This window comes from Pinus tabuliformis, chromosome 4_1, assembly GCF_031772625.1.
Source record: "Pinus tabuliformis cultivar Carrire ecotype Pingquan chromosome 4_1, CPIR1, whole genome shotgun sequence".
Lineage (NCBI taxonomy): Eukaryota > Viridiplantae > Streptophyta > Pinopsida > Pinales > Pinaceae > Pinus > Pinus tabuliformis.
Genome location: NC_142303.1, coordinates 876872199 through 877016377, shown reverse-complemented (window position 1 = coordinate 877016377; position 144179 = coordinate 876872199). Strand labels below are relative to the sequence as shown.

General features: G+C 38.5%; 1 protein-coding gene and 1 pseudogene across 1 annotated transcript; both read right to left on the bottom strand.

Annotated features, from left to right (window-relative positions):
* Positions 1–27898: 27898 nt before the first annotated feature.
* On the bottom strand, positions 27899–28696 carry LOC149178985 (uncharacterized). Its single transcript, XM_089422314.1, has one exon. The coding sequence runs from the start codon at positions 28694–28696 to the stop codon at positions 27899–27901; it is 798 nt and encodes a 265-aa protein (XP_089278440.1).
* Positions 28697–81398: 52702 nt separating this feature from the next.
* LOC149178984 (histone-lysine N-methyltransferase, H3 lysine-9 specific SUVH6 pseudogene) lies at positions 81399–124326 on the bottom strand (annotated as a pseudogene).
* Between the last annotated feature and the right edge of the window lie 19853 nt (positions 124327–144179).

Here is a 144179-nt window from a genome sequence, read left to right as displayed (position 1 = left end):
GCATGCATTTCTTAGTTTATTCATGTCGTTTGTAGGAAGAAGGGTAGACATTTTATCTACGTGACTAATGCATGATGCTTTCAGGTTTTTGGCATTAAAAGGGAGAAAAAGACAACGAAAAAGGAGACAAGGAGACAATGAGGTGGCACTGCTGGTTTTTAGGAGAGAATGTCCACGGTCTTGGGGACCTTCCTCGTGATTCCCACCAAGAACTCCGAGCTCCAATCCATCTCCCCATCGAGCTTAGAAGCAGCCAGCTGTTCTACAGGAACAGCGGTTATAACTGTTCTACAGGAACAGTAGTTATGACTGTCCTACAGGATCAACAGTTAAACTTTAGTTGGATAGCCGAGCTCCTAAAATCAAGGACATCTGTTGGCTGATCGTTTTTACATAAATACTGAGGTCGTAGCCTTGCAGAGAAGCTTTTTGAACCTTGGCATTACTCTTGTAATTGGAAAGTACAAGCTAGAGCTCAGTCTTTTGTTCCTTTTTGTAAGCCAATTTGGCATGACATCAGATTATGAATAAAGAAGGCAGATTTTGATCTAGTTTTGAGTTTTCTCAAGGAGCTATAGCTCTCAGGTTAGGGCCCAACCTGAGAGCAATAGATCTCCTCAGTGTTGTAATGTGTTTGCATTTCGTTCCAGCACTTTGAGTTTGTTTATTTTCACATGCAATTCGAATTTACAGTTTGTTAATTTAGTCGTTTTCATGAGCATAGATAGGACTAGTTTATGGTGATTTTCTTTCAATTGCTTAAGTTTGATAGGAGGATAGAAATAATCTCTTGGAGCTCCAGCAAAAAGGTTGTAAAGGCTCACTGCCATCTCTCTGTTAGGGATTGGGGTGCAGTCCATGACCAACCACCAAAATGAAAAGCAGTTCTTCTCATCTCCATGACAGCTGCAACATAAACGTTTTCATTGAAGATCCATCCATGCATTTTTGACATCGAACCATACTTCCACATTTCACTACCACGCATAGGTTTCATTTCTTGTTTTCCATTTCTGTTCATAGGTTTCATGGCACAATTATCATAGGTTAATGAATTTCTCGTTTTGATGCATAAGTCATTTGTTTCATTTACGCTGCTCCTTCTCAATCCACTTCCTTCTTCTTCTTCTTGATCTATCCTCAAGTCCTATTTAACCTCTGTCTTACTAGTTTCCCCTCCAACTCTCTCATTCCCCACATAGCTCCATCTCCTTCAACTCTCATTGATCCCATCCTTCCAATCATCAAACCACTGCATACACTCTTCCTCCATCTGATTCCTCTGCTCCTGAGCCATCGCCAACTCCATCTCCATCTCGGATATCCTCCCACACCACTCCAACACTTCACCATCTCCCAAAACCTCCACGGCCAAACATCCTGTAGAATTGCACAGCCATCCTGTAGAAACCCTTGAGTTTCCTGTAGGATCCCCTGCAGACTTCCTGTAGAAACCTGCAAACTCAGTTGCTGAGCATCCGAATGTGGTGGGCTTCTGTGGACTGATGCTAGAGACCCTCTGGGACCTCCCTTAGCCATCCTGACCTTGCCCATGCTTTCCTTCCATTCCGATCGCTCCTGCACAAATAAAACCCTAATCAAAAGCATCATCACAATAAATCCAACCACTTAATGAAAAAATAAAAAAACATGATTTTTTAGATGCAAGTAGCTTAGATGCATGTATTTCAGTTCACTGCAAGTAATGGCATTATTGGTAGTTGTTTCATTCAAAGTTTTGCATAGTTAGGGTCTAGCTAGTCAAATTACGGTTTCCTAGGGTTTCCATGCTTTATTGGTTTTCAGTTTCCTTCTGCAATTAGACTAGTCTCCTTTGAGTTAGCTTTCGTCCATCATTGATAAAGCTTCTTCTGTGAGCCTATAGAAGTTGGCTTGAGCCCTAGTGGACTTGTGCCAGCTGACCAAGTGACAGCTGCGACAAGAGCTAGTACTTGTGCATACAGCACCGTCGCTTCCAAGTTTGTACGAACTACCGGGTTGATAAAATTAAGAGACAGGAAGCTCCAGGAGTTGTAGCATTATTGCTACAATACTGGAACCCACCACCTCGCGTCTCACCACCTGGAAGACTAATCCTCTCATACCGATGATTAACTCGGCTATGTTTTCTGTCACCTTTACTAATCTCCAATGTTTTATTGCTTTGCTCGCTTTGGTTCCGCCATATATTCTCTTTGCCACAGAAATTACCAGGGCTGATTCACCTTCCACCACCGCTGTACAATTCTGCATGTCTTTTAGAATCCGTAGTCCTTGTTCTAAGGCTGCAAACTCCATTTCATTGTTCGTCCCTTCTCCGAGAGCTTTGCATTAAATATGTAGAATGTCTCCTTCATGGTTTCTTATGATGCCTCCTATACCTGCCATCCCAGGGTTTCCTCTGGACGCGCCATCAAAATTCAACTTCAGCCAACCAACCCGCGGGTATTTCCAACTGTTGGACTCAGAATTTGGGTTTTGTTGGCCGCTCGATGTAGCCATGCTCTGGTTGATGTCCTGCTGGAAGAGTTTTAAAATCCATAAGTCACAAGACGAAGGCTTCTCATTAGTTTCTTCTTTGACTTTCACTTGAATTAATTGTCTGATATTTATCATAATTGTATCTATGGAATGCTCCGTGTTTCTGTATTCATCTTGGAATATTCTCCTGTTACGCTCCTTCCATATGGTCCATGTTAAGAAACCTGGCATAACTTTCCAAATGTTGTTGACTCTGGGATTCTTTGAGTAATTTTTTTTTCAATTCTGTATAGTATCTTGGATGGAATCCCTATTTCTGTTAGAGTTTAGCAAAATACCCTCCGCCCAATTCCATAAATGACATGCCCAGTCACAGGAATTAAATAAATGGTTTATTGTTTCTTCCTCTACCAGGCACATTGGGCATCTGGAAGGCCCATGAAAACCTTTATTGCATAGATTTTCCCACGTCAAGGTTTTTTTCCTCATTAAAATCCAGAGGAACGTTTTGATTTTTGGCCAAAACAGCTTGTCCCACACTTTATGACTCCAAGGAATGACCTCCCTCTGCTCTGCATTTTCTATCAGTTCACTGGCTTCCTTAAGTGAGAAGTTTTCGCTGCCTTTCATTCCCCATCTAAGCTAGTTCTTTTCTTACGTATTCCTTATATTCCTTTTGAGTAGTTGATCAATTAGATGCTTTGTGTTGTCGTTTTCCCCATTGCTGTTGTCGAAGTTAAAGTTTATCCATTCTCTCCAGATAAGATCCCTGCTGTTCCGGTTCTAGTAATGTTGGACTTTGTATCGACCTTCGTGTTGGTATTTCTGCTTGAGAAGATCGAGTTCTGGCTTTTCTAGTTTTGGGAGTTGCTGCCAAGCATCTTCCCAAAAAAGAGCTGAATGCCCATTTCAAATTTCCCAAAAACTGTTTTCCTGCACCAAGTTGCGATTTTTCCTAGCAAGATTCCATATGGGGGAGCCGTCAGGAACCTCCTGAAGTCTAATAAGCTCCTGATTATTGCATTCAGGGGTACATTTCTCTTTCCAATGTCTTGCCCAGGGGAGATGGGGTTCTTTTATCCATCGCCACCAGAGTTTTGCACCACAAGTCATGTTGATGATTGAAGGATCCACCAGATTTAGGCCTCCCAAAATTTTCGGTTTGCAGAGTTTGTGCCATGCCACAAGCGCCCATTTTTTCTTTTCCGCATTTCCGTTACATAAAAAGGATCTTTCGATTGTTCTAATTTGTTGAAGGATGCCCTTGGGGGATGGCAGCATGGAGAGTAAGTATTGCGGGATAGCATGCAGAACTACCTTGGTGAGGACTAATCTCCCAGCAAAATTAAGTGCCCTCTGCGTCCAGTGCTTACACCTTTTCTCCAGGTTAGCCAAGATTTTCTCCCAGTGCACATGTTGCCAGGGTTTGAGTGTTAGAGGTGCTCCCAAATATCTTGATGGTAGACATCCTTTTCTGAAACCAAGTAAATTAGAGAGATGTTGCTGAATAGCTAGATGGGTGTGAAAGAAAAAAATCGTGGATTTGGAAAAGTTAATTTCCATTCCCGATGCCTTTCTGAAAAGATCAAGGATTTTCTTAGAAGCCAGAGCCTCTTTCACTGTGGGGGTTCCATGTAACGTAGTACCATCCACAAATTGTTGGTGTGTGGTGGCTGGAATGGATTGGAGAGTCTGAAGTCCCTCGATCTTCCCTTCTCTTTTCGCTTTGGCTATGAGTCTGCTGAGTCCTTCCATGAGGATTACGAACAGGAAGGGGGAGAGAGGGTCTCCTTGTCTGATTCCATGAGTGGGTGAAAAGGGTTCATATGGGGATCCATTGACAAGGATTGAGAATCTGGAGGATTTAATAAGGGCTAGAATCCAATTGATCCATTACTTGCAAAAACCAAAGGCTTTTAGAATGGATTCTAGATATTGCCAACTAACTTTATTATAGGCTTTCAATAGATCAAGCTACATTAACATCCCTGCTAATTTTCTAGTTTGAAGAGTGTGAATCATTTCTTGAGCTAGAAGAATATTGTCTAAGATCTGTTTCCCTTTGACATACCCCAATTTCTCTTCTGATATGAGGCCAGGAAGAATTGGCTTCAGTCTATTAGCTATAACTTTCGATATGATTTTATAAATGACATTACACAAAACAATTGGTCTAAATTTCTCAGGAGTGTTTGCTTCTTCCATCTTTGGGATAAGCGCTATGAAGGTGGAGTTAAGAGATTTGAGGATGGATCCAGATCGCCTAGAGTCCTCAACAACTTCCCAAATTTCATGTTTCACTAGGTTCCAACAATCTTTGTAAAAATTGATGGTGAAACCATCCGGTCCAGGGGCCTTATCACTTGGCATACTTCTGACTACTTCTTCCACTTCCTCTAGGGTGATTTCTCTGCTCAAAGCTGAGTTGTGTTCATTGGTAATAGTTTTGGGGATGGCCGTAATGAGCTCCTTTATAGCATCCTCTGTGTTTGCTTGCGATTCTTGGGCAATGATGCTGAAATTCCTAGTGAGTAAAACCGTTATGTCTTGGTGATTTTTTAAAGTTTCCCCATTCTGATCCTTGAGTTCTAGTATTTTATTCGCACTCCTGTAATCTAGAGCAGATCTGTGAAAAAAATTGGTATTCTGATCACCCTCTTTTAGCCACTGTATTCTGGATTTCTGCTTCCAAAGATTTTCTTCCTGCTGACAGCGTGTATGCCACTGATTAGTTAGGGCTTTTTCCTGCTCTATAGACTGCTCACTGTTGTGCCCTGAAGCCCAAGCTTTGTGAATCTGTTCCAGTTTATCTTCTATTAAGGTTTTCTCCTTAAAAATATCTCCAAACTCCGTAATATTCCATTCTTTTATTTTGGCTTTAGTGTACTTTAGTTTCTTCTGAAGATTAAACATTTTGGATCCCCTTCCAATCATAGGTTCTATACACCATTTCTCCACCAGATTGAGGAAGTTGGTGTGTTCCAACCAAAATTTTTCGAATCTGAAAGGTTTATTCCTTGGAGTGTCGTGGATAGCTGCTATTAAAGATATTGGCTAGTGGTCAGATCCTCCACTTGGAAGGATGTCTGAATCAACTAGAATACCATCCATAATGATGCTCTTAGAGATGAGGAATCTATCAAGATGAGAGGAAATCACCTTATCGCCACCTCGTCTGTTATTCCACGTAAAAGTGCCACTCTTAGGTGGGATATCCACCAGTTTATCATTGTCAATGAAATTTGTAAATAATTTTGCATCCTTACTGAGTTTTCTTATTCCCCCTTTCTTCTCTAGAAGGGTAGCTATCATCTTAAAGTCACCCCCCAAAATGCATTTGGAATATGGATGCCTAGAAATCAAACTTAACAGAGAGCTCAAAAAGGTCATTTTATCCTCTATCTTCTGTGGTCCATAAACATTTATTCATAAGAAGGATTCAGAGTTACCTATGGGTTGGGCTTCCATGGCTATAGATGCTCTGGTTGCTTCTACTGAGAGGACTTGAATCATTCTCGAGTCCCACATAGTGACTAAACCTCCTTCTCGTCCTCGACTCTCTACTTCCATATAATTTATGTGATTGCCTAGCTTCTTACTGATGTTAGCCATGCTTGTATTGCTGCATTTAGTTTCCTGAATGAATATGATATCCGATTTTTCTTTCTGAAATTTTCTTTTCAGAATTCTCTGCTTTGCTTGGCTGTTTAGCCCTCTTACATTCCATGAAATGATTTTCATGATTAACTAGAAGAATTACTGGTAATATGGGAAAGCATTTAAAACCTTCATCTTCCCTGAGTTTATCATTATTATCCCTAGCTCCTGTAGAACCTCACCACTTATTCTCTGGCCTCTCTTCTTCCTTTGCTTTGAACTTGTTGAGTTGCAGAGAAGACTCTTTGGGTGGTTCCCAGCTCCTCTTGTTATACCTAACTTTCTACTTTTCCTTTCTAGCTTTGCTTTCTGCCTTGCTATAAATAGCTCATTGAACTTCCTGATTTCTTCTTCTGGTACATTTTCTATGCCTCAAGCTTTCCAATTCTCGGCCATGACTGGTAGGTTCAACCCTTCCTGTGTTAGAACCTCCTCCAACTCTAATTCATCGCTTCCTCCATCGTTGGTAAGCATGTCTGCATCCTCCTCTTGCTTTTCTATTTGTTCCTTCATTTGGAATTTTGTGCTAATAATGGTCTCTTCTGTTTCTTTTGTAGTTTGCCCAGCTTTTTCTGTTAGCCCTCCATTTGAGGTTAGAGCTTTATTCAAATCCTCTGAGTCTGTATCTAACTCTAAGATTTCATAGTGTTCCTGTGGTGACCTCGTTCTGTTTCTATTCTGTTTGTTCTTCTTCGGTTGGCTCTTTGTCTTATCTTTGGTTTTACAAAGTTATCTCTACCTCTTTTTGCTTGCTCTGTTTTAGTAACTTCTTCTTGTTTATTCAGAGGGCATTCCCTCATTAGATGTCCATGCTCATGACATCTTCGACAACGAAAAGGAATCTGTTCATACTCTATTACTTGGAAGTAATCCTCATCCCTGTACTCTAGCCATAAACCCTCATGTAGAGCACCTCATACATCCATTTCCACGCAAATTCTTGCACACGAGGTATATTTTCTTTGTATGGGAAGAGAAAACAGGCGGATCCAAACTGGTACCTGAGTGAAGGTTTCTTTTTCTGGAACAAAATTTGGTTTCCATGGTCGCATGTAGTGACCGACTGAAGCTAAGAAATATGGGCCTCCATCAAAAATTTTGTCCTTGTCTTCTAGGTTGGTGAACACTACAGTGAAGAAGCCTTTTGCTCCTAAGTGTAGTTTCACATCGCCCTCGGGTTTCCATTGCTATCGTATCCATTGATATAGTGCTCTTTTAGTTGGCCATAAGCCCATAAACTTGCAAATGACTGCATGCTCTCCCATGTGCTCTCGATAAGCTTGAATCTCTGAATCTATTATGACAACTCTAAGGGTCTCTACTTTTTTAGGTTTGCAAGTTTCGTTTGCTGTTGGGTTGTTGCTGGGGTTCGAGCTGGTTTCACATTCTGTTTCTTCTTTCCCTTGGGAGCCTTCCTTATGTTCCCCCTTCTCCTTTGCCTGTTTCTCATTATTAACTGTAAGTTTTTTCCTGTAGTGTCATTTTTTCCATTCTTCTCCAAACCCTCATTTCCTTTTCCTTTGACTTGTGGGTTGCTGCTGGGCTCTCTAACTTCTTCTTGTTTTTTCTCCTTACTTTTCCCGCTGTTCTACTTGAGCCTTTCATATCCTGAAACTCTGACTCCTTCCTGCGCTGTTTGCTTCTGCTTCTGCATGACTATTTGTTTAAAGGAAGGGGTCCCAATGGACCCCTCGTTGACCATCTGGAGGGTCAGTTCTTGTCCCCTTCTGAGTAAAACTGCTAGCCTCGATCTATTCGCTTCCAGCTCTGTGTCTGTAACAGTGCTCTGGATCAGTGCAAAGCTACCTCAGTGCCTTTACATCAAAATTTCAAACTTCAGAATGACGATGGTTCTAAGGAGGTGGATGAAACACTATATAGACAACTAGTTGGGAGTTTGATTTATCTAACTACAACTAGACCTGATTTAGCTTTTGGAGTCAGTGCTTTGAGCTAGTTTATGTCAAAGCGACTTGAAAGTCATTGGGTGGCAGCGAAAGGCATCTTAAGGTATATTCAAGGAACCTTAGACTTTGGTATTAAATATATTAATTCGTTTGATGTTAGATTGACAGGTTTTTAAAATTCGGATTGGACCAAAAATCTCGATGACAGATGATCCATAACAATTTATGCATTCAATACTAGGTCCGAGGTCATTGCATGGAGCAACAAGAAGAATATTGTATCCTAGTCTTTAGGAGAAGCACAGTATCAAGCAATGTGTGTAGCAAGGTTTTGTGAGGCAGTTTGGTTGAGGAGACATCTCCATGAAGCCGGAGAAGAACAAAAAGTATAAAGAGTTATCAAATGTGACAAATTACTAAGCCCCTTGGAAGGATTAAATATGAACTATTTAGGGAGATGTTAGGAGTACTAGTGAACCCTTTCTCCATTAAGAGGGAGTGTTGAAATCCATGGAGGAATATGTATTATTGGAGAGAATCTATTATGTGTGTGCCCTAATTTAGGAATGAGTTCCTATTCTCTAGGTGTTAGTTCTAACTCTCCTATTCTCATGTAAACCTATATATTCTTGATGAATAATGATCAATGCAGAGTGTTCTCCACGAGGTAGTCTCGAGGTGCAACTTGCTCCCGAGAGCTCCTAAGTTATATTTGGTTTCTTCCAATTTTAACAATAAGTTAAGATCCACTTTACCTTATAAATGAAAATAATGGTTGTGTAACCATATTTAAATTTAATTAATTATCACGTGAAATTTTTTAATACTTACAATAACCTTAGAATATAACAATATTTTTAACAATGTGTATTTGTGCCCACTTTACCATGAATATTATTAACTTGTAAATAGGCTTCACTAAAATAACATGGGCTAATATAGTGGCTCATGAATAAAACATACTCAAAAACCATCTATAATTTCACAATCAAAAAAATTTATTTGAATTTAATTTTCTAACATTTTTTAATTAAATCTAAAATAAAAATATTATAATAGGTATATGTAAAGCCCCTATTTTTATTAAAATATAGGATATAAATAGTAGTTATAGATTAAGATATATTTTATCATATAAATTAATATAATAATATTAGAACCATTTCTAAATTTCATTATTAATTATATAAAAACTAAATACTTATAGCATAACAAGATTTTTAACCATGGACACTGTAGAGGCCACTATGGAAGAGATGTTGTAATGTTATGTTATGTGATTTTTAACCATCGATACTTTAAATAACACTATGGAAGAGTGGTTGTAATGTTACGTTATGCTGACATTAAAAAAGGGAATTAAAATATTTAATTAAAATATTTTGACTCAATTATATTACATAAAAATAGAAATCAAATTTAAAAAATAAAATCAATAATTATAATTATTAATAGTTCATAATCATCTTAACTCGTGAGGTATAAGATGTGAGGGCCATCAAATCTCTTCACATGTAAACTTTTACTTAGATTTCACAAAAAAGAGGTTTGCCCCTCAAGAGATTTGATCCCTCTAAGATTTTCATAGATCCCGAGTTAAGATCAATACTAACCATAATAATGAGAAAATATGTGAGTGTGTATGTTTCCACAATTATTCATCATATATGTTGTGTATAGATTTTAGATTGTCCAACATTTTGGGTGGACTCACCAGGGAGGAGAGAAGATGTTAAATTATTAAATAAAAAAATAATTTAATTTCTTGTAAGTTTTAGTATATTTTATTTAATTAATTATTATTTAATCATGGTTTAGTCTAACTTATAGACAAAATAGTCTTTTTCACCATAATGGGTGATACAATTCTGATTTTTCCTTAAAATACTAATTTAATAAAAAAAATAGATTCATCACACTAGAAGACCCTAGAAAAATCCTAGAGTTGGTAAATTCTACAAATTAAACAACTTAAGATTTCAAAAATCTCTAATATATTTTGGTTAAAATTCACTTAAAATAGTCATTTATTAATTTATAATCATTTTAGCCAATTCTCTTAACTTCATTGTATTCTTCCTAATCTAATTTATTGATAATTTAAATCTTGTTAATTCTAGTGCAATAATTTTATTAACCTCAATCTTATTATAATTAGACCTTCCTTTCTAAAATTTAATAATTATTAATATATTGTTTAAAATGAATAATTATTAATAAAGAACTTTGCTCACATCTCTCTCACGGTGAGATTCTTTACTTATTTATTAGAGATGACCGCAATTATACTACAAAGTGTAGAAAAAGTCAACTTCAACCTATTAATTGATATTTTTTAAGGCTCATCGTAGAAATTATTTAATTATTGAAAAATATACCATTATTTAAATTATATTTTAAAATAATCTCTTTTTATATATATATATATATATATATATCAAAGTTTGTGATTATCGAAATTTTAGATTGCTAAAATCCTGACGTCTTCTGTCCCTGCATCATAGAATTTTTACAAAATTGATTGATTCAACCAAACCAAATCTTGAAATATTAGAATTTGGATTTCGACAGATCTGAATCATTTACCACTCCTATCAAATTAGAATTTTACAAATCTAGAAATTTGGCTATCTGGAAAAAGTTGGTCGATTCAACTCAACAAAATTTATATCGTGGAAAATCTGACATATTTGAAATATCTACATTTCTATCACATTATTAACAAAATCTTTCACTATATGACAAACTTACCCAGTGCACGATTCCTGCACTTTCCCTATCGTGGATCTTGAAAGAAGAGGGATTTATCTCTTCCCTTGAGCGGCAACGCAACACTATACAATAAACTGCTTCTTACACAGTTTTTGAGAGATTTACTCAAATTTAATAGCAAAAGTTTAAAGTCTTTTTAGCTAAATTTTACTATGATTTTATGGTTTTTCAAATGTATAATGGATTTAACACTCTCAACAAAGTAATTTCATCTATTATATATATTTTCTCAAGCCTAGATCCATCTTAACTGGAGCTACCATGTGTAGACTATCAAATCTCTTTTCACTGTAAACGAGTTTTACATTTTAAGAGATTTGATTATAGATTTTTTCTTATGGAGTTTAGATTTGATCATCTTCTTTTACATTTTAAGAGATTTGATGATCCTGATGATCTTCTCATCACCACCACATTACCATCTCTTATATGTTGTGTCCAGTTATATGTATTTATTAATTTTGGTTGGGTTGAATATCCATGGTTAAGAAGTTTACTGTAAGTATTATGTTTTAATTTCAAAATGTTATCAAATTAAATTAAAATGAAGTATTTATAAAATGTTTTGATTTTTAAATAAGTTATGGTTTTTGGGATTGTGGTATTGATAAGCTATGTATCCACTCATCATATTGTTGCAAAGCCTATTTAGAAGTTAATAATATAAAATAGGGTGAATATTTGTAGTTAAAAATCTTCTTATATTATAAGTATTAAATTTTTTATGTGTATTAACTAAATTTAAATATGATAATGAAATTATTGTTTTAACTTATATTGTAAAATGGATCAATAGATTTATAATTATTATTTATACATGACATATTTCAATGAAATCTATGTCTAATTTCTTTTTCATAATTTTATTAATAAAAACACAATTTAAATTTAAATTGTTTAAATTTAACATTTAACATCTACACATATTCCCTATACTAGATTCTAAAGCACCTTTTGAAACAAAAATATAATTATGTCACATAACCACCTTCCAAAAAAAACATATTACACTTAAGAAATAACATTGTAATACTATACATGGTGCATGATTAAAAAAAATCCTTAGTGTAAATACATGTATAACTAGCATCTTATAATCAAGGTTGCCCATATTTCGTTTGAATGGTATTTGAAGTTAATGCTTCTTCTGCCCTGCTCAAACCACACTCTTGGTATATGATCAACCTTGATTGCGATTTATACTTATGTTCCTAAGGCTCGTTATATCAATCTTGGCTCACACATCTCATCCCATTGACTATATTTATTACTACTAGATCAAAGTTATCATAACCCATGGTTGGGTTGTCATCATTGATTAATGTTGTGGGTTAAACCCTGTGTCATCCACCACCTCATACTCTAATATTCTTGTTGCACATTTTTACCCCACGTGAACTTGGTACTATCTCACATGGCCTTCACTGTTGCTCAGGCAATGGGGTTTCAATGGTTCAGATCCACCCTCACTCATCAAGGGCAGAGACTTATCCACACCAATACTTATTGTTTTTCCCTATTTGCATCATCTCCTTTGGTTTTGTTGTTCGGCTACGAGGCCCTGGGCTCTACAATGATGGAAGGTATCCTTGTCTTTGACTACTGCTGCATGCATTCCATGTCATGGCCTTGTAACGCAGGATGTCCATCTTGTTCTAGGTCTCTACGAACTTGTTTGGGCTCAACATGCCACTCCTTCCCTACATTTGCTCAGAGAGGACACTTAAGTGGACAATGACTGAGGCCATACCCTCAGGTGGACAATGAATGAAAATGATGAATCTTCTTTTGGGGCTTTTATCACCAAGCAACCATACCAAGATAAGATTACAACAAGAATCAGAGCATTTGTGGTAGAGTTTTGCGAGAGTCATTCCCCTCTAGATAGAAGCCATGTCGTACGACATCACATAACTAAAGGTGAGTATGTGGAACATGCTAAGCACATTGTGAAAATGAAAGAAGTTGCACTGTTCATGGAATTCTAGGAAAGCAATCACCATTTGAAGATATCCATAAAAATGTTTCAGAAATTGAAGCCATGGTTGATTAGGCCTAAAATAATTTGTGACACATATTGTTGTCAATATCATGTTGAATTTCATCTACATTATGATACTTTCCAAGAATTTTACAAGAAGAACTATAATGACGACCCTCCTATAGTGCATGATTTTGTTTCATCAATATTGTGCAAAAGGGATCGAGAAGGGTTGTATTATAAGAAAATGTGTATAGGTGGGAGAATATGTGTTGAATGTGTTGATTTAACATTGTTCCATATGAACTTTCTTATTGATCCCAACCAATATGGGATGTTAGATGTCATCGTCACATGGAAGGATTATGAGTATGTCATGGGAAATCAACCATCTTCTTCAACTCTATTAGACACATACATGGTAAAAACAACAAATGAATGATAAGCGTGAGAGAATATCTATTATTAACAAATGATATAACAGTACATTCATATGACCTTTGGTTTCATATTCCATGGTCTCTTGGACTTCCTCAGACTATCGATCTTCGACACGAACCCTTAGAGGATTAGGTGTCGAAAATTCCCCCCTTAACCTGAAGGGTTATGTATGAGTCCAAGAAGAGAGTTGTGATACAAAATGTACAAAAATTATTGGCAACACTAATCTGAATGTGCTCTCTGAAATGTTGATATAAGGGAGGTGGTTAAGGATGGCCACCAACACTAGAATACTTAGTGTAGTTCCGAGAACTCCACAAAGTCTGGCATGAAGGTCAAGTCTTCTGCTAGAGGAAGTGCTCCTGATATTTTGAAGAGGGAAACCTTCAACCATGAAAGGGAGGTCTCACCCCACATAAAAGAGAGAACCTCAACCTGAAAAGGGAGGTCTCAACTTGTGATGGTTTAAGGATGACCAACAACTCTGGAATTCTTAATGCAAATCCTAGAACTCTTCCAAAACTGGCAAGAAGCTAAAGCCTTCTGCTAGAGGAAGTGTCCCCAATTCTTTGAAGAGGTATCACCGATTGAATGCATGCTCAGGGGCATATTTTTCTCTGTCTACAACCCTGAATTTGGTATGCCAGGTTATGGCTCAGGCTCGGTTGATGTGGCTTTGAAGCTTGTAGATGACCATTATTTCTCCCCTTGTTATATACAAGGTGAGATGATGGAGAAAACTCAACTGCAAGACTATTCAATACTCTAGAACAAGTTTAGACATATGACTGAAATATCTTCTTGGTTGTTGATGCCCACTGTCAAGAAAAGATCCATCCAAGATGAATATTTGTTCTTGCAGGAAGTTTGTTTTTGAAGCATCTGTTTGAAGAATGATTGGTTTTATGACAATGCTTACAGAGATGAAGCTCAAAAAAATGATCTTTCATATGGCCAACTCGGTCACAGTGTTGGAATTTCACAATTTGTTGTTGTTGTTGCAGAATAGGAGCAGAATATGGAATAGGTGAAGTTGAATTGTCATGAAGGAATCGAGCACTCTGAAACTAAATGGGCTTTGAGTAATCTAGAATATGAAAGGAATCCTCCTTATCATATCCAAGACCTCTTCCCAAGGTCTGATGCTAGGCTTGGGAAGTGAAAAATGAACTTCTACATCTACATGTAACTCTACTTCATTACTGGGCACTGAATCTGAATCAACTTTAACACTACTGTCTTGTTGTTTATGGGAGTCTGTTTCAATCTTTTGAACAAAAATATGTTTAGAATTATGACTCCACTGTTTTAATTCTTCCTGTTGTAGTTGAGATTCAAGCTACAAAAAAGTAATCTGTTCTTGTGCATATTGTTGGGCATGAGACCCTCCGTAGTCGGATTTGGGGCTCAAAGCCCAAGTTTTGGTCAATTGTAATGTAAGACTCTGCGAATTGCGGGCGCGGAGCGCGAGGTATAGGATTAGTCATAGGGTTGTCCAACCTAAAATATTGTAAAGCTGTGTCGACCTACCCATGGTCCATGGACCATGGGATTGTATAAATAGAGCAAGGCTTTAAGTTTAAAGATAGTTTGGAGGAGATGAAGAAAGGGATGCGAAGGCATGGTAAGAGCATAGAGTGGAATCTGAAGTGTACTGGGTTGTAGTAGTAGGAAGAGACTCTGCAGCTGAGTGCATAGAGGCCTAGTAGAGTCCACAGCTGAGTGCGCGGACCCCTGCAACTGAGTGCGCAGGGCGGAGTCTGTACATGGAACTGAAAGTTAATAAAGAGAAGTTTACTCTGTGCATCTGTTCTTGAATATGTCTTTTGATGTTATGCATTACTTTTACTCTGTTTATTTTCTGCGTGCACTTGATAAACACTTGTATGAATGCTTATATGTGAATTTAATCTAAGTAATGAGCTAGCATAGACTAATTAAGGAAGACTTGGGTAAATAACACAGTTCGCGCTGCGGCTAGACCTGCGCGAAGATAGTATCACAGGGCGTGGGGTGCCCATAGGTGTGCGTAGCACAGTAAGAGAGAAGGTTGGACCGCATACCAATCACCTCATATCAGACATCCATAGGGTGCAGAAACCTGGTTCTAGCACCCTCCCATACTACCACGGGTGAGACCTCAGTCCGTGCTCCGTGAACTATTGCTGAAAGGCCCAGTAGTACCAGGATATTGTTGGCTAAATCACTTCCGAACCTGGTTCAGACCCCACTAAGCCAACAAATGGCTCCATTGTCAGGACCAGGATCTGCATAAGAGATGTCTGATGTCGTGCCACTGGAACCCAACAAAGAAGGAAATTGAAGAGTGGCTGGACAAGAAGATTCACGAGTTCATGACACAGGAAAATAGAACTCCGTAAGTATCTGAGAAAAAGTTTTTGAAGCACTACAAGTATACAGAAACCCATGATATTTTCTTTGCATCCTTTCCTTCTGAGCTGTATGAGTGGATCACAAAGCTAGTAGATAGCCAAGGAAGATGTAGGCTCGATAAACCAATAATGTGGACTCTAGAACTAGTGTGCAGACTAGAAGCCTCAGAGGATAAGGTAGCATGAGCTGTGGACCACTGGCTCGATCAAATCATAGGAGGATTTATCATTGAGTTCGCGGTGGACATGACCATCAGTTATAGCGATGCAGGGTGACGTTTTCTCAAGGGACCACGAGGTAATTATATTAAGTCTTTGAATACTTAGATTAAGATGTTGTTGTGTGAAAAAAGGGTCATGTGAATACATTAATGTTTGGGACTACGCGGAGCGGAAAAATCTACAAAAGAAACGAAGAATTAGAAAACAGTCCCTTCATTTCACCTCACACGAGAGCGAGGAAGAGCTCATGAAGGTTTCTTTGAGAAGTGCAGTCAGTTTGATAAGGATGCACATTCTGTGGATGCCACTTCCACCCACACCGCCACCCGGTTCACCTCCCTCACCTCCATCTCCACCTACTCCACCTCCACCACCTCCACAGTTCAATATGGTGAGCGCAATCAAGCTACCAGTATTGAAAGGGGTAGGGAATGAAGATCTGGACCAATTCTGGTTCATGGTAGGAGTAGTATGGGAAGCCCAAGGTGTTATGGATGAAAATATTAAGAAGGCTACACTGGTGAGTGCGCTACAGGTTCGCGCATTAACATGGTATATCAAGCACTCCAATGACCACCAAAACACAGGGACAATAGAGATGCAGAACGTGCTCAACAGGGAATTTAGCACACCAAAGTCAGAAACATAATCAATCATCGGGTTTAAAGAGATCACGATGCTCCCAGGTGAGACTCCCTGGGATATGGATCAACAGCTGAAGAGTACGATCCGTGAAGCCAATATGATGTTGACAGATGGACAACGTCATGTATGGTTTGTAGCATCTCTGGCACCGCATTTGAGGATGGCACTGTCACATCAGAAACTTTCCACCCAAGTAGAAGTATTGGAAATGGCAATGAGATTGCATGAAACCCTGATATAAGACCTTGGGTTGGGAGTTCAACAAATCCACATGCAACTAGAGAATTTGTGTTTGGAAATGCAAAGCTTGAAGCAGGATAGGACACCATAGCCAGAGGTGCGAGAGGAATTATGGTGCATAAAGTGAAAAGGCCAAGGCCATGACAAGGATCAATGTCTAGTGTTCGTGAACTAATTAGCACAATGAGGGCCAATGCCATTGAGATCGAAGGCACAGGTGGGGCCAAGCGTAGAACCCGCTTTATGGTGTGCGATATGTCAGATAGGAGGGAAGCATATGATGAATAATTGTCATTTGTTGCAGAAGTATACATAGACACCCGAGCAATTGTTTTGTAATTTCTGCAGGTTGGTAGGTCGCGATGAGTGCACTTACCGCAATTACGAGCTAATGATGGATTGGAATCCAGCCTATAGGATGAAAACTGAAATGTGAGTCCTCGACCGAGATGCCGGGATGGTACGCATTGGATTTTATGGGTGAGGTCGAGGATGAGGTGGAATGGGACCAGGAAGAGGCCGCAGATAGTTAATTTGTTACAATTGCGGTGACCCAGGACACTATGCTCGTGATTGTACCAACCCGACGAGGATATCCTATTTGTAATGTGCTCAATTTGATCATGAAACAATAGATTGTCCTATATTGATCACAAAGATGCACGAAAAAGGGGTATTCCAGCCTCCCCTGACTTAAAATATACAAGTGATGAGGTCTGAACCGCATGAGGAAGACCCAAATTTAAACATGATGCTCAGAAGTGGTACAACCACGGGAGAAGATATAGGGAAACAACTAGAGGAACGTACATGGGTTCAAAAGGCTCCTGCAAAGAAACCCGAGTTTAACTTAGAACCCGCAAAGGAGACACTCGTGGAAGCTAAGAATAGCTTCGCAGAGGCCTCCACTTTAGGTAGTAAGGATCAAATGGAGCCAGGAATGGATCCTTCAACATTCATTACCTTTCTGCAGACATGCATGAAACTGTTGCGCGACAACAAGGCAGTCAAAGGACTACAGGAGCTGATCACCAGGTGTGCGAGGGTAGGAGAACCACATGTAGTCAAGAAATTGGGAAAGCATGCATTGCACACTGGAAGGGAAATGAGGTTGATTGCGCAGATTGGTGAGTATGAAAATGATCAGGTAATCCTACATCTGGGTTCAGATGCAAATGTATTACCAAAGAAAACATCAGAACACATGGGTAGGCTCACACTACAATGGTCCCCTATTCAATTACGAATGGCGACCCAAAAAAGGATTTTCCCCTAGGAAGGTTACAAGGGGTAACAATTGATATTGAAGGCGCGAGCGCGTAGGCATATTTTGAAGTAATAGAAATTGTTGATGACAAAAATCCATATCCCGCTCTATTAGGAATAGTCTGGGCCATCGATATGAATGGAGTCATCAACCTGTAGAAGCACAAAATGATCTTCGAGAAAAATTCGCTATGCGTAGTAGTCCCGCCAGACCCAGCCGAAGGAGTGCACTACACTGAGCCAGTGCGTGATGATGATCTTCATTGTATTTACAAGCTAACTGTACAAGACTAGGATTCAATGAATCTAACTATAGATGGGAGAATCTTGTGGCAGTGCAAAAGCTCCTGCACTTTGGATTCAGATGAAGAAGTAGAGCGATGGTAGAATCGATTGCACGAAGTAACAACACTAAATTGCAACATGATGGTTAGATCATTTTGTTGTGTGACAACAAAGGCAAGAGAGCTTCCAACATATGATGGATTGACAGTGGTGGACGAATTCTTGAGAAAATTCAAAAGCACGGTACCCAAACAGCAGCAGTTCGATGTGTTGAAGTGGGCACTGTATGCAACACCCACACGATGGTGGGGTACACATCAAGCAAACTTTGAGGACTAGCGCAAATGTGGAAGGATGATGCGCCTATGGTTTGGAACCTCCCAGCTTTGAACAAGAGTTGGTCAGCAAGAACAGAGCAACTTGTGTGCCCACCTGTCTCGATGGGTACAAACATGTGCGGGGTAGCGAGCACACCAGAATAGGACACAATAGTAGGAAGGGTGATGCACACCATAAAATTTCCTCGTGGAAGCATTCAATAAGGTATGAGGAGTCTCGAACAAGGCGCAGCAGGCGAAAAGAACTAATTGAGAGCTGTGCGTACCAGTGATTTGATGGGCCTATAGGGCCATGTGCAAAAACCTAAGCATGGAGATGATTCCGAAGCTGAGGAGTAGAGTCGAGACCATAGTTTTGGAGGAAAGGAATCCTCACGCAATAGCTCCCATAGTTGGGACAATACGCGAGGACCAGGACAAAGGAATTATGCAGCTATGCAAGGATGAACATATACAGATTCAGGAAGTCGTTCAGCGAGGGAACCTTAAACTTCATGAACTCGAAGAAGGTCGGGTATGACTGAGGAAGAAAAGCATGTTAATGGATGCACAGATCAAAAAACTGGAAAGTGAAATCATGTAAGCATGTTGCTTCGATAAACTAAGAATAACAAGACAAGATATGGGTAGCCATACTACTGCATTAGAAGATTGTCACCGAGCATTTGTGACTCTGCTACCATGGCTACGACTACACCTTACTAGACAAAGTAACGAGGGGGAGCACACCGCGTAAGGAAGAGCGCGCGGTAAGGACTGTCGTGAGGGTGATTGAGGGGTGCGCGCGGACCAGGCTGGAAGGTGAATTGAAGTCTTGCACAGCTGGTGCAGCCACCTGACTAACCGTCAGAAGCATAGTCTCAGCACTCCAAGCAGTTGAAAGAGAGCGCAGGACTATAAAAGCGTTTGTGTTGGCGCTGCGTAATAAGGAGGTTGCGCGCAATATCAGTATGTCATAGGGGTCATGCCCGCACATAGTGGGCTACACTACCACGCGGGTAGGCTAGGAAGTGTTTGTTGGTGTCACTATTCATGACAAGCTATCCAATTTAAGACAAAGAGGAGTGGGTGGTAGGTAATTAAGACATGAAGTGAGAACTAGATTTGGGACGACCTGCCACCAAGAATGCATTAATGGGCTGAAGGTGGGGGGAATGGTCAAATTTGAATTCAAAAAGGCCTATAAATCACAGGTGGCTATCCAGTGAACAACACTTGTGTTCTTAGAATTCAGTTGTTGTGTTATCAAGTGGGTATGGACCTTACAAATTTGGAGGCTTTAAGAGCAAGTTCATTGTTTGAGACATTTCCGATGGAGAGGCAGGACCTCTTGAATAGAATGATGTTGACAGCCGAGGAAGACATGTAGAGCCCTACGCTGTAGGTCGGGGGTGCATCAGAAATTCCAAAATCACCCCAGATGCTGAGGCCCAAGACAAATCGACGGGTTGCAGGACTAATCTACAGGTAAACTTTCTATGGAAGACAAGGGAAAGACTATTACTCTTGAGATAGGTGATGAGGAAGAGGACCTCCAGGCTTTCATAGAGGAGATAGAGGTGGATGAATAAATGGAATAAGACATCTGGCCGGTGTGCACTGCAACAAAATTTCCCAAGTATGTCCTTCTCTGGGAAGGGAAATCAAAAGTACCCAAGGATTTGGATGTGACTAAGTATGCAGTCGAAACCCTGCTCCTCCCAAATGGAATTTTGATTGAAGGCTTGGTCCTGGGCCGCATGCCCATGATGAAATTTGAAGATTGGGACCTCGTAGATGACAAAAATTTCCCACATTTATAGACTAAGAACCTCGTGACATAAAGCAAGGAGGGGTCTGTTATAATGCTAGAACCACAGAAATGGCTACGCGGTGTGGAGAAGGATAGGCTACTCCACCTACTATGGATTCTGCATTTTAACCATGCACCGATTACGATCTTTGTCATCAGGTAGCTGCATTTCCTGGTACAGGATGGGTACCTATGGCTAGAGGAGCCCATTCCCATCACAGTGGAGCTTATTCATAGGATTTCTCAGCTTCCCTGTAAAGGAAGGGACCCTGCGGAAATAGCTATCAAAAGCAGAGATTTGGTGCTCGCAAAGGCTATGAAGAATAAATACAAGTTGGAAAATAAGTAGAGAGGCTACGTAATTAGTAGCATTCCAGACAAAGGGGTGCACATAGCCATCGAGCCTCTAGCCGGGAAGGTGATGATAAAATGCCACAGCAACGAGGTACCAACGATGGTCGTTACGTTGAACAAACAATGCATGGGGGGGGTCCAATTCAACTGGGCCACCTTCCTCTGTGAATAATTCCTCACCAACTGCAAGGAAGTCCAGGAGCAAGGCAAGACCTTCCACTACGCATGGTTTCTCTTTTCCATCATACTAGTGTAAGGGGAATTGGCTGAGGATAGTTAGTTCCCTCCTCTTGAACAAGACTTGCTAGAGGCGGCAAAATACATGTCGCTCTTGGCAACGAAGGACGCCACGAGCATCCGTGAGACCAAGATCTTCTGGGTGCTCATGGAGGCGAGTGTCTAGATGTGGATCAACAAGAGGCCATGCCTATCCCCCACAGTGTACGACGGTCTGCGGAGCTTTGCAGACTTCAGAGTGGATATGCACAATGTGTACATTAAGGGGCGCAAAGATTCGGCATAGAACTGGACCAAACTGTCACTCATCACGATTGATGATGCCATTTTCGTTGTGCTCAACTCCTGGCCACCTGAGTGGTGTGCCTGGGATCTCACGGAATATGATAAGATAGCGATACAAAAATATAAGGATGCCACCAGGCTACTGGCTCAGCAGAAGCACAAAGAGCAGTTGGTCGACGAGGTAAGGGCTTTCCACAAGGTAGTGAAGGTTGCCGTAGAGCAGACCAAGGCCACTGAAAAAGCAGCAGCACTAGCAACAGGGGCCACCACAACGCAGGAGGAAGGAGACCCACACCTAACTAGAGGACAGGGGACAGATCACACGGTGAAATGCATGGACCCCAACATGACATCTACACAACTAAAACGGCCACGCAGTACGGAACAAATAGGCCCAGGGAATAAGACCAAGGCTTCCAAACTAGACAATGGACATATTACACTGACAGAGGGTGAGCTCTACGACATCGGTGACACAATGCGAGGTCACTGGGGAAGCGCTATAGGAAGCAATAATGGAGCAGAAAAATGTGTTGGGGGCCCTCAAGGCACAACTACAGCAACTTGAGGTGTGGCCCCCATAGGAGGGATTGATAGCTGCATACGGTGCCACAGGCACATCAGCAACGGAGCAGTTGTTGCGGGCCAAAATGGCTAACACCGTCACACTACCGGAAGGAGCACTGACAACGGATAGCCGAATCAAGGGACTTGGCCTAAACTTGGTTGCCCTACCGTGGGATACATTGTACTAGCTACAGGACGAAGTGACAGTAGAACTCCACACTAGGGAAGGAAGCGTAGTAAAAATTCTCAGCAAACAGCGAATCAACATTGAACAACTTAGTTTACAATGCAATGAAGTGCTAGCGCAGAATCAACAGCTGGAACATATAGTAGAGGAAGGATGTCACTGTGCCCCAGAGTTAGAAATTGCGATAGAGCTACCAGTTGGAGTGCAAATTCACAGATTGGCTAGTGGATTCCATGAGGTAAAGGAGGAAGCAACGAGGATACAGCCGGACCTCAACCTTCAGATTTCCGAACCGTGATTAAAAGTGAAGTCATATAAACCCCCGAAAGTTAGGGAACAACACGCCGATGCTATCCAAAAAGGGCTGGAGGAAATAGGACAGGCAGTGCAAACCTGTATGGGTACGTTGGAAGAATCCTTCGCAGTCCTCACTTCCTTATAGGAGGACCCCACCATACACCACCTAGAAATACAGGTGTGGTAGCTTTAAGTACAGTATGACAGTGTGTACAGAATGGCATAGACAGTCCTAACCTAGCGGTTGGCGAAGCTACTATAGGCGAAGGTGTGGAAGGAACAGGTGGATGTCATGCGAGAGAAAGAGGCAGTAGTTAAAGTGTGCGCCCAACCTTGGATTCATGAGGCTTTCCACATCACTACTAATATAGAATAAAAGCTCACACAAATGAAGATGATGCATGCTTTAAGACAGGGATTTTCCCTTGAAAGTGAGCATTCGGCAGAAAGAGTAGAGCAGATCTAGCAGAAGACAGAATAGTGCACTACAGACTTTTGTGCAGCATTGGCACAGTTCCAGGGGCTCCGTGCCAAGATTGCCACACCAGAAGAGTGACTCGGGATGAGTCACAGTGATTGTGTTGGGGGCGTGTTAGGAATGGGATCCCCCACAGTAGGTTTTGGGGCTCAAAGCCCAAGTGTTGGTCAATTGTATTGTAAGACTCCGCGAATTGCATGTGCGGAGTGCGAGGTCTAGGATGAGTCATAGGGTTGTCTGCCCTAAAATATTGTAAAGTTGTGTCGACCTACCCATGGTTCACGGACCATGGGATTGTATAAATAGAGCAAGGCTATAAGTGTAAAGATAGTTTGGAGGAGATGAAGAAAGTCATGTGAAGGCATGGTTAGAGCATATAGTGGAATCTGAAGTGTAATGGGTTGTAGTAGTAGGAAGAGGCTTTGTAGCTGAGTGTGTAGAGGCCTAGTAGAGTTCGTAGCTGAGTCCGTGGACCCCTGCAGCTGAGTGAACAGGGCAGAGTTGGGTTGTACTTGGAATTAAAATTTAATAAAGAGAAGTTTACTATGTGCATCTGTTCTTGAATCTATCTTTTGATGTTATGCATTACTTTTACTTTGTTTTTTTATTGCACGCACTTGATGAAATCTCATATGAATTCTTATATGTGAATTTAATCTAAGTAATCAGCTAACAAAGACTAATTAAGGAAGACTTGGGTAAATAGCACAGATTGCACTGCAGCCAGACCTGTGCGAAGACAGTATCACAGGGCATCGGGTGCACGTAGCTGCGTGTAGCACAGTAAGAGCAAAGGATGGACTGCGTACCAATCACCTCATATCACACATCCACAAGGTGTAGAAACCTAGTTCTAGCACCCTCCCATACTACTTCGGGTGAGACCTCAGTCCGCGCTCCGTGGACTGTTGTCGAAAGGGCGAATATTACCGGGATTTTCTTGGCTAAATCACTTCTGAACCTGGGTTAGGCCCCACTAAGCCAACACATATTGTAGACAAGTCTAAATTTCTAAGAGAGAGCCTTTGCTGATTTGGAATGTGTCATTAGAATTACATAGTATCAGAGTTTTCAAGAACTACAATATTACATTAATTCTGGTCATTTTCATTGAACAAATCAGATAAGCCTCTCGAATTATATGGCTAAAATGGTTGCAACAATAACCAAAGATACCTTGTTGAACAAAATGTAGAAATATAATTTTGCACAATGGCTAAAATACACTCAAATTTGGCAATATAACCAATGATCACTCTAAAACTTGCCACAATTCTTGGTACAATCAAATGTATTCATTGCATCAAAACCAAGCCAAGCTTGTTGCAGCTTACATTTAATATCTTAGGTTGCAATTTATAAGACCAAATTCAACATTTTAAATAGTTCTAAATTCAAGGACTCTCACCGACTATTCATTAATGGAGAAAGCTTCCCACATGCGCAGAAACCTTAGTGATGGCGGAACCTACCACATCAAAGGACATGGAGATATTCCTGTGATTTTTCCTAATGGAAAGATCAAGAAAATCTAGAATGTGATAAATGTACGAAGAATTAAAAATAATTTAATTTATGTTTCAATGATTGTATATCAAAACTTGAAGGTAGAGTTTTCTAAAACCTATTGTATCATTAAGGATTTGTTGGATAAACATAAACCAGTTGCATCTGGAATTTGATTTGGAGGCCTGTACTAGTTGAATGACACAAGCGTACCACACAAGGATTTGACTTCAACAATAATGGCAACAAATAATCTTTGGCACCAAAGATTCAGACATATCAATCTTCCTGATTTAGTGTTGCTACACAAACAAGGTATGGTCAATGGTCTCCCTGTTTCAAAAAATGTTCATGTTTATTGTGAAGGATTTTCCCACGGGAACATGTATATGGATGATTTTCCCTCACGTTTACTTAGAAACAAGAGAGATATACTATATCTTTTGCACACTGATATATGTGGGCCAATGCAGACATGGTCATTGGGAGGAGCATATTATTTTTTATTATTTGTTGATGATTGCACAAGATTTACTTGGGTATATTTTCTCAGAAAGAAGAGTAACACTTTTGAATATTTTAAAGAGTTCAGAAGCATGGTTGAAAAACAACCAGGGAAGTTCGTAAAAATTCTCCATTAGATAAAGGGGGAGAATACAAGCGAGGTGGCTTCATCAAATATTGCAAGGACCATGGGATAGTTCGACAGTTCATAGTACCCCAAACTCCTCAATAGAACATGGTTCAAGAGAGCAAGAATAGAACCCTTGTGGAGTGTTCACATAAGATGTTAAAAGGTAAGAGAGTTTCTACTGGATTTGGGAAGAAGTAATAAATACTACATTGTATTTAAAGTATAGAAGTAAAAAGAAGAGCCTTGATATTAAAACTCCATTCAAATATTTATTAGGTTTTAAGCGTACAATTAATCATTTAAGAGTTTTTGGCTCAAAATATTTTGCTCATGTTCCAAAAGAGGATAGGAAGATATGGGATCAAAGGACATTAAATGCATTTTCGTAGGGTATTGTACAAAGTTTAAAGCATATGAGCTATTTAATCCCTCTACTCACAAAGTGTTTGCGAGTAGAGATGTAGTATTCCATGAGAAGCTTGATGATGGAAACTATGATAAAGGAAATGAAGAGTGACACATGCCTTTGCTAGAGGAATATGAAATTGATCAAATAAGGAACAACCGTGAGTAGCAACAACAACAAAATGAAGAATCAGGCGATGCAGGTACAGTTAACAAGCCAAGCACACCAAGGAATGAGCAACACATATTTGAGGAATGTCCACCACTAAGGAGATCAAGTAGGAAAACTCAATTGCCAACAAGATATAGGGATCATGCTCTTATAACTAGTATGTTAAATGTTGTTGAACCCTCAAATTATAAAGAAGCAAGTCAATATGATGAATGGAGGGCAGCTATGGAAGAGGAATATGAGTCAATACCTAAAAACAAATATTGGGATTTAGTTGAATTGTCGAAAGGAAAACAACCTATAGGTTGCAAGTAGTTATATAACCTAAATTTAAATCTGATGTTAGTGTAGACAAATACAAAGCTAGGTTGGTAGCTAAAGGTTACCTGCAAAGAGAAGGTATTGATTATGATGAAACCTTTTCTTCGGTAGCTAAGCTAAACACTATTAGAATGATGATAGCTTCAGCTACAAAACATCATTGGAGTCTACACCAACAAGATGTGAAGTCTACTTTTTTAAATGGAGAATTGAAAGAAGAGGTTTATTTAAAACAACTTGAAGGGTTTATCAAAAAGGGGCACAAGCATTTAGGGTGAAAATTAATAAAGGAATTATATGATTTGAAATAGACACCTAGGTCATGGTATGAAAAAATTGATTCATTTTTCTTACACCATAGTTATAAGAGGAGGACAAACAACCCAAATTTGTATATGGTTTTTGATGAAAAGGGGCTATTTGTTTTGATTTCTTTATATGTAGATGATATTATTATTACATGAAGTGTTGATGAGCTCATTAAAGAAATAAAATAGTAGATATCACAGGTTAGACCTCAGAGAGTTACACTATTGTTTAGGTGTTGAAGTCGTGAGGGATTTTGGCCAAACCTTTCTGTCTCAAGGAAAGTATGTGAGGAGCTTATTTAAAAGGTTTAAAATGGATCAGTGCAAAGCTTTTTTTTGTGTAAGTCAGAAGATTATATTAAAAGAGTAAAAATATAGTACAAAAAATCTGCCGTAGCAGATCGAGGCCTGAAGATAACAAGCCAGAAACCATGATTTCCATACAAAATGACCAAAAATTATTAACTGCACACCACGCAGGGTGGCTGATCATTCTATCTAACTTTGCCTGAGAATAAGAGATATTGAGCTGAAGACCGCAGCCCTTCAACACGCAGACACTATAGAAATGACAAAACCCCAGATCTTAGGGAGACCAAGAAAAAACTGGTCAAGACATATGAACAACCGATCAAGACAGAGGAGAATTAACATTAAAATACAATTACTGAGGGGACTTCCCGAACCTGCTCGCTGTGTCCAAGGCCTGTTCCAGAACATGGCTGTCCGCTCTCTGTTGCAGGGATTGATAGCTGCGACATTCCGCCTGATTCTCTTGCTGCGGTCGACCAATTTGCTGTGCTTCTGGACTGAGCGTCTGCCTGAGGAGCTTAATAAGCACCGTCATCTTCTTGGACAGAGAATCTACTACCTCATGCACCGCAGTGACTTTGAAATCTAGAGCTTCATAAATGCCATATAAACTTTTCATCTGGGCCTCAGGGATGAACTGGTCACTCTGAGGTATCCTCTTACTATCTTCCCTTGATTCTATAGGACGCGCCAGCAGGGTTTTTACTCGCTAGCTTTTCGCCTGAGTGCACACAAACTGTGTGGCATGTTTGGTTACTATTCTAGGATCTTGAAGCCGATCAACCTCCTGCGCTATATCATCCTCAGACTGCTTTCACTCTTCTTCCTTCATAGAAGCCTCTAGTTCAGACAATTTACGTTTGTTCTTCGACGCAGTTCTAGTCTCATACATTTCCCTCGCTATCTTGAGCTCCATATTTGCAGTGGTGCTGCGACAGCCGTCACCTTCCATACTGAGCTTAACGCTTGCGACGTGAGAACATGCGCCGAGAGCCGAAGAAATGAACCGGAACGATGCACTGAAAAATTCTGATTGTGCCTTTGCCTCTACTCACTGTTAAATAGTTGTTCTAGAGGATATTACCCATGACCAACCGAACCTCCCGAAACGACGTGGATGTACTAACATAATTGTTACTGCATAGAACTGTGTTTTCTGAGTGATGTATCAAAACCTTGACATAAATGTTTCCTCTTCCCTCTCTAATCAGAAAGTGCCAAGTGTCCTCCAACTTGCTGTGGTGGCGGTGGTGATCGTTGCGGCACATAATTTTAGATTTGTTTCCTTTATTCCCCTTCTGTTGCCATAAACGCACCAGAATTACATGTCCCTTGGCCTTCTACCAAATTTTAATATCCATATCCACTCCAGTGTGCCCCATCATAGAAAAACGTGGAGACCGAACGCCTTCGGGTTAAGCCCGGTTGGCATTATCCATGTCTTGTTTGGCTAGCTGGATGCATTTCTCCTTCATGTCTGGACAGTTCACATGCTGCCAACAGCTGTCCCATTCCCTATTTGGGTTGTCGATGCCATGATTTGCTAAGTGGCCTACTATCTTATTCGCCTTGCGTCTCACCGCCTGGAAGACTAACCCTCTCATACCGCTGATTAACTCGGCTATGTTTTCCGTCACCTTTGCTAATCTCCAATGTTTCGTTGCTTTTCTCACTTTGGTTCCACGATATATTTTCTTTGCCACAGAAATTACCAGGGCTGAGTCACCTTCCACCACCGCTGTACAATTCTGCATGTCTTTTAGAATCCGTAGTCCCTGTTCTAAGGCTGCAAACTCCATTTCATTGTTTGTCCCTTCTCCCAGAGCTTTGCAGTAAATATGAAGAATGTCTCCTTCATGGTTTCTTATGATGCCTCCTATACCCGCCATCCCAGGGTTTCCTCTGGACGCGCCATCAAAATTCAACTTCAGCCAACCAACCGGCGGGTATTTCCAACTGTTGGACTCAGAATTTGGGTTCTGCTGGCCGCTCGACGTAGCCATGCTCTGGTTGATGTCCAACTGGAAGAGTTTTAAAATCCGTAAGTCACAAGAAGAAGGCTTCTCATTAGTTTCTTCTTTGACTTTCACTTGAATTAACTGTCTGATATTTATCATAATAGTATCTATGGAATGCTCTGTGTTTCTGTATTCATCTCGGAATATTCTCCTGTTACGCTCCTTCCATATGGTCCATGTTAAGAAACCTGGCATAACTTTCAAAATGTTGTTGACTTTGGGATTCTTTGAGTAATTTTTTTGCCAATTTTGTATAGTATCTTGGATGAAATCCCTATTTCTGTTAGAGTTTAGCAAAATACCCTCCGCCCAATTCTATAAATGACATGCCCAGTCACAGGAATTAAATAAATGGTTTATTGTTTCTTCCTCTACCAGGCACATTGGGCATCTGGAAGGCCCATGAAAACCTTTATTGCGTAGATTTTCCCACGTCAAGGTTTTTTTCATCATTAAAAGCCATAGGAACGTTTTGATTTTTGGCCAAAACAACTTGTCCCACACTTTATGACTCCAAGGAATGACCTCCCTCTGCTCTGCCTTTTCTATCAGTTCACTGGCTTCCTTAAGTGAGAAGTTTCCGCTGCCTTTCATTCCCCATCCAAGCTGGTCCTTTTCTTACGTATTCCTTGTATTCCTTTTGAGTAGTTGATCAATTAGATGCTTTGTGCTGTCGTTTTCCCCGTTGCTGTTGTCGAAGTTAAATTTTATCCATTCTCTCCAGATAGGATCCCTGCTATTCCGGTACCAGTAATGTTGGACTTTGTATCGGCCTTCGTGTTGGCATTTCTGCTTGAGAAGATCGAGTTCTAGATTTTCTAGTTTTGGGAGTTGCTGCCAAGCATCTTCCCAAAAAAGAGCTGAATTCCCATTTCAAATTTCCCAAAAACTATTTTCCTACACCGAGTTGCGATTTTTCCTAGCAATATTCCATATGGGGGAGCCCTCAGGAACCTCCTGAAGTCTAATAAGATCTTGATTATTGCATGCAGGGGTAAATTTCTCTTTCCAATTTCTTGCCCAAGGGAGATGGGGCTCTTTTATCCATCGCCACCAGAGTTTTGCACCACAAGTCATGTTGATGATTGAAGGATCCACCAGATTTAGGCCTCCCAAAATTTTCAGTTTGCAGAGTTTGTGCCATGCCACAAGCGCCCATTTTTTCATTTCCCCATTTCCGTTCCATAAAAAGGATCTTTGGATTGTTCTAATTTGTTGAAGGATGCCCTTGGGGGATGGCAACATGGAGAGTAAGTATTGCGGGATAGCATGTAGAACTGCCTTGGTGAGGACTAATCTCCCAGCAAAATTAAGTGCCCTGTGCATCGAATGCTTACACCTTTTCTCCAGGTTAGCCAAGATTTTCTCCCAGTGCACTTTTTTCCAGGGTTTGAGTGTTAGAGGTGCTCCCAAATATCTTGATGGTAGACATCCTTTTCTGAAACCAAGTAAATTAGAGAGATGCTTTTGAATAGCTGGATGGGTGTGAAGGAAAAAAATCGTGGATTTGGAAAAGTTAATTTCCATTCCCGACGCTTTTCTGAAAAGATCAAGGATTTTCTTAGAAGCCAGAGCCTCTTTCATTGTGGGGGTTCTGTGTAACGTAGTATCATCCACAAATTGTTGGTGTGTGGTGGCTGGAATGGATTGGAGAGGCTGAAGTCCCTTGATCTTCTCTTCTCTTTTCGCTTTGGCTATGAGTCTGTCGAGTCCTTCCATGAGGATTACGAACAAGAACGGGGAGAGAGGGTCTCCTTGTCTGATTCCATGAGTGGGCGAAAAGGGTTCACATGGGGATCCATTGACAAGGATTGAGAATCTGGAGGATCTAATAAGGGCTAGAATCCAATTGATCCATTGCTTGCAAAAACCAAAGGCTTTTAGAATGGCTTCTAGATATTGCCAACTAACTTTATTATAGGCTTTCGATAGATCAAGCTACATTAACATCCCCGCTAATTTTCTAGTTTGAAGAGTGTGAATCATTTCTTGAGCTGGAAGAATATTTTCTAAGATCTGTCTCCCTTCGACATACCCCGATTGCTCTTCTGATATGAGGCCAGGAAGAATTGGCTTCAGTCTATTAGCTATAACTTTCGATATGATTTTATAAATGACATTACATTAGTCTCAGGAGTGTTTGCTTCTTCCATCTTTGGGATAAGCACTATGAAGGTGGAGTTAAGAGATTTGAGGATGGATCCAGATCGCCTAGAGTCCTCAACAACTTCCCAAATTTCATGTTTCACTAGGTTCCAGCAAGCTTTGTAAAAATTGATGGTGAAACCATCCGGTCTAGGGGCCTTATCACTCGGCATACTTCCGACTACTTCTTCCACTTCCTCTAGGGTGATTTCTCTTCTCAAAGCTGAGTTCTGTTCGTGTGTAATAGTTTTGGGGATGGCCGTAATGAGCTCCTTTGTAGCATCCTCTTTGTTTTCTTGCGATTCCTGGTCAATGATGCTGAAATGCCTAGTGAGTAAAATCGCTATGTCTTGGTGACTTTTTAAAGTTTCCCCATTCTGATCCTTGAGTTCTAGTATTTTATTCGCACTCCTGTAATCTAGAGCAGATCTGTGAAAAAATTTGGTATTCTGATCACCCTCTTTTAGCCACTGTATTCTGGATTTCTGCTTCCAAAGATTTTGTTCCTGCTGACAGCGTGTATGCCACTGATTAGTTAGAGCTTTTTCCTGCTCTACAGACTCATCACTATTGTGCCCTGAAGCCCAAGCTTTGTGAATCTGTTCCATTTTATCTTCTATTAAGGTTTTCTCCTTAAAAATATCTCCAAACTCCGTAATATTCCATTCTTTTATTTTGGCTTTAGTGTACTTTAGTTTCTTCTAAAGATTAAACATTTTGGATCCCCTTCCAATCATAGGTTCAGAACACCATTTCTCCACCAGATTGAGGAAGTTGGTGTGTTCCAACAAAAAATTTTCCAATCTGAAAGGTTTATTCCATGGAGTGACTTGGATAGCTGCTATTAAAGATATTGACCAGTGGTCAGATCCTCCACTTGGAAGGATGTCTGAATCAACTAGAATACCATCCATAATGATGCTCTCAGAGATGAGGAATCTATCAAGACCAGAGGAAATCAACCTATCGCCACCTCGTCTGTTATTCCATGTAAAAGTGCCACTCTTAGGTGGGATATCAACCAGTTTAGCATTGTCAATGAAATTTGTAAATAATTTCGCATCCTTACTGAGTTTTCTTATTCCCCCTTTCTTCTCCAGAAGGGTAGCTATCATCTTAAAGTCACCCCCCATAATGCATTTGGAATATGGATGCCTAGAAATCAAACTTAACAGAGAGCTCAAAAAGGTCATTTTATCCTCTATCTTCTGTGGTCCATAAACATTTATGCATAAGAAGGATTCAGAGTTACCTGTGGGTTGGGCTTCCACGGCTATAAATGCTCTGGTTGCTTCTGCTGAGAGGACTTGAATCATCCTCGAGTCCCACATAGTGACTAAACCTCCTTCTCGTCCCTGACTCTCTACTTCCATATAATTTATGTGATTGTCGAGCTTCTTACTGATGTTAGCCATGCTTGTATTGCTTCATTTAGTTTCCTGAATGAATATGATATCCGATTCTTCTTTCTAAAATTTTCTTTTCAGAATTCTCCGCTTTGCTTGGCTGTTTATCCCTCTTACATTCCATGAAATGATTTTCATGATTAACTAGAAGAATTACTGGTAAGATGGGAAGGCATTTAAAGCCTTCATCTTCCCTGAGTTTATCATTATTATCCCTAGCTCCTGTAGAACCTCACCACTTGTTCTTTGGCCTCTCTTCTTCCTTTGCTTTGAACTTGTTGAGTTGTGAAGAAGACTCTTTGGGTGGTTCCCAGCTCCTCTTGCTATACCTAACTTTCTACTTTGCCTTTCTAGCTTTGCTTTCTGCCTTGCTATAAATAGCTCATTGACCTTCCTGATTTCTTCTTCCGGTACATTTTCTATGCCTCGAGCTTTCGAGTTCTCGACCATGACTGGTAGGTTCAACCCTTCTTGTTCTAGAACCTCCTCCAACTCTAAGTCATCACTTCCTCCATCGCTGGTAAGCATGTCTGCATCCTCCTCTGGCTTTTCTATTTGTTCCTTCATTTGGACTTCTGTGCTAATAATGCTTTCTTTTGTTTCTTTTGTAGTTTGCCCAGCTTTTCCTGTTAGCCTTCCATTTGAGGTTAGAGCTTTATTCAAATCCTCTGACTCTGTATCTAACTCTAAGATTTCAAAAGTGTTCTTGTGGTGACCTCGTTCTGTTTCTATTCTGTTTGTTCTTCTTCGGTTGGCTCTTTGTCTTATCTTTCGTTTTACAAAGTTATCTCTCCCTCTGTTTGCTTGCTCTGTTTTAGTAACTTATTCTTGTTTATTCAGAGGGCATTCCCTCATTAGATGTCCATGCTCATGACATCTTCGACAACGAAAAGGAATCTGTTCATAGTCTATTACTTGGAAGTAATCCTCATCCCTATACTCTAGCCATAAACCCTCATGTATAGCACCTCATACATCCATTTCCATTCAAATTCTTGCACACGAGGTATATTTTCTTTGTATGGTCGCTTCTTAGGCTTTGATAAAAGTGCCCAGCTGATCCCGAATTTGTTTCAGAGCGGATAGACCCCAATAGTCTATGGGAAGAGAAAACAGGCGGATCCAAACTGGTACCTGAGTGAAGGTTTCTTTTTCTGGAACAAAATTTGGTTTCCATGGTCGCATGTAGAGACCGACTGAAGCTAAGAAATATGGGCCTCCATAAAAAATTATGTCCTTGTCTTCTAGGTTGGTGAACACTACAGTGAAGAAGCCTTTTGCTCCTAAGTGTAGTTTCACATCACCCTCGGGTTTCCATTGCTGTCGTATCCATTGATATAGTGCTCTTTCAGTTGGCCATAAGCCCATAAACTTGCAAATGACTGCATGCTCCCCCATGTGCTCTCGATAATCTTGAATCTCCGGATCTATTATGACAACTCCAAGGGTCTCTGCTTTTTTAGGTTTGCAGGTTCCGTTTGCTGTTCGGTTGCTGCTGGGGTTCGAGCTGGTTTCACATTCTGTTTCTTCTTTCCCTTGGGAGCCTTCCTTATGTTCCCCCTTCTCCTTTGCCTGTTTCTCATTATTAACTGTAAGTTTTTGTCCTGTAGTGTCATTTTTTCCATTGTTCTCCAAACCCTAATTTCCTTTTCCTTTGACTTCTGGGTTGCTGCTGGGCTCTCTAACTTCTTCTTGCTTTTTCTCCTTATTTTTCCCGTTGTTCTGCTTGAGCCTTTCATATCCTGAAATTCTGACTCCTTCCTGCGTTGTTCGCTTCTGCTTCTGCATGACTATTTGTTTAAAGGAAGGGGTCCCAATGGACCCCTCGTTGACCATCTGTAGGGTCAGTCCTTGTCCCCTTCTGTGTAAAACCGCTAGCCTCGATCTATTTGCTTCCATCTCTGTGTCTGTAGCAGTGGTCCAGATCAGTGCAAAGCTACCTCAGTGCCTTTACATCAAAATTTCAAACTTCAGAATGACGATGGTTCTAAGAAGGTGGATGAAACACTCTATAGACAACTAGTTGGGAGTTTGATTTATCTAACTACAGCTAGACCTGATTTAGCTTTTGGAGTGAGTGCTTTGAGCTAGTTTATGTCAAAGCAACTTGAAAGTCATTGGGTGGCAGCGAAAGGCATCTTAAGGTATATTCAAGGAACCTTAGACTTTGGTATTAAATATATTAATTCGTTTGATGTTAGATTGACAGGGTTTTCAAATTCGGATTGGACCAAAAATCTCGATGACAGATGATCCATAACATTTTATGCATTCAATACTAGGTCCGAGGTCATTGCATGGAGCAACAAGAAGAATATTGTATCCTAGTCTTTAGGAGAAGCACAGTATCAAGCAATGTGTGTAGCAAGTTTTTGTGAGGCAGTTTGGTTGAGGAGACTTCTCCATGAAGCCGGAGAAGAACAAAAAGTATAAAGAGTTATCAAATGTGACAAATTAGATTTTAGATTGTCCAACATTTTGGGTGGACTCACCACCCATCACTAGGGAGAGAAGTTGTTAAATTATTAAATAAAAAAATAATATAATTTCTTGTAAGTTTTAGTTTTATTTAATTAATTATTATTTAATCATGGTTTAGTCTAACTTATTGACAAAATAGTCTTTTTCACCATAATGGGTGATACAATTCTGATTTTTCCTTAAAATACTAATTTAATAAAAAAAATAGATTCATCACACTAGAAGACCCTAGAAAAACCCTAGAGTTGGTAAATTCTACAAATTAAACAACTTAAGATTTCAAAAATCTCTCGTATATTTTGGTTAGAATTCACTTAAAATAGTCATTTATTAATTTATAATCATTTTAGCCAATTCTCTTAACATCATTGTATTCTTCCTAATCTAATTTATTGATAATTTAAATCTTGTTAATTCTAGTACAATAATTTTATTAACCTCAATCTTATTATAATTAGACCTTCCTTTCTAAAATTTAATAATTATTAATATATTGTTTAAAATGAATAATTATTAATAGAGGGCTTTGTTCACATCTCTCTCATGGTGAGATTCTTTACTTATTTATTAGAGATGACCGCAGTTATACTACAAAGTGTAGAAAAAGTCAACGTCAACATATTAATTGATATGTTTTAAGGCTCATTGTAGAAATTATTTAATTATTGAAAAATATACCATTATTTAAATTATATTTTAAAATAATCTTTTATTTACATATATCTATATCTATATCTATATATATATATATATATATATATATCAAAGTTTGTGATTGAATAGGAGGGACTAATGCTATATTCCTAAGTCTTGAGTTTAAAGCAATGGTGGGCAAACACATTTAATATCTTAACTAAATTTTGATTCACATTACTTGGTTTTTAAGACTTAACCTTTTAAGTCATAAGGTCAAATTTCGAGAAGAGAGGTTGAAGGTGGAAACCACCTTAAGAAAATTAAGATTTGACCAAACTTTAGTGATAAACATCCCACTACACATCATCAACACTTCTTCCATCCCATATAACTCTAACCCAACCTTGAAAAAAAACTAACATAACTGAATTTGCAACCGGAACAAACCCCATCACTTTAAGAAAATTAAGATTTAAAATTAAGATTTGACCAAACTTTAGTGATAAACATCCCACTACACATCATCAACACTTCTTCCATCCCATATAACTCTAACCCAACCTTGAAAAAAAACTAACCTAACCGAATTTCCAACCCGAACAAACCCCATCACTTTAAGAAAATTAAGATTTAAAATTAAGATTTGACCAAACTTTAGTGATAAACATCCCACTACACATCATCAACACTTCTTCCATCCCATATAACTCTAACCCAACCTTGAAAGAAACTAACGTAACCGAATTTGCAACCGGAACAAACCCCATCACTTTAAGAAAATTAAGATTTAAAATTAAGATTTGACCAAACTTTAGTGATAAACATCCCACTAAACATCATCAACACTTCTTCCATCCCATATAACTCTAACCCAACCTTGAAAAAAAACTAACCTAACCGAATTTCCATCCTGAACAAACCCCATCACTTTAAGAAAATTAAGATTTAAAATTAAGATTTGACCAAACTTTAGTGATAAACATCCCACTACACATCATCAACACTTCATCCATCCCATATAACTCTAACCCAACCTTGAAAAAAAACTAGCGTAACCGAATTTGCAACCCGAACAAACCCCATCACTTTAAGAAAATTATGATTTGACCAAACTTTAGTGATAAACATCCCACTACACATCATCAACACTTCTTCCAACCCATATAACTCTAACCAAACCTTGAAAAAAAACTAACCTAACTGAATTTCCAACCCGAACAAACCCCATCACTTTAAGAAAATTAAGATTTGACCAAACTTTAGTGATAAACATCCCACTACACATCATCAACACTTCTTCCATCCCATATAACTCTAACCCAACCTGGAAAAAAAACTAACCTAACTGAATTTCCAACAGGAAAAAACACCATATTAATATATTCGAACCTAAATGAACGCAATATTAATTCGAAACAGAATCCTCATTAAAAAAAAACACTTTCCCCTTGGGACGTCGACCATTCCATGTATCCGACCAAATGGACTAAAAATAATGGACATATTAAATCTATAAAAAGGAGAATGCAAATCACCATTTCGAAGGTATTAATCGAAAGTGCCAATTGCGGTCTGTGTGGTGATAGTTTCAACTCTAAGAGCTATAGCTTCTCCACACGAAGCAGCGTTTTAGCGTCGGTGATGGGATCTGCTACCGGACAAGCCTTTGATTGACCTGTGTACGAAGCCATTTATTGTACATCGTTGCTTTGCACCTCGAGAGAAGAGAACCATACCTCAACTCACGAAGCTAACACGCTGCGTCATGTGGAGATGTTACAGCTCGTACAATTGAAAATATCACCAAAACTTACGATGTTGTGATGTCTTCTGTCCCTGCATCGGATCAACCATAAAAATGTATTGCGCGATTAGATCTTTAACTGCTCAGCGTGAACATGTCTTTTACATATAATCGGCTAATAATTTCTTATTGCAGCTCGAATGCGGTGACATAAAAAGTTAGAATTTTTACCTATATAGAATTTAGGTAATCTAACAAAATTGATTGATTCAACCAAACCAAATCTTGAAATATTAGAATTTGGATTCTGTTATCACTAAACAAATTTCAAAGAAAAGGGGTAAGGTAAGGAAGAATTGGTCTTGGTCACTTTCGTTTTCCTTTCATACATAAGAAGCACTTGGCAAGCTCAGGGTCCGCATAGATCAGAGTTCTTCATTTCAATTCCAGCAAGGGCAAAACAGGCAAAGGAAAAGCATATATGAATCATAAACCATTTGTTATAAAAGTGATCACAGCTAGTATTGTTCATTATCCCTCAGGCAGCATTAAAGAGGTTTTATTTTCACAGGGGTGCATGGACAAGGTCTACAGCACATGAAGAACATGGCACTTCAATACATTTTTGTGTAATCAAAGAAGATCCTTGTGGAGACCAAAAGCAAAAAAGGAGGAACTTTCTCTCCTTGTTTTTACCAGTCAATTTCTAGAAGCGTTTCTGAGCAGTTAAAAACTCATCTCTAAAAAGTGAAAGAGGTTTTCATTATTAAGACACTTAAGTACAAAAACCTCTTCCACTTTCTTCAAATCCATTTTGATTTGAGAGAAATGAATGACCAAAGTTGCGCTACGAAACTGTTGTAGGTGCAAGTTTTCCACAGGCATATTTCTCTGTTTGACACCTGTTTTTAAAAGAAATATTCTGGGCGGTAGGGAAGGTGTTTCAAAAAACCAAGAGAGGTTTTTGTTAAGCATGTATTTTTTCACAAAAACCTCCTTCAGTTTCCTCAAATTCATTACTATCTGAGATAAATTAATGACCAACGTTGCACTACGAAACTGCTGTAGGTGCAGTTTTTCATCTTCTGTTTTACACATCTTCTTCAAGGATCGATTCTGGGCAGCTGGAGTAGTGTTTCAAAAAACCAAAAGATGTTTTTTTTCAGCATGGCTTGGTTCACAAAAGCCTCTTTCCGTTTTTCCAAATACATTTTGTATGAGAAGTTATGAGCTCTGTCCCAAGACCTATTTTTCAGCCATAACAGAGCAAGGGACAGTCTCCTAGTTTCTAGGAACAACAAAGGGATGAGTCATCAAGGGCTAGCTGGAAGGTTATGAGCACCATAAAATTCGACTTCATGGAGTTTTAGGTGTCAAAGAATGTTTTAAATGTTTAGATAAGGTTGTTGTAATCATAATAAGGAGTTACACTCCTAGTTGTATTAGGTCTCTAGGACTCCTAGTTAGCTGTCCTTTGTATTAAATAGTTAGTTTTAAGTGTCAATAGGTGTCAAATTAGGGGGAATTCGAATTCCCCTCATACTGGAGGAAGGAATCTACATGAAATCTATATATGGGAGAAGAAGTAATGTATTAAGTGTTGGAAAATGTTAGAGAAAAAGACTACTTTTGTAAATGATATGCAGGGATTGATATATACAGAAGCAGTTGGACTTTTCTGAAGCTGAGATTCTTAGTGTACTTCAGTGAGCTTCATCTTTTATCTTTGAAATGATTTACTTCCATAGTCTTAATGCTTACTTCTCAGGATTCATGAAGGATTTTTTATGTTCAGAATATGTGATGTTGTCCTTTCCTTAATTCTTACAGTGGTATGGATGTATAATCACTCAGAATTCACTGAATGTGCTCTGACTTCCTATATACATTCATAAACTGTGTGGTCCCATATGAGTTTATGTTCTGAATGTTTAAATGCTGAATGCCTTGACTTCCATGTAGGTATTAAACTCTCATCTATCACTTTAAATTCTTTCCTTTTGAATACCTTGATGTATCATTACTCAGAATTCATGCCCACATGCTCTGACTCCTATGAACTTCAAGTTATTGGGACTTTCTTGAATGTGTCACTCTTTCATTGAAGTATATACAAGCCTCAGTTTTATAAGAAGAGCTATTTGTTATCCTTATCCCTGTCACTAACTCCATAGCCCAATGGTAGCAAGTCTCCATCTTTCAATCTACAAACATATAAAATCACAAACCATAGAGTTAGCCATCTATCCATATCTTTAATCAATATCATTAACCCTTTGAGAGAGCCCTCTCAGGCTAAGGAGGCTAAGCCTTAGCTAAAAGATTGGTTTGAAATAGTTACTTGAAGTCCTCCTGGTCTGCAACCTTCCAGGGCCTGATTTTGGGATAACAGATTCTATAGAAGCTTTCGACAGATCTGAATCATTTACCACTCCTATCAAATTATAATTTTACAAATCTAGAAATTTGGCTATCTGGAAAAAGTTGGTCGATTCAACTCAACAAAATTTATATCGTGGAAAATCTGACATATTTGAAATATCTACATTTCTATCACATTATTAACAAAATCTTTCACTATATGACAAACTTACTCAGTGCACGATTCCTGCACTTTCCCTATCGTGGATCTTGAAAGAAGAGGGATTTATCTCTTCCCTTGAGCGGCAACGCAACACTATACAATAAACTGCTTCTTACACAGTTTTTGAGAGATTTACTCAAATTTAATAGCAAAAGTTTAAAGTCTTTTTAGCTGAATTTTACTATGATTTTATTGTTGTTCAAATGTATAATGGATTTAACACTCTCAAAAAAGTAATTTCATCTATTATATATATTTTCTCAAGCCTAGATCCATCTTAACTCGAGCTACCATGTGTAGACTATCAAATCTCTTTTCACTGTAAAAGAGTTTTACATTTTAAGAGATTTGATTATAAATTTTTTCTTATGGAGTTTAGATTTGATCATCTTCTTTTACATTTTAAGAGATTTGATTATACTGACGATCTTCTCATCACAGTGACTGTGACTTAGTAGTACACCACATTACCATCTCTTATATGTTGTGTCCAATTATATGTATTTATTAATTTTGTATTTTATACTTTATTTCATTTTTATTTTTATGTAATTTCACAAGTGAAAATGTTTTATTTCTTATTATTATTATTATTTTAATTTTATTTTGTTTTTATTTTTATTTTTGTCCCCTTTAATTTGAAAAATGTTATAAAATAAAATTAAAATAAAATATTTTGATTTCGAAGTGAGTTATTATCTTATACCAAGTGGAATTGATAAAACCATGGTAGTCACCCATGGTATTTTAACAAATCCTATTTACAAGGTAACAATATCCATGGTTGGGTTGAATATCCATGGTTAAGAAGTTTACTGTAAGTATTATGTTTTAATTTAAAAATGTTATCAAATTAAATTAAAATGAAGTATTTATAAAATGTTTTGATTTTTAAATAAGTTATGGTTTTTGGGATTGTGGTATTGATAAGCTATCTATCCACTCATCATATTGTTGCAAAGCCTATTTAGAAGTTAATAATATAAAATAGGGTGAATATTTGTAGTTAAAAATCTTCTTATATTATAAGTATTAAATTTTTTATGTGTATTAACTAAATTTAAATATGATAATGAAATTATTGTTTTAACTTATATTGTAAAATGGATCAATAGATTTATAATTATTATCTATACATGACATATTTCAATGAAATCTATGTCTAATTTCTTTTTCATAATTTTATTAATAAAAACACAATTTAAATTTAAAATTGTTTAAATTTAACATTTAACATCTACACATATTCCCTATACTAGATTATAAAGCACCTTTTGAAACAAAAATATAATTATGTCACATAACCACCTTCCAAAAAAAACATATTACACTTAAGAAATAACATTGTAATACTATACATGGTGCATGATTAAAAAAAATCCTTAGTGTAAATACATGTATAACTAGCATCTTATAATCAAGGTTGCCCATATTTCGTTTGAATGGTATTTGAAGTTAATTCTTCTTCTGCCCTGCTCAAACCACACTCTTGGTATATGATCCACCTTGATTACGATTTATACTTATGTTCCTAAGGCTCGTTATATCAATCTTGGCTCACACATCTCATCCCATTGACTATATTTATTACTACTAGATCAAAGTTATCATAACCCATGGTTGGGTTCTCATCATTGATTAATGTTGTGGGTTAAACCCTATGTCATCCACCACCTCATACTCTAATATTATTGTTGCACGTTTTTTACCCCACGTGAACTTGGTACTATCTCACATGGCCTTCACTGTTGCTCAGGCAATGGGGTTTCAATGGTTCAGATCCACCCTCACTCATCAAGGGCAGAGACTTATCCACACCAGTACTTATTGTTTTTCCCTATTTGCATCATCTCCTTTGGTTTTGTTGTTCGGCTACGAGGCCCTGGGCTCTACAATGATGGAAGGTATCCTCGTCTTTGACTACTGCTGCATGCATTCCATGTCATGGCCTTGTAACACAGGATGTCCATCTTGTTCTAGGTCTCTACCAACTTGTTTGGGTTCAACATGCCACTCCTTCCCTACATTTTCTCAGAGAGCACACTTAAGTGGAGAATGACTGAGGCCATACCCTCAGGTGGACAATGAATGAAAATGATGAATCCTCTTTTGGGGCTTTTATCACCAGGCAACCATACCAAGATAAGATTACAACAAGAATCAACGCATTTCTGGTAGAGTTTTGCGAGAGTCATTCCCCTGCTATTCTAGATAGAAGCCATGTCGTACGACATCACATAACTAAAGGTGAGTATGTGGAACATGCTAAGCACATTGTGAAAATGAAAGAAGTTGCACTGTTCATGGAATTCTAGGAAAGCAATCGCCATTTGAAGATATCCATAAAAATGTTTCAGAAATTGAAGCCATGGTTGATTAGGCCTAAAACAATCTGTGACACATGTTGTTGTCAATATCATGTTGAATTTCATCTACATTATGATACTTTGCAGGAATTTTACAAGAAGAACTATAATGACGAACCTCCTATAGTGCATGATTTTGTTTCATCAATATTGTGCAAAAGGGATCGAAAAGGGTTGTATTATAAGAAAATGTGTATAGGTGGGAGAATATGTGTTGAATGTGTTGATTTAACATTGTTCCATATGAACTTTCTTATGGATCCCAACCAATATGGGATGTTATATGTCATCGTCACATGGAAGGATTATGAGTATGTCATGGGAAATCAACCATCTTCCTCAACTCTATTAGACACATATATGGTAAAAACAACAAATGAATGATAAGCGTGAGAGAGTATCTATTATTAACAAATGATATAACAGTACATTCATATGACCTTTGGTTTCATATTCCATGGTCTCTTGGACTTCCTCAGACTATCGAGCTTCGACACGAACCCTTAGAGGATTAGGTGTTGAACATTCCCCCCTTAATCTGAAGGGTTATGTATGAGTCCAAGAAGAGAGTTGTAATACAAAATGTACAAAAATTCTTGGCAACACTAATCTGAATGTGCTCTCTGAAATGTTGATATAAGGGAGGTGGTTAAGGATGGCCACCAACACTAGAATACTTAGTGTAGTTCCGAGAACTCCACAAAGTCTGGCATGAACCTCAAGTCTTCTGCTAGAGGAAGTGCTCATGATATTTTGAAGAGGGAAACCTTCAACCATGAAAGGGAGGTCTCACCCCACATAAAAGGGAGAACCTCAACCTGAAAAGGGAGGTGTCAACTTGTGATGGTTTAAGGATGACCAACAACTCTGGAATTCTTAATGCAAATCCTAGAACTCTTCCAAAACTGGCAAGAAGCTAAAGCCTTCTGCTAGAGGAAGTGTCCCCAATTCTTTGAAGAGGTATCACCGATTGAATGCATGCTCAGTGGCATATTTTTCTCTGTCTACAACCCTGAATTTGGTATGCCAGGTTATCGCTCAGGCTCGCTTGATGTGGCTTTGAAGCTTGTAGATGACCATCATTTCCCCCCTTGTTATATACAAGGTGAGATGATGGAGAAAACTCAACTGCAAGACTATTCAATACTCTAGAACAACTTTAGACATATGACTGAAATATCTTTTTGGTTGTTGATGCCCACTGTCAAGAAAAGATCCATCCAAGATGAATCTTTGTTCTTGTAGGAAGTTTGTTTTTGAAGCATCTGTTTGAAGAATGATTGGTTTTATGACAATGCTTACAGAGATGAAGATCAAAAAAATGATCTTTCATATGGCCAACTCGGTCACAGTGTTGGAATTTCACAATTTGTTGTTGTTTTTGCGGAAGAGGAGCAGAATATGGAATAGGTGAAGCTGAATTGTCATGAAGGAATCGAGCACTCTGAAACGGAATGGGCTTTGAGTAATCTAGAATATGAAAGGAATCCTCCTTATCATATCCAAGACCTCTTCCCAAGGTCTGATGCTAGGCTTGGGAAGTGAAAAATGAACTTCTACATCTACATGTAACTCTACTTCATTACTGGGCACTGGATCTGAATCAACTTTAACACTACTGTCTTGTTGTTTATGGGAGTCTGTTTCAATCTTTTGAACAAAAATATGTTTAGAATTATGACTCCACTGTTGTAATTCTTCCTGTTGTAGTTGAGATTCAAGCTACAAAAAAGTAATCTGTTCTTGTGCATATTGTTGGGCATGAGACCCTCCGTAGTCGGATTTGGGGCTCAAAGCCCAAGTTTTGGTCAATTGTAATGTAAGACTCTGCGAATTGCGGGCGCGGAGCACGAGGTATAGGATTAGTCATAGGGTTGTCCACCCTAAAATATTGTAAAGCTGTGTCGACCTACCCATGGTCCACAGACCATGGGATTGTATAAATAGAGCAAGGCTTTAAGTTTAAAGATAGTTTGGAGGAGATGAAGAAAGGGATGCGAAGGCATGGTTAGAGCATAGAGTGGAATCTGAAGTGTATTAGGTCGTAGTAGTAGGAAGAGACTCTGCAGCTGAGTGCGTAGAGGCCTAGTAGAGTCCACAGCTGAGTGCGCGGACCCCTGCATCTGAGTGCGCAGGGCGGAGTCGAGTCTGTACATGGAATTGAAAGTTAATAAAGAGAAGTTTACTCTGTGCATCTGTTCTTGAATATGTCTTTTGATGTTATGCATTACTTTTACTCTGTTTATTTTCTGTGCGCACTTGATAAACACTTGTATGAATGCTTATATGTGAGTTTAATCTAAGTAATGAGCTAGCATAGACTAATTAAGGAAGACTTGGGTAAATAACACAGTTCGCGCTGCGGCTAGACCTGTACGAAGATAGTATCACAGGGCATGGGGTGCCCATAGGTGTGCGTAGCACAGTAAGAGAGAAGGTTGGACCGCATACCAATCACCTCATATCAGACATCCCTAGGGTGCAGAAACCTGGTTCTAGAACCCTCCCATACTCCCACGGGTGAGACCTCAGTCCGTGCTCCGTGAAATGTTGCTGAAAGGCCCAGTAGTACCAGGATATGTTTGGCTAAATCACTTCCGAACCTGGTTCAGACCCCACTAAGCCAACAAATGGCTCCATTGTCAGGACCGGGATCTACATAAGAGATGTATGATGTCGTGCCACTGGAACCTAACAAAGAAGAAAATTGAAGAGTGGTTGGACAAGAAGATTCACGAGTTCATGGCACAGGAAAATAGAACTCCGCAAGTATCTGAGAAAAAGTGTTTGGAGCGCTACGAGTATACAGAAACCCATGATATTTTCTTTGCATCCTTTCCTTATGAGCTGTATGAGTGGATCACAAAGATAGTAGATAACCAAGGAAGGTGTAGGCTCAATAAACCAATAATGTGGACTCTAGAACTAGTGTGCAGACTAGAAGCCTCAGAGGATAAGGTAGCATGAGCTGTGGACCACTGGCTCAATCGAATCATAGGAGGATTTATCATTGAGTTCGCGGTGGACATGACCATCACTTATAGTGATGCAGGGTGAAGTTTTCTCAAGGGACCACAAGGTAATTATATTAAGTCTTTGAATACTTAGATTAAGATGCTATTGTGTGAAAAAAGGGTCATGTGAATACATTAATGTTTGGGACTACGCGGAGCGGAAAAAACTACAAAAGAAACGAAGAATTAGAAAACAGTCCCTTCATTTCACCTCACAAGAGAGCGAGGAAGAGCTCATGAAGGTTTCTTTGAGAAGTGCAGTCAGTTTGATAAGGATGCACATTCTGTGGATGCCACTTCCACCCACACCGCCACCCGGTTCACCTCCCTCACCTCCATCTCCACCTACTCCACCTCCACCACCTCCACAGTTCAATATGGTGAGCGCAATCAAGCTACCAGTATTCAAAGGGGTAGGGAATGAAGATCTGGACCAATTCCGGTTCATGGTAGGAGTAGTATGGGAAGCCCAAGGTGTTATGGATGACAATATTAAGAAGGCTACACTGGTGAGTGCGCTACAGGTTCGCGCATTAACATGGTATATCAAGCACTCCAATTACCACCAAAACACAGGGACAATAGAGATGCAAAACTTGCTCAACAGGGAATTTAGCACACCAAAGTCAGAAACACAATCAATCATCGGGTTTAAAGAGATCACGATGCTCCCAGGCGAGACTCCCTGGGATATGGATCAATAGCTGAAGAGTACGATCCGCGAAGCCAATATGATGTTGACAGATGGAAAACATCATGTATGGTTTGTAGCATCTCTGGCACCGCATTTGAGGATGGCGCTGTCACAGCAGAAACTTTCCACCCAAGCAGAAGTATTGGAAATGGCAACGAGATTGCATGAAACCCTGATATAAGACCTTGGGTTGGGAGTTCAAAAAATCCACATGCAACTAGAGAATTTGTGTTTGGAAATGCAAAGATTGAAGCAGGATAGGACACCATAGCCAGAGGTGCGAGAGGAATTATGGTCCATAAAGTGAAAAGGCGAAGGCCATGACAAGGATCAATGTCTAGTGTTCGTGAACTACTTGGCACAATGAGGGCCAATGCCATTGAGATCGAAGGCACAGGTGGGGCCAAGCGTAGCACCCGCTTTATGGTGTGCGATATGTCAGATAGGAGGGAAATATATGATGAATAATTGTCATTTGTTGCAGAAGTATACATAGACACCCGAGCAATTGTTTTGTAATTTCTGCAGGTTGGTAGGTCGCAATGAGTGCACTTACCGCAATTACGAGCTAATGATGGATTGGAATCCAGCCTATAGGATGAAAACGGAAATGTGAGTCCTCAACTGAGATGCGGGGATGGTACGCACTGGATTTTATGGGTGAGGTCGAGGATGAGGTGGAATGGGACCAGGAAGAGGCCACAGATAGTTAATTTGTTACAATTGCGGTGAACTAGGACACTGTGCTCGTGATTGTACCAACCCAACGAGGATATCCTATTTGTAGTGTGCTCAATTTGATCATGAAACAATAGATTGTCCTATATTGATCACAAAGATGCACAAAAAAGGGGTATTCCAGCCTCCCCTGACTTAAAATATACAAGTGATGAGGTCTGAACCGCATGGGGAAGACCCAAATTTAAACATGATGCTCAGAAGTGGTACGACCACAAGATAAGATATAGGGAAGCAACTAGAGGAACGTACATGGGTTCAAAAGGCTACTGCAAAGAAACCCGAGTTTAACTTAGAACCCGCAAAGGAGACATTCATGGAAGCTAAGAATAGCTTCGCAGAGGCCTCCACTTTAGGTAGTAAGGATCAAATGGAGCCAGGAATGGATCCTTCAACGTTCATTACCTTTCTGCAGACATGCATGAAACTGTTGCGCGACAACAAGGCAGTGAAAGGACTACAGGAGCTGATCACCAGGTGTGCGAGGGCAGGAGAACCACAAGTAGTCAAGAAATTGGGAAAGCATGCATTGCACACTGGAAGGGAAATGAGGTTGATTGCGCAGATTGGTGAGTATGAAAACGATGAGGTAATCCTACATCTGGGTTCAGATGCAAATGTATTACCAAAGAAAACATCAGAATGCATGGGTAGGCCCACACTACGATGGTCCCCTATTCAATTATGAATGGCGACCCAAAAAAAGATTTTGCCCCTAGGAAGGTTACAAGGGGTAACAATTGATATTGAAGGCGCGAGTGCGTAGGCAGATTTTGAAGTAATAGAAATTGTTGATGACAGAAATCCATATCCCGCTCTATTAGGAATAGTCTGGGCCATCGATATGAATGGAGTCATCAACCTGAAGAAGCGCAAAATGATCTTCGAGAAAAAGTCGCTATGCGCAGTAGTCCCGCTAGACCCAGCCGAAGGAGTGCACTACACTGAGCCAGTGCGTGATGATGATCTTGATTGTATTTACAAGTTAACTGCACAAGACTAGGATTCAATGAATCTAACTATAGATGGGAGAATCTTGTGGGAGTGAAAAAGCTCCTGCACTTTGGATTCAGATGAAGAATTATAGCGATGGTAGAATCGATTGCACGAAGTGACAACACTAAATTGCAACATGATGGTTAGATCATTTTGTTGCGTGACAACAGAGGCAAGAGAGCTTCCAACATATGATGGATTGAAAGTGGTGGACGAATTCCTGAGAAAATTCAAAAGCACGGTACCCAAACAGCAGCAGTTCGATGTGTTGAAGTGGGCACTGTGTGCAACACCCACACGATGGTGGGGTACACATCAAGCAAACTTTGAGGACTAGCGCAAATGTGGAAGGATGATGCGCCTATGGTTTGGAACCTCCCAGCTTTGAACAAGAGTTGGTCAGCAAGAACGGAGCAACTTGTGTGCCCACCTGTCTCGATGGGTACAGACATGTGCAGGGTAGCGAGCACACCAGAATAGGACGCAGTAGTAGGAAGGGTGATGCACACCATAAAATTTCCTCGTGGAAGCATTCAATAATGTATGAGGAGTCTCGAACAAGGCGCAGCAGGCGAAAAGAACTAATTGAGACCTGTGCGTACCAGTGATTCGATGGGCCTATAGGGCCGTGTGCAAAAACCTAAGCATGGAGATGATTCCAAAGCTGAGGAGTAGAGTCGAGACCATAGTTTTGGAGGAAAGGAATCCTCACGCAATAGCTCCCACAATTGGGACAATACGCGAGGACCGGGACAAAGGAATTATGCAGCTATGCAAGGATGAACATATACAGATTCAGGAAGTCATTCCGCGAGGGAACCTTAAACTTCATGAATTCGAAGAAGATCAGGTATGACTGAGGAAGAAAAGCATGTTAATGGATGCACAGATCAAAAAACTGGAAAATGAAATCATGTAAGCATGTCGCTTCGATAAACTAAGAATAACAAGACAAGATATGGGTAGCCATACTACTGCATTAGAAGATTGTCACCGAGCATTTGTGACTCTGCTACCATGGCTACGACTACACCTTACCAGACAAAGTAACGAGGGGGAGCACACCACGTAAGGAAGAGCGCGCGATAAGGACTGTCGTGAGGGTGATTGAGGGGTGCCCGCGGACCAGGTTGGAAGGTGAATTGAAGTCTCGCACAGGTGGTGTGGCCACCTGACTAGCCATCAGAAGCATAGTCTCAACACTCCAAGCAGTTGAAAGAGAGCGCGGGACTATAAAAGAGTTTGTGTTGGCGCTGCGTAATAAGGAGGTTGCGCGCAATATCAGTATGTCACAGGGGTAATGCCCGCACATAGTGGGCTACACTACCACGCGGGTAGGCTAGGAAGTGATTGTTGGTGTCACTATTCATGACAAGATATCCAATTTATGACAAAGAGGAGTGGGTGGTAGGTAATTAAGACATGAAATGAGAACTAGATTTGGGATGATCTACCGCCAAGAATGCAATAATGGGCTGAAGGTGGGGGGAATGGTCGAATTTGAATTCAAAAAGGCCTATAAATCACAGGTGGCTATTCAGTGAACAACGCTTGTGTTCTTAGAATTCAGTTGTTGTGTTATCAAGTGGGTATGGACCTTACAAATTTGGAGGCTTTAAGAGCAAGTTCATTGTTTGAGACATTTCCGAAGGAGAGGCAGGACCTCTTGAATAGAATGATGTTGACAGCCGAGGAAGACATGTAGAGCCCTACGCTGCAGGTCGGGGGTGCATCAGAAATTCCAAAATCACCCCGGATGCTGAGGCCCAAGACAAATCGATAGGTTGCAGAACCAATCTACAGGTCCCCGCTAAATCCCCGGTTTGGTAAACTTTCTATGGAAGACAAGGGAAAGACTATTACTCTTGAGATATGTGATGAGGAAGAGGACCTCCAGGCTTTCATAGAGGAGATAGAGGTGGATGAATAAATGGAATAAGACATCTGGCCGGTGCGCACTGCAACAAAATTTCCCAAGTATGTCCTTCCGTGGGAAAGGAAATCAAAAGTACCCAAGGATTTGGATGTCACTAAGCATGCACTCGAAACCCTGCTCCTCCCAAATGGAATTTTGATTGAAGGCTTGGTCCTGGGCTGCATGCCCATGATAAAATTTGAAGATTGGGACCTCGTAGATGACAAAAATTTCCCACATTTACAGACTAAGAACCTCGTGACATAAAGCAAGGAGGGGTCTGTTATAATGCTAGAACAACAGAAATGGCTACGCGGTGTGGAGAAGGCCAGGCTACTCCACCTAATATGGATTCTGCATTTTAACCTTGCACCGATTACGATCTTTGTCATTAGGTAGCTGCATTTCCTGGTACAGGATGGGTACCTATGGCTAGAGGAGCCCATTCCCATCACTGTGGAGCTTATTCATAGGATTTCTCGACTTCCCTGTAAAGGAAGGGACCCTGCGGAAATAGCTATCAAAAGCAGAGATTTGGTGCTCGCAAAGGCTATGAAGAATAAATACAGGTTGGAAAATAAGTAGACAGGCTACGTAATTAGTAGCATTCTAGACAAAGGGGTGCACATAGCCATCGAGCCTCTAGCTGGGAAGGTGATGATAAAATGCCACAGTAACGAGGTACCAACGATGGTCATTGCGCTGAACAAACAATGCATGGGGGGGGTCCAATTCAACTGGGCCACCTTCCTCTGTGAAGAATTCCTCACCAACTGCAAGGAAGTCCAGGAGCAAAGCAAGACCTTCCACTACGCATGGTTTCTCTTGTCCATCATACTAGTGTAAGGGGAATTGGCTGAGGATAGTTAGTTCCCTCCTCTTGAACAAGACTTGCTAGAGGCGGCGAAATACATGTCGCTCTTGGCAACGAAGGATGCCACGAGCATCCGTGAGACCAAGATCTTCTGGGTGCTCATGGAGGCGAGTGTCTAGATGTGGATCAACAAGAGGCCATGCCTATCCCCCACAGTGTACGACGGTCTGCGGAGCTTTGCAGACTTCAGAGTGGATATGCACAATGTGTACATTAAGGGGCGCAAATATTCGGCATAGAACTGGACCAAACTGTCACTCATCACGATTGATGATGCCATTTTCGTTGTGCTCAACTCCTTGCCACCTGATTGGTGCGCCTGGGATCTCGCGGAATGTGATAAGATAGCGATACAAAAATATATGGATGCCACCAGGCTACTGGCTCAGCAGAAGCACAAAGAGCAGTTGGTCGAGGAGGTAAGGGCTTTCCACAAGGTAGTGAAGGTCGCCGTAGAGCAGACCAAGGCCACTGAAAAAGCAGCAGCACTAGCAACAGGGGCCACCACAACACAGGAGGAAGGAGACCCAGACCTAACTAGAGGACAGGGGACAGATCACATGGTGAAATGCATGGACCCCAGCATGACATCTACACAACTGAAACAACCACGCAGTATGGAACAAATAGGCCCAGGGAATAAGACCAAGGCTTCCAAATGGGACAATGGACATATTACACTGACAGAGGGTGAGCTCTACGACATCGGTGACACAACGCAAGGTCACTAGGGAGGCGCTACAGGAAGCAATGATGGAGCAGCAAAATGTGTTGGGGGCCCTCAAGGAACAACTACAACAACTTCAGGTGCGGCCCCCATAGGAGGGATTGGTAGCTGCATACGGTGCCACAAGTACATCAACAACGGAGCAGTTGTTGCGGGCCAAAATGGCTGACACCGTCACACTACCGGAAGGAGCACTGACAATGGATAGCCGGATCAAGGGACTTGGCCTAAACTTGGTTGCCCTACCGTGGGATACATTGTACTAGCTACAGGACAGAGTGACAGTAGAACTCCACGCTAGGGAAGGAAGCGTAGTAAAAATTCTCAGCAAACAGTGAATCAACATTGAACAACTTAGTTTACAATGCAATGAAGTGCTAGCACAGAATCAACAGCTGGAACATATAGTAGAGGAAGCATGTCACTGTGCCCCAGAGTTAGAAACTGCGATAGAGCTACCAGTTGGAGTGCAAATTCACAGATTGGCTAGTGGATTCCATGAGGTAAAGGAGGAAGCAACGAGGATACAGCTGGACCTCAACCTTCAGATTTCCGAACTGTGATTAAAAGTGAAGTCATATAAACCCCCGAAAGTTAGGGAACTGCACGCTGATGCTATCCAAAAAGGGCTGGAGGAAATAGGATAGGCAGTGCAGACCTGTATGGGTATGTTGGAAGAATCCTTCGCAGTCCTCACTTCCTTATAGGAGGACCCCACCATACACCACCTAGAAATATAGGTGTGGTAGCTTTAAGTACAGTATGACAGTGTGTACAGAATGGCATAAACAGTCCTAACCTAGCGGCTGGCGAAGCTACAATAGGCGAAGGTGTGGAAGGAACAGGTGGATGTCATGCGACAGAAAGAGGCAGTAGTTAAAGTGTGCGCCCAACCTTGGATTCATGAGGCTTTCCACATCACTACTGATATAGAATAAAAGCTCGCACAAATGAAGATGATGCATGCTTTAAGACAGGGATTTTCCCTTGAAAGTGAGCATTCGGCAGAAAGAGTAGAGCAGATCTAGCAGAAGACAGAATAGTGCACTGCAGACTTTTGTGTAGCATAGGCACAGTTTGAGGGGATCCGTGCCAAGATTGCCACACCAGAAGAGTGACTCGGGATGAGTCACGGTGATTGTGTTGGGGGCGTGTTAGGAATGGGATCCCCCAGAGTAGGTTTTGGGGCTCAAAGCCCAAGTGTTGGTCAATTGTATTGTAAGACTCCGCCAATTGCATGTGCGGAGTGCGAGGTCTAGGATGAGTCATAGGGTTGTCTGCCCTAAAATATTGTAAAGTTGTGTCGACCTACCCATGGTTCACGGACCATGGGATTGTATAAATAGAGCAAGGCTATAAGTGTAAAGATAGTTTGGAGGAGATGAAGAAAGGCATGTGAAGGCATGGTTAGAGCATATAGTGGAATCTGAAGTGTAATGGGTTGTAGTAGTAGGAAGAGGCTCTGTAGCTGAGTGTGTAGAGGCCTAGTAGAGTTCGTAGCTGACTGCGTGGACCCCTGCAGCTGAGTGCACAGGGCAGAGTTGGGTTGTACTTGGAATTAAAATTTAATAAAGAGAAGTTTACTATGTGCATCTGTTCTTGAATCTATCTTTTGATGTTATTCATTACTTTTACTTTGGTTTTTTATTGCATGCACTTGATGAACTCTCATATGAATTCTTATATGTGAATTTAATCTAAGTAATCAGCTAACAAAGATTAATTAAGGAAGACTTGGGTAAATAGCACAGATCGCACTGCAGCCAGACCTGTGCCAAGACAGTATCACAGGGCATCGGGTGCACGTAGCTGCGTGTAGCACAGTAAGAGAAAAGGATGGACTGTGTACCAATCACCTCATATCAGACATCCACAAGGTGTGGAAACCTAGTTCTAGCACCCTCCCATACTACTTCGGGTGAGACCTCAGTCCGCGCTCCGTGGACTGTTGTCGAAAGGGCGAATATTACCAGGATTTTCTTGGCTAAATCACTTCTGAACCTGGGTTAGGCCCCACTAAGCCAACACATATTGTAGACAAGTCTAAATTTCTAAGAGAGAGCCTTTGCTGATTTGGAATGTGTCATTAGAAGTAGATAGTATCAGAGTTTTCAAGAACTCCAATATTGCATTAATTCTGGTCATTTTCATTGAACAAATCAGATAAGTCTCTCAAATTATATGGCTAAAATGGTTGCAACAATAACCAAAGATACCTTGTTGAACAAAATGCAGAAAGATAATTTTGCACAATGGCCAAAATACACTCAAATTTGGCAATATAACCAATGATCACTCTAAAACTTGCCACAATTCTTGGTACAGTCAAATGTATTCAGTGCATCAAAACCAAGCCAAGCTCGTTGCAGCTTACATTTAATATCTTAGGTTGCAATTTATAAGACCAAATTCAACAATTTAAATAGTTCTAAATTCAATGACTCTCACCGACCATTCATTAATGGAGCAAGCTTCCCACATGCGCAGAAACATAGGAAGCTTTTAGATACTGGTAGCCTCATTGAAAATATTCTTTGTTACCTCATTTGTTACAAAAGCTCTCGCAGAGAACAACAATGGCCAGTATTTCAATTTTCAAGATAGAGGTACTCCTCCTTAGCTCGGTCGTGGCTTCCTACACAAGTGTTGGCGATGGCGATCCTGTTTACAAGTCAGGGGTGTGAAGATATGTTGATTCAAACTCAATAGTTGTAAAACATTTTGTCATTACTGTCTGCCACGATTATAATACCCATATCCAAAACGACACTCGAATACTTTCCACAACAAAGAATGATTTCAGTTGGAGACATATCACCATACAATGCAACTTTTGACAATGATATAGCCTAAGCTACACATACCCATAGTATGCATATCAAATACATGTCATATAGTAACATGTCCCAGGAATTTTAAAATTCCATACTTAGTAAAACCTTCACAAGTCAAGGTTTAATGCTCCTTCAATAAACTATATGCGGAAAATGTTTGATTTAACTATCCAAAGTCTATACCTTTATAAACCTTTGAGTGAAACCTTATAAATCCTTCATAATCTCTGGTTAATTCTTATTACCTGCTCATATTAACCATACCATGGATTTTAGACTTCGGTTAAAACTCAACTTAAACCATAATACATTAATCCTACTCATTTCTATTATAATTCCCATATAATAGAAATATTTCATAAACCACACTTAAACCTTACCTTTCTTCCATTCCACAAACCTTTGAAAATATATCGATTATCTCCTTAGCACATTAAATCTTCATTGTCGATCTCATTCCTCAATTCGACCATTGTCGCGTAATAACTCACGCGAACTAGCATGGCCAATCTCCATCATTTATTTCTCGTCCCTCAATCCAACGGTGATCGTGTAATGTCGCGTGAAATCTTGCACGACTGATACCACGTTGAGAGTGTGTGAGAAAAGTGTTTTTCTCTTTCCATCGTGTGCTACATGTCAACCCCTCAGGTTAATCGCGCGAAATCATAGAATACCATTTACAGCTTTTAGGGCACATGAGATACTGCTTACCACCTACGAAGACTTCTCCATTATTCTGCACATTTTCCACCCTTCTGTCGACATGTGACATGACATGATCCATCCATTTCTTAGATTAATCTCCTACGATAATATATCCATCGCTTATCTTCCATTAACCCTATCCATTGATCTGACTAATCCAACGGTTACTGTGCACTGTTACATTCTTTTGTTTCTTATTGTGTAATAGCCTATTCGGCTTTCTACCTGTGTATTTTTTCTCGCCTTACAGTCTTCAATTGTTTTGATCTCGATCTCCACTCTGTTTCTTCATTTCTTTGTGCCTTTACGCTTCCTTCATAAATCCTTAGGTTTTAGGAAGCCTTGCAGTTATACCTTCGTTGTAACATTGAAGGTTTTCTCCAATATTGTCTGTGTGCAAACCCATAACACTCTTCTCTTCCTTCTTCTCTAATTCTATACACCTTTGGCAGAGCACTTAGGTGCAAAGTTTAGGCGAGTGAATTTTTTCTATTTGAGGGAGTGGGTAGATAACCTTGCACAAATCTAGCTAAGAGAGGTCAGCCAGAGAGTGTGCAGTATGAAATAGGCATGCACACAATAATGGGAGTTCTATCCGTAGGAATGCAGAACTGACATGCACAGAGAGGCCACAACACAAGTGGCTCAAATTGGAGTAGGGCAGGAGTACGCCCGCTCTGATACCATGTTAGACACATACATGGCAGAAACAACAGATGAATGATAAGCATGATAGAGTATCTATTATTAACAAATTACATAATAGTACATTCATATGACCTTTGGTTTCGTATTCTAAGGTCTCTTGGACTTCCTTAGACTATTCATCTTCCAACTTCCACACTAACCCTTAGAGGATTAGGTGTCCAGGAACCTAAGAGGATCAACTATGTTGAGGATGAAATTCCTATTCCACAATTCATGGCGGTTTTCCAAAACCATATCTATAAATATGTCAAACACTTCCACAATTCGAGGTGGAAAGCATCTAGATTTAAGCATTCTCAGAAAGTATCTTAGCGAGGAACAATCTTATTAGTGGTGGAATTTTCTTAGAATTACACAATTGGTCCTCAATCATGGATATAAAGTGAGTATTATAACTCAAACCAAGTGTCCATATTAATATATGTTTTGTATAGACATGCACAATTGAATATTGATGATAGGGATAACACTCACAAGTCACATGATGTGATTAAGGACTATCACTTTTACATCAGTGATTAACATGAGCATGGCACATTGCTCGTGCACTATTTGTTCGATAGGATTTATGAATCATTAAAAAAATGTTATAACATTCACGAGTCATTGAATATGGTCACATGGTTGTGCAGGGAAGTTCAGGTCAACACACACTTTTTATTGGTTGAGCCAGCTACACAAGAAGAAAAAAAATTAGCATACTTGGAGCTACTTTGAAATAATACATTGAAAGGTCGAGCATGATGGTGCATGTGCTTATCTGAAGTGAGCACTTAGGAGGTTCCAAATGATTCATGATGCATGCTAACTCCCACAATGCCTACAAGGGAGAGACTGTAGTCTTTTTCAACCAATTATATGTCAAAGACTATAAGATTTAAGCCACGTTTTCAAGGCTAGTCTCCAAACCACTCCCCAGAACTTGATGATGCTTTCAAAGACAATAAATGAAACTATGACAAAGCCTCTTAACACAAAACTTGATCAAGGAATTGACCTAACGAAGCATAACCATGACATAAATTTTTGTAAAACACATTGTGTTCATGTAATCTAGAGGTTATAACAACATATCTGAGTATAAGGGTCTCATACTTATCCGAGTGACATAAGGAAGCATTGATGCCTTATCAAATTAGCTACATTAAAATCTATTGGGTAATATATTCATTTTTCAGTCATTTATAAAATAAATCATCATGAGATCCATACATCATAATTGTCATAATACATACTCATAACTATCATATAACCAATAGAAATAACAAGGATAAAACAACCATAAATACCACATATGAATCCATACATTTACACATGAAATACCAAGGAGAAGGAACTCTTGTTAATGAATACAAAAGGCAATCAGGTTTGGGACTTCCATGAACCACCTGACCATAGATTAGATGAACCAAATATTACTTTCAGCAAGTCACCCCATGAGATATTACAAGCATGTATGTGGGACACAAAACAAAAGAACCAAACAGGTCTTCCTAAGGTTAAACCACCTCACCCTCATGAATAAAATCAGGCATTACCACAACCGTCATCGGATCACCAGGCCATCAAAAAGAATGTATGCCACTAGATTTCTCCACCTATGCCATGTGAATTTGTGTGTCTCCTAGTCTGTAGGGTCTACTGCAATCCATGGTCTAATCCAAGGATCACTAGGTCATAATTGAGACACCACCCTCAAGGTATTACCATACATCCTGCCATTCACTCGTAAGGATTACGAGGTCTAATCAAGGGAAACATCCTCTAGGATTTATCGTATATCCTGCCATTCATAGGTCGAGGATTCTTAGGTCCATCGAGGCACAAAATAGTTGGCTTTACCGCAACCCACAGTCTAGTTTCGGGGACACTAGGCCAGTTTATTTATCGTAATCCACAGTCTGGTTGAGGGATCACTATTCCATGTGATATTTCCTTTCGAAGATCCACCTAACTCATCTTTTAATCCATCCGTAAATCAAAATCGACTAAAAGATGAGAACCCCATAGCACCATGGCTATTCAGAAATGGAAATGGTAGGTTGAAATACATTTTCACACTTAGAAAAACCCATGCCACTGAAAACAAGAGAACCAAGAACACACATGCATAGCCATGCATTCCAAAAATAGCAAGGAAATCATGCATGCAACTCGATAAATCCAAATAATCATGTGGTAGTCGCTTGATCCTGCTCTTACTTTCTTTATCTTTGCTTCCTCTTGCCTCTTTTTCCTTTCTTTATCCAATGCAGAAGTGATCCAAGAAAAATATAAGTGTCCAAGAGTGTGAGAGAGAGAGAATATAGAGAGCTGCAAAACTGAAATGACAAAATTCTACCAACTAATCCTCATAAGCCTTTTTTTTAATGAGGCCTCTATTTTCTTCAATTATAAATTATTTTAATTCATTTTCCTCCTCATGTGAAACTTGTGAAATTTTACCTTCCTTTTCCCCTGATTTCCATTATTTTCATAAATAAAATGCTAGTTAGTGCCATTATGATATTTGAAAGTCTTTTCCATTACCTTTGATAATTTCCTTTAGCCATAATAAACCAAATGAAAACCCACTACGATGTTTTCCCCACCATTTAGCTTAGAATACTTGTCCCATGAACTTGGTCTTATATTTGTTTACATGAATTTTTAACTAGGGCTATTACAGAATCCTCCCTTGGAACATTATCGTCGGTGTTTAGTGACACCTACAAATAGCAAGACAACTGGAAAGAAAAGCATACTGCCTATAGAGATTTATAACACAACTCATTGAAATATTTACAAGGACCATTGCTGAAACATGACAAGCATACTTTTGACTGGAGCTTTATAAGAGAGCTCATTATGTTATTTATAATAACAACCTCATATACTCATCCATATTTGCTTCAAATAGTAAATAACTATATTGTCTATGGATATTTATAAATCCATGACAATATAGTATATACAATAATATACAGATATACACATATGCAGATTTTCCCAACGAGGAAATAAAAGGATATGTTGCGTGCATCCTCAACAAGGGAATGCAGAGGCTTACACCTACACCCTCAAAAATAGTACCAGGATTGACCTCCTTCCTAGGAAGTCCAGAACCCACTACCAAAGTCAAAGATGCACCTAATGTCGAATGCTACAATCCTACGTTATTGTCCTCCCAGGGAACAATTATCAGCTCATCTTTTTAAGGCACATTCCCAATATGCATTTAATTCTATTTGGTAATTCTAATGACCAAAATAGATATATCCCCAGCCTTCCCTTCTTTACTACATAGTTCCTTAGGCTATCTGGTCACCCCTTTTTTGTAGTCAGTCACCTTCCAAATTATCTGACATCCCCTATCCTAGGCGATCCATTCCTTGAAAAGGATTCCTCGAATCGGAAGGTCAATAACGAAGGCATATACCTACCTCAAAACAATCATACCATCGATAGCATGCTCAATGAAATCAATGAACACTATTTGAAACCAATGTCCCACAATAGCCCTACTCCTGAAGTGCTTTATCGACGTATTGTTTGCTATTTTATGTTGTTGCCAATCCTTACAATCAGTTTCAACTAGCCAAATAGGCATTTCCATGATTCATGTACCAAGTAAATAACGTCCATTAGATTTAAAATAGATTGAAATAAATTCAAATCATACCTCATTGGTAATTTGTTAACAAGGTGCATTTGGTTAGCTCAAAACACAACCATCATGGATCAAAATCATGAATCACTTGCAATCATCATAAAACAAAATCATATATCACATGTAACTGTCATAAATCAAAATCATAGATCACATGCATAATAAAAATGAAATAAAATACAAATACCTATTGTTTAGTTGGTCCTTCACCTATACCTTTATCCTTTATCCTTTCTGTACACACAGGGCATTGGTCTCCACACATAGCAACACACAATGCCTTTTCTTTTCCTTAATCACATACACATACACAATGTACATCACAACACATGCACCTACACCCAATGTAAAAGACAACACATACATCTATACCCAATGTACAACACCACACAATACATGTACCGACACGTGGCGTACAAGACAACATAATATATGTACTACACAGAATACAACACAACAAATACACATGTCACGATACAACAACTACAAAATACACATACATAACATGTAACACAACGTGTACAACATGCACACAATACCACATGTATACCAGTACCATATTTACAACATGTACATAGTACCACCTATACACAACACCACTTCCATAATATGTGCACAACATCACATGTACACGGAACCACATGCACAACATGTACACAATGCCACATGTACTCTGCACCATCTATACAATATGTACACAATATCACATGTACACTATGCCACATGTATGACATGTACACAACACCACATTTACAACATGTATACAACACTCCATGCACATAACACCATATGTACATAGCACCACATGTACATCATATGTACATAGCACTACTAATAAAATGGTGGCTAGGTTTATTTCATATAATCTTCCTGCTCCCATGTTGCCTCCTTAGGTGTAAATTTCTTCTACTTCACCTTAACGTGAGTGACAACTCGATTCTGTACCACAGTTTCCCTTCCCTACAAGATGAAAAGTGGATCAGACATGAAATATCCTTCAGTTTCCACATGTATCAGATTCTAGTCAATCACATGAGAATTGTCATGAACATACTTTTTTAATAAAGACACATGAAATACATTATGAACTCTAATATGGTCGGGCAGAGAGAGATGATAAGCCACTTTTCCAACTCTGTCCAGGAGTTCAAAAGGCTCAGAAATCATGGCATGAACTTTGCACAAGTTCATGTGCTTAGAATACTCTTCCTGGGTTTTTCCCATAAATACACATGGTCTCCAATGTTAAATTACTTATGCACTCTTTTGTTGTCTACATAACATTTATTCCGATCTTGTATTGTTTTAGTATTCTACCTCATTTTCTACACTATCTGTTCCATTTCCCAGAAAGCTTATGGCCCTAATATTATCTTATCTTCTAGCTGACTCCAGCTCTGGGGTGAGGGAACCATCACTATTTCTAGAAATAAGAATATCAAGGAACGGAAGGCAACCATCAACTTCCTGCTCCTTAGTGAACTTAATGGCTGAGGATTGATTGTTGAGATGATCGAAGAAGAGATCTAATTCTTCTTGGTCGTGAGACAAGATAACATTGGTGTCATCCACATATGCTTTCCAAAGCTTTGGCAAGAGCCGAGAAGAGTTTAGAGCCTTGGACTCAAAATCTTCCATAAAAAGGTTAGCAACGACAGGGGAAAGGGGTGAGCCCATGGAAACCCCACAAGTTTTCTCGAAGAACTCTCCCTCAAAACAGAAAAAGGTAGAAGTGACACAGATCTCAACTAACTTAGCAGTTTCAGGATCTGTTAGGTGGTTGATCACCTCCATGGCCTCATTAATAGGGATGCAAGTGAACAGGGAAACAACATCAGAACTAACAAGAATGTTCCCAGGGTCAAGCTTGATGTCCTTGAGCTCCACAATAAAGGAAGCAGAGTCTTTTACGAAGGACTTTGTATGACCAACCAAGGGCTTAAGCTCTAATGCAAGGAACTTAGCAAGAAGGTAGGTAGGACCTCCAATGGTGTTGACAATGGGCCTTAAGGGAGCTCCATCCTTGTGAATCTTGGGGAGACCATAGATTCTAGGAGTGATAGGGTTGCTCTCAATGAGTTTATGGTGCAGGGAACTCATTGAGCTAATGGATTTAATGGCAAGGGCCACATTCCTAGCAACCTTCTTTAAAGGATTCTTGGGAAGTTTTCTGTAGCTACCACTATTATGAAGATGATCCAACATCTTGCTGCGTTAATCAACCTTGTTAAGAATGATAGCACCACCACCCTTGTCTACCTTAAGAACAATGATATCCTTGTTCTGGTTTAAGGATCTGATAGCTGTTGATTCTTCCTTGCTAAGGTTGCTCTTAGGGGGCTTAGCCTTTCTCAAGAAAACCGCACAGCTTTGCCTAATAGTATCCTTGATCCTCTCAGGTAAACCTCTGATCCCAAACTCTATGTCACAAATGACATCATCCACAGGGATTTTCTTCAAGGCTAAGGAAAAATTTAAACCTTTACCCAAAACTTTAAAATAGAAGGGGGAAAGGAGAAACTGGAAAGATTAATAACCCTGTTATTAGAACGAGAAGAAAGGTAATGATTATTAATACCATTAGTACTATTATTTTTATTATTCTCCATGTTAGAAATGTTTGTATTAAATACTAATTAACTTGTAATTTTTAATTATTTATTAATACCTTTTTAGCTAACTATTATCTCTAATTCAAATTATTTTTATATTTATATATTTTATATATTAAGGGATTGGTCACCTAATATAACTTATTTCCCTTAAATTATTAAAAAAGTTTTGATCCTGGTCCAATAGTCAAAATTAACTACTGGTCAAGTTAGTCGTTGGAGGATCTGCTCAGTCTATTTGACATGCTAAGCTGGATCTGTTTCTTCAACTTGTCCTGACGATGAACCACACTGGTTGGTTCGAAACGTGTGGAAAAAAGAGTTCAAAATGTCGATGATTGGTGAGTTATATTAATTCCTTGGACTCCAAGTATCTCAAACCAGAACAGGCATGTTCATATCTCAATCAAAATATCTTAAAGATGTTCTTAAAAGATATGGGATGGAAGAATGTGCACCTATGAGCACACCGATGACCACAGATTGCAAATTGAGAAAAGAGGATAATTTCTACCTCGGTAGATGCAACTCTTTATAGGCCAATAATTGGAGCTCTTCTATACCTAACTGCTACAAGACCCAATATTATGCAAGAAGTAAGAATGGTGGGAAGATTTCAATTATCTCCTAAACAATCCCATTTGCTGGATGTGAAAAGAATTCTCAGATACTGGAAAGGAACCCCTCACTTTGTCCTTTCATATCCCAAAAGCACAACTCTTACAATGACAACTTACACCAATTTTGATTGGGATAGAAGCATGTATGATCGAAAAAGTACTAGAGGAAATGCATTCTTCATGGGATATTGTATAGTATCTTGGCTCAGCAAAAAGAAATCATATATATCTCTTTCCACAGCTGAAGTTGAATATATATTTATTGCAAATTTTTATACACAAATACTATGGATGAAGGGATATTTGAAGGATTTCAACATAGAAACTAAATAGCCAATCACCATATATTGTGACAATAATAATTCCATGAGTCTCTCAAAGAATCCATTAATGCACTCAAATAACAAACATATTCCAATCAAATATCACTTCCTCTATATCTTCACAAAGCCTCTTCCACGAGAAGAATTTGAACATATTCACCAAAAGATGGGGGTTATTTCTCTTGAATCACATTAAATAATCATCATCTCATGAGTAAAGAGTAGCATGTCAAGGGGAGCAACATGACAAGGGAAACAATTTAATAGGGGGAGAACTTGCGAACCCCATTTTCCATTGATGTCAAAGGAGGAGAGAGTGGTGGAATATTTCCATCAATGAGAAAGGAGGAGATTGTTGGTTAATAATTATCATTGATTAAATATATGCCTATTGAGCTCTCTCACTGATTACTATTGCATTATTTCTCAAAATGACATGACTCCTATGACGAAGCTATACCAAGAGAATCCATACTGTCTTAATCTCTATTTTGCGCTAAACTTTCAAGTTCAGTCACATTAAAAAATATTTTTCACCATCTTAGAGACATTCCTTCATGATGATAATTATACCATCTGACAGAGGATTGCTTCCTCTTGCAAACAAGCCCTTACACGCCTTGAAACTGCTAGTGGTTATAGAGAAATCAAATTGTTAAGTCAAAATGTAACTATTCATTTATGGAGTCGACCTGTACTTGCCCTCTCATGTCAGGTTGCCTATAGGAGTTGTGTCTCTTCACATTAGCACACCAAAAACTATATATAGGGTACTCGGACATCACTTTTTATTTGATAAATCTGAAATACAACACAGGACAGGAGGAAAGTAGTTCACAAGTTGTGAACTCAAATAAAAGATATTAAGGGCACAAAGAAACTTACTTTTTCAGACTGTTGGTTGAAAACTGAACTCATAATAAGGTTGTTTCTGTCTCTCGAACTGGGAAGACGTCTAAGATAGCTCTGCACCTTTGGACTAGACAAATTATCCCTCAGACTGTGGCAGGATATTAGCATCTCTGGCTATTGCAGAGACAAGGTATACATCTGTGGCAAGGTGTTAGCATCTCATACTATTATAGTAACATGCATACATCTCTAGATATTGCAGCAACAACCTTTACGTCTTGAGCTTATTAGAGTAAGGTATATGCTTCATTCTAGACCTCAGGTTATTCAAAATTGTGCTTCTCTGTGCCTTTGACACCTCGGATGACTGTGCCACCATGGATGACTAAGAGGTGCCCTCTCTTCAGTTTGTTTCATATCATTGACCAATAGATGGAGTATTGCTTACCCAAACCATGCAGAATTATTCTGGGACTAGGTAGAAGTGTTCTCACTTTCGAATTGGGCAGAAATTGTAATATACTTGAACTATGGAATTAGAGATAGCTTGAGAAAAGGATAGTGGAATAATTCCTTTACTTGAATTGAATAATAAAATGTGAACAATGGCATAATACTTTTGAACAGGTAAAGAACCCTCTCTTGGGCAGTGGGATTGATGAAGTAAAGTGAAGTAATTGAATGAAGAATAAACTGAATATTTTCATTGATGACAATCTAGTAAGTACAATTTACATTCTCTAATAAAATAAGACAATGAGATTCGTGTCCTTGGAGTTGGTGATCCTAAATTCAAGGTTGGGGCCTTTGAAGAGACAGGGTTGAAGCCCTAGAGGTCAGAGCCTCATCAAAGTCCAACTTGGTGCTTGGCAACAGGTTGGTGCCTAGAACATTAAAGGGTTGGTGCCCTCAAATTATTATTGTACACAATTATTTGAAAAGAGGATCTAAGTCCTCTCTTAATAAAGTTAGTATTATTCATTTCTGATTATAATTATGAAGAATCTAACTAGAAAACGGAACAATTGAAAAAAAATATCAATTCACCCCCCTCTCAGTGTTTCCAACAGTGTCCCTAAACATCATGTCTCTAACTAAATAATAAATTTCCTCCTAAATACAAATTTAAAGGTTATAATGACATCTTAACATTTTCACCAAAATAATCTTAGTAAATTATCAATTTCTCTCAATCTTTAAAAAAAGAAAACAAAATCAATCTCATACTCAATTTGAGATACACCTTTGTTAAAAAATGATTTGATTTGATTTCTTACCTATTTTTTTCGTAGCCATCACTAATACTTCTTTCCCAAAAGAAAAAAGAAAGGCAGAAAGTTATTCTAAATTTGAATGGTAATTTTTTTTTTTAAAGATACTCAATGATATTCATCTAAGTTTAAGTATAAAAAAATATATATAATTGTATGATTTGTAGAAATTTTGAATAATATGACACATATTCACAGAGATTATCCTGATTATACATTTATAAGTGGAGCATGCATAATACATAACCTCCTCTATGTTGATCATCAATTTACAGAAGCAGAAACATTCACAGGCGCACATAGAAGCATCAATCAAACTCATTAACACAGTATGTATCCCGGGGAAAGCATCTCGCTAAAAACCCCAACTATCTGTATATTATATTGATTGAATCATGTAACATTACAAAGTACAATGCTTATCACAAGCAATCCAGTACCAACTCCACCTGTTACACACAATACAGCTCAGATTTGATCTCCAGATCTCACTCGCTGCTTGCCTGCCTCCACAGCTCAATACCTGCTCAAGAACTGATGAGAATGGCTTACCAAACTCGTATTTGACCTGCAAATAATCACTCACACTCTGTTGGACGTGAGCACAGGCTACAATTCTTGATATTTGCCAATTTATTGGCATACTCAATCCCTTTGATTGTGAAAATCATCATGCACAACTATAGTCACAACGGATAGCAATCTGATCCTCTAGCACCTGTCCCTGCTGAACATGCACTGACATGCAACTGAGTTAAATAATGTATTCTATAGTTGCATTATGATTTAATAACTTGTGAAATAATTAATAACTAATTCACCCAACTCATCTCTAGTCTATTTATCAGTTAGACTAAATACAACTAGTTTAACAAGGCTAAACTGAACACTACTCCACCAACTGCACCTCCAGTCCACTAAACTCAACTCACTTGAGTTCTAACTGAAGTCCTGCATGCAAATATTAGTCATCCCATAAGTAACCACGTATTTCCCTCTGGGATCTGAATGTACCACATCCGTAGCTCATCCTGAAGTGCTCCAAGAGAATAAGATCAAGTTTATAGTCCAAATATTATTATGAGACAATAATATTTGACTTTTCTATTTTTGACAGCCAGTCTAAAAATAGACTTTGATCACTCACACTGTGATCACCCACACTGTGGTCACCCACACTGTGGTCACCCACACTGTGATCACGCACACTGTCATCAGCCACACTGTGATAAAAAATAGAACTTGTGCCATAATTTGCCTGCGGGCCCACTTAGTGAAGGTGACTCTTTTCACTAAGCTCCATCATCTTGTTGCATTCTCAACAAGCATTTCTTGTTACACACTTTTCAACACTCCCTCTCAACAAGAAAGGCTTCCTCTCAAACCCAATCTTGTAACTCTGGAATGTTCTCCATGCAACACATCTGGCTGGTCCACTTGCTCTGTCATCAAAGTCTCTCACTGTTATTGCCTCTGTCGACTGAAAACTTTGCATCTCTGTGCTCTTCAGTATCTGACTGCTCTAGCCTCTGTCACTTTGATCTCTGACTGCATCCGTGCTGTGCTGCTGGTTCTATCTCCCAGCATTGCATCCACACTGCACCTCCCAACTGACCTCCCTGTTCGGCTAGAAACATCCTCTGATGCTGAAGCTCTACCTGCTGCTGACAAGTGCTCCCTCTCTGACATCTACGCTACTGCAACATCTCCATGCATCTCGCACCATTGCACACCTCTCTGTGCCACCTAGCACTGCGCAAAACACATGTGCCTCTCGCATTGCTGCAGCCTGCTAGCTATGCGATGTCCGGGGATTCCCTGCATTGTCGCTCTCTCTGCTGCTCCATCCACATCTGTCTCTACCCAATCAATCAGTTCCTACTACTACACATTGGGGCTCCCATAGCAAGGTCTCATCCAAGAGGTTGGGTATCTCAAGGATCCTACCCCTCCTCCTTGGGACAATCAATCCACATCACCCCACCTCCTACCTGGGGGTATGGATCCATGCGATCCCTCAGCCCATCTGGGTCAAAGTTTCCCCCTACTGGAGGTCTCTGGATGAGTAAATGTCTCTACTTGATCTCCTCTCAGCTTCCCTTGTTGTGGCTCCTCCACAACCTCCTGAAGCTGCTGCACCAATCGTGGCTCCTCCACGATCATCTGAGACTTCTTTTGGCTCTGCATGTTGAGAGGTAATATACGCTCCCTCTCAACCACCAGGTCTCCATCAGTTGCCTCGCTGCTCAAGGCTTTGCATGCATCTTGAACCTCAAGAGAATACAGGTTCCTGACCCGTGAACCAATCTCATGACAATGAAAGCATCACACCTTCGACTTGTAAACCTTCTTCCCATCATTGGAAGAACTGGATTTGGAAAGAGAAACCTTCCCCTTTCCCTTCTTCACCTTACTCGCTAAGGCACAGTTCTCCTCATCATGCATAGATGAAGAACTGTCTCTGGTGCTCCGTCTAATCTCCTCCCGCACAAGATCTGACCAAAGTCTCTCCCATCCTGGCAGTTTCTCCCTTCCATTCACCGAGTCCTGGTAGCTATGCCAACTCTTAGGAAGGTCAATGAGTGCTAGACTCACCATCCTCATCCGACAGTCACCCCCACACTTCCTAGCTCATCCCGGCATTGGGTGAACTTCGTGAGATACTGGGGCATACTATCTCCATTATCACACTTAATGTTTCTGAGTTTTATCTCTTGCATTGGAATTAAATTCGAATTCCACCAGCTCAAAAATACTCAACCAGTTCCGATCTAGAATTCATGAGAACAAAGTATTTCTTGTACAGAGATTGATTGTCTGGGCATTCACCAGATATCTCACCTTCCAAAAGAAGGATGAATCCAGAGGCTACCTGGCCTGATTACAGACTCTGCCTGAAGAAATAAAATGTAAACACTTTCTTAATAATAGATCCGATGATCAATCCTGGCTTGATATCCTGTAAAAATCTCTTCTACAAATCAACCAGCTCCAATACCATGTAGAAATTTTGAATAATATGACACATATTCACAAAGACTATCTTGATTATACATTTATAAGCAAAGCATGCATAATACATAACCTCCTCTACGTTGATCATCAATTTACAGAAGCAAAAACATTCACAGGCACACATAGAAGCATCAATCAAACTCATTAACACAGTATGTATCCCGGGGAAAGCATCTCGCTAAAAACCCCAACTATCTGTATATTATATTGATTGAATCATGTAATATTACAAAGTACAATGCTTATCACAATCAATCCAGTACTAGCTCCACCTGTTACACACAATACAACTCAGATTTGATCTCCAAATCCCCCCCCGCTGCTTGCCTCCCTCCACAGCTCAATACCTGCTCAAGAACTGATGAGAATGGCTTACCAAGCTCGTATTTGACCTGCAAATAATCACTCACACTCTGTTGGACATGAGTACATGCTACAATTCTTGATGTTGGCCAACTCATTGGCATACTCAATCCCTCTGATTTTGCAAATCATCATGCACATCTATAGTCACAACTGATAGCAATCTGATCCTCTAACACCTATCCCTGCTAAACTGAACATGAACTGACATGCAACTGAGTTAACTGATGTATTCTATAGTTGCAGTATGAGTTAATAACTTTTGAATTAATTAATAACTAATTCACCCAACTCATCTCCAGTCTATTGATCAGTTAGACTTAATACAACTAGTTTAATAAGGCTAAACTGAACACAACTCCATCAACTCCACCTCCAGTCCAGTAAACTCAACTCATTTGAGTTCTAACTAAAGTCCTGCATGCAAATATTAGTCATCCCATAGGTAACCACGTATTTCCCTCTGGTATCTGCATGTACCACATCCGTAGCTCATCCTGAAGTGCTCCAAGAGAATAAGATCAGGTTTATAGTCCAAATATTATTATGAGACAATAATAATTGACTTATTATTTTTGACAAGTCTAAAAATAGACTTTGATCACTCACACTGTGATCATTCACACTGTGGTCACCCACACTGTGGTCACCCACACTGTGGTCACCCATACTGTGATCACTCACACTGTGATCACTCACACTGTGATCACTCACACTGTGATTTTCCTGCTGGCCCAATTAGTGAAGGTGACTCTTTTCACTAAGCTCCATCATCTTGTTGCATTCTCAACAAGCATTTCTTGTTGCACACTTTTCAACATGATTTAATGATTGGAAGAGCTAAAATGTTAATTTATTTTTAGTGTGTAGTTTTTCATGGTCATAATTATGTTCATGTTGAGTTCTTCTACAATATTACGTAGGTTATGTTTCGAGTGAACACTTCATCCATTTTAATAGAAAAAAGTTTGAATTACATATATGACGAGAGCTAGAAATAAAATAAATAGCTAAAAAATCTCACTGTTAGGGAGATGTGAATAAAATAATCTATTAATAATTATTAAATTTTAGAAGGGAAACTCAAATTAGAATAAGGTCAATACGAATAAGGTTAATAGAAATACCAGAAGAAAACTAACAATATTTAAATTACCAAAAAATCATATTAGGAAGAATGAAATGAAGTTAAGGTAGTTGTTCAAAATGAGCATAAACTAATAAATCTTCTAATGGGAAGTTAAATAAGATTTTATTAAATGAAATTTAATAATATTGACAAGGAATATATATATATATATATATATATATATATATATATATATATATATATATATATATATATATATATAAAGTGACTATAAATTAGTAATATTTTATCTAATCTAATTTGGTGAAATTAATTAATTAAACTAATAGGATTGAGATTAAAATTAGTAATGATAACTATTAATAATTTATATTATTACTTTTGATCAACCACAGCTACCCTTTTTAATTTTAGTTTCAATACAATTACTTTAATTAATTTATTTGACGAGTTAAATTAAATTAAATAGTATTAATTTATAGATATTTTGACCAAATATTTTAAATTTATAATAACAATTAAGCGAAAACACTTAGGGGAGATAGGTAGGTGTAATGTAAGAAAGTAAACATTTTTAAATATGTTGATGTAAAGGGTTTGTAAAAATTTAAGTGTCGACTCAATTAAATAATAATAAAAGTTTAAAACTAATATAGAGCACAATATGGAGATATTTTGTAGTGTCTGTAGAAAGTTAAAAAGTTAAAAATAATAAAATATATTTTTTCATAAGCGTTGAAACTAATGGATCAATATGTATTATTGGAGAGAGGATGTTGTGTGTGTTTCCTAGTTTAGGAACCAATTCATATTCTCTAGGTGATACTTCTAACTGTCCTATTCTCATGTAAACCTATATATTCTTCATGAATAATGATTAATGCAAAGCGTTCTTCATGTGAAAGTATCTAGGTGCATTTTTCTCTTGAGAGCTACTAAGTTTCATAATATATTTGTTTTCTTCCAATTTTAACATGGTATGATAGCTAGTGAGTTTTGGCGGTGGTGAGAGTTTCTATGTGGGAGTATTGTGGCGTCTGGTGATTGGTACGAAGAAGGCTTGGTGAGGACACCAAGTGCTCAAGAATAGCACAAGAGAATCTTTTTTCTATGAGGTAAATTGGAGCAGTGTGGCTTCTATACAAGACAATCATGCTTCCCTAGTTTTGGAGTAGTGCAGGTTTCATACAAGACATTCACACTCCCTAGCAATGGAGCAGCAGAATATTTTCCTTAAAAATCATATTGTTCACCCTTTAGTCTGTCAATTTCTCTTTAGCGTGCCTGACAAGTGTGAATCTAACCTTCAGATAACATACTGTAGCTGTCGTGAGCTGGTGCCTAGTGGATCTAGTTTATAGTCAAGATGGGGGGTTGAATTTGTGAGCTTGGTTGTGTGTTTTGAATTTGTGAGCTCGGCCTAAGGATAACTAGGAGTAGTCGAAAGACTTGAGAGTCTGAGTGTCCAATCAATGTGTTCAGGGATCATTTAGGCCACTAGGATTCCTATTTGCTTGTTCTTGCTTGGTTGTTGATCACATGGTATGATTCACTGGTGTGGTGGACCAGACAAGCTTTGAGTTCATTAAATCCAGATAGAATCATGGCGGCCATTAATAATAGAGCCTCTCGCAGAACTTGACGGTTGCTTAACTACTTGAACAGGGCCACAAAAAATATCTCTTACACATCGGCGCATCGCTAAATGTCAAAGGCATAACCCTCTTAAAGGATATCATCTTTCAAAATCAGAATGAGCTTGTTTTGAATGTTTGGTGGTCCCACCAACCGAACCCCAAGTCATTTAATACTCTTTTACGTTCATTGCTGTCTTGGTGTCATTTCATCTTTGCTGGCCATAAACTCTTCACAACCACTGACCATGTAGCCCCTGATGCTTGTAGCATGATCCCTTTCGGCATTCTTTGTAGCCTACATGTCTTTGAGTGACGGTGCTGCAGTGAGGATGAGATAATGTTTCATTTGAGGCCGAATTTACTTGGAGTAATGCAATTAATTGAATTTTCTTGGGAGATTGACAGTCGTGGCATAACCAATCAAAATTTATCATAGCTTGTGCCTTCATGCGGGAGACTGGTGGCTTTTATGGAAATATCGATCCATTCTAAGGATTATCAGTGTAGAAGATTGCTGGTGTGGCTCACCATCGTGAAGAACTCTTGCATATTGTACTGGTGTTTTGTTGATCGAAAGAGGTAGTTGAAAGGGTGTTCGAAACTAGTGAAATAACCCCACGCTAAGTATGCTTCATGATTGTTTTTTATTGAGCGATCCAAACTTTGCCATAAGAGGGAGGACGAGTGTTGGGAGTGTTGATGCAATTGCATGTTTCTATCTACACATTGTGTTTGGAAATTATATAGCATATCAAGATCCATTTGAACTGCCTATCAATATTTAATAGTTTTCACTATAAAATGTTTTGAGTCTACCTATCCAATGATATTTTCATGTTGTGTTGGCCAAGATCATTGTGAGATCACACAGACTTTTTATTAAAATGATTGATTGTTGGAAATAATACTGAGAGGGGGGGGGGGGGGGGTGAATCAGTATTATCTAATCAATAAAACTTTTTCATTTTCATAATCAGATTCATATACGCTACTTCAGTTAAGTATACCCGCATATAAACGTGACTCTGTCTATTGAAACTAGCGTATAATGATTAAACTCATGATTCAATTATGTGATCTTCAATGGATGCATCAGAACATTATTAGCCATATTAACAGTCAACAGTAGTAGTAAGACAGATAGATCAACACACATAAGCAACACACATGAACAACATGATATAAGGTGGAAACCCAATGTGGGTGAAAACCACCTGCTGCAATTCGCTTCTATATTCCTTTATTAAGAAACTTCTTTTACAATGTACTGGTGCAATCCTTTACCACCACGCAGGCTACAACCTGCAGAAGGCTACAACCTTCTCTCGTTCTCTAGACACTCCTGGAAGGGAGCTCCAACCCACTTTGCTCTTGTATTAGCTAAGATACTAGTACGTAGGCACCGGCCTACAATCTTCTCTCTTCCGGGTACCACGTTTCATACATTTTTAGAATGGATACTCCTGAAGCACAACACTATAATTTGAAGGCCATGTTTCATCCAATTTTCATACTAGACATGTAAATATCATTGAAGCACAAAACAATCAATACTAGCATCATCAATCTCTGAATCACTGAAAAACTGAAACCCTGTCAACAACACAGTCATCAGAACACAGAGCAGAAGTCTGCAATAACAATCAGAACCAACTATACCATCAAAATCATGCATCAGAGTGCATACGCTACTTGGAAGTGCCAAACGTGCGTGTATACGCAACTTCATCAAGATGAACCAGCGTATATGTCATTAATCACTTATTCATAACTTTGCTGCACTTCATGACTTTAGACATAACCATATCATTACATATAGAAGGATAATATATGTTTTAGCACCCAGATCTAGTCCATCAGATCACATAAATATGAGTCATTATGATCCGGATCCATATTGGTTCTCATCTATCAATAAACAATCAACCAACCAAGATATGCAGAATAATGACACCATTAAACTGTCATCAGAACTCATCAACAATCAGAACCATCTGTAACTTTAGAAATCATAGCTCAAATGTTATACGCTACTAAAATGAACTCAACCTACGTACATACGCGCTTTACACCAAAGCCAACCCGCATACAGATCTACAAATATTCAAACATGACTTGCAGCGATTAAGTTATACCCAATTCAGATCATTACATGCGTCAGTATACAGATCTAGAATAAACATAATCAATCATATAGAGATAGTTCATTGCAAACCAGTTGATCCCGATCTCTTCTTAGTTCTTGTTCTCCATCAATCGTTGAGATCCCTCCTTAGCTCAGATCAAGCAATGCATCATCAACTCATAACCTACATACTGGATCTCATACTTCTTTAGATATTTTAAACTTTTTCGATGCACTTGCCTAGTGTTCTTCTTCTCCTTTTATAGTCTTAGGCCTTGCTCAATACCATGGTCGAAAACCATAACAAACCAATACCATGGACCCAATACTTGGGGTCAACACATCTGACGAGTTACCATGGTCCAAAACCATAGGTTCAAATACCAAGGACTAACTACCACAGACCAAAAGTAAGTTCTCCAACGTATACGCGCTTTTCATTGCATGAAAGTGCGTGTATACGCATACGCGCCTTTGTAACATTTAACCCACGTGTATACGCGGCTTGGTCATGATGAACCTGCATATATATATTTTCTCTTCATTCTTGTAGTCTGATCATCAAATCCTTGTTGCTGACCTGTTGCACTATGATCTGTCATCTATGTGATTTGCCATATACGCGGCTTGGTCATGATGAACCTTCATATATATATTTTCTCTTCATTCTTGTAGTCTGATCATCAAATCCTTGTTGCTGACCTGCTGCACTATGATCTGTCATCTGTGTGATTTGCCATCAAGGACAACACTTGTCTCATAATGCCAACAATCTCCCCCTTTGGACTTGATGGCAAAGCTAACTTGTCACACTTAGAACTTGATCTTCTTATTCCTTTGAGCTGTCCCACATCCCATGCATTTAGTCACATTTGTAGATTGATCTAGTTATATGTAAGTGAGATGTTCTTATATGAGAGGGTTGCCATCAAGTACAACACATGCATCATAATGCCAACAATCTCCCCCTTTGGACTTGATGGCAACAACACCAAAGCACTCTCCCCCTTTGACATCAAGGGCGAAGGGCAAACCAAGATATATTATTTCCAAGATAATCATTCCGCTTTTCATACTCCCCGTGAGTACCCACTGAACTCTCTAAATGAGCTCCCTTTATATATGCTAGGGTGTACCAATCTGCCCATGCTACATGTTGAAAGCTCTGCTCTTGCTGAAATGTGTTGTTCATGCTCCCCCTGAGTGTAGGCAAGATCTGCAAAAGATGTTCTTCAAGAAGAACATGACTCTATACATCATAAAAGACATTCCTATCACCAAAAAAACTCAATACATACATCCATCACCCAGCCAAGTGGGGATCATCCACCCAACCAAGTGGGGATACTTCGAAAATTTACACATGATAAAACAAGAACATTATATCTTCATCCCAGGCATAGTGGGGAAACCAAAATAGGCCGTTACATGACCTTGACACCATAAAATACATGACTGAAATATTTCATCATCCTTCTTATGTAAAGAGGGGTTTCAAATTACATCACGTGACTCGAAGATATTTCATCAAATGACTACAATAGATAGAGACACACTATTACATCATGAGTCTTGATATGACCTTTTCATGAGACCAACCATCTAAATAAGACCATGATAGTCATTAGCAACTATCATACGTATGATCTTCTCCATAAGAATCTATCAACAACATCTAGACCACCAATCACGTTCTCCTTCTGTTCTCCATCTGCCTCTGTTCCACCTGAAACCAACAACAGCTGTGAACTAGAACCAAAAGCTTCTAAGGTAATGCCAACAATGCATTATTAGAAGTTAATCTGCTACCCCTGAACCTGTGCCAGATGGTCTCTGTCAGACCCATATAAGACTCTTCTCACCCAGAGTCTGGCCCATTGATTTTATACAAACCAACATATACACGACTTTGAAGAGTCTAACTCACGTATATACGCGACTTCCATTTATGCAACTTGCGTATGAGATTTAAGACACTGAAGTTGTACACTTTCAGCTCCCCCTGAGTCTGTTATATCTGTGCTGTGCTGCATCTGAGTATATTGTGTGGTGCCACATCTTTCTGACTGAACTTCCTTCTTCTTCCATATCTTCAAGCGTGATGATGACATTTTCTCCTTTTGATATGATACCCATACTTTGATCATGCATTCCTTTGCTATATGTCCAAGATTGTTACAGGCATAACATCTTACATGTTTCATATTCCTTCTGTAGCAATCAACAACTTTGTGACGAAACATATTGTAAGCAAAGAAATATCCACTAAAGTACCTTGAATGTGATGATATTTCTGCATGATGGTCTTGAGCCCTTCTTCTTCTACATCTAACTGCAGCATGTCCAAGATTATGACATACATAACATTCAACATTATTCATAGGAGGAGTAAAATATTTCCTTTGAAGAATCTCTTTCCTTGATTGTTGACCTCTCATCTCTCTTATCTCCTTGTTGATCATTTTGGATTTCTCTTTAGATTTCCTTGCCTCACCTTGTGAACTAGATTCCCCTTCAATAGATTCATGAAAACCAAGAACAGTCTTGATAACAGGAGACGTTTGACTACTAAGAATATCATCCATGGCTTTAGTACTATCTTGAAATCGTAATAGTTTATCCTTTTCTTCTAATTTACCTTTCAAGATATTTACCTCAACTTGAAGTTGTTCTTCCTTTTCCAGACATTGTTTCTTCATGTTTTCTTCATCATTTCTTTCCTCTTACATTTGGTGCCTTAGTTTGAGAATATCCTTTTCTTGTTCTTCATTCACATCCTGCTGCATTTGACGAATTCTGAAGGCACATTCCAGCTGAGATTTTAAGCTGATAACTTCGTTTTCCTATTTTTCAATAGCTTGGAGTAGATCTTTATTTTGCTTCTTTGTTTCTTCAAGTTCTTCCTTTAGCGAGAGGGTCGTGGCTTCAAGACTTTCATAATAACTAGATCGATCTCTGAGCTCCTTGATTGTTGAGTTCTTTTCAATGACTTCATTTCTTAGAGATGTTACTTCATCCTACAACTTTTGATATTTGTCCTTGAATAACTCTCGTTGAGTCTTTAGTCTAGTAGCAGCTTCTTTGAAGGCACCATCCTTTATGTTCAAAAGTTCTTCTTGAGTTCTAATTTTGTTTGTCATAATTTTAAATTCTGCCTCTATTTGATAGCTTTCTTGTTCACCCATAAGAGCAAATTCAGTTGTTTCACTATCACTTTCATCTTTCCCAAATGGATAGATAGCTGGAACATCAGAGGATAGAAAATTCATTCCTGATAGTTCATCTTCATTCTGAAATGATTCTGAATCTGATTCTGAATCTAAAGAGCTTCTTACACCTAATCCCCAATCGATTCTCCCACTATCATAGTTCTTCTGAGATGGCTTCTTCTTCTTAGGTGCTTTCTTATTAAGCTTCTTTCCCATTGTTCCACAGATCTCCTTCAAGCGATCAAGCTTCTACCAAAGGACCTGCTCCGATACCAATTGTTGGAAATAATACTTGGGGGGGGGGGGGTGAATCAGTATTATCTAATCAATAAAACTTTTTCATTTTCATACTCAGATTCATATACGCTACTTCAGTTAAGTATACCCGCATATATACACGACTGTGTCTATTGAAACTAGCGTATAACCATTAAAATCATGATTCAGTTATGTGATCTTCAATGGATGCATCAGAACATTATTAACCATATTAACAGTCAACAGTAGTGCCACGGTAAGACAGATAGATCAACACACATAAGCAACACACATGAACACCATGATATAAGGTGGATGAAATATTAGATTTCCCCCTTTTTTTTATGAATATTGAAGTTTAGTTTACTACATTTAACAGAAGAAATAAGAATATGATATAAAAAGCAATAGGGCATGTAATGCCCTCCTCCCACATTACCCAAGTAACCGACCAACCGGGGTAAAATGTGACGAAGAGTTACTATGATATGATTACACTCCCCATGTGTCAGTTAAGGAATTATAACCGGTGGAACACAACAACAAATACCTTCTAGACCTTCTACAAAACCCCCACGATCCATCCAAATCTTCCAAGTGACTAGCCCCTCAAACAAACTAACACTTTTACTGCATTAATCCCCCTGTCACTCCCATGACAAGGGCATGAGTGGGATTGGAAACCTCCAATTTCTCCCAGAGCATTGTGTTGTGGTAAAACACAACCCCCCCCCCCGACCCCCGTTTTTATTTGTTCACTTCAAATAATGGGGACCCTTTCTATAAATTTTTGGCTAAACGGCTTTTAGGATTTTTATTTAATTGATTATCCTATGCTTTTGTTAATTTTTCATTTTCTTTAGATTCTTTTTTTTATTTCTTTGTTAAAATCGATTTTTTATAAGCTTCCCATTGACGCTTGTTTCGCCTCATTTGGTCAACTGGTTTGAAAATGACACTCCTTTGAAGTCCCATCATTTATCTACTCTGGATTAAAAAATGCATAAAATGTACAATATTTTATTTCGTAAATAACTTAGTTCAATAATGCATTAATTTTAAATATTAACCTGTAGTGAGTTTTTACTAATATTTTTCCATTTTTACTCATGCATCCAAATCATGAAACAACGAGATTTTATAAATTTAATTCAATTTCCAAATTTATTATTAATCTTGAAAAACCAAAGTTTCGAAGTGGCTGTAGTTTAATTTTCATTTTTATTAGAGTAGCTTTAGTTTATAAAATAAATCTCATTCAAATAAAAAAATATAAAAATTAAAATATATATAAAAATAAAAAAATCATAATAATTTTTTTTTTTACGATAGGATCGGAAAATCAGATCGAAAGTTTTCAAATTATAACAATATTGGAAGACCTTCAATCTTCCCGATTGCTGCTCCCCCGATCATTAAAGCATTCAATGCATCGGATCAGAGGTTTTCACTTGATACATATTTTAAAACCCCGATATTCCCTCATATCCCCGAAGGTTGATCTTTAAAAAGCAAAAAGGCATATCCCCAATCACCGATATTTAAAAAGTCAAAAGGCAAATGGGCATAAGGCATAAACTTTAAACCAAAGCCCATGTAATACGATTGGTTTTCTTTTGCGTTTTAAGTCATCACTCATACGTATGAGTGAAATAGGTAAGGTAGGAAGGTTAGTTTTAATTTAATATTAAAATTAATTAAATTATTTAATATGTAGAATAGAATTAAGTTAATTAAAATATAGTTAATTATTAATTAGATTATTTTGTTTATAAATAGTTAAATTAATTAGTTAGATAAATGACTAGTTAATTAACAATTAGTTTAGCTTATGATTAACCATTAATTTAGAATTAATTATTATTCTAATTTAGGATTAGATTTTTTAATTAAAATTCTGATTTTTAGGCGAGCAACAGAATTTCCAGATTCATGCCAGATTTGATCCATCAACTTTGGAGGCTCATAGATTGAGTTATACTTGGCCAAATGAGGCCCAGGACGGCTCATTAGAAAGAGAAAATCAAGGAGAACATTTTCGTGGAGGTTTCACTAACAGATTTAATCATTTATTGGGTCAAAAATAAGGCAAAAGATCTAGCTCCGAATATTGAAAACAAAATCAATTTTCTGAGTTATTTTCTTCATTTTCATTTGTCCAAAGCCTCTTCTAATTCCAGATCCATTGGTTAATAATATCCTTGGCCAGTTAAACCACACCAAACATCAATAGAGAGCTTATATTTTATTTTCAATTATTTATTTAAATAGAATTTGATTGGATTTGATTTAATTGTCAGAAATGATATTTTGATTGCATCTTAATTTATTTTGATTTCTTTTTACAGGAAAACAGTGGAAGAATTATGGAGAAAAGGATCTCAATCAATGAAAATGCTCCAGCGATTGAAGATCAAGATTTTTGAGAAAATAAAATTTGATTTGACAAATTTCTCTAGAACAAACTTTCCTCTTCAACAATTCCTTCAGAAATACTATAAATAGCAGGTTGCGAAATGTAATAGGGGCTGCTCTCCTCTGCAATTCTAGACTTCTAAAAGCACTACTGTAATAGGAATTTAGAGTTGTAGGAGAGAGGAGAGAAAATCTCAGATCTGGGGATTATTGAGGATTTTCCCTTTGTATCTTGAATTATACATGAAGGGCAAATTTTGCACTATTGTGGCTTTAGCTTTGAAAGTAGAAGTTCAAGAAATGTAAAGAGCTGTTGGAGACTAGGGACAGAGATATGGATGCAATAAATTGGTATTTCTAATACTACTATTTCAAATATGAGTTTTATTTTTATGTTAACAGGAATGTGTCAATTTTGTTTATGTTTGTGCACTATTGTCAATATGGGTAATTTGTCTCAATCTTGTTATTCTGTATCTCTTTTTTTATGGATTAATTTATCATTTTTGAGTAACTACTTACTCAGAAATCTGTCTTATAAAACTGATTTATTGAATGGTAATGTGTTGTTAACTATTTCCACATATCATTATTCAATTATTGGATTTACTGATTTGAAAATTAATATAATTTTTGTGAACTACTTCCTGAATGTTGTTGGTTTATTATTTCAGTTAAGAGGTCTCAATAGGATGTGTTTTGGTAACCATAGTATCAGTTAATTGAACTACCTCATTGACTTGATATTCATTATAAACAAGACATATTTAAATCCCAATACTTTAATTATCTTGCTCTTAATCGGGTTAGATCTATATCTGCGTAATTAATATAGGATTTAGATTAGTTTCTTTTGCTTGCATCATAGAATAAGCTTGCATTTAAAGTAAATTCTACATTCTTTTAAGTGTTCCCCTCAAAGAGGCAAAATTTTAGTTGTGGCTTGGCTGAACCCAAATCAGCTTAAGGGTCATTCTCTTGCCTGATCAACAAGAAGAAGTGATCTGATATCCCTGTCTATTCATAGGTAAAGATACATCATAAACCAATAGCAATAAGGAGAAGGTAACTGGACCTATTTAAACCAGTCGAAGCCACCACACCAAACGGAAAAGGAGTTGCTTTAAGGTCCGGGCCGGGTGGTTATCCCCCAATGTTGTTGCAGTGATTTTCGTGGCATACAAATTTTTGGTGCTAGAAGGAGGTCCTGGGACTTGTTGTCTGTTGGAGTCTTTTCAATTTTAACATTTTGTTTAAATCACAATGGCTCCTCTTAAGCTTCCAATTTGGAGTTGCATCTATGGACGTGCATCTTCCAATACTCCACCCAAAGTGGTAAGACTCTTGTCTCAGGTATAATTCAATGGTAAGGGAAATTCTTCTGCTTTTAACCATGTCTTTCAATTTATTCAAAATGTTTCAAATTATGATTTTCAAGGGACTGATGAAGGCATTTTATGCAGAATTTTTACTCTCACATTTACGGCAAAAGCCAGAAGTTGGTGTAGAACTCTTCCAGTTGTTTCAATCCACAGCTGGGATCAATTTGTTACAATTTTCATTTGTAAATTTGACGGCTATGATTATGAACAGGTATGTGAAGAAATTGAATATCTACGAAGGTTTAAAAATGAGTCTGTTAATGATTTTAATATTCGATTTCATTTGAATTGCTTAAGATTTAAAGACGAAGATAAACCTACGGAGGAAGAATCATTAGATTGGTTTGAATATATTTGTTCTTTTCCACCCATTCCAAATCCATATGAAATTAATTCAAGCTTTGTTCCATCCTATTACAATATAAATGAGAATCCCAATTTCGATGTGCAAATAAATTGTGCAGAAGTGGTTTCACAAAGCTTGGAAAATATTTCTAATGAAATGCAAGAAGACAACAACAGCAATTTTGGAGAAAGAGCTGCCTTGGAATCTGAAAATTACTATGCGGTCAATTCAGAAAATCAGATCGCAAATCAACAAGTACAAGTAGCAGTCAAAGTAAATAATAAAATGCAAACTGCTATACAAATTTCTGAATTTTTCCATGATGAGCAAAAAAGCAGCCTTCTTCAAGAAAGAATAAGCACGCAAATAAATGATCTGCAATCTGAAATTTACGATGAGAATAATGCACAAGAGTTCTCAAATAGAGACACTTTTAAATACATTGTTTCAGGTTCACATTTTCCCTTTAGCCTGATATTTTTAATGATGGTAATTTTTCCCCTCCTGGTATTAATGATATTTCAAAAAATACAAAGGCTGATCTAAATGAATTACCATTAAGTTTTTATCAAGATAGAGAAGCAATTAATGATCATTCTTTTTCCATTAAGGAACATGAAATTCTTGTTCCTCCTTGTTTGGATATATTGGATGAGATTGAAGGGAATTCTAGAGAAAATTGTGAAGTCGTTTATGATAATTACTTTGACATTGAGGATGTTGATTTCTATTCCTCTCAAGAGAATCCTCATGATAAAATTCAGATAACATCTGAGAATGAGGAACATTTCAATTTAGAAATTATTCCAACCTATCCTCATTTTAGAGTAACAAATTATCTTCATGATTTCACCATTCAAGAAAACATTCCAATTTATGATTCATATCATAATCAAGCTCTCATTCCTACTCATAATCATAATTCATTTTCTAGTTCACAAGTTGGAATTCGAAATTACTCAAATTCCATAATTTCAGCCAATCCTTGTGAAAAAGAAATCATTTCAAAATGATCCCAATTGTGTTGTAACATTAGTTGTAAAAATAGTGATTGAAGCAAATTTAAAAAGCATAAGAATTATGAATGCAGAGAATGGTTATGTACCAAAGAAAAAATCTCTAATTGTATATTAGATATTGCAACCAGAACTTACAGGCACTTAGTACATCCTCCTGGTGCATTGTGAAGAGCCACAGCAATAGGGTTTCCTTTTATGTTACCATCAGAATTACAAACCTCATCCAGATTGTAATTATAGTGATAATAAAGATCCCTCGTAGGAGGAATGTTTTTAGTAGCAAAGATCATGATATGTGGTAACTTTTTGTCATCATGGTCATAAAGAACATTATTTGCATAGAGATTAGGAGAAAAACTATGATTAACAAATCTACCCACATTTCCACACTCGGCTACATCAATCGTGAATCCTCCATCTTCCACCATGTCAGAGGTTGCACCAGCCTCAATGTCGGGCATCAAACTAGAAAGATCACTCCAAAGAGATTGATCTTTGCTATTGCAATTGCGTCCAATATCAAAGAGGTACTCATCATTCCCAAGGCATTTGTTACAAGTGTATTCACAAATAAAGCTACCTAAAGGTATGGAGTCTAATGATCTGACCTCCCAACCTCTCTTATATTTCTTGAAAACCTCAAGTGTATATCGAACATCATGTTGACTCACTCTATTGTGACAAGTCCCATGACATTTACAAGAAGGACCGCATTCATATACAATAGGCTTAGGATACACAATAGCACCATCGTAATTAAATGGAAATTCTCCCCCATTTTTCGAAGCACAAAAGAATTTAGAAGGATCCAAACACTCGTCTTTACATTCACATCCCTTGGGAGGCTCAGGGTTACAGCCATATGGATAAATAACCTTAGTTGTATAAAAAGAAATGTGTAGACTTTCCTCATCAATGGTATTCACTGCACAAATTTATTTTCTCTCTTTGCCTCTAGAATTGTCCTTAACACTAAGACCTTCATGAATTGTATATTTTTTCTTCCTCCCTATAAATTGCACTGCCTTCAAGCCCAGCTCTGGTTGACCATGTTGTCTTTTTAACTGGAACTCGAATGCTGAGTATTCGGATGCCCGTTTATCGAGCCAGTATGTTTGCACATCATAGAGCCCATCATATGTATATATTACATTGACTGTGCCTTTTCTGTTTTCATGAATTCCAGTATTCATTTACTTGTATCCACAGATAACTCTCACCAGTGTCTTCCTGTCTATGCTGTTCTTAAGAGCCAAGTTTCCACATTCAAGTTTCTGGTGTTTGTTCTTCCTTTTCTCCCCACTGTACTTATTTCCTCCATGGCCAGTGTATATCAACACATCCCCTGCATCTATATCATCTTCATAACCAACTGATGCCACGATGCTAGTAGCCAGTGTCACATTTCCTTGTTTCAAGAAATCAATCCCAGCTTGTATCTGTCGATGAAGACCCACAATGCAGAGCTCAATTCTATAATGAAATCGGTCTCCAACTTCTACTCCAGGAACAGCTCCCACAATTTGTTTACCCAAATTGACATAAAGGTTATTATCTCTTAAGATTTTGGATATGTTTAGATCCACATGGAAACATTTACTAGCTAGTGCATGGTCTTGAAATTGGGCTTCATGATTCTGCAACAATTTCCAGAAAACCACTTGAAATAATCGCATGGTTTCTTTAACTTTTGACCGGGTATGGGACTTTCCAAAGTTAAGAAATACATTAGTTAGAGATTTATATGGGGGAAGGTTTGGGGTATTTGTCACAAGCCGAGGCGGATAGAGTAGGTCTCTCGTTCTGATATTTTTTGAAGAGAGCTCCTTAGGGGTTGACACACCCTTATATGAAGCCACTTTATTGGTTCCAATTGTATAACCCTTAAACCTTGACTGTAGAATGTCCTAGGTTGGCTTCATTCTTGATCATATGGGCCACCTGATTAGCATTCACTATTTTAGGTCGCAACTAGAAATGATGCAAGATTTTGTACTTTACTTGGCTAGAATGCTGAGAAATATAGTGTGGTTCTTTCAATGTTGGCCTACAAGGCTGTAGGTTTTCATTCTCTCTGTTTCTAAAAGATAACATGTTTTTCTTCTCTCTATTTCCAAAACCATCTTCTTTGTTTCAAGCATTATCTTTGTTCACACCATCTGACTGAAGGTCACCCTCTCTGTTTCTAAATAACACCATCTTTCTCTTCTCTTTCTTTCCAAAACCATATTCTTTGTTTCTAGCAACATCTTTGTTCACACAATATGACTGAAGGTTGCCTCTAAATTTGACACTTTCTTTAGCACCTAAATGATTTTTAAAATTAGAATGTTGTTGACTGCTGCACTTAACACCACCCGTATGTGTCTCAGGGTAAGCGGATAATTGGTACTACTCCTTCCTCACTGAGGGAACAATTGTACCATTACTAGAGGTATAATATGTAGAATCTAAAACTGGTGGCGTGAGAATTTTTTGTGGCAAACATTAATAACTCACAGGTGCAACAGGAGGTGTCAATGTGTATATGTTATATATTAGTCCATTGTTAATGGACTATAACTATGACAACATTAGTAGTTGTCAACATTTATTCTAAGTCAACTCATGTATAGTGATGAAAGTTGACCTTCTAAAAATGTAGAAAGTTAGTTAATTAATGACTGTGAACACTGAAATAAGGAACATGAATTTTGAAGCTTTTTGCTTGAGATTGTTGATTCAAAATAATGATGTGAAATTAACACAGAGGACGCGAAAAGTTGGTGGTGTCCATGTATTAACAATTTGTATAATATACATTAGTATATTACTTGGAAATGGATTTTTTACACCTTAAGGAATATAATGCCACTCTTTCAACATGTCTTGATGCCATGAAATATTAGCAATCCCCCTCTTTTTATGAATATTAAAGTTGAGTTTACTACATTTAACAGAAGAAATAAGAATATGAAATAAAAAGCAATAGGGCATGTAACACCCTCCTTCCACATCTACCCAAGTAACCGACCAATCGGAGTAAAATGTGATGAAGAGTAACTATGATATGATTACACTACCCATGTGTCAGTTAAGGAATTATAATCGATGGAACACAACAACACATACCTTCTAGACCTACTACAAAACCCCCACGATCCATCCAAATCTTCCAAGTGACTAGCCCCTCAAACAAACTAACACTTTTACTGCATTAATCCCCCAGTCACTCCCATGACAAGGGCATGAGTGGGATTGGAAACCTCCAATTGCTCCCAGAGCATTATGTTGTGGTAAAACACAACCCCCCCCATTTTTATTTGTTCACTTCAAATAATGGGGACCCTTTCTATAAATTTTTGGCTAAATGCCTTTTAGGATTTTTATTTAATTGGTTATCCTACGCTTTTCTTAATTTTTCATTTTCTTTAGATTCTTGTTTTGATTGCTTTGTTAAAATAGGTTTTTTATAAGCTTCCCATTGACGCTTGTTTCGCCTCATTTGGTCAACCAATTTGAAAATGGCACTCCTTTGAAGTCCCATCATTTATCTAATCTCGGTTAAAAAATGCATAAAATGTACAATATTGCATTTCGTAAATAACTTAGTTCAATAATGCATTCATTTTAAATATTAACCCGTAGTGAGTTTTTACTAATATTTTTCCATTTTTAGTTATGCAGCCAAATCATGAAACAACGAGATTTTAGAAATTTAATTCAATTTCCAAATTTATTATTAATCTCGAAAAACCAAAGTTTCAAAGTGGTTGTAGTTTAATTTTCATTTTTATTAGAGTCGCTGTAGTTTATAAAATAAATCTCATTAAAATAAAACAATATAAAAATTAAAATATATATATAAAAAATAATAATAATAAAAATATTTTTTACGATCGGATCGGAAGATCGGATCGAGAGTTTTCAAATTATAACAATATTGGAGGACCTTCAATCTTTCCCATTGCCACTCCTCCGATCATTAAAGCATTCAATGCATCGGATCAGAGGTTTTCACTTGATACACATTTTAAAACCCCGATATCCCCTCATATCCCCAATCGCCGATCTTTAAAACGTCAAAAGGCATATCCCCGATCGCCAATATTTAAAAAGTCGAAAGGCAAATGGGCATAAGGCATAAACTTTAAACCAAAGCCCATGTAATACGATTGGTTTTATTTTGAGCTTTAATTCATCACTCATACGTATGAGTGAAATAGGTAAGGTAGGAAGGTTAGTTTTAATTTAATATTAAAATTAATTAAATTATTTAATATGTAGAATAGAATTAAGTTAATTGAAATATAATTAATTATTGATTAGATTATTTTGTTTATAAATAGTTAAATTAATTAGTTGCATTAATGACTAGTTAATTAACAATTAGTTTAGTTTATGATTAGTCATTAATTTAGAATTAATTATTATTCTAATTTAGGATTAGATTTTTTAATTAAAATTCTCATTTTTAGCCCAGCAACAGAATATCCAGATTCATGCCAAATTTGATCTATTAACTTTGGAGGCTCATAGATTGAGTTATACTTGGACAAATGAGGATCAGGACGGCTCATTGGAAAGAGAAAATCAAGGAGAACATTTTTGTGGAGGTTTCACTAATAGATTTAATCATTTATTGGGTCAAAAATCAGGCAGAAGATCTAGCTCCGAATATTGAAAACAAAATCAATTTTCTGAGTTATTTTCTTCATTTTCATTTGTCCAAAGCCTCTTCTAATTGCAGATCAATTGGTTAATAATATCTTTGGTCAATTAAACCACCCCAAACATCAATAGAGAGCTTATATTTATTTTCAATTATTTATTTAAATAGAATTTGATTGGATTTGATTTAATTGCCAGAAATGATATTTTGATTGCATCTGAATTTATTTTGATTTCTTTTTGTAGGAAAACAATGGAAGAAATATGGAGAAAAGGATCTCAATCAATGAAAATGCTCCAACAATTGAAGATCATAATTTTTGAGCAAATAAAATTGGATTTGACATATTTCTCTAGAATAAACATTCCTCTTCAACAATTCCTTCACAAATATTATAAATAGCAGATTACAGAATGTAATAGGGGCTGCTCTCCTCTACAATTCTAGAATTTTAAAAGCACTATTGTAATAGGAATTTAGAGTTGTAGGAGAGAGGAGAGAAAATCTCAGATTTGGGTATTATTGAGGATTTTCCCTTTGTATCTTGAATTATACATGAAGGGCAAAGTTTGCACTATTGTGGCTTTAGTTTTGAATGTAGAAGTTCAAGCAATATAAAGAGTTGTTGGAGACCAGGGACAGAGAGATGGATGCAATAAATTGGTATTTCTAATACTATTGTTTCAAATATCAGTTTTATTTTTATGGTAACAGGAATGTATCATTTTATTCATGTTTGTGCACTATTGTTAATATGGGTAATTTGTCTCAATCTTGTTATTATGTATCCCTGTTTTTATGGATTAATTTCTCATTTTTGAGTAACTACTTACTCAGAAACCTGTCTTATAAAACTGATTTATTGAATGGTAATGTGTTGTGAACTATTTCCACATATCATTATTCAATTATTGGATTTACTGATTTGATAATTAATATCATTTTTGTGAACTACTTCCTGAATGTTGTTGGTTTATTATTTTAGTTAAGAGGTCTCAATAGGATGTGTTTTGGTAACCATAATATGAGTTAATTGAACTACTTCGTTGACTTGATATTCATTATAAACAAGACATATTTAAATCCCAATACTTTAATTATCTTCCTCTTAGTTGGGTTAGATCTATATCTGCCTAATTAAGATAGGATTTAGATTAGTTTTTTTTGCTTGCATCATAAAATAAGCTTGCATTTAGAGTAAATTCTACATTCTTTTAAGTCCTCTCCTCAAAGAGGCAAAATTTTAGTTGTGGCTTGGCTGAAACCAAATCAGCTTAAGGGTCATTCTCTTGCCTGATCAACAAGAAGAAGTGATCTGATATCCCAGTCTATTGGTAGGTAAAGATACATCATAAACCAATAGCAATAGGGAGAAGGTGACTAGACCTACTTAAACCAGTCGGAGCCACCACACCAAACGGAAAAGGAGCTGCTTTAAGGTCCAGGTCGGGTGGTTATCCACCAATGTTGTTGCAACGACTTTCGAGGCATCAACATTTTTGTTGCTAGAAGGAGGTGTTGTGGAGGTAAATCGTCTCTGCGGACATAGACGATCCCTACTAGCCCAGACTGGGTCTAGCAACAATCACACAATGCTATCACGCAAGTTCCTAATTGCAAATAAAAAGTGGATGATGAGAACCTACCTGGATTCCAACGCTAGTGTTCGTCGAAGAGATGTCGCCCTCGTTCCTTTGCCTTGGCCGGTCATGATCCCCACGATCTCTGTGATTGGACACCTGCACATGCAAAGAACAACACGAAAACAAGCATAAAATCTAGTAGATGCAATTATATATCAGTCAGAAAAGATATAACTCAACATCAAACATAAGACAATGAGATTGGAACCATAATGATAGTCATCTATGATTAATAAATAACAAAGAAGAATACAGCCATTGTTCTGACGTCAAATCCTCCTTTGGCTGGGTAGTCTGCCACACAAGTCTTGCAAATCTTGTTGGGATGAGGAACAGGCCTCTCTCTCTTTGGGTGACAAGAATCTCCTTACTTAGATTTGGCCTTATGGGTGAAAAGAAGGCTCTTGCAGCTTCAAAATCTCTATCACTATGCTGGAACTAGAACTACTGTAACTATTGTGACTAGCTTGCTCAAGGCATAGAGGCAAGCTTTTATAGATAGAGAAGAAAGAGATAGGATCAACCACATTGTTCATGGGATTGGTTTTATCACTTGGAAACTTCCATGAGAGGTGGAAAACCATTTTCCCTTCTATGGAGATTCGAAGCCAAACAACCGTAGCTCAACATAGATTCAGTTGGTGAATGGGTTGAAGAGAACCTTCAGAAGCTTGTTGGTTAAAAACTTTACTCAATTCGGTTGGTGCGAGTGCGAGTCTGGGACAGAGCGCCAATGACGCGCCCTTTTTAGAGGATTTCCCTCATTGGCGCGGGCAGTGAACTGTAGACCCGCACTAATGCAAAAAGAGTTGTTTTCATGGATATTTTGCAGGAGATGTCTTCAGGAAAAATGAAGCTCATACTTGGAGGAATATGATGCAAGTGGTTTCAGGTCATGTCACTTCTCACAGGTCCCAGAATGAGTCCTCCAGTGTGCGGGTGAGGGGTAATAGGGACGGTGACAAACGGTGAAAAATTGCTGTGTAACAGATGCCCCCTAAAGTTTGAGGCCCGAGAGAGAGAGGGGTGAAATGCTTTACAAGAACATGCGTGACTGAAAAAACGACTACCGGAGAGCTTGCATAAAGAAGTACAATTGATATCTAAAGTACATGATATACATGGTATGGGTGCATCCATCCATAGCAGAGTACATAAAAATCTAGATCCCCAGTATGGTCGCCAAATTGTTGTAGAGGTAAATCCTCTCTGCGGAGCAAGACGATCCCTACTAGCCCAGACCAGGTCTAGCAACAATCACACAATGCTATCACGAAAGCTCCTAATTGCAAATAAAAAGTGGATGGTGAGAACCTACCTGGATTCCAACGCTAGTGTTCGTCGAAGAGATGTCGCCCTCGTTCCTTTGCCTTGGTCGGTCACGATCCCCATGACCTCCGTGATTGGAAACCTGCACATAAAAATAACAACACGAAAACAAGCATAAAATCTAGTAGATGCAATTATATATTAGTCAGAAAAGATATAACTCAACATCAAACATAAGACAATGAGAGTGGAACTATAATGATAGTCATCTATTATTAATAAATAACAAAGAAGAATATAACCATTGTTCTCACGTCAAATCCTCCTTTGGCTGGGTAGTCAGCTACACAAGTCTTGCAAAGCTTGTTGGGATGAGGAACAAGCCTCTCTCTCTTTAGGTGACAAGAATCTCCTTACTTAGATTTGGCCTTATGGGTGCAAAGAAGGCTCTTGCAGCTTCAAACTCTCTATCACTATGCTGGAACTAGAACTACTGTAACTATTGTGACTAACTTGCTAAAGGCATAGAGGCAAGATTTTATAGATAGAGAAGAAAGAGATAGGATCAACCACATTATTCATGGGATTGGCTTTATCACTTGGAAACTTCCATGAGAGGTGGCAAACCACTTTCCCTTCTTTGGAGATTCAAAGCCAAACCATCCTAGCTCAACATAGATTCAGTTGGTGAATGGGTTGAAGAGAACCTTCGGAAGCTTGGTGGTTAAAAACTTTAGGCAATTCAGTTGGCACGAGTGGGACTCTGGGACAGAGTGCCAATGGCACGCCCTTTTTATAGGATTTCCCTCATTAGCGCGGGCAGTGAACTGTGGACCCCCACTAATGCAAAAAGAGTTGTTTTCATGGATATTTTGGAGGAGACGTCTTCAGGGAGAATGAAGCTCATACTTGGAGGAATATGATGCAAGTGGTTTTAGGTCATGTCACTTCTCACAGGTCCCGGAATGAGTCCTCCAGTGTGCGGGTGAGGGGTAATAGGGACGGTGACAAACGGTGACAAATTGTTGTGTAACAGGAGGGCCTGAGACCTGTTGTCTATTGGAGTCTTTTCAGTTTTAACATTTTGTTTAAATCACGATGGCTCCTCTTAAGCTTCCAATTTGGATTTGCATCCATGGACGTGCATCTTCCAATACTCCACCTGAAGTGGTAAGACTCTTGTCTCAGGTAAAATTCAATGCTAAAAGAAATTTTTCTGCTTTTAACCATGTCTTTCAATTTATTCAAAATGTTTCAAATTATGATTTTCAAGGGATTGATGAAGGCATTTTATGCAGAATTTTTACTCTCACATTTGCGGCAAAAGCCATAAGCTGGTGTAGAACTCTTCCAGTTGCTTCAATCCACAGCTGGGATCAATTTGTTACAATTTTCATTTGTAAATTTGACGGCAATGATTATGAACAGGTATGTGAAGAAATTGAATATCTACGAAGGTTTGAAAATGAGTCTGTTAATGATTTTAATATTCGATGTCATTTGAATTGCTTGAGATTTAAAGAGGAAGATAAACCTAAGGAAGAAGAATCATTAGATTGGTTTGAATATATTTGTTCTCTTCCACCCATTCCCAATCCATATGAAATTAATTCAAGCTTTGTTTCATCTCATTACAATATAAATGAGAATCCCAATTTGGATGTGCAAATAAATTGTGATGAAGTAGTTTCACAAAGCTTGGAAAATATTTCTAATCAAATGCAAGAAGACAACAACAACGATTTTGGACAAAGAGCTGCCTTGGAATCTGAAAATTACTCTGCGGTCAATTCAGAAAATCAGATCGCAAATCAACAAGTACAAGAAGCAATCAAAGCAAATAATAAAATGCAAACTGATGTACAAATTTCTAAATTTTTCCATGATGAGAAAAAAAACAGCCTTCTTCAAGAAAGCATAAGCATGCAAAGGAATGATCTGCAATCTGAAATTTACAATGAGCATAATGCACAAGAGTTCTCAAATAGAGACACTTTTAAATACATTGTTGCGTGTTCACATTTTTCCCTTTATCCAGATATTTTTAATGATGGTAATTTTTCCCGTCTTGGTATTAATGATATTTCAGAAAATACAAAAGCTGATCTAAATGAATTACCATTAAGTTTTTATCAAAATAGAGAAGCAATTAATGATCATTATTTTTCCATTAAGGAACATGAAATTCTTGTTCCTCCTTGTTTGGATATATTGGATGAGATTGAAGGGAATTCTAGGGAAAATTGTGAAGTCTTTTATGATAATTACTCTGACATTGAGGATGTTGATTTCTATTCTTCTCAAGAGAATCCTCATGATAAAATTTAGATAACATCTGAGAATGAGGAACATTTCAATTTAGAAATTATTCCAACCTATCCTCATTTTAGAGTAACAAATTATCTTCATGATTTCACCATTCAAGAAAACATTCTAATTTATGATTCACATCATAATCAAGCTCTCATTCCTAGTCATAATCATAATTCGTTTTCTAGTTCACAAGTTGGAATACGAAATTACTCAAATTCCATAATTTTTGCCAGTCCTTGTGAAAAAGAAATCATTTCAAAACAATCCCAATTGTGCTGTAAGATTAGTTGTAAAAATAGTGATTTGATTTTAATTTTTCTTTCACACTTATTTTGTTCAAATTTAGATTTATTTTTTTATTTTATTTTTTAGAATTTTAACACTTTATGCTACCATATTGAGCACTTTACTATCAAACACTCAATTGATAAATTTCTTTATTCGGAAGTTGAAGTTTCATGCTATAACCATGAACATCAAAAGTTGTTAACATGTGAATATCAATTGATGTTAATTTCTTATCAAAAGCTTCTATTTCCTCAAAGACAATCTCAACTAGAGGATATATTTTTACAATCTGCCCAGCATTCTAATTCAATTAATAATTTTCAATTGTACTTAACAGATTTCCATTCATTTTTCATTAATTCATTTGAAAAATATTTGGAAACTTTTCCTTCAAGGAAAATTGTCAATGATTTAACATTTGTACATAATACTAGCAATTCTTTCCAGGTCTTTGAATTTAAAATCCCATCTTCACAATCTGGCCTATTATCTCTCCCTTTGAACATTCCTCAATCCTTAATAGAAATCCATCCAGATTTCTATGATCCAATTAGTATTCAATTCGAAAGAAAATTTCAAGAGAAAGAGATTTTAATTAAGTTGCTAACAATAACTGTACATTCTTATTTTAGATTTATTTTCCTCAGTTTAGTTAGATTTGTATGTTTATTACTAACATTTGAACTGTACATATATGCGGGAATAATAATGAGAGAATGCTTACACTGGAAATATGACTATACCTAGTCATTTCCATGTATATGGCTATAATAGGAGTAGAATTAATTTAGTTTGTTTGTTTTGTATAGTTAATTTGTGTTTAACAGTTTTGTAGATTAAAAAATAAAACAAGCAATCAACCTTCTCATACATGTTCACTAAAACATTTTCTCCTTATCAGAAAGTTTTAATTCCTGCTTTCCTTTTAAAATTTCTTGCAGCAATACCTCTACTCTGCTTATTTTGAATAATGTCTTGATTAAATTCAATTGAGGTTGCACTTAGCATTGATCGTCTCAAATCCACTTTTCTTCATTTCGAGATTTCCTTCTAAGATTTTCTTTTGGAATTTATATGATAAAGGTTGAGGATATAAGAGCTTCATGATCTCATTATCCCATGAAATGTATGACTGTCTATGATAAGCTTAATTCTTACTCAATCATTAGTAGTCAGTCTAATCTTTTACGGTAATCATACGAAATTCATATTCCTCGAAATTTGTTAAGGATGTCCATTCTGCTTTGTGCACACCTTCAAATCTGTTTTGATATTTTTCCACAATTAGTGGCTTTATCCCATTCTGATCTTTAGTTTATTATTTGATGCTACAAAATGCATCATATTCATTTACTAAAGGTATTATTGAACAATCCCTATAACAATATGGATTTCTCTCAAGTTATTCAGAATAAGCAGAGATAATAAATTGTTGTTTCAATTCAAAAGGGGAGCCTATTTTTATATTTATTTCTGGTAAATTTTATATTTCCTGAACATGAATAAACATATTTTATTTAGTTTGATTGCACACTTAGATTTAAAATAAATAATGAGATGATTTTAAATGAAGAAACTTTTTTGATAAATCAAAGGAAGAATTTGAAGATTTATGGGGTAAAATCTGCAGACAGTTTCCTTCCAGGTACGCATTTACATGTTCGTCCTCATTTCTTATTAGTTTCTCTTTTCCTTAGTTTTTTTTTATTCGTGTTCTATTTTATTTACAGGTTTTCATTTGTTTTCAAAAACTTGAAGTAAGCAGTAAACCCATTTCAAATTTGCAATAGGTTCAGGGAAATTTTACTTTTGATTCATTAGAATTTAAGCATTTTTTAACTTTTCTTTTATTCACTTAGAAAACCCAATTGAAATTTCAAGGAATATAATAAGACCATTCGCATCATAAGATTTCATCGGAAGTAGTTCTTGAACAAGTGCTCATGTCCTAAGTGTCGTAAAATGCTCAAAATTTAAAGTGCTTAGAACTAGTTCAAAGTTGAATGACTGGAAAGTGCTCGTCTTTCCGATTCCGGTGCCGCAAACGGTTTGAAAAACGGTCGCCAGATGAGGAAGTTATGGCAAAAAAAAGAATTTGTCCATAACATTAGAAATTTTAATTTTTCAAAAAAAAATTAAAAAATGAATATTCTTGTTGGAGAGGTAAATCCCCTCTACGGATAGAGGCGATCCCTACTAGCCCAGAATGGGTCTAGCAACAATCGTTCAATGCTACTACGCAAGTTCCTAATTGCAATTAAACAAGAGGTAAAGAGCACCTACTTGGATTCCAGCACTGTTGTTTGATGAAGAGATGCTACCTTCACTCCTTCGCCTTGGCCAGTCACGGTCCTCTGCGATCTCCATGAATAGACACCTACACACACAAAGAGGAAACAAACACAAGCGTGAAATCTAATAAAAGCAACCATACATCAGTCAGAGAGGATGTAATTCACATTAACCATTGCATAGACAAATGAGAATGGAACAATAATAGCAGTCATCTATTATTAATCAAACAGAGAAGAGTACAACCAAATGTTCTGACGTCGGTATCCTTCTCAGGAGGGGCTAGTCAGCAAGTGTCTCAAGCATTCACCTTTGGAAATGATTCTCCCAAGACAAGAAACTCTCTCTCTCACACAAGCAACACAACACAACCTTCCCTAAGCTATCATACACTTCCACACTTATCACACCAAATACCTATAGTAGCAACAATCTGAGCACTATAAGCTCCACACAATCCAAGCTATTCCAAACTAGCTGCTCATGGTAATGGTGGAAGTTTATATAGGAGAAGGAGCCTCCTAAAAGGGTGGAAGGATGAGCTTATCTTCAAGGGAAGCAGTTGCAAAGGGTCGAACAAACATGCCATAGAAGGGAGTCGATACTCACAAGGCCAACAACCAAGTCTGGAGTTATCTGGAAGGCTGGCTGTTGGAACAAATTCGCCAAAACTGGATCAGTGCGGGTGCATAACTGGCCTGGCGCACTGACGTCGCAAAGACATAATGGAAAGGGCCATGTCAGCGCGGGTAAGTACAAACATAGGCTACGCTGGTCATAAATTTGATCAGCGCGGGAAAGGCGTCTGCTTCCGTGCTGGCAGCGCACGTGGTCTGTTATAAAGCGCCAGTCATCGTGGATATTTTAGAAACAGACGCGCTGATCATGAAAACTTTGGAAAAGTGGGTTTTTGGCCGGTTCAGAAGGCATGAACTTGATTATTGTGAATTCCTGACATAGTAGGGTGACTGACAGGGAGACAGTGACAAATTACTGTGTAACAATTCCGCCAGCACGAAATCCAAGGCAACCACCCAAACATTAAATGTAACTGCAGTTAAGTTGGCGAAATTTTGGCAGGAGCGCCAAATTTGTCGAACCCGCCATAATTGGCGAAGCTATCTGGAGTTAACTAAAGTTAGCTGGAGTTTTTCTAGGGGCAAACTGGAGAAACTTTAAATGGCCATAACTTTGGCTAGGAAAGTTGGTTTTCGATGATTTTTTTTTATTTTGGGTATTTTAGACCTTCTGAAGCCATTAGTGTAGGTTTTACAGCCATCGGAGGTAATTTGAAGAGGTTTTCGAGACGTGAAAGCTCTAGGAGCCACCAAGGCCCAGTTTTTTGAAGACTTTATAGGGTTGCAGGTATCCATTGGAGGTGATCCAATAGTCAATCCTGAAGGATTAAAGTGTTTTGAATATATTTTTTCCATCTATTTCACCTGTAGATGCTTCTATTCAGTTGTATTTTCAATTTGAGCATTTAATAAAAACAAGGACAAGCCCGGTTGGAAGCTTTAGACCCAGCAGACGTAGCCCTGGAAGGGGTGAACTGCTTTATCAACTTCTTTTGCATTTGTGGTTGATTTGTTTTGCAGAAAAAATTCATTTTAATGTGTTAAACAGTAAAAGGAAATAACTCTTCTATGCTTGAATGGCTGATGAATAGCTGAAAATTTCATTTGTTTTCTTTCTGCAAAACATGGAAATCTTTTAAACATGTTTAATTATGAATTGAATACCTTGCAAACAAATTTCAAGTAGTTTAAAATTCAGATCAAGTTGGTATGAGAACTCAGGGTTTTGTGCAAAGATCTTCTAACTGTCTTGCAAAGTACCATGTTGAAAATTAAAAGAGGGGAGGGACAGTTGACTAGAAAACGAGAGAATCCTCAGTCAAGGAAGGCCAGAGAGCCATCACCTCCACCTTCAATTTCACCCTCAAGAGTCTCAGCAGAAGCTTCAAGGATGTCTGAACATGAAGGAGAAATTCCTATAGAGACAGATCCAAGAGAAGAAGAAAGAGCCTTCAGAAAGGCTTTCTTGGACCTCACTGAAATGGTGAGGATATTGTACCAAGAAAGAAATGAGAAATTGGCTGGAGAAGGGTCCAAACATCCACATGAAGGAGAGGGCTCTTAAGGAGGTAAGAAGGATGATGATCATTCCAAGAAAGGACATGGAGGAAATGGTGATCCACCACCCTCATCTTCACCTTCTTCCTCTTCATCTTCGTCTTCTTTTGTTCATAAGCATAGATCCTCTTGAAAAAGTCCTTTTTTGAAGCTTGATGTAAAATTTGAATTACCTATGTTTAATGGTGAAGTGAATGCAGAAAAGATTGACAACTAGATTAGGCAGTTGGAAGTTTACTTGAGGATCCAAAATATGCATGATGATGCCACACAGATTTAGTTGGCTTCTTTGAGAATGGATGGAGCAGCACTGGTCTGGTAGGAGGCCAAGACTAAAGGGGAGATAAAAAAATTTGGTAAGGTTACCTTAACATGGCCTGAATTTCTGTTAGCCATTACAAAACAGTTTTATCCTCTTGCTCACATGCAGAAAGCCATTATGAATTGGCAAAATTTCAGACAACTTAAGGGTCAGAGTGTCCAAAACTACACCCAAGAATTCAAGAGAAGATCTCTCTTGTTAGGGGTAGATTTACAGACCCAAGAAACCTTGCTGAAATACATCGGTGGCTTGCATAGCTACCTTAGACCCACCATCTTGATGTTTAACCCTACTAGCCTGGACGAGGTTTGTGTCCAAGATACACATTTAGAGGCAAGGGGAAAAAACAAATTTGAATAGGGTAGAAACAAGCCCCCCAAGGGGAAAAACAAAGAGAAAACCTCCAAGGGAAAGGGAAAAAAGAATGCATTTGTCAAACAGGAGATTGAGAAAGTGATCTGTAAACACTATTCTAAACTAGGCCAAGAAGAGAAAAAATGTTGGAAATTATATCCTGAAAAAATACCTCAATTTAACAAATCCAAAGGGAAACAGAAAACTGCTGCTACTACATCTACACCACAACATTTAGGGGAAGATTCAGGTGATGAAACCAAAATTGCAGCCATGGGTTTGAAAAACTTGAAGGGAAAAGAAATTAAAACTCAAGCTAGCATTAGTACCTCAAACTGCCATGTACAAGCTCCTAATGAGGAAGAAATAATTGAACTGTTGCATGTGAGGGTGATTTCAAAACATACTAAAATTGACACACTTTTTGATAGTGGGTCACAAGCAAACCTTATATCAGAGGACTTGGTCAAGTAGATTAAACTTGAGACCGTTCCACATCCGAAGCCATATCCACTTGGATGGATTTGCAAGGATGCAAATTTACAAGTTTCAAGAAAGTGCACATTGTGCTTTGCAATTACTGGACATTTTATTGACACAGTTGAACTTGATGTGGTACCTTTTGATATAGCAGGAATTGTTTTGGGAAGTCCTTACTTGTTTGACAGGAAAGCTATCTTTCATCGCCATGAAAACAAATATCATCTATTCAAAGATGGAAAGGAGTTCATTGTTAGAGCTCATCGCAAGAAGACAAATATAGCGATGGTGAATGCAAGACAGGTAAAAAGGCTGGTCAATTCAAGTAAGAATTTTGTTCTTTCTATGATTAAGCCCAAGGTTGATGTGAATCATGAGTCATTTGACAATTGTGATCCAAAACTTAAATCAGATCTGTATGATGTAGTTGATGCATATCATGAGTTGTTTCAGGAGCCTACAGGTTTGCCTCCTAAGAGGGAGATTCAGCATGAAATCCATTTGCATCCAGATTGTCCTCTTCCAGACATAGGCATGTACCGCATGTCTATTATGGAGAATGCTGAAATAAAGAAGCAAATCAAGGACTTGTTGGACAAGGGTTTCATAAGGCCAAGTACTTCGCCATGTGGGTCACCGATTGTATTGATTCCAAAGAAAGATGGCACTTGGCGTATGTGTGTTGATTTCAGGGCCTTGAACAAGATAACGGTAAAGAATCGTTACCCACTCCCAAGGATAGATGATTTGCTAGACCAGCTGAAAGATGCTCGATATTTCGCTAAGCTAGACTTGCGTAGTGGATATCATCAAGTAAGAATTGAAGAAAGTGACATTTGGAAGACAACCTTTAAAACCAAACAAGGACTCTTTGAGTGGCTTGTGATGCCGTTTGGTTTGTGCAATGCACCTGTAACTTTCATGCGGGTAATGGATGATGTCCTGCATCGTTTTCTTGATGATTTCATTATTGTCTACTTAGATGACATCTTAATTTTCAGCAAGTCTAGAGAAGATCATGTCATGCATGTTAGAAAAGTACTTGATGTTTTGAAGAAGAATCAATTATTTCTTAAAATGTCAAAGTGTGAATTTGGAAAGACTTCTTTGGTTTATTTGGGACACATAGTAGGAGGAGGTGCTTTGAGAATTGATCCTGCTAAGATTGAGGCTATTGTGAAGTGGCCTACTCCCAAATCCATAACAGAGGTAAGAAGCTTTTTGGGTGCAGCTCAATATTGGAGGAAGTTTATCTCTAACTTCTCTTCTATAGCCGCTCCTATGCATGCAGTGACAAGTGTGAAGCATGCTTTCCAATGGGGAGGCAAGAAGAAAAAAACTTTCGAACCTTTGAAAGAGAAGATTAGTTTAGCTCCAGTCCTTGCATTACCAGATTTGAGACAGCCATTTGAGATACAAACTGATGCTAGTGATTATGCTATGGGTGCAGTTCTTCTACAACATGGTAAACCTATTGCTTTTCATTCTGAAACTTTTAATGGTGCTGTTGTAAATTATCCTACATATGATAAGGAGTTGTATGCATTGGTACAAAGCATCTAAAAGTGGAAACACTACTTGATGGGCAAAGAAACTGTTATACATACCGACCATCAGCCCTTATAGTACTTGCAATCACAAAGCAAGTTACAACAGTCACGACACTTCAGATGGATGGTCTTCTTGCAACAGTTCCATTTGGTAATAAGGTATAAGAAAGGTACTTTGAGTAAGGTTGCTGATATGCTTTCAAGGCCTATTATTGGTGTTGCTACTTTACTTAAGAATGATTCCATTGTAAATGATAGTTACATAGAACAATATGCATCTGATGATTACTTTAAATGTGTATGCTAACTTGTAGTAGGGAAAAGTATCCGACTCGGATGACCCTATCCCACTCTAAGGGTGATAGCACCTCAGCAACAACTGTAAAGAAAACTACTTAAGTTTTACTTCTTTACGAAAGCAAGAGAGAATGAGGAAATGCACTAACCGTTGCCTTGCGCTTAATGTCGAATCCAAACTCTTCTCTTTGCTACTTGCTCCCAGCTCCTTGCTCTTTTGCTGGCCCAGCTACAATGAGATCCTGCAAAATAACAAAGAAGGAAACTACACGAAGCATGCAATCATAACTGATTCACGGATTAGCATAAATCAAATATACAATTATCACAACACATCATTGAAACAAATGCATATAGAAGAACCTCAATAGCTTTTATTAATGAAGAAGTAAAGTTCTGAGAGAGTTACAACCATTGAAGGCCCCAATCCAGCAACACCTCCCAGCAGAAAGAATTTCTCCTCTTCACCTCCTTCAAGCAATCACCCAATAGTTCTATAGTGAAACCAACAGCATATCATTACTTTGCACAAAATTCCAGCCTCCTGAGCTCATAGGAGAGAGCTCAATATATAGATGAATTGAGAAAGGATGAGTCAGCTTGCAACTGATGTGTAGCTGCCTTGTGTCCTCTCTCTTTTCAGTTGATCTTCAGTTCTTGAGTCCACTTGGAGAACCTTGCTTCCACTTGGAGAAACAGAGCCTCTGACTCATCACAAGGCGAAATCCCTGATCCAAGTGTCATTTTTGGAAGATTCCAGAGCAATGACTCAGTGTGCCACTTGTCCCATCTCGCTCAGCGCAGGTGGCCTTTGTTCCACTTGCTTTGCAACGCAGGTACACCATGGAGGAGTTGAGTTTCAGCGCAGAAGCCTAGTGGAGCACCTGCTTTGATTTCAGGATTGCTTGTTTTTGAGTGTTTTCAGGTGGAGAACTGATCTGAGAGTTGTTGGTTTGCTAACCTTGTTCCTCCAGGGGTAAGAACATCATGTTTAGGGACTTTGGATCCCTTGGATTATTGACAATTCATGCCTGTTGCTGTAAGGCACAAAATTGTCTATAACAGATGCCCCCTAAAGTATGAGGTCGTTTATCGGGTGAAATGGTTTATTAGGAGGATCCGAAGTTCATTCAATCTGCTGAGAAGTGTCCTGTAATAAGATACAATACAATACATTATTTTTCATACTTGTTCATGATCTAGCTGAGGCAGACATTCCCATGCTCAGCTTTATAAATACATTTTGGTACATAGAACAGACGATCGTCTGATGGTAGACTGATAATTCTCTGCTGAAATTATCATCCTTTGAGAAGGATGATCATCTGCTATAATGATGTACATATCAAATGTCTTTATATCCTGAATATATATCGCAGCCCGGATGGATGAAACTAGATCCGGGGTCTTCAATCTCTTCCGATCTTCACTCGATGCACAAGTCGATCCATGTGAGAATTTCTTGAAGTCGAACATGGAAAGACATCGCTTGATTACCGGTCAATGATGTAAACCGTTAACAAGCGTGAGAGGAATCACCGATAAGGATGATGACCCTCAAGGTACGGCAGTACAATTCACATGGTGGGAATAAAGGACTTGGCGTCGACCACCATGCAAAATCTTCTGGTCGAAGGTCATTGATGTATACCTGTCGCCGGAAGTGAGAAACTTGCCATTGAGGCATGCAAGCTTCAAAGTACTGAAGGGGTTGTTCCTAGATCAACTCTTTGGATAATGAGCTGATGTCGACAAGGAGCGATCCGTCAAAGGAGGGCCTTAATGAATCCCACATCAGTGACACGGAACAGAGCTAGTGATTGTGATGAGGTGAAAACAAACTGTGATGTATGATTCAGGGTGGCGGTCATGAAATGGATGAAGGACAATGTATGGCAGTGGATGGGACACGGTTGACTCTTTGCAGAAGAACATCTCTTGAACATATAACGACACTGATGTGATGGATTGGTAGCATTACCCCAAATGTGGATGGTGTGGCGAGGACCATGGTGATGAGACCGGTGAATGAAACAACCCAACCCGATATGATACGGAGGACAAAGTGTCATGTTCAAGAGCGACTTGCTACCATTAAAGCTGTGAGGTTCTCCCAATTTTTCCCCAGTCATTGCTGACCAGTACCTCTTTATTTTTATCAAGCTTGAGGAGGATAACATATGCTTGTTCTATAACCTGCCCTTCGGGCAAGCCCATTGCTATGTTTTAACGAGCCTAGCGATAGGGAAACTCGTTCTCGTCTAAAGACAAGTTTGTCGCTATTTAATGAATTTAACGAGTCTAACGACAAGGATAACTCGGTCCTTTTCATTTTTAGAGAGTCTGAAAAGGTACATAAAGTCAACTCCAAAATTCCTTTTTCGTCATCTAATCCCTTAAGTCCGAAAAAGTATAAAACAATACAGAAGGGATGAATTTTCGATTGCTTTAACGAGCCGAACAAAACAAGCGCTCGATCTTTTTGTGCAATAATCCCTCAGGTCCAAAAAGAATAAAATCTAGAGGAGGGATAGCTTTCCGGTCGCTTTAACGAGCTGGAAGGCCAAAACTCGGCAAATTTTTCATATTTTACGAGTCAGTGAAAAGAGCTCAAAGAAGACTCGTCTTTTGAGGAACGAGTGATGAACAGGGCAGCAGCAGATTCCAGGTACAGGTTGGAATATTCCAATCACGGCAGTGTCACAAGGATGGCTTAGTGAAATCACTCTTCGCAGCTGTTCCTCAAAAAGGGTAAACAAACATATGGAGATGAACGATTGGCCAAATGAACGGATGGAGGTGATGGCATATAAACACGACCAATGGCTTTTAATATGGCAGTCAAAGGTTACATTTCTCAAGGTTATTTACCGGTTCATTTTTTCTGCGTGAGCTTGAACTCTAGGGGAAGATTGCTCACAATTTATGTTTATTTTTTAACGAGCATGAACTATGTGCTAAAACTGCTCGGTGATGACTTCATTTTTTAACGAGCTTGAAAGCGATCAAACCTTGCTCAAATATATGGTTTACTTTTGATTTTCTACCATAACTAGCTTCTCTTTTTCACTGATAGCACTGCATTTTCAAATTGCTGCAACAAACTAGTTAGAAATGAGTAATATTTACTTGAAAATGAGATTAACACATTAATATTTACCTCGAATTACGTAAGAAATCAAATAAAAAGGGTTTTTACCTCTCATTTTACCATTTCATTTGCATTTTGCTTGTTGGAGCTTTGGAGGAGCCTCTTTCCCCTCGATTTTCATCAGCTGATTCCGGGAGATTCTGCGGACGATTTTCGGCGTCGTTTGGACCAGGTAGGAGCTAAACCTTAGCTCTTCATTTTCATGGTTTCATTTTCCTGTTTTATGCCTGTTTTGCTATTCTATTGAGCCCCTGGGGTTTTGCCAGGGCGCCCTCTGATCAATGCAGGTCCCCCATTCGAAAACTGCGTTGGGATCCAAGCTGCTTGAAGGCAGCTTGTCCCCCAACGCAGGTAGTACACTGGGCACCTGCTTTGGGGCATAAAAGCAACAATTTTTTACAGATTTTGATGAAATTTTCGCCAGTTTTTCATCAATTTCAGGAGCTGACTCATTCTCTTGTTTGTTTTGCAGGGATTCTTGATCAAGATGGCCCTTACATGGCGAGAACGAGAACATGAAGAAGAAGATATGATTGCCCTTCATGATCCTGTTACGGTGGGCGCGCTACGAGACTGTGGTATGCTGAAGTTTTTCCGTATCTCAAGCATGAGAGCACAGATTTCACTACTGCAGTACTTGCTTGATGCTTGGGATCCTGTTAACAAAGTATTCCAGATCAGGAACAAACCTATTCCATTGACTATGACAGATATTTACTTCTTGACTGGCTTGTCAAGGCGGGGTGCCCCCATTTCTTTATCAGGTACAGTTCGGGGGAATGATTCCGTGAGAGATTATGTCCGCCAGTATTGCAGGGAGGGGTCCTAGCCGAGCAGAGACAACAAGGTAGTCATCCGTGATGTTACTAGCAGGCCTCTCAGGTCTATTCTGTATACTCTTGGTAGGATGGCCGGTTGCGCATCTTTACATGTTGCCAACAGGTCTCATATGCAGCATGCCTTGGAGTGTCTCCAACCGAAGATCTTCAACTGGAGTGATGTAGTGCTTACTCAAATGAAAAGTCAATTGAACAAGGTGAAGGACGGGAAGCTGAAGAACTTTGGTTTTGGTTCGATTCTGACTGCCTTCGCCTTGGAGAAGATCCCTCTGATGCAACCTCAGTACATTGATCTCAGAGTGCCTTCTCCTACCGAGCCACGTATGCAGCGATGGGTCGATCACATGTCCAGACATGCAGGTCAATCCCAAATTTCTTTCAATGCCGCTTTCTTCAGGTGGTTCGATCGCCAGGAGATGGCTTTTTCCGAGTACCCATATGTTGGTATGGATTTCCGGGGTGATCCGGATATGGTACTGCCAGACGGTGCTCAGTGCGATGCTACTGGTAAGAACTTCAACCATATTACTGTTCATTGTTTTCATTCATAATGTTCTTGTGCTTTATTCTATCAAGACTTTAATTGAACTCATGTGTGCTTGCAGATGTCGGTCCTGTTCGTCCGGCAGTTCGTCTGAGACCACCTGTTGTTGCTTCGGCAGAGGAGCCTGCTCAGAGAGTTATTATCCGTGATATTAGCGACACAAAGACCCTTACAGCTATGCAGGGGCAGGTTGAGAACCTTACCTGTGGTCTTCCGGATGTACAGAGTGATGAGTTACCTTTACCGATGCAGCAGCATACTATCGGTGTACCTAGACGATGGACCCGTCTTCTGCGCATGATAGCACAGACTGTGGCTTACTATCAGGAGCATCACTAGGCTAGGGTGCCCCCTAGCATTTTTGAGTTTTTAGGTCATATGACCAATTTTTGTCTCGGTTACAGGACATTATGTATGAACTTTATGAACAGCTTATATATATATTTTGATTTTCGAGTTTTATTCTGGTTGATTTGGATGATTCATATGTACACTCTTTTATGATGTGTCCTTTTTTATAAATGTTGCAAATGTCTATCTAACACATAGTTTGCTAATGAGTCAGTTAATGTGTTTAAATTTCTTGAAATATGTTGATATTGAGTTGAATCAAATCGTCTTTCCAAGATTTTTACTCTTAGGAACATGCGATAAATAGCTGGATTGCGGACAGAATATATACCATTGAGTTGTCGTATTACGAGCTGTGAGTCTAGCCTGACGATTAGTCGGCATATGCCACGTGTGATGGCATCAGAGAGTAGTTCTATCAACGCGCTATACTCAGCGATGTTATTCGTTGATTGCCCAATACATACACCTCTGAAACTTACTAACTCGCCGCTTGGATCAAAAATGGCCCAGGCTGCAGAGGATAGGTTCCGCGAACTACGACTCGCTCCGTCGGCATATCCAACACATGTCTCCATAAGGTTTGACATCTGCAATGAATGAAAAAGGGGAATCACTCAACCAGAACAAGAACTTTGGCGAAAACAAAATACAACAAAAGCATGCAGGTTACTATTTAAGCATAGTAACGCTTGAGGTACAGCCCGTTCCGGGGCTGCACCAGTGGAATTCCGTCGTAATCTATTAACTCGTTAGCTCCTTTTGCTAACACTCTTTTAACAATATAGGGGCCCATCCATAAGGAATTGAATTTACCTGCTCCTAATTTATCGGATTCTTGGTCATAAAGCAAGACCAAATCACCTTCTGAGAAGACACGGGGTTTGACATTTTTGTCGAACTGAGCCTTGACTCGTTTCTTATGGGCTTCGTTAGCCAAAGCGGCATCACGACGGGTTTCATCCAATTGGATTAATTCCAAGAAACGAGCCTCTTCTTCCGAAGTTCCGGGGAGAAGATCAATTGCGAGTTTAAGCAACGAAATTTCACACTGGATCGGTAAGACTGCTTCTAGACCGTACACCAACTGGAAAGGTGTGAATCCGGTTGCGTTTCTTACCGAGGTTCGGTAGGCCCATAAGGCTGCATACAGGATTAGGTGCCATCTTCTTTTATGAACCCCGATCATCCTTTGCAACATACGCTTCAGGACTTTGTTGATTGCTTCAACTTTTCCGTTGGCTTGTGGATAATACGGAGTAGAGTTGTCGTGAGATAGCCCTAGTTTGTCAGCTAATTCAACCATCATGTGATTGCGGAAATGCGATCCATGATCTGTAACTATAGCCTGGGGTACGCCGAACCTGGCGACTACATGATTGAAAAAGAATAGGGCAGCTGTTTCACCGGTATTGTCCAATGTAGGCATCGCCTCGGCCCACTTGGTAAAATAGTCTACTGCGACTATAATATACCCATGCCCCCCGGTCGAGGTGGGGTTACATTGCATGAAATCGATGCCCCATTTGGTGAAAGGCCCAACTGCAACTATTGGTTGCAGGGGTGCGAGCGGTCTTCTGGTTTTGCTATCAAAGATTTGGCAGGAATGGCAACTTCGGACTGCGATTATGCAATCTTTGAACATTGTTGGCCAAAAATATCCTGCTCTTAATATCTTTTGGGCTGTAGCGAAACCTGATTGATGCCCCCCACACGCGCCTGAATGACACTCATTCAGGGCTTTTTCGGCTTCTTCATGGGTGAGAAACCTCCTCAGAACGGTATCGATACCACGACGGTAAAGAGTATCACCGACGATCATGTAGTCTTTTGCTTGGTATCGTATACGTTTCTGTTCGGAGTGTGAGGTGTCTGGCCGAAACTTTTGGGTTTGGAGATAGACAATTATATCTCCATACCATTCATCGCTTGCAGATATCAGAAACAAATTCTCGTCCACGATTGATTCCTTGGAGGTTTCATCGTTGGACGACGAAGGGAGGTCGCATAATAATTCTGCGAATACCAGAGCTTTCTTTGACTTGGATTTTACAAATTCCAGATCAAACTCTTGAAGAATCGCTATCCATTTGGAATACTTACCCCCCAGCAACTGTCGCGATAGTATATAAGTCATGGGGTTGCAATCTGACAAAATGGTAGTTTTCCTAAAGAGGATATAATGTCGAAATCTCTGTACCGCTTGAACAGCAGCAAGCGCTAGCTTTTCAACATAAGAATATTTACTTTCTGTATCATTTAAGTTTTTACTTAAATAATATACAGGATGTTCAACTCCATCAACTTCTTGAACTAAAACCATCGCAATGGTTGTATCTGCTGCAGCTAGATACAGGTTAAAATCCCTAAGATAATCTGGGGCGTACATTAATGATGCTTTTACTAGAGATTCTTTCAAAGCGTCAAAGGAAGCTTGCGCAACCTGGTCCCAATCGAAGGGTACATCTTTTTTCAAAAGACGTGTATAATCTTTAGCAAGTTTTGCGTAATTTGGAATGAACCTCCTCAGAAGGTTTGCTTTCCCTTGGAGTTTCTGAATCTGAAGCAAGTTCGAACGTGGAGGAAAATTGATGATTTCCTGAACCTTACAAGGGTCGAGACGAATTCCATCTTTAGAGACTACAAAGCCGAGTAAACGACCAGAACCGACGCAAAACACACACTTGTGTGGGTTGAGTCTTATCTTGTAGTGTCGGAAACGTAGAAATATCGCTCTTAAATGCTGCGGATGATCAGTCCGCTTCCGCGAATGAGCCGGAAGATCGTCGAGATATGGTTGAACAATGCTCTTGATGTCATGGAAGGCATAATTCATAGCCCTCTGAAAAGTCGCCTCTGCATTCTTCAAGCCAAAGGGTAATTTTCGATAAGCGAATGTGCCCCACGGTCATATAAATGCAGTCTTCGACTAGTCCTGCGGGCGGATATTAATTTGATTATACCCGGAGAATCCATCCATAAAGGAAAAGATTTCACATCCGGCGCATTCATCAATTATCTGGTCGATGAAGGGTGTAGGGTAGTTGTCCTTCGGACAAGCTTGATTTACGTCCCTATAATCAACGCACACTCGTATTGTTCCTTGTTTTTTCATAACAGGTACAATATTCGATACCCAATCAGTTAGCGGAACCGGGTAGATGAATCCAGCATGGAGAAGTTTCTCAACTTCTGCCTTAATGGCAGCGGCTTTCTTAGGGTGAACCTGTCGAAGCCGTTGCCTTACTGGTTTGACATCAGGATACATTTTAATTTCATGTTCAACGATACTCGAGTCGATGCCTGGCATTTCATCATATGACCAAGCAAAGACATCTCTAAATTCGCGAAAAAGAGTGTTATATATTTCCAGTTCTGAAGGGGAACAACCTTTGCCAACATGAATATTCTCTACAACACCTGTTTTGGTCGAGATATTTATGGCTATAGTCTCTTCAATATTGGATAAGTTTTGCTCGGAATCCACCGTGTTTACAGTATTTGTTAGGAATTCAAAGACTGAAGGGTGGTAAAGATCTTTTCGAGTATCTTCTTCGTATTCCGGAAGAAGGGAACGATGGTGGTGGTCATTCCATGGTGCCCCCTCAATCATCATTGATTGTAAGATCCCTTCGTCAGTCCCATGTACTTTTGACCAAGGATCTAATGGGGTACCATATTCTCTAGATCTATCTACCCAAACGCTCGATGAGCGCTGATTGGGGTTCACCTCCCAGGTCTGAAACATTGATTGCTACAATATTTCAATGGGGCTTGGTGGCAAAACCATCAAATGATCCATAGCGACTCTGCCTTCTGTGACTTTCAAGGTGGATACCATATTGCATGTTGCTACAAATGGTACATTTCCTATGCAAATAGGAGGTGGTAGCGCGAAAGTTCCCATCATAGTGGGATCTTTCAACAGACCTACTCCAATATCTTGAATCGACCGGTCGCTGCCATGGATCATGGGAACGCTTCCTGTAACTTGTGAACCATTAGGGAGGAAGTTTTGTTGATCGACGACCGTAATCCCTCCTTCAAAGGGGAATGCGATCTTCCTAAAATAAGTCGACACAACAGCTTGCATGGCATAAATCCATGGTCTTCCCTGTAGGATGTTATAGTCAAGATTGCCATCAATGACTTCAACATCTATTTCTACTGTTTTGCCCCCTAGTTCAACTTTCAGGTTACTAAGGATACCGTAAGGGGTATATATCCTTCCGTCGAATGCTTTTAATGTTGTCGATGATCGCGACAAGGTTGGAGATCCTAAAGTTTTCCAGCAACTCATCGACATAATACATGTCGATGCCCCTTCATCAATAATCATTCTATGAACTGTTTTGTTGAGGGCTTTCACTTGGACGAGGAAAGCTAGCTGAGCTGGTAACTGAGGATCATACCCTTTGTGATCAAAGGATACCAGATTGGAATCTTTAGGATCCACCCCACCAATTGCTGATAACAATGTCTGCCTTTGGGATGGGCAATGTTGTAGTACCTCAAGAGTCGACATAGCAGATGGCGATTGCGCCAAATCTTCCACTATGTTATAATGTTGTGCCGCTCTGGCACGAGGATTAAAGGTCAACTTGTGTACTACTCCCTTTGGCGGTTTTATCGTTAATTCATGCGTGATGGGGGGTACAACTTCTGCCGAAGTTGTTGTCGAACTGCTAGGTTGATCTTTACCTTTATCGTTCGACACCTGTGGATTCCCATAATATTTGTTCCTTGTCGAAATCAAAGCATCATTTTGCTGTTTTGAAACCGACAACATAAGCACTTGAGATGGGGAAGCGTTTCCACTATCAACCAGATTTTGACCTGGGTTAGGAAATGGATCACTTGACACAGTTGAGGTATGAGGACTCTTAAAGAACCTCTTTAGCTCAGCTTTGAATGGGCAATTCTTAGTGTTGTGATCTTTGTCATCGCATATTTGACATGGACTCGGTTTCCTATTCCCAGGAGGGTTCGAAGAATTTTTCTTAGGGGATGACCCACCTTGTTTATTCTTCTTCCCTTTGTTTTGTTTCTTCTTGCTTCCTGGTTGATTGGTTTCTTTGCCTTTATCGGTCGATACGTCATTTACTTCCGAAGCAAGAAATTCTTCATGCGCATTTTGATTCGAATCCTTACGGGCCTTCTTTTGATTGGTCCTTTTCGGATTCGTGTTTGCCGTGCCAATCACGCCATCGCCGGCATGAGAGTCACTATTTGATTTAGGAGGAGGAGGGATTGAAAACTCTAGTCTAGGGGCGTCTGGTATTTTGTCATAGAGCGTGCCGGACTGAGTATATACTAAGTCCAAATATTGTGCACGAGCAATAACCTGCTCTTCCGTTACGACTCCCCCCTTTGCCACATCTTCCGTTATGGCCGGAAGTAACGACTTTATAAACCACTCAGCTAAAAGCTGATCAGGAACGTATGTTTTAACCATTCTTCGTCGACGTCGCCACTCATGTATATGATCTGATTTATGAGTTGCGGTTGTCTGTTTGAAGTTAGTCAATATCTCTGTTCCCATTTCATACCTTATTGGCAATTGAAAGTGGGTTAAGAATGTCGTGGCAAGGGAGCTAAAATTGTCGAACGAAGCTCTTGGCAATTCTATATACCATTTCACCGCTGGACCTGTCAATGTCCTCTGAAAGAGGCGAAGCCTTATCGAATCATCATTTAAAGTGTTCGACGAACACCATAGATGAAAGGTCATCACATGATTCGACGGGTCTTCACCTGGATTTCCATTGAATTTAGGAATGTCGGATGGAAGTTTGTGCGGGATCACTGGCCACCATGGGGCGTAAGCAATTGGATCATTGGTTAACCCATGTAAATCAGGCAACTCTAAAGTCGCCACGAATGGTAACTGTTGATTCAAGTTAGGTGAAGCGTAACCAGGGTACGATGGAATCGCCTGAACAGTTGGTCTTTGCATACCAGCATAATGGAGTTGATGTTGGTATGACTGATACAGTTGATGGACTTGACCACTATAAAGTGGTTGATTTTGACCATTTTGGATATATGGTTGTCCAGTTCGCAAAGATTTGCTGTTCAGAACCTTGGTACACTTGCTGGAATTGTGGCTGTTGGTATTGCACTATCCACGGTTGCGATACCATGGGTTGTTGCGCTACACTAACCATTGGACCAAGATGTGGGGTACTTGTACCCGATTGTACTTGTGTCGCCCCACCAGTAGGCGATTGTGGTTGGGTCGCAGGGTCAAGGGGCTGTTGCATGAGAACCTGAGAAATCTGAGGTTGACATACAACAGGCATCGTTTGAACTTGCGACACGGTTACGATAGCCGGTGTAGTTGGGATGTTCATCACAGGTACACACTGTTGCATAGAATATACAACTCTTGGTGGCTGGGATAGCATAGGTACCCAACTACTCGTTGCAATTCCACCATAACTTGAGTAAGGTTGAGAACTCCCGTATGGGTACCCTCCCGGAGGGGGTAATGAAAAGGCATACTGCCCCCCATACGGTGATAATCCAGAACTCAAGGAAATTGATTGTCCTGGAGGACTGGATGGCCTAAATTGATTCCCAAAAGGGTCAATTTGATGAGTCTCACCATAAGAGTTACCAGACATTACTCCGGAACAGACAAGAACAGACCATACTGTCGAGATAGTCCCTTGGTGGACTCCTTCTAGCGATTGAGAGCTAGTTGGGACAGATGGTATGCCAGCGAACATTGTCGGATTTGCAGCAGGTAATTCTGCCGTCGCCGTGTCATTTGACACAGTCCTAGATGTCGACGGTTGTTCAGACATTTTGAGTCTATCCAATTGATTGCCTAGTGATTCTACAGGAACTTCCACTGGTGATGGACAAACTTCTGTTGTAGCAGGAAATAGAGTGACCCCTACTCCAAAATGAGTTGGAGTGGATACTTGCGGTTCCTCTATAATTTCCTCTATCGCAATCAGACCAGGTGGAAGAGGAAGACCGTCAGGTCCGTAAAAGATTTCCGGTGCCGAAGAAGGGGTTGTATCAACAGCGACAAATGTTTGAGGAACAAAACTCTCTGGACCAGTTACAGATGGAACTGGTTCAGTTATACAAGTATTTTCCCCCAGACTAGGATCAGTATTACTGTCCTTCTGTGGCGGTTGAACTTCTTCTATAGAGGCATGGTTTCCGGAAATGTTTGGGGTAACCAGAATCTCAGATGTTGTTGGAACACTTGTTCTAACTTTTAAAGGAGATTTTGAACTGGTTCGACGAGCTCGCTTTGTCCGGATTGTTTTCGATTCCGGAGACAAAGACGGTTGACTCGCAAGCCTCCGAGAACGACGGATATTCAATTGACTTTCTTCCACGATTGCGGATTACTCGATCAACTAAAATATAAAGGGGAAAATTTGTGTTTCCGATTTGAATGAATTTTATTAGACGCTTTTAAACATAACTTTGCTTTTTCATGTTTTAAGAGTCGAGAAAAAGCTAAAGATGACTCTAGTCTCCTTCGATGTATTAACGAGCCCGAAGTGACAAATGCTCGGTTGGACCTTTTCAGTTATAGAGTTTGAAAAAGGCCAAAAGAAACTGCTCTGGAGATCTAGGCAGAGGGTGTGCCAAACCTTTCGCGAAACCACAGAATACGTTTTACGGTACGGGTGGTCGATCTTCGTGAATGCTGTGTTCACTGCATTGCGATCAGTAGGGCGGCCGACACGGCTTCCTAAGGATAAAGGATAAATTCCTATAGGGGTCTCCCAATATATACGCGACGGTACGTGGGAGCACAAGTCCGTATTAGTGCCACCGACTCTCAGGAGGAATCACCCACCTTCGTAGAGATCGACAGTCACTATGTTTAACGACGCCGGAACACGTCTCTACCTAGACCTCTATGTGTTTGCGTTATGTTTCAAATGCGTTGTTAGATTCATTCAGTATATTTTAAGTTGATCTTTTTTAAAGTTTTCCTTTCAAGGTTCACCACGAGATGTATATGAAAAATTCCTAAATGCAGCCTAAGATGAGAAGCAAGCTTTTTCAAATCTTTTTGACTGATGAAAATCTTAACTACTGAGGGAGAAGAAAGGCAAATCTTTTCACACAGTTCATACAGCACAAACTAATGCACTTTCTCCTAAATCATCATGCAAACTTTTTCAAATGCAAAATGCACAATGCATGTATTTTCTTTTCCCTTTCTTAATGTTGATGTATTACAAAAAGAAAGTTGTTATATAACATTGATTTCAATTTAAAGCGAAAACAAACAAGTTTGTCCAAAATCAAAAGACACCTTAAGATTTACTTGTTTAATCACTGGAAATACATGAAATCAAACCATAATGACGAAAGTAAAAAGACTAATCAGCTATGGACAACAAACAAGCTAACTCTTTAGACCAGCAAAATGCCTAACAGAGGTTCAGATCTAAGAGGCCAAAGCAAGACTAGTTTACTCTTCGTTATGGGAAATTGTAAATGAAGTAAGAAATACAAAAGAACAAGTACAATTTTGTTATATAACAGAGGCGGAATGATGGCAAGTAAGGCTGGTTTCAGAATAGGTACGAGACTGGTAACTGGCTGCAAAACCTATAGTGAAAACAGGCAAGAAAAAGGGAGGAAACCCCAACTGCACAAGGCAAAATTGGGCCAACGCAGGTGCTGCTCAGCCAGTCTGGCTCTCAGCGCAGATAGCCCCTTCGGGACCTGCGTTGCAAAGCAGGTAGCCTGTGTACTACCTGCTTTGGAAAACGAAAGTTGCGTTTTCTCAGTTTTCGGGTCACAATTTTCTCAAAAATGCACAGTTTTTGCTCAAATCAGAAGCAATCAGTCAAGTACACACAAAGGGATGATTATGAGGATGAAAAGCTATCACTAAGAGCTTACAAGGATCCTTGTAGATCAGCTCTTCAAATCATGAACATGCTCAGAAATGAGCTAGAGTAGCTGCCCTCTACTTCGCTTTTGATATAGTCAAAAGCTTTTCGATTTGGTACTCTTTTGTTCAGGAAATGAATAGCAGAATACTACAAACAATCAAACAGATACGATCCCCAGTGGAGTTGCCAGTTTGTTGTAGGGAAAAGTATCCGACTCGGATGACCCTATCCCACTCTAAGGGTGATAGTACCTCAGCAACAACTGTAAAGAAAACTACTTAAGGTTTACTTCTTTACGAAAGCAAGAGAGAATGAGGAAATGCACTAACCGTTGCCTTGCGCTTAATGTCGAATCCAAACTCTTCTCTTCGCTACTTGCTCCCAGCTCCTTGCTCTTTTGCTGGCCCAACTACAATGAGATCCTGCAAAATAACAAAGAAGGAAACTACAAGAAGCATGCAATCATAACTGATTCACGGATTAGCATAAATCAAATATACAATTATCACAACACATCATTGAAACAAATGCATATAGAAGAACCTCAATAGCTTTTATTAATGAATAAGTAAAGTTCTGAGAGAGTTACAACCATTGAAGGCCCCAATCCAGCAACACCTCCCAGCAGAAAGAATTTCTCCTCTTCACCTCCTTCAAGCAATCACCCAATAGTTCTATAGTGAAACCAACAGCATAGCATTACTTTGCACAAAATTCCAGCCTCCTGAGCTCATAGGAGAGAGCTCAATATATAGATGAATTGAGAAAGGATGAGTCAGCTTGCAACTGATGTGTAGCTGCCTTGTGTCCTCTCTCTCTTCAGTTGATCTTCAGTTCTTGAGTCCACTTGGAGAACCTTGCTTCCACTTGGAGAAACAGAGCCTCTGACTCATCACAAGGCGAAATCCCTGATCCAAGTGTCATTTTTGGAAGATTCCAGAGCAATGACTCAGTGTGCCACTTGTCCCATCTCGCTCAGTGCAGGTGGCCTTTGTTCCACTTGCTTTGCAACGCAGGTACACCATGGAGGAGTTGAGTTTCAGCGCAGAAGCCTAGTGGAGCACCTGCTTTGATTTCAGGATCGCTTGTTTTTGAGTGTTTTCAGGTGGAGAACTGATCTGAGAGCTGTTGGTTTGCTGACCTTGTTCCTCTAGGGGTAAGAACATCATGTTTAGGGACTTTGGATCCCTTGGATTATTGACAATTCATGACTGTTGCTGTAAGGCACAAAATTGTCTATAACATAACTTGAGTAAAGGAAATCATGTAGAGGAAAATGACTATCACATGCATAACAGTTTGTTGTTTCATTTTGGAAAGTTGTGTATACCATAGGGGGAGAGGATAAATGTCATAAGAGAAGCTCATTCTTCTCTTATTGTTGGCCATTTTGGTGTGAGCAAAACAGTTGCACATCTACAGAGGTATTGCTATTGGCCTCGCATGGTAGATTATGTTTCAAGGTTCATAAGAGGTTGTTCATTATGTGCTACAAGCAAGCCTAGCAACAGGAAGCTTGGTTTGTATACTCCTTTATCGGTACCTTCTAGACCATGGGAGAGCATCTCTATGGATTTTGTAGGAGGTTTGCCAAAATCGCGAAAGCAGCATGATTATTTATATGCAATAGTTGATCGTTTCAACAAAATGTGTATACTTATGCCTTGTAAGAAAACTATAACTGCTGAACAAACTGCTGAATTATTTTTTCATCATGTATGGATTCACTTTGGTTTGCCTACTTCCATTATTAGTGACAGAGATTCCAGATTTGTGGAGAATTTTTGGTCCAACCTATGGGAGATGATGGACACAAAGTTGAATAAAAGTACAACTTTCCATTCGCAAACAGATGGACAAACCGAAGTTGTGAATAGAACCATTGTGCACCTCTTGAGAGGTTATTGCATCAAGCATCCCAAGCTTTGGGATGAACATTTGCACTACATACAACATGCTTTGATTTTTGATCATGAAAATGTTGTTCAGCTGCCATCTATAGAATCTTTCTCGCCAGAATTCTTAGATGAGCTGAAAGAAGATACAATCCTTGACAAAAGGACACACACTTCAAGGAGGGGCAGTGTAGATTATGTTCGGGTTGGTTTCAAAGGCAGCAAACTGAACAAGGCAAAGTGTATGGAGGTGGACAGAGTGAGGGAGTTGTACCCTCACCTCTTTAACAGGTAGTTGAAGGCTTTTAGGGTCCAAAAGCTTCCCAATGGGGAGGCGTGATCAGGTGCTCATGTCCTAAGTGTCGTAAAATGCTCAAAATTTAAAGTGCTTAGAACTATTTCAAAGTTGAATGAATGGAAATTTCTCGTCTTCCCAATTTCGGTGCTGCAAACGGTTCGAAAAACGGTCACCGTATGAGGAAGTTATGGAAAAAAGAAGAATTTGTCCATAACATTAGAAATTTTAATTTTTCAAAAAAAAATTAAAAAATGAATATTCCGCCAGCACGAAATCTGAGGCAACCACCCAAACATTAAATGTAACTGCAGTTAAGTTGGCAGAATTTTGGCAAGAGCGCTAAATTTGGCGGACCCGCCATAATTGGCGGAGCTATCCGGAGTTAACTAAAGTTCGCTGAAGTTTTTTTAGGGGCAAACTGGAGAAACTTTAAATGGCCATAACTTTAGCTAGGAAACTCAGTTTTGGATGATTTTTTATTTTATTTTGGGTACTTTTGACCTTCTAAAGCCATTGGTGCAGGTCTTACATCCATCTGAGGTCATTTGCAGAGGTTTTAAAGCCATGAAAGTTCTAGGAGCCACAAGGGCCCAGTTTTGTGAAGACTTTATAGGGTTGCAGGTATCCATTTGAGGTGATCCAATAGTCAATCCTGAAGGATTCAAGTGTTCTAAATCCACTTGTGCCATCTATTTCACTTGTAGATGCTTCTATTAAGCCGTATTTTCAATTTGAGCATTTAATAAAAACAAGGACAAGCTTAGTTGGGAGCTTTGGACCCAGCAGACGTAGCCCTTGAGGGGGTGAACTGCTTTATCAACTTCTTTTGCATTTGTGGTTGATTTATTTTGTAGAAAAAATTCATTTTAACGTGTTAAACAGTAAAAGGAAATAACTCTGCTATGCTTGAATGGGTCATGAACAGCTGAAAATTTCATTTGTTTTCTTTCTGCAAGACATGGAAATCTTTTAAACATGTTTAATTCTGAATTGAATACCTTGCAAACAAATTTCAAATGGTTTCAAATTCAGATTAGTTCTTATTATTTCTTTTGATAACAAATTGTTCATCAAAGACCTTTGATGTATTATCTTACTCATATGCCATATTGCATTTCGCATATCGAAGCTTTTTAGTTGAAGTATATTTCTATTATCATGAATCACTAATCTCTAATAATCGACTTTACCGATATTGGGATGACCACATAATTCCGGACCCGATATGAAATTCAAATCAAGTTTAAAAAATATCGTGTATGTTTAATTGCAATAATGGTAGCAGAATAACTTTAAAAGGGCTGATGTCTTGGATCTGATATGTTATTAAAATCCCATCATAAAAAGTTATCGGGTCCGCTCTTCATCACATATCGGCATTGCAGGAATCATATTGTGTTACATCGGGTACCAAAAGTTTTCCGATTGCCGATTAGCTACGTCATCCATCGCATCGCCGATATTGAAATCGTTTCATCACATTTTTGATGATCACATCACTTGATTGAATCTACAATGTGTGTCTTGCGATATGGGAAGCACAATGTAAATATTCTCCGTTCCCCGATATAATATTTCTTTAATGATGTCATCGCTTCATTTCATTGCACACGTTCTTATCGGCAATTTTCCATTGCAATCTCCAATGCAATAGCTTCCAATGCATGCCTTTGAGCCATTAACATTTAATCGATATATGGCATAGCAACAAAAGTGAAGTCTTGCAAATTAAAATTCAAACATGGTAAAGAGACATGTGATGTGAATCATCCGATACAACGTTGTGTTATTTTAAAAGCGAGCTTGGGTAACCACTATTGTAAGAAAGCAGTTAATGACCAATTTGCAGCATATTCAAATCATTTCAATTTCTCATACATTTTAGTTTTAAATATATAATTCCATAATTAAAAATGGAATTCAAGACCTCTCTATCTTCATATTTAAATTTTATTATCTTAGATTTGGTCTTGATTCTGGACAATTTATAAAATCATGGAATTTATATGAAACTTATAATATTTTGAGAAACAGTCATTAGTGCAAATTCTCATTCTCATTTTTGATGCATTTGTTTTAATTTCAACTCCCTTGAGCACTAAGCATTCCATTTTTACATTTTACTGCTTGCTTTAGTTTAAATGAAATAAATAATGATTTTGGGTTATAGGATTTTGGTTAATTTGACTTCTTCATGTTTTTCATGATAATTAAAATAAGAAGTCAGCTAGTTTGGAGAAACTGATACCTTTCAGGTAAGATCAAAAGAAACTATCCAATGGTAAGACTCATGTACCCATTTTCATTAATTTCCATTTCGTTACTTTAGTTTCAGTTTTGTTTTTGCTGATATAAAAAATCTGTTTTGCAGTTCTCCATTTGAAGCTTCCAATCCTCCGCCAGATCATATTTTTGAAGTCCATACTCTTCTCCTGGCTTAATTTCAAGAAGCAGTGATAATCTTCATCAAAATAGCTACACCAGGGAATTTCTGAACCTTTATTTGTTTCTTTAAGCATTCCTTTTATTAGAAAATGATCAAGACGATGCTCTGAAACAAAAAGATTGATATCAGACAGAAAATTTTCATTGTGGCTAAATTTTATCGTCACTGCTATCCAAAAATCTGAAAACACTTACAACCCTGCAAGGTATGATTTTTCTAAATCTCAACATAAGAAGGAATTATTACATGCTTATTTTATTTTTCTTCATATTGTTGAAGAGATTGGTATAAACATTCTTGTTGGAGTTTATCTTTTGAAACTTGGATTTTCCTTCATTTTTCATATTTCTTCATTTTAATTTTGTTTGTTGATTTCTTTTCTCACTTTAGCATAAGAATTTTTTTCTTTTGTTTTTCAGTTTTGATTTTGGTGACTTTGCTATGATTTATATGGAAGGCCTACTTGTTACCTAACAATGGTCAACATACATGGAGAAAAATTGTTAATAGTCACCTATTAGCTTTTTCTTAAATCTCTTAGTAGAGTTTGATTTTTTAATTATAAAGGTAAACATACTTAAGGAAGAGATTACCAATCAAGAGAAGTTGGCAAAGTATCATAAAATCTGAAAAAATTCTTTTTCATCAAATTGTAATCATTTTGAGATTTCAAAATTTCATTACGATCTTTCAGAGTTCTATTATCGGTCAAGAAAAGTTATTTTTAACCAAGTAAAGACATTTTACAACAAAGCACCTTTAACTTTGAAAATGTCATTCTTAACTTTTAAGGAGTCAATGATTCTCCCTGTCCCAAAGAGTCTTATTTTTCTAGAGTATAATCAAGAAATATTTTTAAAAGATAAGGGGTCTCATCACGAGCCTGCTTACCATGAGCATAGGGTAAAAATAGGCTGACATTACCAACACTGATAAACAAACTAGGGTAATGGCTTATGATTGCAAACCATTATAAGACAAGGGATCTCATCAAGAGCCAGCTTGTTCAATCCAATTTTAACCAGTGAATGGCATTGTCAACTATCTGGCTACCATACCAGGACAATGGCTTTTAAAGATTTACTTAAAAAATAAAAATAAAAAAGAAACATATATAAATGGATTTATATCTAGGTCAATAATTTTTAATGAGATGGGATTCTGAAACATTGATGATTAAAAGGTAACACTGTCGAGACTATAGATGTTTGCTGGCAGCAATGGCTCTACATGTGGCAAATGAGTATATTTTAAAAAGCTAAGCTGTAAAGTGACCCCTGCTTTATCTCTACAACTAACTAAGGACTGATATAGAGTTTTGAAATATTTTAAATTATGAGAAAAAAAAAAAATACAGTTAGATGATTCTCGTTTTTATTCAGATTAATAAACCTAGTCAAGCATTTCAAGCACAATTTTCTCTTCTTTAAGTATTTTTACTTGAATTTTGAGGAAACCTCATTCATATTAAATACAGATAACTGGGTCTTCTCCCGTGTGTCACCATTGTTGTGTTAAAACACACCCCCCCCCCCCCCCCCCCCATTTTTATTTGTTCACTTCAAATAATGGAGACCCTTTCTATAAATTTTTGGCTAAATGCCTTTTAGGATTTTTATTTAATTGATTATCCTACGCTTTTGTTAATTTTTCATTTTCTTTAGATTCTTGGTTTGATTTCTTTGTTAAAATTGATTTTTTATAAGCTTCCCATTGACGCTTGTTTCGCCTCATTTGGTCAACTGGTTTGAAAATGACACTCCTTTGAAGTCCCATCATTTATCTAGTCTCGGTTAAAAAATGCATAAAATGTACAATATTGCATTTTGTAAATAACTTAGTTCAATAATGCATTCATTTTAAATATTAGCCTGTAGTGAGTTTTTATTAATATTTTTCCATTTTTAGTTATGCAGCCAAATCATGAAACAACGAGATTTTGGAAATTTAATTCAATTTCCAAATTTTATTATTAATCTCGAAAAACCAAAGTTTCGAAGTGGCTATAGTTTAATTTTCATTTTTATTAGAGTAGTTGTAGTTTATAAAATAAATCTTATTAAAATAAAACAATATAAAAATAAAAATATATATATAAATAAAAAATATATATATAAAAATATTTTTTACGATCGGATTGGAAGATCGGATCGAGAGTTTTCAAATTATAACACTATTGGAGGACCTTCAATCTTCCCAATTGCCGTTCCCCCAATCATTAAAGCATTCAATGCATCGGATCAGAGGTTTTCACTTGATACATATTTTAAAACCCCGATATCCCTTCATATCCTCGATCGCCAATCTTTAAAAAGTCAAAAGGCATATCCCCGATCACCGATATTTAAAAAGTCAAAAGGCAAATGGGCATAAAGCATAAACTTTAAACCAAAGCCCATGTAATACGATTGGTTTTCTCTTGAGTTTTAAGTTATCACTCATACGTATGAGTGAAATAGGTAAGGTAGGAAGGTTAATTTTAATTTAATATTAAAATTAATATTAAAATTAATTAAATTATTTAATATGTAGAATAGAATTAAGTTAATTAAAATATAATTAATTATTGATTAGATTATTTTGTTTATAAATAGTTAAATTAATTAGTTAGATTAATGACTAGTTAATTAACAATTAGTTTAGTTTATGATTAACCATTAATTTAGAATTAATTATTATTCTAATTTAGGATTAGATTTTTTAATTAAAATTCTCGTTGTTAGCCCAGTAACAGAATTTCCAGATTCATGCCAGATTTGATCCATCAACTTTGGAGGCTCATAGATTGAGTTATACTTGGCCAAATGAGGCCCAGGACGGCTCATTGGAAAAAGAAAATCAAGGGGAACATTTTTGTGAAGGTTTCACTAATAGAATTAATCATTTATTGGGTCAAAAATCAGGCAGAATACCAAGCTTTGAATATTGAAAACAAAATCAATTTTTTGAGTTATTTTCTTCATTTTCATTTGTCCAGAGCCTCTTCTAATTCCAGATCCATTGGTTAATAATATCTTTGGCCAATTAAGCTACCCTAAACATCAATAGAGAGCTTATATTTTATTTTCAATTATTTATTTAAATAGAATTTGATTGGATTTGATTTAATTGCCAGAAATGATATTTTGGTTGCATCTTAATTTATTTTGATTTCTTTTTGCAGGAAAGCAATGGAAGAAATATGGAGAAAATGATCTAAATCAATGAAAATGCTCCAGCAATTGAAGATCGGGATTTTTGAGCAAATAAAATTAGATTTGACAGATTTCTCTAGAACAAACTTTCCTCTTCAACAATTCCTTCACAAATATTATAAATAGCACATTGCAGAATGTAATAGGGGTTTCTCTCCTCTGCAATTCTAGACTTCTAAAAGCACTACTGTAATAGGAATTTAGAGTTGTAGGAGAGAGGAGAGAAAATCTCAGATCTCAGGATTATTGAGAATTTTCCCTTTGTATCTTGAATTATACATGAAGGGCAAAGTTTGCACCATTGTGGCTTTAGCTTTGAAAGTAGAAGTTCAAGCAATGTAAAGAGCTGTTGGAGACCAGGGACAGAGAGATGAATGCAATAAATTGGTATTTCTAATACTATTGTTTCAAATATCAGTTTTATTTTTATGGTAACATTAATGTGTCATTTTATTCTCGTTTTTGCACTATTGTCAATATGGGTAATTTGTATCAATCTTGTTATTATGTATCTCTGTTTTTATGGATTAATTTCTCATTTTCGAGTAATTACTTACTCAGAAATCTGTCTTGTAAAACTGATTTATTGAATGGTAATGTGTTGTGAACTATTTCCACATATCATTATTCAATTATTGGATTTACTGATTTGATAATTAATATCATTTTTGTGAACTACTTCTTGAATGTTGTTGGTTTATTATTTTAGTTAAAAGGTCTCAATAGGATGTTTTTTGGTAACCGTAATATCAGTTAATTGAACTACTTCATTGACTTGATATTCATTATAAACAAGACATATTTAAATCCCAATAATTTAATTATCTTGCTCTTAGTTGGGTTAGATCTATATCTGCCTAATTAAAATAGGATTTAGATGAGTTTCTTTTGCTTGCATCATAGAATAAGCTTGAATTTAGAGTAAATTCTACATTCTTTTAAGTCCTCTCCTCAAAGAGGCAAAATTTTAGTTGTGGCTTGGCTGATCCCAAATCAGCTTAAGGGTCATTCTCTTGCCTGATCAGCAAGAAGAAGTGATCTGATATCCCTGTCTATTGGTAGGTAAAGATACATCATAAACCAATAGCAATAGGGAGAAGGTAATTGGACCTAGTTAAACTAGTCGGAGCCACCACACCAAACGGAAAAGGAGTTGCTTTAAGGTCCGGACCGAATGGTTATCCCTCAATGTTGTTGGAGCGATTTTTGAAGGCATCAACACACTGGTATGCTTGCAACTGGGGAGTTTCCCAAGCAGTTTTGTGCCTACGACTCTGAATTTTGTGCCACTTTTTCTGGCCCATGGCTTAGGTCACTGCCCATAACTCTGTGACACTTCCAGAAATGAAAGATAACATCAAAATAATGATACACATGTAATTAATTAAACAAGGACTTGACTGGACCCCTACTAACCATGACATGCATTTCGTCAAACATGTTACAAATATGGATTTTATAGGTTTAAACAACATATCTGAACATAGGGGTCACATACATATTTGAGAATCTGTTAGGAAACGAGCTCACAAAAATATAGAAAATATAGATGAATGTCTTAGAATTCAACCTCTTTGAGGGGGCAACCTCCTTTACATTAAACAAATGAACAATTCTTGGAAGATACAAATGACTAAACCTCCCTTATATATATATACAAGTCTAAGGGGTCATAATATAATCAAGCCGAAATAACAGTAATAATCTAAGGGCACAAAAATAACAATAGTGGGTTTCTATGGGGCATACTAATAACAATATGGGGACAATAGTGGCACAATAATAACAATAAGGGATACGATGACAATAGTAATGGGTGAATCACTAGTATTATAGGGGCCTAACATGCCCCTCTCCTTTCGAAAAGCGTTGTCCTCAACACTTAAGTAGTTCTAGATGCTTCTATATAAAATTCTCATCCTCCCATGTGGAATCTTCAGCGGATAAGTTTTTCCACTTGATGAGATACTCCAAAATGAATCGATTTCGTAGCTGTTGAGTTCTTTTTTCAGTGGCTGCTTTCAGTTCCAATATGATTTTTCCTACCTCGTCAAGTTCTGGCAATATTGTTTGAACTGGGAGCTTGTCACCTATAACCCTCTTTAAACATGAAACATGGAAAACTAGGTGCACTTGGGAAGTTCTAGGAAGCTCCAATTTGTATGCCATAGTACCAATATTTTGCAACGCCTTGTACGAACCATAATAATTTGGTCATAATTTGTTATCCTTCTTAGCTTACTTGAGGGACATTTTTTTATATGGTTGTAGCCGTAGGAATACCCAGTCACCTACACCAAAACTTCTTTTATTGTGATGTTGATCTGCTTGTTGTTTCATTCTATTTTGCGCCAATGTGAGGTTATCCTTTAAGAGTTGAAGAACTTGTTGTTGATGCTTGATGTGATGTTCCACCGCTTGAACCTTAGAATTTTCTCTTAAATATGATGTGATTGATGGTGGATGATATCCATAAAGTGCCATAAATGCGGTCATTTTTGCCACAGTATGGAAGGAAGTGTTATATCACCATTCAGCCAGAGGTAACCATTTGACCCATTGGGTTTGTTTATGAGATACAAAGCAACAAAGATATCCTTCAAAACATTTGTTTACTATCTCAGTTCGCCCATCAAATTGAGGATGATAAGATGAGCTATGAGCTAATTGAGTACCAAGAAAAGAAAATAATTTTGTCCAAAAATTTCCAGTGAAAATGGGATTTTTGTTGATTACAATAATCTTTGGGTGTCCATGAAAATGCATATTTCTTCAATAATGTTGTTAGAAGTGCTGCTATTCTCCCATAATTATTAACAAACTGGCAATAATACTTTGTCAACCCTAGAAATCCTAGCAGATGCTTTATGGATGTGGGGATTTTCCATTCCTTAATGGCTCAATTTTTCTAGGGTCTACATTAACACCTTCATGAGATAAAATATGACCCAGATATTCCACCTCTTGTACTCCAAAGAAACATTTGGAGCTTTTTTCATATAATTGTTTCTCTTCCAACAGTTTGAGCACCCTGTCAGTGCGTTCAACATGATCCTTACAACACTTGTTGTAGATTATTATATCATCAAACGTTACTAACACAAATTTTCTAAGGAAGTTTTTGAAAATGGAATTCATCAAACCTTGAAATGTAGAAGGTGTATTGGTAAGGCCAAAAGGCATGATCAAAAATTCATAATGACCCTCATGAGTTCTAAAAGCTATTTTCAGAATGTCTTTAGTCTTCATTTTGATTTGATGATATCTTGAACAAAGATCCAACTTGGTGAAGTAAATTGATCCATGCAATTCATCCAATAATTCATCAATGATAGGAATGAGAAATTTATCTTTAATAGTGAGCTTGTTGAGCTAACTATAATCTGGACACACGCACCATGATCCATCCTTCTTGTGCACCAATACTATTGGAGTAGAGAAAGAACTTTGACTAGGTTGAATTATACTAGCCTCTAGCATTTTTGCAACCATACATTCAATTTCACTCTTTTGGGCATAGGGATATCTCTATGGCCTGATGCTTGGAGGAACACTTCCTGGAATCAAATGAATAACATGATCATGATCACGAATAGGTGGGATACCATTTTTCTCTTCTCTTTCTTTCCAAAACCATATTCTTTGTTTCTAACAACATCTTTGTTCAAACAATCTGACTGAAGGTTGCCTCTAAATTTGACACCTTCTTTAGCACCTGAATGATTTTTAAAATTAGAACGTTGTTGACTGCTGCACTTAACACCACCCTTACAGGTCTCAGGGGAAGAGGATAATTGGTACTGCTCCTTCCTCACTGAGGGAACAATTCTACCATTACTAGAGGTATAATATGCAGAATCTGAAACTGGTGGCATGAGAATTTTTTGTGGCAAACATTTATAACTCACAGGTGCAACAAGAGCTGTCAATGTGTATATGTTATATATTATTCCATTGTTAATGGACTATAACTATGACAACATTAGTAGTTGTCAACATTTATTCTAAGTCAACTCATGTATAGTGATGAAAGTTGATCTTCTAAAAATGTAGAAAGTTAGTTAATTAATGACTGTGAACACTCAAATAAGGAACATGAATTTTGAAGCTTTGTGCTTGAGATTGTTGATTCAAAATAATGATGTGAAATTAACACAGAGGAAGCGAAAAATTGGTGGTGTCCATGTATTAACAATTTGTATAATATACATTAGTATATTACTTGGAAATGGATTTTTTACACCTTAAGGAATTTAATGCCACTCTTTCAACATGTCTTGATGCCATGAAATATTAGTAATCCCCCTCTTTTTTATGAATATTGAAGTTGAGTTTACTACATTTAACAGAAGAAATAAGAATATGAAATAAAAAGCAATAGGGCATGTAACGCCCTCCTCCCACATCTACCCAAGTAACCGACCAACCGGGGTAAAATGTGACGAAGAGTTACTATGATATGATTACACTCCCCATGTGTCAGTTAAGGAATTATAATCGGTGGAACACAACAACACATACCTTCTAGACCTTCTACAAAACCCCCACGATCCATCCAAATCTTCCAAGTGACTAGCCCCTCAAACAAACTAACACTTTTACTGCATTAATCCCCCTGTCACTCCCATGACAAGGGCATGAGTGGGATTGGAAACCTCCAATTGCTCCCAGAGCATTGTGTTGTGGTAAAACACACCCCCCCCCCCCGTTTTTATTTGTTCACTTCAAATAATGGGGACCCTTTCTATAAATTTTTGGCTAAACGGCTTTTAGGATTTTCATTTAATTGATTATCCTATGCTTTTGTTAATTTTTCACTTTCTTTAGATTCTTTTTTTTATTGCTTTGTTAAAATCAATTTTTTATAAGCTTCCCATTGACGCTTTTTTCGCCTCATTTGGTCAACTGGTTTGAAAATGACACTCCTTTGAAGTCCCATCATTTATCTAGTATGGGTTAAAAAATGCATAAAATGTACAATATTTTATTTCGTAAATAACTTAGTTCACTAATGCATTCATTTTAAATATTAACCCGTAGTGATTTTTTACTAATATTTTTCCATTTTTACTCATGCATCTAAATCATGAAACAGCGAGATTTTAGAAATTTAATTCAATTTCCAAATTTATTATTAATCTCGAAAAACCAAAGTTTTGAAGTGGCTGTAGTTTAATTTTCATTTTTATTAGAGTAGCTTTAGTTTATAAAATAAATCTCATTCAAATAAAACAATATAAAAATTAAAATATATATAAAAATAAAAAAATAATAATAACAATATTTTTTACGATAGGATCAGAAAATCGGATCAAGAGTTTTCAAATTATAACAATATTGGAGGACCTTCAATCTTCCCGATTGCCGCTCCCCCGATCATTAAAGCATTCAATGCATCGGATCAGAGGTTTTCACTTGATACATATTTTAAAACCCCGATATCCCCTCATATCGCCGAAGGTTGATCTTTAAAAAGTAAAAAGGAATATCCCCAATCGACGATAGTTTAAAAGTCAAAAGGCAAATGGGCATAAGGCATAAACTTTAAACCAAAGCCCATGTAATACGATTGGTTTTCTTTTGAGTTTTAAGTCATCACTCATACGTATGAGTGAAGTAGGTAAGGTAGGAAGGTTAGTTTTAATTTAATATTAAAATTAATTAAATTATTTAATATGTAGAATAGAATTAAGTTAATTATTAATTAGATTATTTTGTTTATAAATAGTTAAATTAATTAGTTAGATAAATGACTAGTTAATTAACAATTAGTTTAGTTTATGATTAACCATTAATTTATAATTAATTGTTATTCTAATTTAGGATTAGATATTTTAATTAAAATTCTCATTTTTAGCCGAGCAACAGAATTTCCAGATTCATGCCAGATTTGATCCATCAACTTTGGAGGCTCATAGATTGAGTTATACTTGGCCAAATGAGGCCCAGGACGGCTCATTGGAAAGAGAAAATCAAGGGGAACATTTTTGTGGAGGTTTCACTAATAGATTTAATCATTTATTGGGTTCAAAATAAGGTATAAGATCTAGCTCCGAATATTGAAAACAAAATCAAATTTCTGAGTTATTTTCTTCATTTTCATTTGTCCAAAGCCTCTTCTAATTGCAGATCCATTGGTTAATAATATCCTTGGCCAACTAAACCACCCCAAACATCAATAGAGAGCTGATATTTTATTTTCAATTATTTATTTAAATAGAATTTGATTGGATTTGATTTAATTGTCAGAAATGATATTTTGATTGAATCTTAATTTATTTTGATTTCTTTTTGCAGGAAAACAGTGGAAGAAATATGGAGAAAAGGATCTCAATCAATGAAAATGCTCCAGCAATTGAAGATCAAGATTTTTGAGAAAATAAAATTGGATTTGACAAATTTCTCTAGAACAAACTTTCCTCTTCAACAATTCCTTCAGAAATACTATAAATAGCAGGTTGCAGAATGTAATAGGGGCTGCTCTCCTCTGCAATTCTAGACTTCTAAAAGCACTACTGTAATAGGAATTTAGAGTTGTAGGAGAGAGGAGACAAAATCTCAGATCTGGGGATTATTGAGGATTTTCCCTTTGTATCTTGAATTATACATGAAGGGCAAAGTTTGCACTATTGTGGGTTTAGCTTTGAAAGTAGAAGTTCAAGCAATGTAAAGAGCTGTTGGAGACTAGGGACAGAGAGATGGATGCAATAAATTGGTATTTCTAATACTACTGTTTCAAATATGAGTTTTATTTTTATGTTAACAGGAATGTGTCAATTTTGTTTATGTTTGTGCACTATTGTCAATATGGGTAATTTGTCTCAATCTTGTTATTCTGTATCTTTGTTTTTATGGATTAATTTATCATTTTTTAGTAACTACTTACTCAGAAATCTGTCTTATAAAACTGATTTATTGAATGGTAATGTGTTGTGAACTATTTCCACATATCATTATTCAATTATTGGATTTACTGATTTGAAAATTAATATCATTTTTGTGAACTACTTCCTGAATGTTGTTGGTTTATTATTTCAGTTAAGAGGTCTCAATAGGATGTGTTTTGGTAACCATAGTATCAGTTAATTGAACTACTTCATTGACTTGATATTCATTATAAACAAGACATATTTAATTCTCAATACTTTAATTATCTTGCTCTTAGTTGGGTTAGATCTATATCTGCGTAATTAAGATAGGATTTAGATTAGTTTCTTTTGCTTGCATAATAGAATAAGCTTGCATTTAAAGTAAATTCTACATTCTTTTAAGTATTCTCCTTGTTACACTAAAAAATGCCACCATGACTATTTACAGTTAGTATGGCTCCATCAACTATCATACTATCCTCCATGGCAAGTCTCATGCCTCTGCTTTCCATGTCAAACTCCAAGAAAGACAGAAAAGTCATTTAAAGTTAATTATCTCTGGGTACGCAGTTTCTCTCAGCCTTACCTGCGTGTACGCAACCCAAGTTCAAAATACCTGCGTACTTATACGCTCTGTCTGTAAAGCAATGGGTGCGTACTCCTGTAAAGGTCAAAAGGCGCAAGTTTCACTCCAAAAAAGTTACTTGTGGTCATTTGTAGAGCATTCTAGAAGCTTGTTTGACATGTATGGAGCGCCTTCAGATGGTTCATGTATCCCTATGGAAGAGGAACTTATCCCATCAAGAGGGGAGCTAACCCACCCAAAGAGGGGCTTATCCCATTGATGGTGGGCCTGATTAACTTCGTCTGGAGCACTATAAATACAGGCATTGGGCCAAAGGGAGGAGAGGTCAAAAGCTGAACATTCCTAAGGGTAGATGCTGCTGAGATTAGGACTTCCTTGTAGAAGCTTGTGAGGAGAGATTCCCATCCTTTCTTGTTTCATTTGGAAGTGGGTGAGCTGATCAAAGTAAAGGAAAACTCTTGCCGGACCCTGGGAGGAACTTGCACAACACCAAGGCTCAGGTTGCAATGGTTTCTTTTGTTTCTTATTAATACAAATAAGTCCATTCTTCTCAACAATTTGTTATTTATGAGTTGTTTCATATACTCATTGGTCTGTATGTTAAATATGTTTTATTTTATGAGATATTCAGGTGCTATTTAATCGTTTGATTGTTAGTGAATGCAGGTTTCGAAGAGAAGGAGGAGCTCATCAGGATCGATGAGGCTGGACTACTACAACAACGTTGGACTACAGGTAGGATCTAAACACTTGATTTCTTATATGGTAAATGCATATTTAGAGGAGGATTGTTCTTAATTGTCTTGTTTGTCACTAGAAAGCCTTAAGCTTCTATGGAGGTTGGTTTTGTCCGCAAAATTGACTCTTTCTGCATGACAAAATGGCGACTCCGTTGGGGAACTCCATTGATGTGAATGATTTTTCCTTTGTCTGAAACTTTGATCTGAGAAAAGTCTTTTTCTTTCTGGTTTTTTGTTGTATGACTGTGTGTTTGGGTGGGCTAGCTTAGGGTTAAATTAGATTTTAGTTTTTCTTAGTTTTGGTAGAAGTACGCAGCCTTTGAGTTCAGCACAGTGCATACTTGTACACACTACGTATTTGTGCACAGAGCGTACCCACACCTGTGTAAACATGTTGCCTGCGTACCCTGTCAAAATTGAGAAAATTTCAATTTTCTCCTTTTTTGCCTCTTAGATTTTGCTTTTAATTTGTTTTTTCCACCCAAATCCACTGGTTACCTACCAGAGATCTTGATCTGAACTTGTTTCATCAGTGTCAAGTGTTTTAGTGGAATTCGTAGAGGTTCTAGCCTTAGGGTTTGATTTTTGCATTGGTCCTGTAGTGATTTTGGCTTTAGAAGTCGTAAAACCTTGGATCTCCCTGGTATTTGCAGTCTTCTTAGGAGTCGGACCTTTCATAGGATCTATCCTTGTGAGACATCTACCTTTGTTTTGTCTCTTGGCCGAATCTCGGAAAAGTTTGTTGATTGCACTGTGAATTTAATTTTACAAAAAGAACAAAAGATTTTATGTTTGTTTTTGACTAGTTTTTTATTCTACATTGAGTAGTCCTTAGTTAAATCACGACTGAGTAAAACATCCTGGGATCATACTTTGTAGGTTTTGGCCTCATTAGATTTGCTTATTAGGTGAATTTCTTTTGATTTGCTTTTAAGTAGCTTTGATTTGATAGATTTGTAAAGGTTTTCTTTTTTATTTTTAAATGCCTTGTTAAATAGGAGAAAATCCAAAAATCTCTTTTGAAAGAAAAGTTTGCTTAGTGGCATTTGAGTCTTTGAATGAAAAGGGCATTTTCACAAAATAATTAGTGGTCATGTGTTGCATGTTTTGGAAAAGATAAAGAGATTGTTTCTTTGATTTTCGTTGCTAAGAAAGCTGTCTTTATAAAAATTTAGCATTCTCCAACTCTCTTAGCTAAGGAATTCATTGAAAAAGAAAATTAGTATAAATCATCCTAAGTTCATCTTTGTAGTGGTTTGAGTCGAGTCTACACACCATCAGTTTCATCTCCGCTACCTTTTGTCTTAAAGAAAAGCCATAAAAATTAACGCTTAAAGTAAAATCAACTTAGTAACTTTTTATTTACTAGGGCTCTGAAACACCAATATAGATCAGGCTAGTGTCTTGGAGTAGGAGAGTAATTAACTCTCCAAGACAGCAAAATCAAACAAGTAGCTTATCTTGTGGTAGGATAAATCCAACTGTTTCATTTGTACTCTAGGAAAGCTCCTCTTAAAGGAGAAGCACGAGACCGTGTTCGAACCAGTGAGGGGAGCAATTTTCCTTCATTGGGAAAGACGCCAGATACACACGTATTACAAACGGTAAACCTCGGATTATTTTCGAGGAGCCTGGGGTCACTTGTCGGTAAACCTTGGATTATTGTCAAGGAGCCGGCAAGGGGATTGAGCTTGTTACTCTGCCCTTGCGTGCTATCGGGTCGTAGACTGTTCCCCTAGGTATATTTGTTGATTTTGGTAACCTTAGTGACCATTATCTTTAAGATTCTACCCGAGGTGACGGTGGAGGGAAGATCCCACTGTACCTAGAGCAGACGTCCACTAGACTCACTTGGATTTTCCGGGGGGTGCTCTTCAGTCGAGACGGTTAAAGTGGAGGAACTTGTGCTGGTCTATTCATTAAGCAAGTTTCCGGGGTAACTGTTCCACCCACCACTTCTGTACTGAATTCAGCTATGTTGGGCTTCATCACCAACTAGTGTTTTCGGTCCGGAAGGCTACTGTTTGTGCATCGTTTGACACCCTAGACTTTAGGCGTGTGATTCAAATTTGTTTGGTTCTTTAGAGACTTTAGGTGGTTTTCTTTGAGATTTTACTTTGTTTGTGTGTGCAGTAGTTAAAAGTTTTTAACTGTGGCGGAATTACCAAGACAGTCCCATAGACTTCGGGGCCAGTCTCCTAAGATTGTTACTGTGGCCGATTTGTTGAGGAAATCCCGTAGACTTCGGGGTGAGCCTCCTCAAGATGTCCTGAGTCATTACGAAGGTTTGAAAGTCCTTGTATCTCCTCCTGGTCGCGGTAGAGTAGGTTCACCTGAAGAAGGAGAGTCTTCGTTGGTAGTCCATCCGGATTACCAAAGTCTGGAAACAGGTTATAATCCTGAAGCTGTTGCAGTTTCTGAGCTTGCAGGTAGTTCTTCATCTACTAGTGATATAGGCGAAGAACCTGAAATATCTGAACCTGTTACTCCAACTTCTAGTGTTCCTGATTCACCTAGGGTAGAAAGAGTCATCACCGAAAATCTTCCTTCTGGTTTGATAGCTATTGAAGAACTTGCTCCAGAAGAAGAAGTAGGCGGCCCTATTCTTGAAGATCAACCTACCATTGATCTAAGAGAGCGTTAATCTATCTTTTATAGTCCACCTAGAAGTACTACTTGGTACCTTTCGTTAGCTAATTACTTAGACAACTCAGGGATAAGTTTTTCTCCACTTCATACTCCTTATCCACCCGGAGGTATTTATACTCTTGTAAATATGCCTAGTCAGTCGTCCGTGTTTACTCAACCCCCTGAATCTTTCTTGTTTGGTGGTCCTTCTGTTCCTGCTGGGTATTAGTCACTTTCTGGTACTTTTGCAGGAGCATCTCCTCAACCCATTGGACATGGGTCATTAGCTAGAAACAATGGTAATAAACCGTTGGGTGTAGGAGACATTTATATGATGTCAGGTTCAATTCCCGGTTCTCAACCTCAAGGTGGTCAATTACCGCCTCGGGGGCAGCCTCAATTAACGCCTAGGGGGCAAACTCAAGGTGCACAATTTGTGTCTATGGGGAAACCTCAAGGACAGTATGTACCTATGGTATAGTACATTCCTCAAGGTCAACCCCAGCCTCAATATGTACCCCAGGGTCAACCTCAATACCAGTATATGCCTCAAGGTCAACCCCAGTATCAGTACTTACCTCAAGGGTATCTACCCCAAGGTCAGTACTCGAGTCAAGGTTATCAACCACCTCAAGGTCAACCTTATGTTCAAGGTACGGGAAATGTACCTTTCAATTATCAATCCTACCCTCAATCCGGTTATGGATCTCAATATCCTCAACTTGTCATGGGTCAATACCCCGAAATGAACGTAGTGTGGAATCCATCGCAAGTTCAACAAGTGTTGCAGCCAAGCGTACAGTTGTCATCCCAAACTAGAAAACCTGTGGTTTCTGGTCAACCCCAGCAACCAGTCCAGTCTAATGTTCAAACTTTTGTACCTTCGGTAGTTACTCAGTCGCCAATTGCACCTAGTACTCCATCTCAAATGACTGCTGCAACTACCGCAACATCTGTTCCTTCCACCACACCTACTTCTGGAGTATCGACAGCTCCGGTTTCTACTATCTCTGCCACTACTCCACAGACATCTTTACCATTGTCTGGATCTACGATTCAAACTACAGTTCAGATGCCTGTGGGGAAGCCAGGTTTAAGTACGGTTCTTACTACTCAACCACAGTTTGTTTATCAACCGTACCAGGGACAGTACCAATACGGGCCTGCTGTCCAACAACCAGTTTACCAGTATCAACCGTATCCTGGGTACACTTATCAACAACCACAGCAACCCCAGTACGGTCTGGTTAATCCTGGTTTTCCGGGAGGATATAATATCCCGAATTCGATTCCTGTTCCAAGTTATCCTGGATATCCTCCTCTTAGGACTGGTCTTGTTACTCAGAGTTTTAGGGATCCTAATCGGCAATTGTCGTTTATCGCAACTTTGGATTTACCAGACTTGATGCGCCTAACGAACGATCCAATAAATTATCTTTCGTTCTGTCCGACAATGCCAAATAAGTTGCCCAGTGACATACCCAAGTTCGAAGGTAAGTCTGGAGAGGATCCATCAAATCACGTGATGACTTACCACCTCTGGTGTGCTTCAAATTCTATCTCGGATGATTCGATCCGTTTACGTCTTTTTCAGCGTACGCTCATTGGTCTCGCGGCCAAGTGCTACATTGAGTTACCACGGGCCTCTTTTTATAATTTTAGTCAGTTAGCTACCTCATTCTTAACACATTTTCAGTTGCCGGTCAGATATGATAATGGCACCGAGTTATTAAATTCATTAAAACAGTCGACGTCCACTTATATTTCCGACCATATTCATGAATGGAGACATCGAAGGTGTTTAGTGAAATTTTTTATCCCAGACCAAATCTTAGCTGAATGCTTTGTTAAATAATTATTACTGAAGATTACTGAAGACGTAGCTAAGGCCGAAGTAGTTACTGAAGAGCAAGTCATTGCTCAAGTGCAGTACCTTGACTTAGTTTATACTTAGTCGGGTACGTTACACGAAAAGATCCCAGATCTTCCAAAGTCGAATCAAATCGTTGCTGCTCCTTCGGGATCTCATGCTGCTAATGGCATGATTGGTGCGGTGAATACTAAAATCAAGAAGAAGTCTTCAAAGAATTCTTCGCCCATTATCACTTTACCAGACTCCCCGACAGGAGAGTCTTTTGTTGAAGTTTCCGCTGATATACACGCTGTAGAGTCATCTACGGCTAAATCAAAAAACAGTGGGAAGAAGAAAGGCAAGAAGAAGAATAAAGCAGACAAAGCTCCAAAGGAGAAAACAGAAAAGTCGGAAACCAATGACGAAAAGCGCAAGCCCCGTTATCCTTGTCTTATTTGTGAAGAAGATCATTTTACAAGAGATTGCCCTCATCGGGCCGAGGTTGCGAAACTAGTCAAAGGTTCCCAAATTCCTGCTATCTTGAAGGATCCATTTCCGAAAGATAGCAAAATGATAGGTTCTTCCTCGAGTGCCGTCGAAGAACCCATATTGATGATGTCTCATGTAAGGATTGTGACTCGGTCACATGATTATGGTAGTAAAAGTACTGTTGATGGATCGAAAGAAGCATAATCTTCTCAGTCAAATCCATCAACCTCAGCTCCCGGTTCCGATCCACTACAGATCGAGAAACCTAACCCTGACTTAGTAATTAAACCGCCCGCCAAGGGTGTAATTCGAAGGTCTGCTTTCAATCCACATGCAAGAGTGGCCCAGAATTACAACATTGTTGAGGATTTAGCTGTTTCACCCTCAGCAATGTCGGCTTTAGAAGTGCTGCAATCATGCCCAGCACAACGAAAATTACTTTTGTCAGCTATAGAAGCTGTTGATGTTCAGGACCCGAACCTGATAATATTTGACCTAGAAAATAGTACACCGCGTTTACCTCATCAGATGGCTTTCCAGACCCTAGTGATAGTCAAAAACAGGCCTATTCATCGGACTGTAATTGATGAGGGAGCTTCCACGTGTATTATGTCGATACAGTGTTGGAGATCGCTTGGTTCTCCTTCACTTAATCAATCCTTGACAATTCTTAAGGCCTTTGATGGCCGTGGGTTCCATCCGTTTGGCATTCTACAGGATTTGCATATAGGAGTTGAAGGAAAAACCGTTAGTCTGGATGTGGAGGTGGTTGATGCCCCTCTAGACTACAACCTTCTCTTGGGTCGAAGTTGGTCTTACGCTATGACAACGGTCGTCTCATCGGTCTTCGGAGTAATAAAATTCCCACATAATGGCAAGATCGTGACCATAGACCAGCTGGCTTATTTTTCATCCGACCCAGCCTCTTCAGAGAGTATCCATCATGTCGGTAAAACGACTATCCCTTATAAGGATGTTGGTGTAGGATTAGTTAAAGATGCCAGTTTACTGGGAACTTATCCTTTTCTTCCAATCAACGATGTGTGTTCGTTCGCATCTATTCATATGATTACATCCGATACCATTGTTTACGACGATCCTTGGATCGTTCCTTCCGAATCTGAAATAGACTCATTTGGTGATGCTATGCCTTTGAGTCCGTATGAAATTGCTTAGGAAGCCGTGCAGTCTTTTACCGACCTGCGTTCAACCAAAATCGACCAAATGAATGTGGTTCGTGAGGAATCACTTTTCACTTCAACCTCGGAGTTAATAGCGTTTCCCAAAGTTGTGTCATCTGACGAACGACTTTGTGAAGTCCTGTGTGTAGACGATTTACCAGGGGAAGATCTCCATCATAGATCTTCGTTTCTACCTGAGGATGATTGCTTCAAAAACTATTTCTCATCATTTTTACAGCTGAATATGTCAAAGAAGCTCAGAGTCCAATGAAACATCCTAATTCAGAGCTGAATTTGGGAAAAATCTCTCGCACTGTTCCCATTGAGATTTCAGTCAAGCCCGGAATTATTGAAAACATTCATATAGGTGCCTCATGTTCAGATGACGAGATTCTAACATATAAGGCCCTATTTCAAGAATTTCGCGACGTGTTTGCCTGGTCCTATGAGGAAATGCCAGGAATTGATCCCGCAATTGTTTTCCATGAGATTAAGACTTACCTGGATGCTAAACCCGTTCGGCAACGTTTGCATCCGATTCATCCTCGAAAAGCGGCTGCAATTAAAGCAGAAGTCGAGAAGTTGTTGCAAGCAGGTTTCATTTATCTGATCCCCTTAACGGATTGGGTATCGAATATTGTTCCGGTTAACAAAAAACAAGGAACAATAAGAATATCTATCAACTATAGGGATATTAATCGTGCTTGTCCCAAAGACAACTATCCAACACCCTATATCGATCAAATAATTGATGATTGTGCCGGAAGTGAAATATTTTCCTTTATGGACGATTTTTCCGGTTACAATCAAATCAATATTCTACCTGCCGATCAACCAAAAACGACTTTTATTTGTCCATGGGGGACATTTTCTTATTGCAAATTACCTTTTGGGCTTAAGAATGCCGGAGCCACTTTTCAAAGGGCGATGTCTTATGCATTTCATGACATCAAACACATTGTGCAACCGTACCTCGATGATTTGCCTGCTCATTCATTACATCGAGCTGATCACCTTGTCCATTTACGAGCAATTTTCATGAGGTGTAGGCATTATCGTATACGTTTGAACCCACATAAATGTGTCTTCTATATAGAAGTGGGACGATTGCTGGGATTTGTAGTTTCAAAATCCGGCATTCATGTCGATCCCTCGAAGGTAGAAGCTATCATCAAATTGCCTCCCCCTTCGAGTCTTCGCCAACTCCAAAGTTTGCAGGGGAAAGCAAACTTTCTACGTCCATTCATTCCTAACTACGCCGAGGTTACAAAAGGTTTTACACGGTTGTTGAAACAGAACGCTCAATTCTCTTGGGATGAGATAGCTCAGCAATCTTTTGATGCACTTAAACATGCGTTGACCCATGCACCGTTGTTGCATCCTCCCAACTACAACCTAGACTACTTTTTGTACCTCGCTACCTCTCATTCCACGATTGGAATGGTGTTAGTTTAGGAAGACGAATTCGCAATGGAACATGTGATATATTATCTTAGTAGGACGTTAAATCCCACTTAGCTAAAATATTCGCATGTGGAGAAATTGGCCCTGGCAGCCGTTCAGGCTGTCCAACGTTTTCGTCATTACATTCTTCTCCGTAAAACAACAGTCATTTCGGATTGCAACCCTATGATCTACATTTTGACTAAACAATTGCTAGGGGGCAAGTACTTTAAATGGATCGTTATCCTGCAAGAGTTCGACTTAGAGTTTGAAAAATCTAAGTCTAAGAAATCTTTAGTCTTTGTAGAGTTGATGTGTGACTTCCCGCGTGGTGACATGGAAACTGTGGCAGAGGAGCCCATTGTGGACGAATCTTTGTTTCTCATTAGCACTTTAGATCCGTGGTATGGGGATATAATCATCTATCTCCAAACCCAATCCTTTCGGCCCGAAGCTTCAAAGTCGGAACGTCGAAAAATTCGATTCCAGTCCCAACAGTATAAAATTATTGGAGACACTCTTTATCGCTGTGGGGCGGACTTGGTTTTTCAACATTGCTTAACTCACGAAGAGGCAGAAAGGGTTTTGAATGACTGTCACTCTGGGGCGTGTGGCAGTCATATGTCTAGGTATGCCACAGCTCAGAAGGTGTTGCGTGCTGGCTATTTCTGGTCGTCCATGTTTAAAGATTGTATCATTGCGGTCCGAAAATGCCACAACTGTCAAGTGTTTGATCGCAAGATGCGCGCACCACCAGCTCCTCTCCACCCTATAATTGTCGTCGGTCCTTTTGGAAAATGGGGTATCGACTTTATTACATGTAACCCTCACTTGGTCGGGGGGCATGCGTATATCATCCTTGCGGTTGATTATTTTACTAAGTGGGCCGAGGCGATGCCTACATTCGAGGCAGACGACAAAACAACTGCAATTTTCGTATTCAATCACATTATTGCTAGGTTTGGTGTCCCACAAGCAATAATCACTGACCATGGGCACCATTTTCGAAACACTATGATGACAGAACTTACAGGCCAGCTTGGTTTGCATCACGATAGCTCAACTCCTTATTATCCACAAGCCAATGGTCTGGTTGAGTCCATCAACAAAGTTTTGGTTATCATGATCTGATGAATCATTAGGATTCATCGGTCAAATTGGCACAACATGTTATTTTCCGCGCTTTGGGCATATCAAACTTCAGTGAAAACATCAACAGGGTTCACTCCTTTCCAACTAGTTTATGGTTTGGAAGTCGTGCTGCCCATTGAATGCGAAATTCCATCACTTCAAATGGTTGTCGAATTACTTCCAGCTACTTCCGAAGAGGAGAAGCATTTATTGTAATTAGCTCAATTAGATGAGACTCGACGCGATGCTGCACTGGCAATCGAGACTCATGCAAAACGAATGAAAGCTCAATATGATCGAAATGTGACCCCTCGAAATTTTTCGGAAGGAGACCTAGTGCCATTATATGATCAAGCTAATGATAAATTAGGTGCTGGAAAATTCGTTCCTATGTGGCATGGACCCTACATTGTTAAGCGGAAGCTAGCAAAAGAGGCCTATGAGCTGGTTGACTTTGATGGGGACTCTTTGGGTAAACCCAGAAATGGACTTTACCTAAAGAGGTACTATGCTTAAATGGTGGGTGTGAATATTTTCGTTAGGTTAGTTAGGTTAATTTTTCTTTCTAGCTAGTGTGTTTGTTAGTATAGACAGTGTGCTTAGCTTAGAAAGTGTGTTTTTTGTCGTTATTCTGCTTATCCTGGTTTTACCCTTGATGATTGCAGATGTCGATGCCTCTCCAAACGTATATTGGATTTGCTGATGGTGCTTGTCGTAGTACACGAAATATCTCTTCAGCAGCTTGGGTTATCTATTCGGCCTCTGACGAGTTAGTTTCTATGCATGGGGTGAGCCTCGGTCAAACAACAAGCAACATTGCAGAATACAGTGCATTGATTGAGTTATTATCTGAATCCATTTCATTTGGGATTCGGAGTTTGATAGTGAGGTTAGATTCTGAACTCATTGTATTACAGCTTAATAGAGTTTATGCCATTAGAAATCCAGTGTTATTAAGTTTATTTTTGAGAGTGCGTCTTTTGGAACGTGAATTTGATTACATCGAATATCAACATATTCCAAGGTCTTTTAATACATTAGCAGATGCAATTTCTTCTCGAATGTTAGACAGACATTTGCGATAATCATACATGTAAATTTAAAAACATTAACAATTAATCACACATGTTTAACAAGATAAGCCGGTAATAATGATATATATAGATAGGAGTGTGTCAAAAATACATCGTCTTCGATCATAGGTTGCAAAACACCTTATGATCGGCAAAAATGATAAGTACAAAAAACCAAAATGTCACATGTGTCTACAAAAGTGACCATCCAATCACTGGTGGTGCTCCCTATACGACACCACTGCACGGGCTACCCTACACAAGAACCTCCTAAAAGGTCCTGGGACTACGACTACATAGCGCTGAAGTCTGATAGGAATATCATCTATAGTAGTCTCTGGTATATCCGCTGTCAGACGCTCTAGATCCTGCTCCAACTCAGCTAAGGTCTCTGTAGCTGCATCCTGTGGGACCGGTGCCGGTACAACAGGTTCTCTCCTCTCGAAAGGCCGGAGATTGGCTGGACGCCGTGGACCCACATCTGCATTTTGAAAATTTTTACTGTCAGTTTTGAGATGATATATAAAAACAAAAAAAATAGATAATTTAAAAACTTGTTAAAAATGAAGTACCTCTGTCGTCCCATTATTCTCCCTGTGGAAGAACCATGTCCGGATCACCGCAAAAATCCACTCCGGCATACGGAAAATCCTGGATCGCAAAGACCTGGTCCTCCAACCAGTGAAAGTAACCCGCAGGAAATCGGATAACTCCCGCTCCCTCATCAGGATGCTGGGCCATCACCGCAACCCATCGCATCAACTTTGGCTCCCGAGGTGGCCCAACCGCAACAGTGAGATGCTGGGGGATCAACATCGGAACTCTCTCTAGGGCAAAGCTCACAACCAAAGGCCCATATCCAAAGGTCTTTAATTGCCCGTTCTTTGCCCTAGTCAGTTGGCCCTTCATATTGGCCAACACAACATCGCACCAGTTGAAAATGGTGCCCCGGAAGCAATCAATAGCCATCCGCATTTGGGACCCGGTGGAAATGTGCAAAGCAGCCGCGCCGCAGAGTCTGGTAACTGTAAAGGCAATTACCATAAGTTCAAGACGGGATATGTATTTGATTTCTATCCCCTTCTCCTGGTTTTGATTGTTGCACCACTCTAGCCGGAGACTAGCAAGGGATTGGCCACTCGGCCTAGTCCTGAACCGAGACAGTTGCTCACCCATATTAGGCAAATCAGTGAGAAAATATATGTCTGAGGGCTCTATCTCGAGCTGGTGCCCTCCGATGTAAAAACATTGTTCCTGGACGTTCCACCTTTCAACCAGCCACTCCAAGAATGGCACCTGGGCCCTCATGCCAGGTATGGCCCAGTATTTGTAGAGACCGCATGCCTTCAAAGCATCAATGGAAGGTTGATGATCTATTGCGGCCAAATCGACATCTTCGTGTTCTCTTTCACGCCAATCAAGCATGGTGGGCAATCTACACACCAGAAACACCCATTAGAATTCATTAAATCAAAAAATAATGGTTTAGTTTTGAGATTTGGGGTTTTAAATTTGCTTTGCGCGGAGTACGCACCCCGCGTTTAGAAACAGAGCATCGGTACGTAGCTGTTCTGAAGGTAGGCTGCGTACTCCTGCCATTTTCCCATTAACGAAAATGTCGGGGTACGCAGGTCGCCCATGGGGCACCTGCGTACCCTGAAAGGCGTATCTTGAAACCCCAAAGTCCCCAAAAACTCAAACTAGGGCTTAAAATGAAATTCTAAACGGATGAAAACAAAGAGGAGGATGTTGTGTAATACCTGAAAGAGACGACGCTCGATTCTGACGGTCGGATTCTCCACAAATTCCATGGGAAGTTTCTTTCCAAAATCCCTTTTCTCTCCCTCAACAGTAAAATGGTAAAAATGACATGGTAAAAGGTCTTTTTATAGTTTTTTGGATAAATGAATGCTAGGTTTGTTTATTTTTCACCATGGAAGGATATTTTTCAATGTATTTTTGCCTATCTTAAACAGGTATGAGTAATGTGTTGTTTTTGTGTAGGACAAACGGACTTTCAAGGAAAAATTATCATTTTTCACGAACCAAAACATCAGAGTCATCTTTTAAGCCCTTTTCTGACTCCTAAAACATGAAAAGATTGTCGAGCGTTTCTTTTACACTCGTTAAAACAGAATTAAAAGACGATACCCTTATAGCCCTTTTCTGACCATAAAAACAGGAAAAGATTGCCAGATTTTTGTCATTTCAAATTCGATACTGGAAATAAAACGACGTGTCTTTGATCGCTTTTTACTTTTCAGGTCAAAGACACTAATCATGAAAGTACTCCTTGGTCATAAGATCAAGCGGTTCTCTCAAGTATTATTTTATACTTTTTCGGGCTTGGGAGACACAAATTTACGAAAAAGTTCAACCCTGGAGTCTTCTTTAGCTTTTTCAAACTCTCTAAAATTGAAAAACGTCGAGTTTTTCCTATACTGGACTCGTTAAAATTTCACAGTAAAGGACCTGTTCGATTACAAACAAGAACGGACCACTCCTTCTTAGGGTTCGAATCTAAACTAAGTTGGACTCATCCGAAGGATGAGCTTATAATCAAGCATATGTTATCCTCCTCAAGCTTGTAAAAAATAAAGAGGTACTTGCCAGAAATGGTGGGGGAAAAGAGAGAAGAATGAGCCTATTTGTTATCCTTTGTCACAGAAAAACCTTATTACCACTCTTGAACACGACACTTTTCATTCACCTAGGTTGGGAAATCCTTTGTCTTAAAGTTGATTGAACTACTTTGAAAGTCTTCAACCGTTTCTGGGTATTAACTTTGGGTCAATCGTCGCCAAGCCATCTGTCGTGTCGTTCTGTGTTCAAGAGGTCTCTGCAAATAAACCATTCATATGCAAAATACTTGTCATCCATCTTTGACCATCCCTGAGTCAGTCCTTACAACAACATTTCTTCAACATGAACTATGATTTCGTGTTGTGGGCTTGCCTGCAACGGGACGCTTTCTATCGACATCAACACATTATCTAGAGAGATGACTTAGAAATTGTCAGTACCTTGATGTCTGCATGCATCAATGGCAGGTTTCTCGCCTTTGACGACAGTTTACATCATTGACTTTCGATCGAAGGATTCTGTGACATGTTCGACATCAACCCATTCATTCACATCTCATGGATTGTACTGGGTACTTTGAGAACCATTGACATCACTGGTGGTATCTCTCACACTTGTTAACAGTTTTCATCATTGACTGGTAATCAAGCGGTTTCTACCATGTTCGACATCAACTCATTCATTTGCATGGATAGAATCGTACCAATTCGGGAAGTAGAAATCAAGACCCTGGATCTAGTTTCCACCATCTAGGCTGCGAGGAGTTTTGTATTCATTATATAGTAGACTAATCATAAACAGATGGTTGCGTCCATATTGTGTCTCATGTGTCTATGATTGTGATGTACTGTAAAATCATTCCTGTATCAGAGCAGTAGTTAGATTGTTAGTTAAAATTTTCAATTTGAGTATGGGAATGCCTACCTCAGCGATGATATCATCTTATATATGTATTTTGTGTTGAATATTTGCAGGTTCTGACCAGGCTCTCCACAAGATAATCCTTGAAATGATAAAGTACTTCACCCTTCCTAGATGGTTTGAAACCCTAAATCTACTTCAGGCTTTGCACTTTAGGGGGCAATCTGTTACACTAAAAAATGTCACCATGACTATTTACAGTTAGTATGGCTCCATCAACTGTCATACTATCCTCCTTGGCAAGTCTCATGCCTCTGCTTTCCATGTCAAACTCCAAGAAAGAGAGAAAAGTCATTTAAAGTCAATTATCTCTGGGTACGCAGTTTCTCTCAGCCTTACCTGCGTGTACGCAACCCAAGTTCACAATACCTGCGTACTTGTACGCTCTGTCTGTAAAGCAATGGGTGCGTACTCCTGTAAAGGTCAAAAGGCGCAAGTTTCACTCCAAAAAAGTTACTTGTGGTCATTTCTAGAGCATTCTAGAAGCTTGTTTGACGTGTATGGAGCGCCTCCAGATGGTTCATGTATCCCTATGGAAGAGGAACTTATCCCATCAAGATGGGAGCTAACCCACCCAAAGAGGGGATTATCCCATTGATGGTGGACCTGGTTAACTTCCTCTAGAGCACTATAAATACAGGCATTGGGCCAAAGGGAGGAGAGGTTGAAAGTTGAACATTCCTAAGCGTAGATGCCGCTGAGATTAGGACTTCCTTGTAGAAGCTTGTGAGGAGAGATTCCCATCCTTTCTTGTTTCATTTGGAAGTGGGTGAGCTGATCAAAGTAAAGGAAGACTCTTGCCGGACCCTGGGAGGAACTTGCACAACACCAAGGCTCAGGTTGTAATGGTTTCTTTTGTTTCCTATTAATACAAATAAGTCCATTCTTCTCAACAATTTGTTATTTATGAGTTGTTTCATATACTCCTTGGTCTGTATGTTAAATATGTTTTATTTTATGAGATATTCAGGTGCTATTTAATCGTTTGATTGTTAGTGAATGCAGGTTTCGAAGAGAAGGAGGAGCTCATCCGGATCGACGAGGCTGGACTACTATAACAATGTTGGACTACAGGTAGGATCTAAACACTTGATTTCTTATATGGTAAATGCATATTTAGAGAAGGATTGTTCTTAATTGTCTTGCTTGTCACTAGAAAGCCTTAAGCTTCTAGGGAGGTTGGTTTTGTCCGCAAAATTGACTCTTTCCGCATGACACTCCTCAAAGAGGCAAAATTTTAGTTGTGGCTTGGCTGAACCCAAATCAGCTTAAGGGTCATTCTCTTGCCTGATCAACAAGAAGAAGTTATCTGATATCCCTGTCTATTCGTAGGTAAAGATAGATTATAAACCAATAGCAATAGGGAGAAGGTAACTGGACCTATTTAAACCAGTCGGAGCCACCACACCAAACGGAAAAGGAGTTTCTTTAAGGTCCGGGCCGGGTGGTTATCCCCCAATGTTGTTGCGGTGATTTTCGAGGCATCAACATTTTTGGCGCTAGAAGGAGGGCCTAGGATTTGTTGTCTGTTGGAGTCTTTTCAATTTTAACATTTTGTTTAAATCACAATGGCTCCTCTTAAGCTTCCAATTTGGAGTTGCATCCATGGACGTGCATCTTCCAATACTCCACCCGAAGTGGTAAGACTCTTGTCTTAGGTAAAATTCAATGGTAAGAGAAATTCTTCTGCTTTTAACCATGTCTTTTAATTTATTCAAAATGTTTCAAATTATGATTTTCAAGGGACTGATGAAGGCATTTTATGCAGAATTTTTACTCTCACATTTGCGGCAAAAGCTAGAAGTTGGTGTAGAACTCTTCCAGTTGTTTCAATCCACAGCTGGGATCAATTTGTTAAAATTTTCATTTGTAAATTTGGCGGCTATGATTATGAACAGGTATGTGAAGAAATTGAATATCTACGAAGGTTTGAAAATGAGTCTATTAATGATTTTAATATTCGATTTCATTTGAATTGCTTAAGATTTAAAGACGAAGATAAAACTACGGAAGAAGAATCATTAGATTGGTTTGAATATATTTGTTCTTTTCCACCCATTCCCAATCCATATGAAATTAATTCAAGCTTTGTTCCATCCTATTACAATATAAATGAGAATCCCAATTTGGATGTGCAAATAAATTGTGAGGAAGTGGTTTCACAAATCTTGGAAAATATTTCTAATGAAATGCAAGAAGACAACAACAACAATTTTGGAGAAAGAGCTGCCT

Coding starts and splice junctions, on each gene's coding strand:
- LOC149178985 (XM_089422314.1), bottom strand. CDS start 28,696: ATGCCAGGTTTCTTAACATGGACCATATGGAAGGAGCGTAACAGGAGA.